The sequence below is a fragment of the Tursiops truncatus genome, chromosome 9, assembly GCF_011762595.2.
Source record: "Tursiops truncatus isolate mTurTru1 chromosome 9, mTurTru1.mat.Y, whole genome shotgun sequence".
NCBI lineage: Eukaryota > Metazoa > Chordata > Mammalia > Artiodactyla > Delphinidae > Tursiops > Tursiops truncatus.
In genome coordinates, this window is record NC_047042.1 from 74,930,529 (window position 1) to 75,074,707 (window position 144,179).

The following is a 144,179-nucleotide window of genomic DNA, read 5'->3' on the forward strand; positions in this document are numbered from 1 at the left end:
AAAAAAAAAAAAAAAACAACATTAGAAGCCTTGAGCTTAGTCTGAAACACTCTACCTGACTACCTCTGGTACCCAAGGCTATTGCATGATTTACTGTCCAGTGAAAGTCAGAAAATTTAGGATTTTCTAAAGAAAATCTAAGCATAAATGTATAGATTAAACTACTATCCATCATAGCCAGGCAATAAGGTATACGGGTTAAAAATATTTTGGTAGTAATAAGACTCATCTATACATCTCTCAAGTAACTGTTGACCTTTCTGCCACCTACTCCTCCTACACACTTTGATGAGTCTAATATCCTTATTTGTATCCTCTGCTGTGACCCATGGTCCAGTTGACTGCTGGTTGCCACTTGGCCAGAAACATCTATCTCACTTTCCTCAGAGGACAAAGGGAAAGGTAATTTAAAGAAATCACACTTCACTTTACTGACTTCTCCTTTTTTCTCCACATATTACTACACAATGCTATGTGAGTGAATCAGAAGGCTATTACAAATCAAAGGAATTGAAACTTAATCATGCAATAAGTATATATTCAATAAATATACCATGGTGAAAAAAAAAGACCATATCTGTTTTATTTCTTGAAACCCCGTTCAAGCTGCTCCATGTACCCACTCTCTAGGCTGCAGTGAAATTCATTTTCAGTCATAATACTGGATGAAGTGAAGAAAACTTTCTCTTCCTTAGAACACTACTTAAGAACTCAAAGGTTAATTGTAAATGGTGCTGCAGTGAACATTGGGGTGCATGTGTCTTTTTGAATTATGGTTGTCTCTGGGTATATGCCCAGGAGTGGGATTGCTGGGTCGTATGGTAGTTCTATTTTTAGTTTTTTAAGGAACCTCCATACCATTCTCCATAGTGGCTGTATCAATTTATATTCCCACCAACAGTGCAAGAGAGTTCCCTTTTCTCCACACCCTCTCCAGCATTTGTTGTTTGTATATTTTTTGATGATGGCCATTCTGACCGGTGTGAGGTGATAGCTTGTTGTATAGTGAACTCTTCTCAGTGTTATGTGGTGACCTAAATGGGAAGAAAATCCAAAAGAAAGGGGATATATGTATAGCTAATTCACTTTGCTATACAGCAGAAACTAATACAACATTGTAAAGCAACTATGCTCCAATAAAAATTAATAAAAACAAACCAAAAAAGAATCCAAAAGGGAGACTTTCCTTCAGTCTATCACACAAGTCCCCGGTGATGTGCTAGTTGATCAAAGCCACCTTGAATATGGCTTCTCTGCCACATTTTCCCTGGATTAAATCTAGTAATCTTTTCAAGGCTGATGGCCAAAGCACCCTGAGCACAGCCACCCAAGAGGCAGCACAAGGCAGTCATTCCCAGGGACTCATGAGGAAGTATGACCCACAAAATCTTAATCCTCTTCCGAGTTTTTACTGGGCACTATCTAGACACCCTTCCTCCTGCTACTGCAAATTCCAGCCTAAGTTTCCCTTTTATTGAGACACTAATGTTTTACGTTAGAAAGTTTCTTCTTGGGATTAAGGACATTATCAGGCCCCTTGGGAAAGGAGATTGAAGATCATCTCTTATTCCTTCCATACACCTAGAGCAGTGGGAACAAATCATAGATTAATTTCTCAGTCATCCCACCATATGTGATTTAGCCTCATTGTCAGGGTGGAGGAAAAGGAAGGCATTGTAGGTTGAGTGGGGGATCTTGCATATTACACCATTCTCATATGTTAACCCAAATTTCAGAAATGGAGCTCTGATTGAAACAGCCATTCATTTGGGCTTTGTTAGGACTGCAGCTCAGGAGACACAGATTCAAGAAGCACTTGAATTGTGTTCTTCTGCCAGACTACAAAATGGAGGAAGTTTATACAGGCAAAAACTTTAAGGCCACAGTTAGTTACATGAGTTGTTTATTAAGGATTATAATTGGAGGCAAAGAGTAAGGGTGCTTGTTAAGCAAGGAAAGGTTGGGATCCAAAATGGCTGCATAGTCACGAGGGGAATGACCTTGAGGCCACAAGGTTGCAGCTAACAGATGTTGTTTTAAAAATGGCTGGTGTCCTTGGTTTGGTATAGTCCACAGAAAGTTCAAGTTCTCAAATGGTACAGGGACATGTGTGAGACAGAATCCTCAGAGGCTACCTGACTCAATTTTTTATGTCTGAACTATGATTACTTCATTATGATTTTAATCTGTCATCACATTTAACAAAAAAATTCACAATGAAGTATAAAATTTAAAAGTGATATTTATTATGAAAGAAGGAGCTGAAGAAAGGTAGCAGACAGTACACTAAAATAAATACTGTCTTTGAAATCTCAGATGTGAATTGGAAGGCCAAATTAGATGTTTTCTGAAGACATGCACTTGGCAAGATGCTTTGTATTTATTTTTTAAATTGAAGTATAATTGATAAAAAATCATATTAGTTTTGGGTATACAGCACAGTGATCAAATCTTTAAATACATTTTGAAATGGTCACAATAAGGCTAGTTACCTCTGTAACCATACAAAGTTATTAAAATATTATTTACTATATTCCCTATGCTATATATTACATCTCCATGACTTATTTATTTTATAACTGCAAGTTTATACCTGTTAATCCCATCACCTATTTTGCCTGTCCCCCAAACCCCCTCCCCTCTGGCAACCACCAGTTTGTTTTCTGTGCCTATGAGTCTGTTTCGGTTTTATCTTGTTTGTTTGTTTGTTTTGTTTTTAGATTCCACATATAAGTAAAGTCATATGGTATTTGGCATTTGTCTTTCTCTCTCTGACTTATTTCCCTTATAATATCCTCTAAGTCCATCCATGTTGTCACAAATGGCAAATTTTTATTTTTTATGGCTGAATAATATTCTATTGTGTGTGTGTGTGTATATATATATATATATATATATCACGTATTTATCCATTCATCTATTGATAGACACAAGTTGTTTCCATATCTTTGCTATTGTTAATACTGTAATGTACACGGGGGTACATATATCTTTTTGAGTTAGGATTTTTATTTTCATTGGATGAATACCCACAAATGGAAGTACTGGATCATATCGTAGTTCTATCTTTAGTTTTGTGAGGAACCTCCATACTATTTTCCATAGTGTTTCACCAGTTTACATTCCCACCACTAGTACATGAGGATTTCCTTTTCTCCACACCCTTGCAATCACTTTTTAATTTTTGTCTTTTTGATAATAGCCATTCAGACAGGTATGAGATAATATCTCATTGTGGTTTTGATTTGCATTGTTCTGATCTTTAGCGATGTTAAGCACTTTTTCATGTGCTTGTTGGCCATCCATACATCTTCTTTGGATAAATGTCTGTTCAGGTCCTCTGCCCATTTTTTAAACAGGTTGTTTTTTGATATTGAGTTGTATGAGTTCTTTATATATTTTGGATTTCAACGCCCTTATCTGATATATGGTATGCAAATATCTTTTCCCATTCAGTAGTTTGCCTTTTCATTTTGTTCATGGTTTCCTTTGCTGTGAGAAAGTTTTTTAGTTTGATGTAGTCCCATTAGCTTAATTTTGCTTTTGTTGCCCTTTCCTGTGGAGATATGTCCAAACAAATATTGCTAAGACTGATGTCAAAGAGCTCACTGCCTGTGTTTTCTTCTAGGAGCTTTATAGTTTTCGATCATACATTCAAGTCTTTACTCCATCTTGAATTTATTTTTTATATGGTGTAACAAAGTGGTCCACTTTCATTCTTTTGCATGTATTGTCCAGTTTTATGAACACCAGTTATTGAAGAGATTGTCTTTTCTTCATTGTTTATTCTTGCCTCCTTTGTCATAGACTAGTTTACCATATATGCATGGGTTTATTTCTGGGATCTGTATTCTCTTCCATGGATCTATGTGTCTGTTTTCATGCCAGTACCATACAGTTCTGATTACTATAGCTTTATAGTATAGTTTGAAATCAAGGAGTGTGATACCATCAGTTTGGTTTTTTTCCAAGATTATTTTGGCTATTTGGGGTCTTTTGTGGTTCTATGCAAATATTAAGATTCTTTGTTCAAGTTCTGTGAAAAATGCCATTGGTATTTGTATAGGGATGTCAATTAATTTGTAGATTGCTTTGGATGATATGGGCATTTTAACAATGTTACTTTTTCCAATCCATAAGTACCATATATCTTTCCATTTAGTTTCATCGTTTTCAATTTCTTTAATCAGTGTCTATTAGTTTTCAGAGCACAGATTTTCTACCTCCTTGGTTAAATTTATTAGTAAGAATTTTATCTTTTGATGCAATTGGAAATTGGATTTTTAAAAAAAAATTCTCCTTCTGAAAACTCATTATTAATGTATAGAGACACAACTGATTTCTATATACAGTTGTTTCTGTGTATCCATTGGTTCTGCAACCACAGATACAGAGGGCCCACTGTACTATGCCATTTCATATAAGGGACTTGAGCACCTACAGATTTTCGTATCCAAAATGAAACCTCATGGGTATTGATGGATGACTATATTAATTTTGTATCCCACTACTTTCCTGAATTCATTCATTAGTTCTAATAGTATTTGTGGTGGAATATTTAGGTTTTTTTTTATATATAGTATCATGTCATCTTCAAATAGCAAAAGTTTTACTTCTTTCTTTGCAATTTGGATGCATGTTATTCTTTTTCTTGCCAAATTGCTGTGATTAGAACTTCCAATACTATGTTGAATAAAAGTGGAGATAGTGTGCATCTTTGTCTTGTTCCTGATCTTAGAAGAAAAGCTTTTCACCATTGACTATGATGTCAGCTGTGTTTGTCATATATGGCTTTTATTATGTTAGATACCTTTTTTTCTGTAACCACTTTTTTGAGAGTTTTTATCATATCAATAAATGGATCCTGAATTTTGTCAAATGCTTTTTCTGTATCTATTGAGATGATTGTAATATTTCTTTTTGTTAACGTGGTATATCATAGTGATCAATTAGTGGATGTTGAACCATGCTTACATCCTTGAAATAATCCCACTTGATCATGTTATATGATCTTTTTAATGTGTTGTTGAATTTGGTGTGCTAATATTTTACTAAGGAGTTTTTCATCTATATTCACCAGGGATGTTGGCCTGTCATTTTTTTGTGTGTGTGGTATCTTTGCCTCGTTTTGATATCAGGGTAATGGTGGCCTTATAAAAGTAGTTTGGAAGTGTTTCTTCCTCTGCAAATTTTTTGAATAATTTGAGAAGAATAGATATTAACCCTTCTTTAAATGTTTGGTAGAATTCACCTGTGAAGCCATCTGATACTGGACTTTGTTTTGGGGGGTGGGGGATTAATTATAATGTGTGTTGGTGTGAATCTCTTTGGGTTCATCTTGCTTGGGGCTCTCTGTGCTCTCTGGGCCTGTATGTTTGTTTCCTGTCCCAAGTTAGGTACATTTTCAGCCAATATTTCTTTAAACAAGTTTTTTGCACCCCTTCCTTATGGAATTCTTATAATGTCAATGTTAGTATGCTTGATGTTTTCTCAGTCTGTTAAGCTATCCACATTTTTTAAATTCCTTTTTTTTTCTGTTCTGATTGAGTAATATCCACTACCCTGTTTTCCAGATTGCTGACCCACTCTTCTGTATCATCTAATGTACTGTTGACTCCCTCTAGTGTATTTTTCACTTCAGTTATTGTGATCTTCATCTCTGATTGGTTCTTTTTTATATTTTATAACTCTTTGTTGAAGTTCTCACTGTGTTCATTCATTGTTCTCTTGAGCTTAGTAAGCATCTTTATGATCATCACTTTTGATTCTTTATCAGGTAGATTACTTATCTCTGCATCATTAAGGTCTTTTTCTGAGGTTTTGTCTTGTCTTTCCTCTGGAACATATTTCTTTATTTCCTCATTATTCTTGGCTCTCTGTGTTTGTTTCTATGTATTAGACAAAACTGCTACCTCTCTCAGTCTTTAAGGAGTGACCTTGTTTAGGTGATGATCCTTCTCGTTCCACCTTTCCTTAGCTCTTGGTTGTCTCTCAAATCTTTGTGGTTGTCAATTCCACCTGATTTACTCTTGATATGTTCCTTTTGTTAGGGGTTTGCCAAGACCCATCCATGTTCCAAGGGGAGGAATCTCATTTAATGCCTAGTGTCAGGCTGATTGGACGCCAGACCTTCAGGTAGCAGCTAGTAACACATGCAGATACATACAGTCCTGTGGGACTTCAATCCTAATCCCTGCTGGCCTCCAGGATATCTGGAGGTGTCACCTGGGCAATAGTTGCCCAAAAAGGGGGGGGGCTTCTGGCCAGGGTATAAGCTCCTTTCTGGGGAGTCTCATTGAGCTCTAGCAAGGGCTAGGGGGTACACAAGGATGGTGCCTCCATGCATTTGTTCTCTGGGAGCACCTCCTTGGCCTCTAGATGTGAGGGAAACCTGAAGCCTCCCCTTTAGGATGAAGTTCAAGGGTAAATAAACAAGCATTTTTCACAGGAAGACTGGGTTGTGTTTCACTGTGCTCCCTTTGCAGTAACCTGTTCATGGTGGCCTGTCAAGAATTGTTTATTTTTAGATTGTTACAGTGTCAAGGAGGTCAGGAATTCCAGCCCCCTTGGCCACCAAGGCCTGGTGACCAAGAAGTATCCTCTGTGTGGATTGCATGCTTGCTCTCTTTAGGCAGGTAGCTGGGGAGTGTAAGGGGTGGGGCTTGCTCTTTTGCTTCAGGAAGGCAGCAGGGAAAATAACTTCAGCAATGTAGTATGAGGGTGCCTTTTCTATGCCCACATCAGCTTTAGGCTTGGAGCAGGAGAATGACAAGACCCCCAGCCAGAGGGTAAGGGAGCATGTCAGCTGCCCATACTTGCAGACTTTAGCTAAGGAACAAGAGAGTGTCTCAGCCGTTTGTGCTTGCCCACCTCAGCCAGGGAGCAGGAGAGTACTGTAACCACTAGAGCTTGTTAGCTTCAGCACTGCAGTGGGATACTGTCATGATTGCTTTCCCCTGGGTCCAAGCTTGCCCACCTGTGCTAGCAGAAATGGTTTGGGATCCTTGGACATCATTTTCATTTGTTTTCTAAGCCAGATGTTTTGGGGGCTTGTTTCTCCAGTATAGATCCCAGGGGCCGAGGTGCCTGATGTTAGGTGCCAATACATCATTCCTCTGAGAGAAGTCCTGTGAGCTGAGATCATTCCCTATTGTGTGCCACCTTGCTTTGGGTAAGGTTTTTGGTAGGAGTATTTCTCTGCCTCTCCTATCTGTCTCCATGTGGTCCTTTTTTTCCTTCATTGTGGAGCTATTTCTCAGGTTCTTTTCAAAGAGAATCGATCCATATGTAGCTATATATTTGTTGTATCCATGGGAGGAGGTAAGTTCAGGCTCTTCTTACACTGCCATCTTGAATTGCCCCTTGTTTTATATTTCTTATACTTGTTCTATTAATGAGAATGTACTAGTTTGCTAGGGCTGTGGCCATAATGAAATGCCACAGACTAAATGGCTTAAAGGCAGGCATTTATTTTCTGACAATTATGGAGACTATAAGTCCAAGATCAAGATTAGGGACCCACCCTAATAAACCTATTTTCTTTTATTTTTGACCCTATTTTAAATTAATTACCTCTTTTAAGAAAACAATTTCCGAGTGTAGTCACATTCTGAGGTACTGGAGTTTAGAGTTTCAACATCTGAATTTTAGAGGCACACAATTCAGGCTATAATTGGATAAGGACATTTATCTCATACAATTTTTGTGATGATTAGAGATAGTTAATATAAAAGTGTAACACAGCCTGACATATGTGCTTTAAAAATGTCAGGCTTATTATGATATTTTGAATTATTATAATAAATGAAGTGAAATATGATTCTACTGCCCTGGTACATTTTTGCTCAGCATAGTCTGGCAGATGAAAGGGAACACATCAACTGGTAAATGATATATTTTCTCTGAACAAGAACCTCTGATTCTACAATAATTATTTAAAGAAATGGCTTCCCACATAAGAACCATAAAAGTATCCATGAAGGCACCGGGTGACAAACCTGGTATACCTCTTGCTGTGAAATATAAGTGAGCCCTATGGGTAGGAGAGGAGAAAGAGGAGGTAGAAGGTTTTAAACTTGATCAAGACCATTTTATCATTATTTTTTCCTTTGTAGATTGGGTTTATGTTCCCTGGTTTAAAATTATTTTAAATTTCCTCATCAAATGTGACAAACACTTACTTGCCTTTTCTTCCTGAAGTGTAATAATTTTAGCTCTTATGTTTAGGTCAGTGACAATTTTTTAAATTCATTTTATTGAAGTATAGTTGATGTACAATATTGTGTTAATTTCTGCTGCACAGCAAATTGATTCTGTTATGCATATATATACATTCTTTTTCCTATTCTTCCCATTACAGTTTATCACAGGATACTGAATATAGTTCCTTGTGCTATACAGTAGGAACTTGTTGTTTATCCACTCTATATATAATAGTTTGAATCTGTTAATCCTAAACTCCCAATCTATCCCTCCCCCACCTCCCTCCCACTTGGCAACCACAAGTCTGTTCTCTATGTCTGTGTGTCTGTTTCTGTTTCATAGATAAGGTCGTTTGTGTTATATTTTAGATTCCACATATAAGTGATATCATATGGTATTTGTCTTTTTCTGACTTACTTCACTTAGTATGATGATCTCTAATTGCATCCATGTTGCTGCAAATGGCATTACTTCATTCTTTTTTATGGCTGAGTAGTATTCCATTGTATATATGTACCACATCTTCTTTATCCATTCATCTGTCGCTGGACATTTAGGTTGTTTCCATGTCTTGGCTCTTGTAAATAGTGCTGCTATGAACATAGGGTTGTGTGTATATTTTTAAATTACAGTTTTGTCTGGATATATGCCCAGAAGTGGGATAGCTGGGTCATATGGAAACTCTATTTTTAGCTTTATGAGGAAACTCCATACTGTTTTCCATAGTGGCTGCACCAATTATATTCCCATGAACAATGTAGGAGGGTTTCCTTTTCTCTACACACTCTCCAGCATTTGTTATTTTTAGATTTTTTAATGATGGCCATGCTGACCAGTGTGAGGTGGTACCTCATTGTAATTTTGATTTCCATTTCTCTAATAATTAGTAATGTTGAGCATCTTTTCATGTGCCTGTTGGCCATCTGTATGTCTTCTTTGGAGAAATGTGTCAGTGACAGATTTTGAGTTAAGTTTTTGTATGGTGTGAGGAGAGTCAAGGTTCATTATTTTCCATCTAGTTATCCCACACAATATCTCTTGTCTGAATGAATTACTTTGATACCTTAACATATTTTTACATGCATTACCCCTACATAAATTATAAACATAACAAGATAATGATATGATAGTATAATTTTTAGCAGCTGTATGATCACAAAAGAAATAATTATTAGGGAAAAAACCAAAAGAAAGAAGTATTTTTCTGGATTTACTCAGATATTTATCATTACAAAAAATTCTTTATTTTTTGAAGATTAGAGTTTGTATCTGGCATCGTTTTTCCTTTGTCCATAGAAGGCCTCCTGCATTGTTTCTTATAGTTCAAGTCTGCTGAAACTTAATTATCTTACTTTTCTTTATCTGAAAATATGAATAATAAATCTTCTTTCTTGAAATACATTTTTACTGGATATAGAATTCTGCACTGACTTATCTTTTTAACACATTAACTTGTTCTATGCTTCATGGACTTTGATGAAAAGGTAGCAGTTAATCGTATCGCTGTCCCTCATATGTATGTGTCATTTTTCATTTGCCACTTTTAATATTTGCTCTTCCACTCTGGCTTTCAACAGTGTGACTGTGATGTTGACAACTTTGAGCTTCTTTTTGTTTATTATGTTTGATATTTGTTTAGTACCTTGGATATGGAAATTTCTTCTCAAATTTGGAAAAGTTTGCAGAATATTATCTTAAATTGTTTTGCCCCATTCTCTCTTACTCTCTCTTTTCTTTGTGGTATTCCAGTTACACATATGTGTAATGCCCATGTGTGTATAAAATGTCCAATGATCTTTTGCCATCATCTAACAGGCCCCCAAGGCTCTGTTCTTTATTTTTTCTGTCTAGTGTTTACTTCTATACTTTCTATTAATCTATCTTCAAATTCTATATCTCTTTACTGTGTTATTTCAATTTGGCTGTAAAATCACCTACCTTTTTAAAATTTCTCACTTATAGAATTCTTTTTTGTAATTGTTTGTAATTATCAGCTGAAATCCACTATCTCTCTGTTGAGCTTACCATTTATTAAACATGCTTTATTTTCCTACATTAGGGATAGTTAAAATAGATGCTTTTAAATCCTTGGGAGTTTATTGAAACATCTGGTTCATCACACAGTCACACTTTATAGATTGTCTTTTTTCTTGAGAATGTATTTTTGCATAGTATCCCATACATTATGACTATTAGATTGGGGAAATGCTGTATTGTGTAGTTCTTCAAGAGTGCTCTTTTCTTTGTTTTAGAAGATAATTTTCTTGGCTGAGCTTAATATTTTCTTCTCTGGTCCTTTCTTTTCCAGGATTCCTTCACTCCCTTCAGTGTTCATGGTATTCAAACTTTTCTCTCCTCATTCAAGGAATATTGTACATTTTTCCCATATGTGCTTCCACAAACTTTGTGTCTTCCTCATGAGCTGCTAGCTATAGACTAAAACTGTGCAGGGAGAATTTACTTGTATAGCTCCTTCTATTGTCTCTTTCATGTACTCATTCTTCAATAGGCAGTTTGCTTTTGTTCACATCCCAGTACTTTCAGACAGTTGCTTTTGTATTGTGTTCCAGTTTTATAGGTGTTTTTCTGCAGGGGGTATTCCAATATGGTCATAGTCAAATGTAGAAGTCGCATAAATTCCTTGTTGCACATCTGAATTTGTGGGCTAATATATGCAGAACATTATATCAACTGCATAAATAAACAGGTAGGAACAACGAAATAGTGACTATGCTGAACAAGACTGAAAAGAATTGTCTTCCAGTTGTACTAAGTTATAGAAACATTTATGTGAGCTAAATTCGATTAATAGCACAAATACCGAGACAAAAATGAAGGGACATTTTCAGATTAAACTTCAAAGCTTCTCGTATACTAGAAACAAAAGCTATGGTGGCCTCTAAGACTTCGGTGTTATTCTAAGGATAGAGGCCCAGGATAGTCTCTAATCAGGTTATTAGACTATGGGGTGGTGGTGATGGTGGTAACAGTGGTGATGGTAGGAGTGATAACAGTGCTGGCAGTGCTTGTAATGGTGTTAGTGGTGGTGAAAACATTCGTATTGGTGGTGCTGCTTGAGATGGGGGTGGAAATAGAGGAAATTGTAATGATATAGTATTGACATCTGAGAGAAATGATTTGGAGAAATGATTAGATAACAGGTTCCACAAAGGGCTGAATTTTACCTATTTCTAACACTGGGAAAGACATTCTCTTAGATAAGTAAAAGATATGTTGACCTCAACTTAAATTACTAAACTATAATATATATTGAGCCTCATTTAACCTATTTGTAATGTTTCCAAAGATGAGAGTGGCTTGGGTTGTTTCTCAAGACAAAAAACATGTTATTCTCTAGAACTATATCTGTGTTCCTTCTCCCACTGTGTCCCTATAATGTTTTGTTCATATTTTTTTATACTTTTACCATGCCATAACAAACATTCACTTTTTTATGTTATTTATTTGAGAATGAGGAATATGCTTTTTCATTCCCTGTATTACCTTACATAATACTTTGATGTGCAAAGGTACAGAATTTAACCATGGTTTGGAGTGTGTAAAATGTTACATTTGTTCCATGAAGTAAAATTAATTTTACTCTGAGCTTGCATAATACTGATTGACTAGAAATATATTATAAAATATTTAATAGAGATTCCTCTCTACCTACACTCACTCAATGTTCTTCAAAGATCTGCACAGCAAAACAAAGACTGATGCCCCCAGATTTTTTCCAATCTCTTGCCTCTGAGAATCCTATGATATTAGCACACATAAACATTTTAAGTGCTAAGGCATGAGGTTCCTATGTTGTGCTTGGTGGCTAATGTAAGAAACATGATGCTCAAGGTCCAGCCTAATAGGACAACCACTGAGCCATCCATTTCTCTTTGTCATTTCTCCTTGCCTAAGGCATGCAAATAAAGAGGTGTGTAGGGTTGGTAATCATAAGACCTATCAAACTTTTTTTCCTTCCCAGTATGAAGATATCTCCTCTCTCTCCTGCTTGCTTTTTTCCCATCACCCACCCCCATCTACTTTAGAATAACCCTACACCTAGGGTCTCAGAACTGAGAATAACAGCTATCATAGAAGGAGACTGTCCTTCAAGAACCTTTATTTTTATTTATTTATTTAACATCTTTATTGGAGTATAATTGCTTAACAATGGTGTGTTAGTTTCTGCTTTATAACAAAGTGAATCAGCCATACATATACATATATCCCCATTTCTCCTCCCTCTTGCGTTTCCCTCCCACCCTCCCTATTCCACACCTCTAGGTGGTCACAAAGCTTTGTTTCCATCTCTGTTTCTAATCTCCCTTTCATTGAGACAACACAAAATCTGGCTACCTGATTGAAGTGGAGTATGCTGGGGGAATGTAAGGGAAATATGTACAGCAACAAATTACTATTAACACCTTGAGATATCATCCTGCTGCATACTCAGTGAATATTTGTGAAATCAATGTGAATAAATTTAGTTTAGGTATGAAGAGAAATTCTAATTCCATTTTAATTTGGGTGACATCTAAGGAGAACAAATCTGTTTTACTTTTGCTCATGGTTCTCTAAATTATCAATCATTTGTTACTTTTGTTAAAAATTTCTAGGTCCTTTATAGTTACTAGTCTTTAAAACTAAGAGATTCTGAATTTCTTCAGACTCAGCAGGAAGGGGCAGGCTTGGAAGTACAGTGGATCTTTCCACATCATACTGTGCTACAGAGGAATCTGGTGGGAAATTGGGTAGCAATGCCCATTTAGGGCATTAAATCATCCTTGGGCTGGTGGGGGAAAAAAAGTAACTAAAGAGAGGCCCTGGGCTGGACTGAGAGTCCTGGGGCTTTTAACTGAAGTTTCCAAAGTTGGAAAGAGATTATCTTAGCCCATATTTCATATCTTGTTGCACCCTCCTTGCCTCAGTAAAAGTTCTTATTCATATTGCTTAATTAAATGCAAAGGCCAATGTATTGTTTTTATGGATATTCTTAGTTTATTATAGTAAGTTTGTAAGCAGAACAAAACAATTCCTCTAACCTCTATCTTATTCCAAAGAAAAAAGAACATTACTTCAACTCAGCTCATTTGAAGAAAATACCCAAAGTTTTCCTATTAGTTCTTTTCTTTCTTCTCCTGATAGTATCCAAAGTAAATTAAACCCATGTGCTGATCTGCAGCACACATCAAACTCCTTACTTTTGCTAAAATGCAGATTTTAGGCCAAATGTCCCAGAGGATCTGATTCAGTAGGCTTGGACTGAGACCCAGAACTCTGCATTTTTAACAGGCCCTCAGGTGATTCTGAGACACATGCTTTGCAAACCTCACTACCTATCTGCCTTATTTGATGCCTTATGAGATCTTTCTTCTCTCCATCTCTAATCACAATAAGAGGACAGAAGACATTATTTTTCTTGTTTTCTTTCCTTCACTAATACTTCTCCTTCCCTATAAAAACAGATAAATTTAGGAACTGCTTTTTATTTTCTTTCTCAATCCTTTCTCATGTACATTGTTTTTCAATAATAAAATGTCAGGCTTTTTCTGATGTATTTTTTTCCTCCTTCCAAACCAGTTAGGCTATATTTTCCCTGTATTTTCTTTAAATTTTTTGTGTTACTATCGGAAATTTATTATTTCCCTAACTATTAAGCAATTTATACAGTTGGGGTTGATTCTGAGTTCACCACAGTAGATCACTGACAGTTAATTGGAGTGTATTTACAAACACTGTTTTTGTAAATATCAATGGAAAATGTGACTTCTTCTAAACAACAAAATCAAGATAAGGTGTAGAGTTTGACAGTCTGCTAGACTCTCACTAGCTAAATAATTTCTGTACCGTGATCTTACATTATAATTCAAATTCTTGCCTCAGAACAATCACAGATTTCTAATATATATAAATGTAAAGGTCATCGTGGATTACTATTAAGTTTCTGAAATCCAAGTGCCTCTTATATGTTCACATTCCTAACGATGTTCCTTTTTAATAGTTCCTGAATGATAGTAAATAACTTGAAAATTTCCAAATATTGGGAAATTAAAAAAAAACAACTTTAAATAACACTTGTATCAAAGAGGAAGTCTCAAGGGAAATTTAGAAATAAAATGTATATAATAAAAAATAAAATAAATTATATCAAAACTTACTAAAACAATACTTGGAAATTTGTAGAACTATGTGCTTTTATTTAAAAAAAAAAAGAAGAAACAAATCTAAAACCAGTAACCTAAGCTTCCTTCTTATAAACTAGAGAAGGAAGAACAATTAACCCAAAGAAACAGGAGGAAAACAATAAAGAATAAATACAAGCCAATACAATTAATTAAAAAAATAGAAAATGAAGGAAACCAAAAACTGATTCTTGGAAAAGATAAATAAAATTTCACAACCTCTAGACAGTCTAATAGGGGAAAAAAGCAAAAAGAGATGACCCATATTACCAATATCAGGAATGAAAAAGGTGGCCTCACTATCAATCCCATGTATCTTAAAAAAGTAATAAGGAAAAAGGAATTCTGTGGACAACTCAGTGTCTATAAAATTGACAACTTAGATGAAAAGGATGAATTTCTTGAAACACACAACTACAAAATCACTCAAGGAGAAATAGATAACTGAAATAATCTTATAACCATTAAGGTGACTGAATCTGTAGTTTAAAACTTCCTAACTCCCACATCCTCCCTCTCTAAACAAAGGAAATGCATGAAGGCCCAGATGATTTTACTGATGCACTCTATTGCACTGAATGTATAGATTGTTTGGGGAAAATGGATATTTTAATAATATTAATCTTCCAATACACAAACATGGAATGTCTTTCCATTTATATATCTTCTATTTCTTTCATCAATGTTCTATAGTATTTAGATCACAGAGCTTTTACCTCCTTGGTTATATTAAATTCTAAGTATTTTATTCTTTTTTTCCTATTGTTAAATAAGATTATTTTCTTAATTTTTTTTGATAATTCATTGTTAGTGTACAGAAATGCAACTGATTTTTCAGTGCTGATTTTGTATCCTGCAACTTTACTGAGTTCATTTAGTAGTTTTAACAGTATTTTTGGTAGTGTCTTTAGAGTTTTCTATGTATAAGATCATGTCATCTGCAAAGTTCATAAAATCTTGAGTATATTAAATGATAATTAAATGAAATCCCTATTGGCACTGTAGCCGATATATAGTTAGGGAAATTTTAAAGAGTTCCTTCATAGAGCAATGCTATTTCATAGTATATTTCAATCCCCTGAGTTAACTGTTTAATTTCAACATTTTTGTATGATATTTATTACTGCTGTTAATAATAATTGGAGAAATATATGGAATATGTATGTAGGTATGTATTCCATATATTTCTTATTGGAGTATAGTTCTTTATAATATTGTGTTAGTTTCTGTTGTACAATGAAATGAATCAACTGTATGTGTACATATATCCCCTCCCTCTTGGGCCTCCCTCCAACCCCACCTCCATCTCATCCATCTAGGTCATCAGAGAGCACTAAGCTGAGCTTCCTGTGCCATACAGCCGGTTCCCACAAGCTATCTATTTTATACATGGTAGTGTAAATATGTCAATCCTAATCTCCCAGTTTGTCCCCCTCCCCCTCCCCCTGTGTCCATATGTCCGTTTTCTACATTTGCATCCCTATTCCTGCCCTATTCCTATTCCTGAGAATAGGTTCATCTGTACCATTTTTCTAGATTCCACATATATGCGTTAATATACGATAACTGGGTCATTTGTAGATATGTGGAGAGACCTAGAGTCTGTCATACAGAGTGGAGTAAGTCAGAAAAAGAAAAACAAATATTCTACATATTTTTATAACTTCATTAAGAGTACCAAAAATTATATTTTTTATTCACATATAGTCATGACAATATCATTTTAAATAGAGGGAAGTAATTCTCACACAATAATATCAATATTGGTTTTGGAAGTGAAAATTTGAGTAGGTCTAATTTTGACTTGCACTCAGTGATTCCCCATCTCTTCCTCTTCTGCTTAAGTATGTTGGGTCATTTTCTGTACTTCCTCAAGTTAATATCTTTAAACTATTATATATTTTATACTTGCTGTTGGCCTGATGGCAGGAATGTCTTAGTTGGCATTGCTTGTCATGTGTTTGATTTAACATATGCACAAGAATGCATTGATAAAAATGTCTGTCTAAATCAATTAGACAAAACAGCTTTTTGATAAGAATAAAATAAAATCAGGAGTAAGAAGTAATACATCACGGTTAAATTGGGAATTATTTTTCTTTTTAGTCATATTGTAATAATGCATTCTATAATTGATGGTATCTCAGATTTAATGAAATACAATGTATGTATCTGTTATACTGGAACTTTAGACATGCCTAAGAAAAGACCAGACACTTGACTGCTTATTGTACTGACCATAATACTGTACACCTTAAATATAAGTATTTAAATATTTGTTAAAGAAATACTTGAATTTATGAAGGATAATAGAAATAAGGAAGTGTAAGGAAGAAACCCATGGAAGTCCCATATGATAAAAATATGACATAATGGTCACATCACTTTTGATAAAGCTTTTTGATATTTCAAGATACAGTTTGCCAATTCATAAAATACGTTTATGTTTAAACTCATTTTGATCACAGAAAATTAAACAAAAACAAATTAAAACCAAAAATATAATGTCTTTTTCTAATTATAATTAAATCAGTGCTGTTTAATTATATGTTTGATGCAAATAAAATTAAATAACATATTTTGAGTCATGTTTTTGCCATAAATAAATGTTTTTAAAATGATTCTACTGTTAGAAAAAATTTATGAGTTTTTCATCCCCCACACTATCATATTAGCTTATCATTAAAATAACAAATAAAATGTGTATAAGCAGCAAAATGGTGCAGCTCATATAATTTAAATATCAATTAATCAAACTTTTTAATTCAATATATTTGGGAATATATATTTTAACTTATACCAAAATAAGTTTTTCCCTAAATGTCCCTAAATGTAAAACATTCCTGTTTAAAAAATACTGAAGAGGAGTAACCGGATTCTAAGTTCCTAGTCACCAAAGCTTTTATTTAATAAACACATCTAAAAGGGGAAAATCAATAAATTTGGAGCATCTGTTATATGTTTTATTCATTAAGAAAACACATCTAACTCTAACAGAATTTAAGGAGGCCTGTATTTTTTCATAAAACATATAAGAAATCTTATATATTCAATAGATGGTCAAATTTTTTCTATTCACTAAAAAATGTAAATAGAAAATAAAAATCCTACAGCCTTTATTTTAGTGCCTTTCTGCTTGCAGAATGTTTAAAAGTGATTCTTGACATTTTTAAGACAGAGCTTGAGAATCTGTTTGTATAATCTTTCTATTGGTAACTTAACTTAGGTTCTGATCTTAGAAAAAATTAATTATGTGTAGCTCATGTTTAATTACAGAGTAGAAAGAATAGTAAAATTGGGATACTAGGGCACTTCACTCACTTTAAAGTGTCATATTTAAACATCATGAAAAGGCTACGTTCAAGATATTTTAGTAAAATAGTAAACTGTATATGCTTAGTACATTAATCAGTTTTTTATATATTTTATTTTTTATAGAAATATATTGAAATATTAGTATTTATACATTTTCTGTTATATGGTCATTTATAGTTAACATTATTGCTTTACTTATATTTACATGTAAATGTATAATATAAAATATATATATATACTTTTTAAGAACACAACTTTGTATTTTTCTTTCAAGGGAATAATAGAGCCATAAGCATTGTCAAAGAATGAATTGTCTTTGAAGTTTCATGAACTGTTCAATGAATTGTCTTTGAACCAGATGTAGCTCATACTGATGATGGTCCCTTGTGATAAGCTTGTTCCTTCTGCATAATCTTCAGTTCAAGCTAAAATTACTAATTACTGAAAAATCAAATTAATATACTGAATCATTTTCATACTAATACAGCAAGGAAAATATTTGTGGAATATATGAAGTGTCACCTGTGCACAATATATATGTATAGTAACATGTTACTGCAACCATGTATCAAGTAGCAGTTTATTTCTCTGTTGTTTTATCTCCTTAATGGAAGTTTTATAAATAGTAACATTTAGTTTTCTCCCATCTGTTCTGTATATTCAAAACATGCTAAAACCAAGCTGTTCACTTCCTAAAAATATCACCACTGATCTTTGACAGTACAAGAGTTTATTAGTGTACAAAATAATGATCTACTAGGGAATGTCAAATGAATCTTACTAGTCAGATTTATGGGGGCAGAGTCAACAAGAAAATAAGTCAAGAAGTAGAAATAGTGTTTTAGGTGGAGAAGAAAATTTATAAATCATCCCTTGTCTTTGGAGGTCAATAGTGAAACTGTTGGTAAACTCTGCATGCAATTTTGACTGAACTAAACCTATCATTCACAGTATCTCTAACTGGTGATTTCAGTGGACATAATCTTAGAAATGCTATGTTTCCATGATAAAATAATAAAGGGAAATGAAATAATACCAAATAATTTCTTTGAAAGTGATCTCACTCATGTGATTACACATGTGTACTTCTTTGGTGCATTTCTTTTGTGGCTGTTGTTTTAAAGTCTCATTATTTTTTAAAAGATTCTGCAACTGGTCATATCTACAGGCACAGCCAGATAAGTAATCAACCAAACCAAACGATGAATGATTCAATTCAGTAGAATCTGTTTAAATGCTCAAACATAGAGCACTAAACTCATTGTTAACCTGAACCTTTCCTCAAAATTATTACCCTGTTCTTCACATCTCTATATCAGAAGGTTTCCAACCAGATTTATGTGACTCTCTATATAAGGGTGTTTCTAAGTTTACTTTTCTTCAACTTTTCAGCATAACTACAACATTGAATAAAATATTTTAAATAGAAATCATCATTCAGAAAATACTATTGTACTGTAAAAACTAATTTTCACTTTAGTAATTTCCTTAAAATATATCTTATTGTCAGAAACATAGTTTGCTTTGTCATTCTGTCTTTTCAATTAAGAGATCAAAAAATTTAAGGAAAATTAAGACTCATTATAATTGACATATATGCACACATATTATATAAAATATTTGATATTTAAAATAATTTTCCTAATTATGAATTTGTGTGATTTACTTTAAAATTTAGAGGATGAGTAGTGCAATATATGTGTATATATATATGTGTATATACAAAAACTTAATCTAAATTAGTAATTTGTGTGGATAATTAACATAAATATTGTTTTCTGTTATAATACCAGATTGTTACCAAATTAGCTTAATGAATTTTAAAACAAATTTTGATTGGGAAATGCATGGTGTTTTCCTATATACTTCTTTAACCGTGGAGTGACAAAACCAATTGTCCTTCCATGTTGATATCTAAGAATTCACCATCTGATTCAAAGGAAGACTTATCTGCAGTGATCTCATGAGTGTACTGGAGGACAGAAATAGAAATTTCTCTATCACTGTACTGGACGGTAGAAAAGGAATTTTTCCTATAAGTACAGACAGATTCAGTGAGTTGAATGATGTTGTCTGTTTGCTTGTAAATGTCTGATTTTCTTTTCTTTTTTTTCCCTTGAGGAGATTGATTCAGTCTGGAATTTGCTTTCATCATGATGTACTCACTTAAAAGCGAGGATATGGGAGGAGGAACACATGAACCCTACTCTCCCTACTTCTAACATCCAAAAGATAATCGATATGCAGCAAAATAAGGACAGCATTCAGCCAATGTTCCCTAGGTTGGGTCAGTTCATTATACTGACTATGTAGATGATTTCTAAGTTTTATTAGGATAGTCTAAGCTACCATAAATAAATTGGTATGTCTACATTCTACTGTTTTAAACTTGTGTAGGGTTACTTATTTCAGAATAGACCCATAGAAGTTTGATTAATAAGACAAAGCTTAGCATTTTTATGGCTCATGATTGCCATGTTGTTTTCCAAATGGGGTATATTAATTTATAATTATCGCTATACTTCTTTCAACCTGCATATTAATCTAAATGGTCTGCTTATATAGCAGGTAAACATTTTTTTATCAGCTTTATTGGAATATAATTGTTTTACAATGGTGTGTTAGTTTCTGCTTTATAACAAAGTGAATCAGTTATACATATACATATATCCCCATATCTCCTCCCTCTTGCATCTCCCTCCCACCCTCCCTATCTGACCCCTCTAGGTGGTCACAAGACACTGAACTGATCTCCCTGTGTTATGCGACTGCTTTCCACTAGCTATCTATTTTACATTTTGTAGTGTATATATATACATGCCAATCTCTCACTTCGTCCCAGCTTACCCTTCCCCCTCCTCGTGTCCTCAGGCGTATTCTCTCTGTCTGTGTCTTTATTCCTGTCCTGCCCCTAGGTCTTCAGAACCATTTTTCTTTTTTTCTTAGATTCCGTATATAAGTGCTAGCATACGGTACTTGTTTTCTCTTTCTGATTACTGTAAATTCTGCTTTATTTAAACAAAGTGTCTTTGCAGATGTAATTAAGTTAAGGATTTTGAGATTATCCTGGATTATCCACGTAGACCCTAAATCCAATGGCATGTGACTTTATAAGAGACAAACACAGGAAAGGTTATATGAGAACAAAGGCAGATGTTTTACTGATGTGGCCACAAACCAAAGAAGTCAGCAACCACCAGAATCTATAAGAGGCATGGAGCAGATTTTCTCCTAGAGCCTCTGTAGCAAGGGCAGCCTTGCCCACACCTTGATTTTGGAGGCTGTCCTTCATATTTCTACTGTGATTACTTCTGGGGAGTGGGAAACAATTGGGTGAGATCAGAGATGTGATGGTGTACATGCCAGAGAAAGCATTTTACTTTTGACCCTGTTAATTTTTGGTATGATAGAATTGATTAGGTTAATAAACATGACTTACAATTAAATTATGGAGAAAAAAGAAAATTAATAGAGATTACAGCTTTCAATTAAATGCCTCTTAAAACAAAAATTCAATGGGTATTTGTTGAAGACTGAAAATGTTTCTATCTACTATAAAATCACTGGGGATTGTAGCTTCCTCCATATACCCCAATGAATAATTAGTTGTGCGGTCTGAAATTATAGCATTCACTTGTTCATCAAATAATTTTTGAGTTCCTATCATGTGCCAGACATTGCTTTGTGTGTTTGAGATAAGGCAAAAAAACAATTGGCAAGAGGAAAATTTCTCTGCCCTAATGGAACTTATAGTCTAGGGGAAGAAAGATGAAATATATGATTGATCTGTCTCGTCACCATGTTCATCATCATCACCACCATCTGTTAGATAGTGCTAGGTACTAAGAAGAGGGAAAGGAAATATTATGTTTCTCACTAAGAAAAAAAGAAGTGAGCAATTGAGTCATGTGGCTATTGAGTAAAGAGCATTCCAGGCAGGAGACACAGCAAGTGCTAAGATCTTTTGGAGAAGTGTGACTGGAATATTTGAGGAACAGCCTAGACATGTGGAGATCTAGGTAGCTAAAGCAGAGTGAACAAGTAGTAGGAAACAATGTTAGAGCAACAGCAGAGGCCAGGTCATGGAGGACCTTATATGATTTACATTGAGGAGATTGGATGCCACTGGAGAATTCTAAACTGAGGATAAGACAATCTAACACATTTTTTAAAAATGGTGTTGGAAATTATTTTTAAAAAGTAAGATGGGCCCAGGAAAGAAACGTAAATGAACTTAATGATATAGATGAATTGGGATGGGAAAGATTTGGCATTGGGCTCTTAGTAAATTTACATTGGCTGCTGCTTAGTGTTAGAACTTTATACTAGCAGTTATACCTAGAGTCATGGCTTTAGACATTAGGAGACTGGGACAAGTATCTGCTGGTGAAACAGATGGTTAGTGCTGTATTCAGGAAATTCAGGGTATAGATTTGCAGTAGTTCCAATGTTTCAGAACAATTGTTATTTTTGAAAAGCATTAATAATAGTTAACTTTATTCCAAATAGGTGTGATTTGTCGTAAAACAATCCTCCTTATACTTGAGCAGAATTGTAGCATGACTAGGCTAATGACTTAATGCTAGATTATAATACAATACTATAAATTGTGCTTGGTTTCCAAATTCCTATGTCTTCTTGGCCTGTGTGTGGGAGAGGAGATGTTGTCAAATGGTGGACTAATGATAATCCATTACTGTCTCCAGTAAAGGGTGCAAGAGACTCTTGTTTGAGAAAGGATTCAGTTAATGTCTATTCTTAATACATTGCAGAAGGAACTACTCAATTCTAGGCATTGATTCATTATTCCTCAAATAGTATCAGCTCTCTAGGAAAAATCAGTCATAGTCCCTCTCTTTAGGAAGAGAGTTTTCTTAGGAGTTTTTCACTTTTCTTCCATTACAAACAAGCCCCTTTAACTTCTGCATAGCCTGTTGTCAGTTATCAAGCCCTTTCCTGATTTGAAGCCAGACAGGTGTCTGAGTGGCACTCAAAAAGGAATATACCACATTGTCCAACTTTCTCATCCTGAAGAATCATCTAGAAATCTTAAACACAGATTCCTAAATTCTACCTCTAGAAATTCTGATATAGTAAGATTTGAGTGGTACCAAAGACCTCTACCCCAGACAATTCTGACTGAAGAAGGGGGTCTGTAAACCAGCCTTTGAAAAATGCAGCCTTATAATCTAAAGTTTTGTAAGATGAAGCAGTTTCAATGTAATCAAATCAATTTAATTTCTAAATTTGGCCTATATTTTGTGATATATTAGTATAACTTCTCCCATCTTTACTCGCATCTCAGGATTAACACTTCAAGTTTATATTTTTTATGCTATAGCTTCTTATAGTTTAGTTACAATGTTTATTGAAGCTCTTGCACTAGGGAGGAATTTCAGTGGTAAGCCACATTCTAGAAACAAGGCTTTAATTGGGACATTGTCTTAGAGAAAACACATTGAGCTCAATAAATGAGAACTCTTTCATGGGTAGAGATAAAGTTTTCAAATTGTGAGACCTTAAAAAGATGATACTTATGGGGCATATACACAAATTTATGGGCAACTGAGTCTGCAAACTGAAGATACACATTTGTCTATGTATGAAATATGAAAAGATGTATTTCCTAATTCTCGCCAGTGAAAGATCCAAGAAGCAATAACACTAGAGAAGGAAAGAACCAAACTTTAACTGTGATCATCCACTTTCAATTTCCTTACTTCTGTTTTCCTAATAACCAGTACTCTCTTCTCTCAGGTTTCAGTAATGTGGTCAGTATTTCCCCACTCAAGGTGTGACTCTCTCTATTTCAACTCAATTTGTTTTTAATTTTAAAAATTTGCTTCCACAACCACTGGGGTACTGCTACATTCTTCCTTCTTCCTGCATTATTTATTTCTGTCACTTTTCTCTCCTATGGTTAGTAGCTAGCCCTGCTAATTTCAGACGCTTGTTTCCCCTCTTACCATCAACATTTGCAAATCCTGTTTTTCACTTATACTTTAATGGGTAAATAGTAGGTTGTTAGATTTGTTCACCTTTATGATTATTGTATTTCTGGAGAGATGAATAGAGGTATTTGAAATTAAATGCCTTCCAGTAAATACTAGACCCTGATTTCTTTACAATATTCTCACTAATAAAAGTTGAAGATCTGCCAGTTTCTTTACCAATCACTCTGTTAAAAAAGCTCTTCTCCCAATTCTCTGTAAATTTTCATTTTCTTGAAGTCTCTACAATAAATCTGTTTTGTTTAAAGACATTTTCCTGCAATAGCAAGGTGCCTACCTTGTTCTTGCAGTGAGACCATCCTATTTTAAGGGATGGGTTTTGTTTCTCTTTTTCTTTCTTGGTTATGGAGGCCTACAAAAGTCACAAAGAACTACATTAACTTTTAATGGTTGCTCTTCTCCTAGTAGCTAAAGGGCACGAAGAAGTAATGGCTCTAACTTTATAAGTACAAATAACCAAATTATAAATGAACTTTCAGGATTTGCTCCATAAAGTCAAAGTACTGAAGTATGTAAATGTGTAATTATTTTATTCACATACCCTATTATCCTTCTTGGTTGTTGAAATTCAGATTAGATTTATTTTTCCATTGCACATATGAATGTCCATCAGCTTACAGTAGACATTTGAATGTAAACCATTTCACATATAGCATAGCTTGTTAAAAGACTTTAATTCAGCAGAAATTTTACCCTCTAAAAATATTTAGTCTACCACTGGTAAGTGATCTCTAAGTCTTCAATTCATTGAATTCATTATACTTAATAAATTTTTTTCTCTCAATTTTATATCAACTTAAAATATATTTTGTACAATAAAAAGTACATAACAACTTTCACAGTTTTAAAAATATTATTAGTATAAAAATTTACACTATGCTATAATAATATGGTATAAAAATTATACCTTCAACATCTAATCCTTTAAAGTTATTGATAAGCCCAAACATCTTATTTTCTTAATAAAGAGCCATTGGATTTCTTAAAATAAAGTCAATGTCTTTGGGGGTATGTGGTAAGAACTTAGTTATTTAATACACTAATAAAATAATATAAATTGTTATATAGCATTTCCTTTTTCCTTTTCACTCTATTCTTTAAATGAAATAGTGTAATTTTTATGATGATAGGGTCAGCTATTTGTTCGACAGCATCAAGTACTTTCTAGAATTTTTTTAAATCAATATTTTTATAGGCTATACTCCATAAAAAGTTATTATAAAATATTGACTATATTCTCTGTGCTGTACATTACATCCTTGTAACGTATTTATTTTATGCCTAGTAGTGTGTATCTCTTAATCCCCTTCACCTATTTTGCCTCTCCCCTAACCCTCTCCCCTGTGATAGTAACCACTAGTTTGTTCTCTTTATCTCTGAGTTTGTTTCTGTTTTGTTATATATATATGTTATATATATATAACATATATAACATATATATATGTTATATATATATGTTATATATGTAATATATATATAACATATATATATAATATATATAATATATATATAATATATATATAATATATATATACATATATATATGTTGTTTCTGTTTTGTTATATATATATATATAACATATATATATATGTTGTTTCTGTTTTGTTATATATATATATATATGTTGTTTCTGTTTTGTTATATATATATGTTATATTTATGTTATATTTATTTATTTCATTTTTTAGATTCCACATATAAGTGAAAACAGAAAATTTAATATAAGTTTGCAAACAAATTGGCTGAATTTTTCTTAGGGATAAATGCATAGAAATTATTATGTTAGCTATAGTAATTTTATAAATTAATAAAAATTATGACTAACCAAGTTATTTATATACCTTTGGGCTGATCTTAGATAGCATGGTGTATTTTAATTGAATATATAAATTAGATCTTACATAGACATATATCTCCACTCCTACCCTTACTATTACTAATAAAAATAATTTAAGTACTGAGAATGTATAAGATACATTTTCAATAATTTCTTAGAATTAAACTTTTTAAATAAAGTACATAATAATGTATTCAGTTGGTTACTTTACAGCAAAGTAGAGATCTTTATTATTATAAATATAAATTAATAACTCAAAGATTCACATTTTGGTTTCTTTTATACAAGTAAAAGTGGTAGATCATATCTGAATCTCAAGACTTTTACAATGCAGAAAAAAATCACAACATTTCTCGATAATTTTAATAGCACAATATAAAATTTAGAAAACTATAATCTTAAAGAGATCAAATATTTATAATATTTAATATTTTAATAGTATTCTACTCCATTATATAAACTAACATCAGCATTTGTCATAACAATTGGAATACATTAACAAACAAGTTATTAATCCAAATATACCAGTGATGACTTTAATTGTGAATAATAACAATGGTTTCTATAAGAAATTACTTTAAATATAAAGACTGTGATAGTTTAAAAGTAAAGGGATGGAGGAAGAGTCACCATATTAACACTATTTTTAAAAGCTGGTTTGTCTATATTAATTTCAGACATAGCAAACTGACTTCAGAAAAAGGAAAATTATGAGGGATAGTGAGCAGCATTACAAATATTAAAGGGATAAATTCTCCAGGAACACTTTACAATCCAAATGTATGTGCACTTAATAATAGGCCATCAAAATACATAGAAGCAAAAGGAGAAATAGATAAGTCAACTATTGTAATTGGAGACTTCAGCACCTCCCCTGTCAGTAACTGATAGGTAAAGCAGGCATAAAATCAATAAGTTGATTTGAACTGCTCTTACAATCAACTTGATTTCATTGTCTTTTATAAAATATTCCATCTAACAATAGCAGAATACATATTTTTCTAAAGCTTATGTGGAATGTACCACAATATCTATGTTTTGATTCATAAAGCACACTTTAGCACGTTTAAAAGAATAGAAATCATACAAAGTATGTTGTCAGACCATAATAGAATTCAACAATAAATAAGTAACAGAGCTTGCTGGAAAATCTCCAAGTTTTTGGAAGTTAAACAATCCATGTCTAAATAACACATGGATTAAATGTTTCAAGAAAAACTTAAAAAATATTGCAAAGGAAATGAAAATACAACTTTCAAAATTTGTGAGATGCAGCAAAAGCAGTGCATAGAGGAAAGTGTATAGTATTAAATGCTCACATTGGGAAAAACAATAAAGATCTAAAATTAGTAATTTAAGCTTCCATCTTAGGAAACTAGAGAATAAAGAAGAATTTAAGTTTAAAGAAAGCAAATAAAAAGAAATAATAAAAATCAGAGTAGAAATGAATCAAACTGAACATAAGAAAATAATAGAAAATCTGCAAAACTAAAAGCTAATTCTTTGAAAATATCAGTAAGATTGATCAACCTCCTGCCAGGCTAACCACAAACGAACAAACAAATTCAAATGATGAGCAATTTCAGAAATTAAGTAGGTATTGTTACTATTATGGACATTCAAAGAGTAATAAAAAGTATACTATGAATAACTTAGTGACCATATATTTGATACTTCAGATGAAATGGATCAATTCCATCAAAGATACAAACTTGCAGAGCTCTCACAGGAGAAACATATAATGTGAATAGTCGTATGTCTATTAAATAAATTGAACTGATAGTTAACAACCTGTCAAAAAAGAAATCGACAGACCCAGATAGACTCAACAATGATTCTACCAAACATTTACAAATGCTACCAATATTACAAATTTCTCCCAGGAATTAGAAACTTAAAGAAAACTTCTAACTCATTATATGAGTTCAACATTACCCTAATATCAAAACCAGATAATGATATTAAAATAAAGGAAAACTACATACCATATTGCATACCAACATAGACTCATATATCCCCAACGAAATACTATTAAACCAAATCCAGCAATACGTAAAATAATGCCTATGTGGGATTATTTCTGGTATGCAAGGCCAGCTAAACATTCAAAAATCAATAAGTGGAATCCACCGCATCAAAAAACTTTAAAAATATAAACATATGACCATACTGATTGACAGTAAAATGCATTAGACAAAATCCAACACCAATTCATGATAAGAATATTCAGCAAACTATGAATAGAAGGGAACTAAGTTTCTACCATTTGATAAAGGACATCTACAAAAATCCTACAGCTAACACCATATGTAATAATGAGAAACCAGAGAGCAGTGGTTTAACTCCAAAGAGCAGTAACAAGGAACAAATATCCTTTCTTACCAGTTCTGTTCAATATCATACTGGAAGTCCTAACTAGTTCAATAAAACAAGTAAGGGAAAAATAAATTTATAGATTGAAATAAAGAGAAAAGAAACAGGATTTATTTGTACATGGCATGAATGTTTATATAGAAAATCCCCCAAACTGACAAATAATTCCCAGAACTAGTGAGTAAAACAAGATCAAAGGATTACTAGCTTAATATATGAAAGAACACTTTCCTATATACCAATAATCAAAGATTGGTATTTGAAATTTAAAAAAAAAATACATGAAATAACATGCAATAAAATGAAATACTTAGGTGTAAATCTAACAAAATAAGTATAGGCCCTATGTGGGAAACTATAAAACAATGATACAAATTCAAAGAAATTCTAAATAAATGGAAATGCATTTCATCCTCACAGATGGATGACACAGTATTATTTTGGTGTCAATTCTTCCAAACTTGATCAATAGATTCAATGCAATACCAATGAGAAATCCAGAAAATTATTTTGTGGATATCAATAAATTGATTATAAAATTAATATGGAGAAGAAAGGGACCTAGAATAGCCAAAAACACTACAGTGGAACAAAGCTGAAGTACTCAAACTACCTAATTTCTATGCTTACTGTAAGCTTATGTGCACTGGTGAAAAAAATAGATAGATTATTATATAGAAACAGATATAGAAACCCCAGACTTAAACTGTAATTATAGTCAATTATTCTTCAACAAAGGAGCAAAGGTAATTCAATGAAGGAAGGTTAGCTTTCATAATCATTCTGGAGCAACTGGGCACCTATACACAAAAATATTGATCTAGGCACAGATATTACAACTTACACAGAAATGAGCTCAAAACGGATCATAGATTTAAATGTAAAATGAAAAGGTATGTTGTTTTTGAATAAAACATAGGAAAATGTTGGCGTGACCTAGATCTGACAATGGGTTTTTAGATACAACACCAATAGCATGTACCATGAAAGAAAAAAAAAAGGATAAGATAGACTTTATTAAATTTATAAATTTCTATACCTCAGATACTGCTGTGAAAAGAATGAAAGGCAAGTCACACACTAGGAGAAAACGTTTGCAAACCGTATATTTGATAAAGCACTTATGTCCAAAATATGCAAATAAATGCTAAAATCAATAGTAAAAAAATTAAAATGGGTAAAAGGTCTGAATAGACACATAAAGCACATATACAGATACTAAATAAGCATATAAAAATATGTTCAACTCCACCTGTCATTAGGGAATTGCAAATTAAAGCAAAACCGAGACACTACTACACACTTATCACAATGACAAAGAGCCAAAAATCTAATAATGCCAACTGCTGGCAATTATGCAGAAGAACAGAGACTTATTCATAGCTGGTGGAAATGTGAAATGGTACAACATTTTTTGGAAATGTTTTGTCAGTTTTTATTAAGTTAAACATAGTTTTATCATACAATCCAGCCATCATGCTCCTAAGTAATTATTCAGCTGTTTAAAAATTATATTCATACAAAAAATGCACATAAATGTTTACAGCATCTTAATGTATAATCACCAAAAAAAAATGGAAGCAACAAAGATGTCTTTCAATAGGTGAATGTATATGCAGTAGCATATTTAGCAATAAAAAGCACTGTGCTGTCAAGCAATGAAGGCAGGGGTGAATCTTAAAAGCATAGTGCTAAGTGACAGCAGCATGTCTTAAACCACTATACACTATGAATGCATTCTCGAAAAGGCAGACCAGAGAGGTGTAAATTATCAGTGGTGATCAAGGGTTTTGGGATTGGGAGAGTATTGAATAGGTGAAACAAAAGGGATTGTGTAGGGTGGTGAAAATGTTCTCTGTTATACTATATTATACCGTAATGGCAAGCACAAGCTATTAAGCATTTATCAAATTCCCTAGAACTTTACAACACAAAAAGTAAACATTTCCCATATGGAAATTTTAAAAAATCATAAGTGAAGTGGGGAATCTCAGGGTGGAATGCAATAAGTGAAAAAAGACTATAATGTATTTCAAATGTAATGAGTGTGTTGGGAGAATAAGATGCTGTCCTAAGTAACCTTGGAAATGATTGGAGAGTGTAAAACCAAAGGCAAAAATAATTGCACATAGCACTGTATCTAGTTAATAAAGTTGTTTCCCATGGTGGCACAGGTTAACAATTCTGAAACCACTATAAATGGTTACTTGAATTAAACAATTATATAAATGAATGGCAGATGGTGAGAGCAAAGTTTCTCACAGAGTGGGAGGTTAGATATAAGCATACGGAAGAGGCTAGAATGATCAATGTGGTAATAAAGTTGGAGATATCAGTAAAGACTGATGTTCAAATTAATATAGATATAGATATTTACATATAGACTTATTTATACATGTGTTTATATACATAAGTTATTATACATACATGCATACCTTCCTTTGTTCTGTCAGGTTAGAAACAGCATCCTTCTCTTCCATGCTCAGTTTAAAGTTGTATTTAAAATGTTTCTTACATTTGGCAAAGTTTTTCTTCAGCCTAGCTCCTTTTTCCAGCAATGGAGCCTCATTATATATGATATAATAATGGACATGCTAAACTGTTTCTACATGCAACTGTAGCTTTTGTGGAATGATCAAACGTGCTTAATAAAGAAGCAAATATAACCTCTAGAAATTAAAAAAATAATAAGAAGAAGACTGTATTCTTAAGGTGAAGTGAGAATGTGGCTGAATAGACAAGAAATTTCCCTATTTAGTTATACTATAGGGAGATTGGGATTGACATATATACACTACTATGTATGAAGTAGATAACTAATGAGAACTGACTGTGTAGCACAGGAAACTACTCAGTGCTCTGTGGTGACCTAAATGGGAAGGAAATCCAAGGAAGAGGGGATATATGTATGTGTGTGTCTGATTCACTTTGTTGTACAGCAGAAACCAACACAATGTTGTAAAGCAACTATACTCCATTTAAAAAAAAAGAGAGAGAATATGTATTAAATATTAAATAATTTTTCTATTGATGATAATGTAATAATTTAAAACTAGAGTAATGCACAGTTAGGTGCTGACTTATTACCCCATCCTGCCTTTTCTTAGAAAAGAAGAGATTCTCTCACAAAACAGGGGGTTCTGCTTCAAGGGAGATTTTTCAAAGAGTTGACAATATTACTGCTACTACTACTACTATTAATACTACTGCTACTATAATTAATATTGTTAGTTTCTGTAAATATAATGTATACCTATTAGTAAGTATTAATCTTGCATTCAGAAGTAGACTCTATAAATCTCATTGGCATAGTTTCCTCAATCTATGTTCAGTCTCCCAAATTAATCATGAGGATTCTAATTAAACTGACTAATAAAGATAAGCACAATATAAATTCTAAATGCAATCCTAAAGGTACAAGTGTCCCTGGAGCTACAGAGTACAATTTCAAATTTTTTCTTTATATTAAAACACAAAAAAGATAGTATACAATAGTGTTGCAAGTTATCCACATTATTGATCCCTCTTAGTAAGGACTTGCAAATCAAATCAGTTTAAAAAAAAAAACAGCAATAATTTCTATGCTTGTGTACCATAGGCTGATTCTTGGAGATAATGTTTTGATTCAATTATGTCTGCAAGCACCATAATTTCTATTGATGAAAGTGGATTGACATAGTTGTTTAAGCCTATAATGAACTAAATGTTACACAGAATTCAATCTTCCTCTTCATTTACCTTAATTTATTCTAGTTATAAATGCCATTGACTTCCATGATTACAGAATAAATCTCACTATAGGATCAATTACTACAGTTTAGAATAAAACTTGAGTTATTTTGTAATTATATTCACCGAGTATTCCATTTTAATTTAAAATAGCTTTTGCAAAAATACTGGAGCTTTAATGAATGACATGCAGGATTACATTCGAACCTTTAACATGTAATTATTAAAATTATTATAAATTGTTATATTTCTTCATATTTGGTTAATTTCACAATTTTCTAAAAGTATCTAAACAGATGCTTTCTGGATTTAATATATAATTTACCTATTTGATGTAAGAAAGTGTGTTTCTCAAAATAGTATATGTATGTTTTTTGTATTTCTGAATTTTTTAAATGAGTTTTTTCTTTTTATGAGAAATACTAAGAGTATCATTTAATAACTTTTGTCATCATTAAATATGACCAAAATACTGTATGGTTTCAAATAAAGTTGAAGTAATTTAAAAATCAAGTCAGTTTTAAAGAAAGAGCACTAAGTATATTTTCTTTAATATAAATGTGAACTTACATACTTTCTTACATCAGTGGTTCTCAAACGTTTTGGTTTCCAAATCCCTTTACCTTCTAAAAAATTATTGTGGGCCACGTGAGTCATATCTATATAGGGTATTATATCTACAAATATTTACCATATTAGAAATTAAAACTAAGAATTTTTAAAATAAAATAATATGCATGTATACATTTCAATAGTTGTCAGAGCAGTGACCTAAACACACTGTTGTGTAACTTCCGGAAAACTCTACTGTTCGCTCATGAAAAAATGAAATTCAAAGACTAAAATGTTTTTAATGAACATTTAAACATTTAATGTAAAGAACATTAAATCCTTGGTAATTTCATCACTTTGTTATTTTTCCAGAAAGTTGACCTTATCTTTTAAGACTGGACAAACTAATATAGTTTTTATTCATAAAAGGCTAAAATTGCATATTTATCAAATTTGCCCTTCCCTTTGCTTCTACTTCTGACACATGCATATTCACAAGCCCAATTAATACAATATTTATATATGTAATTATCCAGCTTGATCTTTTAATCTAAACAGAAATAGATAAAAATAAAATAGTAGCACATACTTTCATTGCCTTTGAATAAATGTCAGGTAGACCTCCTAAACAACTACCACGGCATATTTCTTGTAGGATGATCATGATAGAACTGTGAAATTGTGATTCTCTTGTTCCTATCTTATATTTATTTCCATTGTAATACATTATTTGCTGGACATATTTGTCAAATCTTGAGTCTTGCCACTAAGAAAACAATAAAAAACTTTATATTTTTCTATTAAAAATGATGAGAAGTTCTAAATAAAAAGGATGAAATGATACAATTTAAAATGTAATCCCCATGAAACGTTAGTATAAATTGTGGAGTAAGGGACTCTGAAAATTCCTTCATAAAAGCAATGATAAAACTGACAAAATAAAATGTCAGAATCAACTTTTTCAGAACTCTGGAAGTTAGCCAGATATTTTCAGGAGTTCAGGGAGTATTTATTTTAAAAAATGCTGAGTCTTGATATGACAGCTTCATGATGTTTTAATTTGCCTGTACCTATATCACTTTGTCCAGCCCTACAGTGGACTTAAAAACTAACCGGTCACAATCCTAGTGAAACCAATAATCTGGTAGCTACCGCAGGAGACAAAATGGGATTACAACTTTTTTAAGATTCATTCCTAAAGAATTATTATTATTTCAACAATCTTGTGGTTCTCTGTAAGACCCCACTTGCAAGACTGTCTACATTTGACCTGACTTGGAATTCCTCTAGAGGAGTATTTTTTTCCCCATGGGTGATTGTCATAAACAATTACAGGGAATTGTTTAACTTTGGTTGGCCTAAGGTAAAAAATATGAGTTGGGGCAAAAAATAGGCAAACCAAAAAGTCTTAAAAGGAAAAGCTGAGAAAAAAAGATGTCTATAGAGTCATTGCAAACCTCCAATATATTCTTGGGAAGTTATAAGACCACACACATGGATAAGTCTGTGTTTATGGCCAGGAAAGACTTGAGGCTGCCTTAAGTTTTCACGTTAGCCAGACTTTGAGGCTCTGCTAAAGCAGGAAGTAAAGACAAAAGTAGAATCGTTACCTGACTGGCTGAATATTGAAGGCATGTCCCAATACACACACACAGAGCCCTTCATAAGAGATGATACATACAGATTCTAGGCATTTAAGGAAATATCTTAACTAACTAACTAAGCAGAGACTTTAGTGGCCAAACATGGCAAAGAATATACTCTTTACAAAATTAGCTTAGAAAAGTTGTCAAACAAGCAAAGAATAAAAACAACAGACCCTGGAGAGGGAATCTGATTTGCAGAATTGTTGCATTATATTATTTAAAATTTTCAGGTCACAGCAAAAAATTATAGGATATAACAAGAAGCTGAAAACCAGCAGTTTACAGGACATAGTATTTATTTTCTAGAGCAATAGAATACTAAAGAAACAAATTATACTCTGCTTCTGACCATGAGGAACTAATTAGTAATGGATTCCCACTTTCTCTCTAAACAAGTAAAACACTGAAAATAATATATCAAAACTGTTTATATATATTGAATTAAAGGCAGTACAGGCCTATTATCCCTGAAAGAAGGTAAATAAATGAGGCATAATCCATGATCACACTAGATTTCTGCCTGGTAGTATTTTATGGACAGAAGTTTAAGGAATGATATTCTTAGCAGAACACAATGATCTCACTGGGTTGAGGAGACAGTAATCAGGTGTCTGGAGTCCAAGGAGCAGAGAACTAAAGAGGGGGGAAAGAGCTACAAAAATATACATAAGGGTCTTGTTGATTCTTTGGCTGAATAATAACTATCGCATTGAAAGAGTAAATCTCTCTAAGTCTAGTCAAAGAATGAGTCCTTAAGTGTTCACAAAACTACTACTAGACTAATAAGTGGATTTAATGAGGTTCGGGATAAAAGATTAATAGAAAAAGTTTTATTTATGTATGCTAACAGTAAACAACTGAAAATGATATTTTAAAACATTTATAATAATATCAAAACTGAACAAAATATATATAATACTGGAACAAGGAAAACTATAAAACATTGCTAAGAGAGATTAGGAACACCTAAAAAAGTATAAAATATACCATATTCATGGATTGGAATATTTACTATTGATAAGTTAACTATGCCCAGATTGATCTATAGGTTTAACACACTCTCAATCAAACAAAGCCCTATTCACCTAGTACTCTGTAGAAAATGAAGGTTTTATAGAGACAGAACCAGGGCTAGAACAAAGAGTTAGAGGTAAAAGTAGAGATAGACATATATTATATGATAGATACATATAGTCCATGTATTAGATACATATATATATATATATAAAACTGAAGGATCTAGAAATAGCCAAGAGAAAAATGTTGGAAAATATTTCTATTTGATTCTAAGACCTACTTTAAGACTACTATAATCAAGACAGTAAGATATTTATATTTTCATAAATATGTATATCAATGGTATAGAATAGACAATCAAGAAATAGACCCATTAGTTTACAGTTATCCCGGAATAAAGCTAAAATAAAGAAACAGACCCACATCTATATGGTCAATTTACTTTAAGTAGTGCCAATGTAATTAGAGAAGAAAGAAAGTATTTTCAACACATAATGCTAGAATAACTGGATATTTATAGTGAAGAACAGGCCTCAATTATTATGTCACAACATACACAGAAATTAAATTATTACTTTGTTGGTAGGAATGTTAAATGAGACAAAGATCATGTAATATACATATCTTATATGGTTAAACATACACTTGCCATACGACCCAGAGATTGCCCTAGGAATTTCTGTTTGAAAAATGAACTTCATTTATTATCAGTGCTTTGTCATTTTATATTTAGGGTAGTTATTTACACAATTGTGTTTGTCTACCTTTTGCTAATTGATTGGATATATCACAGCTGTGATGTGATCCATTGTTTCTGCTTTCCTAGAGATCTTCATTTCCATCTTGTATAATTTTGTTTCACTTTAAAGAATTTCTCCTGGTATTTCTAGTAGTGTGAGGCTACTGGTACCAAATTCCTTCAGGTCTCTTTTATACTAAAATGCTTTTATTTGCTATAACTTTGAAAGTATTTTTGTTAGATATAAAATTCTAGGTTAACATATTATGTTTTTAAAGCAGTTTAAAGTTTCTCTTTCATTGTCTTTTCTTTATTGTCACTGGTAAGAGAGTAGCCATCATTCATATCTTGTGTTTATGTAACAGTGTCCATTTTCTCTAACAGTTTTCAAGATTTCATTGTATTTTTAGTTTTCAGCAGTTTAAGTGTGATTTGCCTAGGTGTGTATTTCTTTTAATATTACTTTTCTATATATGGCTCAGTTTAGATCATCTTTATTTGCATCCAAGAATGATGAATTTTGTTCTAGTAGGCAGGTAATTAAAGGTGAATTGCCTTGATTTAGAGTAGAGTTGGTTTTAGGTTTTATTGTAGTGGGTTTATCTCAGTTTTGTTCTTAGTCGCAAACTGTATCCCTTAATCCTGTTATGTAATCCTTATCTTTAAGGCATGATTTCTGGGTTTTCACTGACAGTGTGAGGTTTTCACCAAGATCCTTTAACTCAGTAAGTTTTGTACTCCTAATCCTGTCTATACAGCTCCGGGGTAGTTCCTTTTATCCCTGTTCAGTAATTTTAGCCTTCCTAATGTGGTTTCTACCTCTGTTCCTGCAGTGCATAGTCTCAGCCTCCTTTTGCACAGTTTAAGGAGTCAGCCACAGTTTTGAGATGAATTTGTGTATTTGGTGGTTCACCCTTCTGTTTTGCTCTCCTTGCTAAGATTCTCCTCCTCAGTGTGCAGCCACTCTTGCAAACCCAACTTCAAGTTCTGATTTTGCAATCCAGTAAGATGGCTTATATAATAAATTGGAAAGTTTTTTCTGTTACTCTGCTTGATAAATTTCTTTCTTTTAAGCTTTGTTTCCCTCCAGTTTTCTTCCAGCTTTTAGTTTCTTATCAATGTATTCAAACAATTTTATAAATATACACATATACAATTATATGTAATATATTATATATATCCATAGTTTACAAGTCTACTACCATCATTACGAGAAAGATTAATTGGATATAATTTATTTTGTTATCAATGAAATTGAATTCCTACAAAACAATTTTTGTTTTAGATTTATTTTTTAGATACAAAAGTACTGAATATTTGAAAATTTTTTAAATAATTAATTCTAAATGTTCGTAGTGAATTTTTTAAGTAAATAATCAAAACACTATTATAGTAAATAAAAAACAGTGGCTATGAAAATAAATTGCTTTTGTTCAGTGCTTTAAGTTTATGAATGTACTTATATTTTATTCAGTCTAACCATAACCCTACAAACCAAGCATTATAATCTCTTATATACAAATGGCAAAGAGTATCAGAGAAAGAAAGTCACTTACCTGAGTTCTATTATTAGGAGGCAGAACCTTTACCTATATTTGTTTTATAACAACAAATCCAATGTTAAGGCTGAAATACCAAGGACTTTATCTATGAAGATCTTTTTAAGTTCCTTAAAGGAAAAGGGTTGATAAAGCTATGGAATTCAAGATCAAGGGCATACAGGAATATTTAGGTTGGGAAATAAGAAAATATCAATAGATAGGTCTACAATTTATGATGTCAGAATCTCCTGCATTCTAGACCTGCATCATGTAGTTTTTGTAGTATAGTGAACAAATAAAACTTTTGTTATTTACACTCCTTTTTCAATGTGAGAGAACAGCAATTTGAAAGTTGAAATCCTGTTGAAAACCTTTTTTTGTATTTTCTGTTCTTCAGCACTTGGAAACCTTGGGAAATTTACTTTTACTCCAGATGAAGTCTCTTTTAGTGATGGAATTGACACTCCATCCCCTCTCCCAGTCTTAGGTCCATCTCTTCCATTTCTCCTCCTTGTGCAGGCACCATTATCCGGGATAATCTATGTATCTAAGATAAACACCCTCTGTTACATTGCCTACACACATGGACACACACACGCATGCACATTTACCTCTACTTTTAGTTCGAAGAGGAACGTGTTTCAAACAAAACAAATTTATCAGTGTTAAAATCTCCTGTAGATAATGCTTCATCTGAATTACCTTCTTCAATAATTCAGATAATATCACTGCAGCAGTGAGAACTGCTGAGGTAGATTCTCCTGCAAGTTTTGTTATGCAGGACTTTGTTCTTTTCAAGTTTTTGAACCCACCCTCACTTTGTTTTTTATCATCCTGTCCTTAAACGAAATGTGCTTTTGTCTTTGTTTCATTTTTATATAACTTGGTAAAAAGCCAAAGTAACTAGATTTTAGGACTGTTCGTTTATTATTTTACAATACAAAAGTTTACACTTTGAGTTTCATCTCATATCCATATTCTACAAATAAATCCTAATCTATAATCCTATTATCTTATTTGTGTAGGATTGTATTTGTGCAGGATTATGTTTGTTTTCGTGATTTCTATTTATAGGAAAAAAATTAGATCAAATGTTTAAAAAAAAGCAAATGTAAAATTTTATATGCAAATGTAATTCATATCATTGTACAGCTATCATGGCTAAAACATGATTTGTATGATATCTGGACTGTTTAACAAATATGTCCACAACCACATTGTTAATATGTTGAAGATATATGTGTATATATATATGTATTTGAAGACAGTGGAGGAGAATCATAGAACTTTGCTTAAATTATTTAGCACAATTATTATTTAGTACAATTATTTAGCACAATTATTTCTAGTCATAAATACAAAGAATAAGAAGCATTTCCTTTCTTTCCCCTTTTACTTGGTTAAAAATGTATAATGAGTGTTATGTGTAAGGCATTGTGGCAGTCATTAGGAATCCAGTGATTCAGTGGTATCCTGGTTTCTATTTTTATGGGTATGCAATCTAAACATAAGACTAATTTTTTTAAAAACACAAAAGCTCAATCTAGAAAGTATTTCTGATTAAGGAATGACAGACTTCAACTGTACTATAGATTCTTAACAGAACCCTAACTCCTAGAATTGAAACTAAAGAGGAATTTTAGTTTATATATATATGTGTATATATATATACAACATGTATATAACAAACATATATATGTGTGTACAATATGTGTATAGTGCCAACACCTAAGCAACTAACTCTGTGCCAAACTCTAGCTATATTCTCCAAAATTTTGTCTGGAAGGAAGAGTAATTTAGTATGATCAATTTAAGAAAATGGATGCAATGGGTGCCAAGAAAGAGGTGAAAAATTTTCTTTCACTATAGTCTTATAGTTCTTCTCTATGACCACCCTGAATAAAAGTACCGATGAAAGAAGATAAATAAACAAAGTCATAAGAATTCTAATATTCCCTAATTTGGAGACAGATAATCTGATGGTAAGAGAAAAATCAAAGAAAATCTCTGATAGTAGAGGTGTCTCCATATCTGAACTGGAACTGGAAGGGACTCCAAGACCTGCTGTTTTCTAGTGCATAGCACTTAGTTGAGAGAATGAGTTAAAATCAAGGCCTTGTTGGAGTGTACATGATATGCTTGAAGAACAGTAAAGATATTGATCAGTAAGATGCTGTGAAAGATCAAGTGGTATATGTTGGTGACTTTGACTAGAGTTATAGCAGTGGAAAAGGTGAGAAATTGTTTTATTTTTTAAAGTAGAGCCAGCTGTTTCTGCTGATGAATTAGAGTTGGTATGTGAAAAGATGAGACACCCCACATTATTTATCCTGACCTGCTGGATCTATTCTGATAAGGGTGAGATGAGCAGTACCATAGACTGCTAATTGTGTACCAATACACACTCTACCATTCTCTCTTAGTGATAGACCCTCACATTTTAAAACGTTTGGAAGGGTATACAGGGAGCAATGTCTGAAAAATTTGACTCCTTAGCACCTGCCAAACTCTAACTTCATAAAAATTTTCTTTGACTTTCCCTGAAGAATCTGTTTGTAAACTTAAAATGAATGTCTCAACCTTTGCTTCATCATATTACAACACTCTGGATATAATTACTTAACACTGTTTTGTGTGATTCTTTCTAATTTTCTTTATGACTGTTTTTCTCATGAATATAATACAATGATTAGTTCAGTCTTAAATGCCCAGTACAGTTCATGTTTATACTCCCCCATAACTTGTGTTTTTTCTTAACCAGTTATCTAGATAGATTTTTATGAAATAGAATAGAATATCTGTTCTAGATAGATATATATCTGTGTATATAGATATACACAGTGTACATATTTATACACTATGTTAGTTAATCACATCATTATCATTTACAGTATGACATGTGATTTATTTAATTGTTCCTCAACCACTAAACACTAAAATGTAACTTCACTGACTAGTTTATATACCCTTGTGTATTTGTATTGGAAATTTTATAAACATAGATGCATAGAAGTTTAAGTTTGGTGTCAAAGGGTGTGTATTTTAACTAGAAAGGAACTGACAACTTGCCAACCAAAATAAAAATTGACACATGTCTTTAACCTTCAAGTGTTCAACAGCTTTCTTGTCCACTCATGTAGAGCAAAAGTGATCATAAAAAGCGTTAAAATATTTTTGCTTGTTTGATTAGGGGAAAAGTGATGGTTTACTTGCATTTCCCTGGCTTCTATTGAAGCTAAGCATCTTTCATTTGTTTTTTATTTTAGCCATTTGTGTTTCTTCTGTGAACACACTGTTGATATAAATTGTCCTTTAATATTTGCTGTTGTTTAACTTGAAATAATTTAATCCTTTTCTACTATGGAGTTAGTTGTTTTTTGGACCTTCCAAGAAGCCTTTACATCAGACCTTTTATATATGCAATTTTTAAATAGCAAAGATAGAATAAAAAGAGGAAAATGGTTGTTTCCTTAGTATCTTATTATTGATAACTGATCTTACAATTTGTAAAATCAAACAGAAGATGAGTTTATTCTAGTATCTGTGAAATATCAATAAAACCACTAACAGCACTTGGATATTACTAAATACAGATTTCTTTTATATCAGATGTTATTGTATAAAGAAAAATTACATAGCAAGACCTTAGTGACCTATGTAAATTAACAAATTCTAAATGAGGTAGTAGATGAAAAAAAAGTACTACTTTTTTTTTAAATTAATTAATTAATTTATTTTTGGCTGTGTTGGGTCTTCGTTTCTGTGCAAGGGCTTTCTCTAGTTGCGGGGAGCGGGAGCCACTCTTCATCATGGTGCGTGGGCCTCTCACTATCGCGGCCTCTCTTGTTGCGGAGCACAAGCTACAGACGCGCAGGCTCAGTAGTTGTGGCTCACGGGCCTAGTTGCTCCGCGGCATGTGGGATCTTCCCAGACCAGGGCTTGAACCTGTCTCCCCTGCATTGGCAAGCAGATTCTCAATGACTGCGCCACCAGGGAAGTCCAGTACTACTACTTAATGTATTCTTAGAAACATGAAAGTGCTTGTATAGTCTTCCAAAGATACCATATTTATAACCAGAAATTGATTACCGCTCATATTACTTTTTAAGAATTGGTGATGTTTTCCTTAAAAGTAATAGACTATTTCAATCTAATTTTAATTCAATTCTTTCTGCTTGCAAGATTAACCCTTTTATTTGAAGCCCAGGATAATATAGAGAGGTAGTGTTTCCTTTAAAAAACTCCAAATAGTGACTGATACATGAAAATATATAGCTAGTTGAGGCCACAGTAACATCCACTCTAATAAGAAAACTTCAATCCATTTTCTAAATAGATATTTAATTATTTTTATGCAGATTGGTGACTTTAGTTTGTGCTTTGTGTGTACATATATATGATATTTTAAATACTAAATTTAGTGTAATATTTAACAGTAGTGACAAAACATACTTAACAAAATTATGTTAAATACAACAAACAGTTCCTTTAATATGGCAAATATATACACACAAATTATAGGCATGTCATTATTATGTGCATGTATAAATAATGGCATATGTAACAGTTCCTTTCAGTCACAAAGAAATCTGTTTTTTTTTTCCTTTAAGTGTACATTCTAATTCAGGCTGTGGTATATGAAATGAAACTGTTCATGTGTCTCTCTGTATTATAACTTTCATTTCCCCTAGGCCTTTGGTACTAATCTGAGTAATGTTCCTTTTGACCACTTTCTTCACCATACAAAAATATTACATTATTATCCATACTCCCCACACTGTACATTTCATCACTGTGATTTATTTATTTTAAAACTGGAATTTACGGGCTTCCCTGGTGGCGCAGTGGTTGGGAGTCCGCCTGCCGATGCAGGGGACACGGGTTCGTGCCCCGGTCCGGGAGGATCCCACATGCCGCGGAGCGGCTGGGCCCGTGGGCCATGGCCGCTGAGCCTGCGCGTCTGGAGCCTGTGCTCTGCGGTGGGAGAGGCCACAGCAGTGAGAGGTCCGTGTACCGCAAAAACAAAACAAAACAAAACAAAAAAACTGGAATTTTATACCTCTTAAACTCTCTCACCTGTCTCACTCATCCACCCAACACCTCCCCTCTGGCAGCCACCTGTTTGTTCTCTGTATCTATGACTCTATTTCTGTTTTGTTATATTTGTTCATGTAGTTTGTTTTTGTTCATTTATTTTATATTTTAGATTCCACATATGTGTGCAATCATACTGTGTTTGTCTTTCTCTGACTTATTTCACTTAGCATAATACCTTCTATGTCCACCCATGTTGTTGAAAATGGCAAGATTTCATTCTTTCTATAGCTGAATAATATTCCACTGTGTGTGTTCTATATCTATATATGTATCAATCATCTTCTTTATCCATTTTTCTATTGGTGAGCACTTAGATTGCTTCCATATCTTAGCTATTATGAATAATGCTGCAATGAACATAGGGGTGCATATATTTCTCTGAATTAGTGCACTTGTTTTCTTTGGAAAAATACCCAGAAGTGGAATTGCTGGATAATATGGTAGTTCTATTTTTTAATTTTTTGAGGAAATTCCCTATTGTTTTCCATAGTGTCTCTACTGATTTACATTCCCACCAACAGTGCACAAGGTTGTGTATTCTCTACCTACTCGCCAATACTTGTTATTTGTTGTCTTTTTGATAATAGCCATTTTGACAGCTGTGATACCTTATTGTGGTTTTGATTTGCATTTCCCCGTTGATTAGTGATGTTGAGCATCTTTTCACGTATCTGTTGGCCATCTGTATGTCTTCTTTGAAAAAAAAGTCTATTCAAGTCCTCTGTCCATTTTTAATTGTGCTGTTTTGTTGATGGTTCCCTTCACTGTGCAAAACCCTTTTAATTTTATGTGGTCTCATTTGTTTATTTTTGCTTTTGTTTCCATTGCCTGAAGAGACATAGCCAAAATAATGTTGCTAAGACCAAACTCACAGAGCATACTGCCTATATTTTATTCTAGGAGCTTTAAGGTGTCATGTCTTACATTTAAGTCTTTAATCCCTTTTGAGTTTATTTTTGCATATAGTGTGGGAAAGTAGTTCAGTTTTTTCTTTTTCATGCAGCTGTTCATTCTTCTTAACATCATTTATTCAAGAAGCTGTCTTTTCCCCACTGTATATTCTTACCTCCTTTGTCATAGATTAATTGACCATATAAGTGTGGTTTCATTTCTGAGCTCTGTATTCTGTTCCATTGATCTATGTGTCTGTTTTTGTGCCAGTATCACAATGTTTTGATTACTGTAGTTTTGTAAAATAGTCTGAAGTCAGGGAGTGTGATACCTCCAGCTTTGTTCTTCTTTCTGAAAATTATTTAGGCTATGCAGGGTCTTCTGTATTTCCATACAAATTTCAGAATTCTTTGTTCAAGTTCTTTCAAAAATGCCATTGGTATTTTGATAGTGATTGCACTGGATCTGTAGATTGCCTTGGGTAGGATGGTCACTTTAACAATGTTAATTCTTCAAATCCATGAGCATGATATAACTTTTCATTTGTTTGTGTTGTCAATTTCTTTCATCAGTGTCATAGTTTTCTGAGTAGAAGTTTTTTACCTCTTTAGTTAGACTTATTCCTAGGTTTTTTTTTTTTTTTTTGGAAGTATAGTTGTTTTACAATGTTGTGTCAGTCTCTGCTGTACAGCAAAGTGAATCAGCTATACATATACATATATCCCATCTTTTGTGGATTTCCTTCCCATTTAGGTCACCACAGAGCATTGAGTAGAGTTCCCTGTGCAATACAGCCGTTTTTCATTAGTTATCTATTTTATACATAGTAGTGTATATATGTGAATCCCAATCTCCCAGTCCATCCCATCCCTTCTTCCCTGCTTGGTATCCATACATTTTTTCTATATATCTGTGTCTCTATTTCTGCTGTGCAAATAAGTTCATCTATACCATTTTTCTAGATTCCACATATATGCGTTAATAAATGAGATTTTTTCTTAATTTCTCTTTCTGATAGTTTGTTGTTAGTATATAGAAACACAACAAATTTCTATATATTAATTTTGTATCCTGCAACTTTTTGAATTCATTGATGAGTTCTAATAGTTTTTGGTGGTGTATTTAGGATTTTTTTTATATATAGCATCATGTCATCTGCAAACAGTGAAAGTTTTACTTCTTCCTTTCCAATTTGTATTCCTTTTACTTCTTTTTCTTGTCTGATTAATGTGGCTAGGACTTCCAATATTATGTTGAATAAAAGTGGCAAGAGTGGACATCCTTGTCTTGTTCCTGATCTTAGAGGAGAGATCCTGATAATACAGGAGAGAAATGATAGTGACTTGAACAAAAGCAGTGTTAGTGCTAGAAAGTAGCCAAATTCCAGGCAGATGTTGAAGTTTGGTTTAAGAAGACTTGCGGATCTATTTGGATGAGAAAAGGAGAGTAATTGATAATTTTCTAAGGTTTCTGTTCTAATCATAGGAAGAATGGTTTTCCACTTATTGCAACTGGTTAGAATGAAGGAATACTGTTGGAGGAAGAGAATAAGGAGTCTAATATAGAGTTAGATAGGAATAGAGTTCAGGGGGAGTTAGGGATAACAAATATACATTTGGGAGGGATCAGCATAAAAATTATATTTTACCTATGGGGTAAATGGAGAAGAAGAACATTTCTAGGATAATTTCCTGGGAAGACTATGTATTTGTAGGTCAGGAAGATAATGAGGAAATAGGAAAGAAGCATCAGTAGGATTCTGTATGAAAATTGAATCAGAATACTTGAAGAATTGATAGATGTGGATTGACTCTTAAACCACTATCTACTATTGATTTCTAACTGAACTACTTCTTTACTAAAGAAAGGAGAAATAAATTAACATCTTATATATTTATGTTAGCTTTATATCTCACCCCCAGTCTGAGTGCGTACAAATAACTCTGGACATATTTTACATTTTATCTCCTACCTTCACTTACATTTCCTTTCTCTCCTTTCTTTTTCCTTCCAAAGCCAAAGTGGTATCTAGGTGAGGAAAGATGGAAAATGTTTAGGTTCTGAGAGGTTCATTGAGCAGAAAGAAATACCTCGCCCCTAACACTTACACCTGCTAACTTGTATTTGCATCAAGCCCATATCTTCTCTGACCTTAGTACGTAAGTTAAGTAAGGACTAATTATAGGCAAATATTTATCAAATTATTTCTGCTAAATTAGATATATGGCTTTCAATGTACATTGGTAGACATAATTTAAGTGGGAATTTATCTAAGTCTTTTCAAAAATTTCAGTCAAATTCCAACATTTTATAGCGATATAGATGAATAGGACAATAAATATGACAGAACTATCAAGATCATTGCCTCAATTTTTAATGTAATTTAGAATGCATCAATACAGGTGTGACATAAAATAGATTTGCTATAATATATATGAAAGGTATATGATGTGTATTTCACATCCATATGATAAAATTTATATTCATATTGATGAGTAAGAATTTTTAATATTTTGTTAATAATTTAATAATGGCCTAAGGATCTAAGGCTTAATGGACCTGTGTGAGGTTGAAAAAGAATTATTCGGAAGTGGTACTTTAAGAGCTTATTGTCAATCTTTACCATTACAGTGAAGCTTATTTTTTAATCTGAAACTTTTGAATCAATTTAAAAACCTTCTCTAAATCTTCATAACATTCCATAAATCTGAAATTATTGTCTGAAACATTGAGATACATTGCTTATCATTTTGAACACAGCTGTTTGAGAAAATGGTTATAAGTACTTTTGTTACAGTCAAACATGGAAGTAAGTAAATGTAAAATGTAAATTTGTACATAATATTATTTAAGTTTTAGCCTATTGTGTGTGTGTGTGCATGTGTATGTATGTGTGATTTAAATAATAGACTTTTTCATTTTCAATTGAAAATCGTCTAATATCCTGGGATCTGTGATGACACAGAGACCTGCTACACAGCTTTAAGCCTATGTTTAACAATGCTGCATTGTACATTTAGATATTTGCTAAGAGGGTAGAACTCATATTAAGTGTTCTTACCACAATAAGAAAAGAGTATTTCAGGTACTCTTGCTGACAAATACGAGAAACTAACTGAGGAGAACTGGAGATGATTTCATTTTTATTGAGAATCTTAAGTTATAGAATTCTCTGCTCACCTTGACACAAAGTGACCTGGTCCTCTGATTAGGGGAAATACAAAAAACAATTAAATTCAGCTAAATTAAGTCACTGACTTTTAATGATTTTAAATTTAAATATAGAAGCTCCTTTGAAAAACCTTGTACTTGTTGCAGATTTTTCTTTGTAAAATTCTGCATGTTAGTTATGTTATTCGGATATATACTTTTTGAAGTTATCCTAAGTCACACCTCTAATGATAATGTAGGCTAGAGTTTTACCTTCCTTCTCACCCTCTCATGTGTCAGACGTCTTACTTATAATTGTCTTTATCTACATTTTGACTACTGAGAATTTACTTGTATTTGTGATACTTACTATATAATAAGATTTTAATTGCATATAACGGAATGTACTCTAAGTAAATGTATTTTTCCTAAAGTGTACTAATCACATAGAACAAATATAGCCCATTTATGTTATGAATGCAATCTATCTGTCTATATGCATAAAATGTGTATATGTAATGTGTGTGTATATATATATAGAATCCATGTCTATACATAATATATATAAATGTGTATGTATAGACATGAGTACATGTATACATATTCATCCATACACACACACACACACACATTTTATTACCAGTAGTAGCAACAACTCCATCTATTTATAGAACAAAAAAAGATAACACATAACATGAAAAGCTCTTAGAACAAAGACTGAATATAGAAAATGCATAATTCATATTTATAGAATTTCATCACAGCATTTACATTGAACACTTAAACGTTACATCAATAACAGTTTATAGCTAAGAAATTTTAAGCAAATACAGCTGGGGGAAAAAAACACACCATTAAAAAAAGTTTAACTTTTTAAACTTCTCATATAAAAGCTATTAAAATTAGCGTTCTGATTTAGTTTAGTGACATTTTTGTATGATTCTTAGAGATTCCTGAACATTCTCAGTATTTCAAATCAGTTTTTTACACCAGTCAAATATTACCAAAGAGGCTTACCTCAAACTCGTCTTCACAGAGCTACCGAATAACAATTTTGATTAGAAAATCCATAATATATGTACATATAACAAATTAGAATGACTTTTTACCTGGATTATTGTTCAATTTGGTATAGAAAAGAATCAGTCAAATTTTTTTATCTAAACTAGTTGTCTGATTATTTGAACTTTTTGCATTGCTATTATTTAGAAACAAAATGCAATTTCTTGACATTTTTCTAAGGAAAATTTGGCAAATGAAGAGATAAAAAACATGAATAGGACCAAAAATTACTGAATATAGTTCTTGAATAGTTAAAATTCAAAAATTAATAAAATGAATTTACTTTTTTTTGCCTATTGTTCCTTACAATTGTGGAAGAACACTAGTTGTGAAGTAAAGAATCAAAACATATTGAATACTTAGAATAAATATTAACAATTAACTATCCATTGGCAACTAAGTTAATGACTCATTCTACTTTCTGAGAGGGCCTCAGGAAAAATATTAATACTTTATAGCATCAGTTTCCAGTGGTCTTGCTAATATAAGTATTGTGTGATATGAGGGTTTAAATCTAATCTCTTCATATTAAATCATTTGCAGTAATTAAGAGTGAATATATTAAATTCAGAGAATACTGTACACATTATTCATTAGTATCCTCTTTCTTAACCTTCTGGAAACATGTCAGCTGAAGTTGTCAAATAAAGAACAGGGTATTTGCTAAATAAATATTTTCTTCATCTGCGTAATATAATTGGTTTTGGACTCTAACATCATGGCCGATATAAAGTTCCTTGCTGAGGTTTTTTTTTTGTTGTTGTTGTTTTTTTTGCGGTACGCGGGCCTCTCACTGTTATGGCCTCTCCCGTTGCGGAGCACAGGCTCCGGACGCGCAGGCTCAGCGGCCATGGCTCACGGGCCCAGCCTCTCTGCTGCATGTGGGACCTTCCCGGACCGGGGCACAAACCCGTGTCCCCTGCATCGGCAGGCGGTCTCTCAACCACTGCGCAACCAGGGAAGCCCCCTTGCTGAGTTTTAACCTAAAATACTTAAAAAACAAAATATATTGGAGGATGAATTCCCCTACTGACACTGTTAGCAATATTTCTTGGATTCCATGCTCTCACCCAGAAAGAGAGAGACAGGGGCAGAGACAGAGACAGACAGAGACAGAGACAAATAACATAGCCAACAATGAGGTTAAAAGAATTGAGACACAAGAAATAAAACCAGTGTAAATACTGGGATGCTATTAATGTTCTATTTCTTGATCTATATGTTGGTATGTAATTGTGTTAAATTTGTGAAAATTTACAATTATATTTCAACTAAGAGTTTGAAAAAATGCTTGTAGGAATTAGATTCAAACCTAAAACAAAATTAGTGTAAATGATTTATGAAGACTGAGAATAAGATGTAGGCTCACATTTTCACATCTTTTATAAATAGGAACAGTAACATAGGAACACTTAAATATTTAACTTCCAGATAATGGTGGGAAAAAAGCTACTACCACTGCTGGTGGTTACATAAAACTGTAGCAATATTTTCACAGGCCTTTATTAGAATAATGGACTGGCTTGCTTACCAGATAGCAAGTTTTTGTCACATCAAGTTTTTAAGAGTGAAGTATATTTTTTAAAAAGAATGAGATAGGGCTTCCCTGGTGGCGCAGTAGTTGAGAGTCTGCCTGCCGATGCAGGGTACACGGGTTCGTGCCCCGGTCCGGGAAGATCCCACATGCTGCGGAGCAGCTGGGCCCGTGAGCCATGGCCGCTGAGCCTGCGCGTCCGGAGCCTGTGCGTCCGGAGCCTGTGCTCCGCAACGGGAGAGGCCACAACAGTGAGAGGCCCGTGTACCGCAAAAAAAAAAAAAAACAAAACAAAAAAAGAATGAGATAGATATTTAAAATGAACTTAAAGGCTTCCACAAAACCTATAATTTATTATTTCATAACAAAACAGATAGTAACAAAATGATCACCAAGGGATTTTTGTCCATTAAAAGTTTTCCTTACACACCTCGGACAGTGTAGAATACTAGGATTTTAAAAAATGTAGTTATTGCTAATTTTTGCCTAAACTCTTCATTCCACTTGAATATATATCCATTAATATATATTAAGAATGCATATTAATTATACATTAAATATATGATATATATGAATTTGGCACATATTAATATATACCCATTAAATGCTAGTTTTATCATCATAAAACAAAGTGCTCCATAAAATGTCAACTGCTCATAAAGACAATATACACATAATATCTGCTTTCAACCTTGAGATGTGCTCATATAGTGTCTATCTGCTTAAAAGCAGTATTTCTGCCTGCCTGTGTAATTAATATATTTATAATAATGATAATAATAACCATAATCAAATATTCATACTTTGCCAAGTATAAAAATAGCTATAAGAAATATTTCAAGGTACCATTTTCTCTTATCAAATTTTACTGTAGCACATAGAAAGATAATCTATAAAATAAATTAAGATTTTTTAAAATATTTTTATCCCTGCTTACGTGGCCTTTCAGTATTATTTTTCTTATGTATTTTATGACCTTTTCCCCATTAAATTTCAGCCTTTTCATGATTCCAATACATAACATATAAGGCAATGTCTCTGTTTTGTTTCTCTTCTCTACCTGTCAAATTGTTATCAAATTTTATCTATTCTAAGAAGACTTTTTTACTACCCAAGCTGAATTTCTGATTTTGAATCTTTAGCATCGTTTGTCGTGGCTTAAGGAGACATGTTTACTTTTAAATTTATGTGTGTAAATCCACATACCATAAACACATTGAACATCATTCAGATTAGAGACCATGTTGTATTCACATTTAAGTCACCTGAAACTTTTAATGAATACCCAAACATATTTATGGTACTGAGTTCATTATTCAGACTCAAATGCAAATCTAATTTGTTGGGATTTTAATTTTTAATTATGCTTGGAAATATTATTTTACTATTCAAGTTCGGCTTCAGAAAAAGCTCAGCTTATAATGGGATTGACAGAGTAATCAGAGCTACACAACATTTCAGAAATAAGTCTTCTTATTCCTGGGTCTTTACTGTTTGTGTCCATGACTAAATCAGTGTGCCAAAATCAGCCATTTGGCTTTGGGGTGATGAATAACAAAATTTTTGCAAAAGCATGGCTGCCCTTGACTGCTCAGAATGCCCTTAAGAACACTGACTGTATTATAAATGGATTGCTGAACTCTACAACCCTGAGTTGTAAAGCTGTAATGAACCTTCCACATCTGGGCCAAATTAACTTTCCTAAAGCATGTTGCTCTGCAACTGCCCTATCTAACAGTATAGCATGGCAGTCTCTGAAAATCTTCAAGCAAAATAATAATAAATGTTACTTTAGCACACGCTTATCAAGTATCCAGTAAGTAACAAGCAGTGTTCTAAATGCTTCACATTGATAATGTCATACAATAATCATAACACAACTAAAAATAGCTATTTCTTTTACTATTATCCCCATTTTATAGACAAATCTCAAACTCACAGTGGTCAAGAAATATCCAACATCACATTGTTGTTAGGAGGTAGTGAAAAATAGGATCTGAACCAAACTATTTGATTCAGTGGTGTACAGGTAAACCAGGTCTCAGTTTGGGTGGGTGGAGAGGAAGGCACTGATTTATAATATTTGATGATTTCTGTGATGTAAATATTCCCATCGTTTTCAATTTTAAGCTACCAAGATGATGTCCCTTGTCTAGGACTTGGTAAGAGATGTATGTAATGGCTCTTAAGAGCCTTAAATGACTCCAAAAATTAATTATTCTGATCTCCTAAGCAAATCCCATACTGCCCTACCATGGAATCTTGCTCCTATCATTTCCTCTATTTAAATATCACATTCTTATTCCTGAGAAGCAAGGATAATTTGATGTATATATGTTAATAAATGTGATACACTATACTAATAGAATGAAAGATAAAAATCATATGATCCACATATAAGTGATATCATACAGTATTTGTCTTTCTCTGTCTGACTTACATGTGGAATCTAAAAGAATATAACAAACTAGTGAATATAACAAAAAAGAAGCAGACTCACAGATACAGAGAACAAGCTAGTGGTTACCAGTGGGGGGAGGGAAGGGGGAGAGGGGCAAAATTGAATATTCACATGTAAAATAATACTGAAAGTTATGATTCAGATTTCATTGAACTTCATGGACAACAAAGAGAAACATATTATGTGGCACAATTTCAAATCATATGGGGCTATTCATAGCTTAAGTGTCCCAATGAAGGAAAAATCCTGTATTGGGACTTTAAGTTTTGGTTTAATCTGGTCTTTTCCATTAAAAAAATCCTTAGTATGAATAAAATACATTTTACAAAGTTACTGTGTAATACTCATTTGCTGGAAACATTTCTTCTTGCTAATTATATTAAGAACTATTTTAAATTTATATTTAAATATTTAATTCTCTAATATAATGCCTCCTTTAATTTTTCACATAACTACAAAGCATTAACTTTTTTGATGCTTTATTGAACAAAAAAGGTATTTGTTTCATAGCTTGTTTTTCACATATGATGTATTTACTAGAAAATAATAGACTTCATTATGTGATATCCAAGTAATGAAGAATGGATGCATTAAACTATTCAAATATATGCTCATCCTTCTGTTAAAGGTAAGCAAGGGAGGTCATTTAGGTGAAATTCAATTTTTAATCGTTGTGAGAACATAATTAATTTTCTTGACTCTATCCCTTAAGAAGATAAATAGCCTCAATCATAAATATTGTTTTTTCTTCAAATTAAAACTGTTTTATTCATGCACATGTATAGATAGTATAGGTTCTCTCAATGTCATTTACGGATGCATTAATCAAGTTCTTTATGTGTTACAGAGCACTGGAAAGTAATAAGTCTATTGCATCTCTAATCAAGGCAAAGTTTTGCTTATGCACATTTGAATGAAATGCTTGCTTACTGCTTAGGTTCCTTGTATTTGAAATATGGCTTACTGGAGTAAATTTTAGACTACTTAGTTTAAAAAAGTTAAGACATAAATATTATTGCACATTAGGAATTGAAGTGTATTATATGTGGCTCTTTACTCCAAAGCACATAGTATTTTTACAGATTTTAAGCACTCATTAATATGATAAACTGTCTTATTTCAATAAAATGTTAGAAAGTGAAACAAAATAATCTAGGAATGGCAAATAACCTGGAGTGTAAGCCTCCACAGTCCCTCTTGTCCTACTGGTGGATATTTGTAGTCAATTAGAGTCCTACTTCTGAATGAACTAATATGCCACTTCCCATTCCTCAACATACTGAAATCAAGACAGTCCTTACCAGTTGTTTGGAACTGTCTTGTGAGATGATAAAACTAACTTGCTATCTATGGGATGGTCTACAGGAAAACTTATCTTTAAATATTGATTATAAGGTATATCAATTATAATGTTACAAATAACAGGTATATGTTATTTGTAATATATGGTGGCATAAAAATAAGAATGAATCACTTCATTAACTTGTACCAGATTAAATATTATGCCTATAACGTGTCATAATTCAAATGTACTCTCTAGTGAGGAGATAAGATATCATCATGGGTCATATGCCTACATGTAAATATAATCTGAAATATTTGTCAAGACTCAGAAACACTGAACTAAAGAAAAGGTCTGGGAAGAGGTTCTCTTGTTAAAGACAGGAAGGACCCACCTAGATATGCCTTGGTTTGACAATAAGGAAGTTTTAGAATTTATTAAGCAGATATTTTATATCACACACTTTGCTAGGGATGTCACATAAAACTATTTTATTTAATCCTTAGAAAGTCTGAGAAAATAGAAATTGTTATCCTTATTTTATATATGAAAAAATGTCATTAAGGGATAACTGATTTATCAAACATTACAAAGCTAAGATAGATACTGGGTTAAAAATTAGGCACTTTGATTGTCAGTCATATATATAATTCAGAATACCCACAAACACATATATAGTTCCTGCTTTAAACCAAAGTATGTATTCATGGATAAAGTAAAACCTCTGTGAGGAATTATTCATTCAACTTATGTTTATTTGGCACTTTTCCAATTGCATCATGGTTTATCCAAAGAAAGTTATAAGATGGGGTGGTTTGCATAGAGAGAATGGTTTATGCTAGCCCTTTCTATCTCATCTGTATCAGCCTCTCAAATTAGATTTACCCCACATCCACACCCATAAACCCCAGCCAACATCCCAGCTCCGATCTCGTGTTTACAGACTTGCACTCTTTAAATGGCAAAAAGCAGATATGAAAACAGTGTCTCCCCTCAGACCACAGCTCTTCTCTAACTGAACCTTCAACTACAGTAGTAATATTAGGTGGAAAGCAAGGAGCTGAAAGAGCTTGAAATGGTTATCTAAGTCAGCGGTCTCCAACCTTTTTGGCACCAGGGACCAGTTTCATGGAAGACACTCTTTCCATGGACCAGGGGCGGAGGGGAGTTCAGGCAGTAATTCAAGCGATGGGAGCAGCAGATGAAGCTTCTCTCGCTCCCCGCCGCTCACCTCCTGCTGTGCGGCCCGGTTCCTAACAGGCCACAGACCGGTACCGGTATGCGGCCCGGGGGTTGGGGACCCCTGATCTAAGTAGTCAAGAGTAAGCCCAGAGATAAACCCACGCACATATGGTCACCTTATCTTTGATAAAGGAGGCAAGAATATACAGTGGAGAAAAGACAGCCTCTTCAATAAGTGGTGCTGGGAAAACTGGACAGGAACATGTAAAATTATGAAATTAGAACACTCCCTAACACCATACACAAAAATAAACTCAAAATGGATTAAAGACCTAAATGTAAGACCAGACACTATCAAACTCTTAGAGGAAAACATAGGCAGAACACTCTATGACATAAATCACAGCAAGATCCTTTTTGACCCACCTCCTAGAGAAATGGAAATAAAAACAAAAATAAACAAATGGGACCTAATGAAACTTAAAAGCTTTTGCACAGCAAAGGAAACCATAAACAAGACCAAAAGACAACCCTCAGAATGGGAGAAAATATTTGCAAGTGAAGCAACTGACAAAGGATTAATCTCCAAGATTGATAAGCAGCTCATGCAGCTCAATAACAAAAAAAACAAACCCAATCCAAAAATGGGCAGAAGACCTAAATAGATATTTCTCCAAAGAAGATATACAGATTGCCAACAAACACATGAAAGAATGCTCAACATCATTAATCATTAGAGAAATGCAAATCAAAACTACAATGAGATATCATCTCACACTGGTCAGAATGGCCATCATCAAAAAATCTAGAAACAATAAATGCTGGAGAGGGTGTGGAGAAAAGGGAACACTCTTGCACTGTTGGTGGGAATGTAAATTGATACAGCCACTATGGAGAACAGTATGGATGTTCCTTAAAAAAACTAAAAATAGAATTACTACATGACCCAGCAATCCCACTACTGGGCATATACCCTGAGAAAACCATAATTCAAAAAGAGTCACGTACCAAAATGTTCATTGCAGCTCTATTTACAATAGCTAGGACATGGAAGCAACCTAAACATCCATCATCGGATGAATGGATAAAGAAGATGTGGCACATATATACAATGCAATATTACTCAGCCATAAAAAGAAACGAAATTGAGATATTTGTAGTGAGGTGGATGGCCCTAGAGTCTGTCATACAGTTAAGTAAGTCAGAAAGAGAAAAACAAACACCGTATCCTAACACATATATATGGAATCTAAGAAAAAAAAAAAAAAGGTCATGAAGAAACTAGGGGTAAGATGGGAATAAAGACACAGACCTACTAGAGAATAGACTTGAGGATATGGGGAGGGGGAAGGGTAAGCTGTGAGAAAATGAGAGAGTGGCATGGACATATATACACTACCAAACGTAAAATAGATAGCTAGTGGGAAGCAGCCGCATAGCACAGGGAGATCAGCTAGGTGGCTTGTGACCACCTAGAGGGGTGGGACAGGGAGGGTGGGAGGGAGGGAGATGCAAGAGGGAAGAGATATGGGAATATATGTATATGTAAAACTGATTCACTTTGTTATAAAGCAGATACTAACACACCATTGTAAAGCAATTATACTCCAATTAAAGATGTTATAAAAAAGCAAAAGAAAGAAATCAGATGTTCAAATTTGAAAAAAAAAAAAAGAGTAAACTGCAGCAGTCTTTGGCAGAGGGTGAGAGCACACACTGATAACCTCCTTCAGTGTGTGTAAAGATGAAATATCAGAAAGAGAACTTTCTGAAATTTTTGTTCCCTATATGTGGTCTTGATTTTGCCATTAGACTTGATTTTAATTCCACCTGTAACAAATATGATCTGAATCACTTCATGTTCTCACTCTACAATTTCAGTGCGTCACAAAGTGTCAAGGAATAGTGTCATCAACCCCCTTGGAATCCTCCATTAATCTCTTTTTTCCTCTAGTCAGTCTTATAGTGTCAATTTTCTCTTTATTTGGTCACAAACCCATATTCTAAATATATATTTATGCTTTTATAGCAATGCAAAATACTTTATTGTTCCATAGTCCATGACAAGCACCATAATTATTTGAGTTCTATTTCAAGCCTCCAAGCCTAGACACCCTACATAGACACAAAGCTCTATGAAACTCACACAATGTCTAGTTAGCTATAAGACAATTCCACTAAGAAAGTAAGGCAGAGGTTGTCTCTGCTCTTAGATCCCCTGAAAAATGTGTTTTCTAATTTTTCCCTTATTCATCATCTCACTGGGAAGTACAATGAAGAAAACCACCTTTTTAGAAACAAGTCTCAGCATTTATTCCTCTTATGCCTCCTATTTTGTTACTTCTATAATTTTTTTTTCATTTTTTTCCACTAAGCTTGTGTTTAATTGGCTCTTCTTTTTCTAGTTCTTCAAGGTATAAAATTAGGTTATTGATTTGAGGTTTTTGTGCTGTATCTTATATTTCTGGTGTGTTGGATTTTCATTTTCATTCATCTCTAAGTATTTTCTAATTTAACTTGTGACATCTTCTATTGGCCCATTGGTCATTCAATAGTATATTATTTAATCTCAACATATTAGTGGATTTTCCATTACTCCTATGATTTCTAGGTTCATTCCATTGTAGCTAGAAAAGATATTTTGTATGATTTCAAATTTTTAAATTTATTGGGAATTGTTTTATGGCCTAATATATGATCTATCTTAGAGAATGTTCTATATGCACTTAAAAATAATATGTATCTGCTGTCTTGGGGGGGGGTTCTATATGCCTGTTAAGTTTATTTGGTATATAGTGTTGTTCAAGTCTTACATTTATTTTTTGATCTTCTGACCAAAGGCTTCATCCATTATTAAAAGTGGTGTATTGATATCTCCATCTGCTACTGTAGAATAGGTTATTTCTTCCTTCAATTCTGTCAGTATTTGCTCTGTGTATTTTGAGACTCTGTTTTTTGGTGCATATATACACTCATATCTTCTTGATTAGATTGCCTTTTTATCAATATAATGTATTTCTTTGTCTCTTGCATTATTGTTAATATAAAGTCTATTTTGTCTGATATTACTATAGCCATCCCAGTCCTCTTTTCCAAAAAGATGCATGGAATATATATTTTTTATTCTTTCATCTTCAATTTATTTGAGTCTTCATATCTTAAGTGCATCTCTTGTAGACCCTATGTTATTGGAACATTAAAAAATTATTCTCCCAATAGTTATTTTTTGATTAGAGAATTAAATCCTTTAAATTTAAAGCAATTACTGATAATGTAGGACTTATGTCTGCTATTTTGCTGTAACATAACTTTTTCTTTCCCTCACTTCCTCCATCACCATCTTCTTTCATATTTAGTTGATTTTTTTAGTGAACCATTTGGATTACCTTTTCATTTCCTTCTGTGTATAGTTTTTAATATATTTTCTTTGTGGTTAACATGGAGATTGTATTGAAAAATCCTAAGTTTATAACAAACTAGTTCAGTTGATATCCACTTAACTTCAATAACATACAAAAACTCAGCTCCTATACAGCTCCTTCCCACCTTATGATGTTTTTGTTACAAATTACTAAATCACATTTTGTGCCCAGTAACATATATTTATAATTAGTTTTGTGCATTTTTATTTTAAATCCAATAGGAAATATAAAGTGGAGTTACAAAGCAAAAATACAACGATAATGGATTTTATATTTCCTCTTACATTTATCTTCCCAGAGATGTTTATTTCTTCATATGGCTTTGTGTTATTGTGTAGTGTCTTTTTATTTCAGCCTGGAAGACTCCCTTTAACGTTTCTTGTAGAGCAGGTATAGTGGCAGTAAACTCTCTCAGGTTTGTCTATCTTGGAATATTTTAATTTTACACTCATTTTCAAGAATAATTTTACAGATATAGAATTTTTCATTGACAAGTGTGTGTTTCTTTCTTTCTTTTCTTCCAGCACTTTAAATATGTCATCTCACTGTCTTCTGGTGTCCAGAGGTTCTGATGAGAAACCAACCCTTAATCTTACTTAGGATTCCTTGTATGTAAAAAGTTGCTTTTCTATTGCTGCCTTCAAGATTTTTTGTCTTTAGCTTTTGACAGTTTGATTGTGATTGTCTTGCTATGGGTCTCTTTGAGTTTATCACACTTGAAGTTTGTTGACAGTTTCTGCTTGTTTTTGATGTTTCTGTGGGGGTATGACAACTTGGAGTTGTCTATTTGTAATTTTTTCTTGTGGTAGGCATTTTTGTTGTGTTTTATGACAGCTAAATCTTTATTCTAAGTAATAAAAAATTGGCTTTGTGACATAAAATTTGAAATATTTTGACTTACTCATTGAGTGGTAGAAAGCAAGAACACAAATACTGCATGTAGGGAATCTAATGAACCTTGTTATTCTATAGCAAAACAATAGGTAAACTTTTGTCTGATATACTTTGGAAATCATTCCACAAGTTGGTGTTTGCTGGTGTTTGATTTTCCACCCCAATTAAAGCAGTCATAAGAGGTTACTTGTAAAGGAAGCCGTAGAAAGAATAACTATGGTGGCCACAGCATTTCTTAAGTCTCCTACTAAAGCATCTTTCTATGACAATGGGAGCCAACACTTCAGCAAAGATTATTTGACAGTTATTATCTTTACAGGCAAGACTATGGACTCTAGTGAATTTGCCTTTGTTTTGGTGTATTATAAGAATGGCTCATCTATTAATGAAAGGCAGACTTTTCAGAAGTAAAAATTGCTAGTCAATGTTATCTTTGGCTGACTTACATTATTGAATACCTACTGATGGAATTTTATTTAATACTTGTCATATACCTGATTGGTCACCTATTGATGGAATTGTATTGTAAAAGAAATCACAAGGCTGACATGCAGAAGTCTGTGATTGATAAAACTCAAAGGCAAACTGAAGTAACCACAAACCTGAAACATATGTGCATACCTTTTAGACATATTCTCTAATATCTATGTCATATATGTCCATGGAATATAGCCGACATAGGCGATTCTTTGAGAGTCAGAACCAGGAGCTACAAAATTGGCTAATCAAGGCATTTACTATAATGACAGGAAGAATACTATTTATAATTCCCATGGAATAGTGGTTGTTTTGTATAGGTTTTTTTTTGGGGGGGGTCAAAGAATGTTATGAACCACATCAGGAAAGGGCAAAGAGTTTTAGAAGCCATGCGTGTGTGTGTGTTTATGCACAGGTCTATGTGGTTATGTTAATTAGTATCTCAAATTATTATTCGGACAATAACACAGTGATTTTTATACTATTTAAACAACTGATTTTAATAACAATGTGTATTATGATTCCATTTCCTGTCATACTACAAATGGAATATTACTCTCAACTGCTATATTTATACTTAAACATCTATTAGTTGTAGGAGTCTATTCCTTTTTGATGTAATTATCTACAAATTCTATTTCATTTCTCTTGTCAACTTTTATTCCCATTAATTAAAATATTATTTCAAACTTTTCCCAGCATTTTTGCAGCTTCAAATCATTACCATTTCTTTCACATTCACCTCATAGAGAAAAATCACAGATATTATATGCAAATTACATCAACTTTTCCACTATCCAAGCCTATAAACCCACCCATTCTCTCCTCTATAAATCATGTTTCAGTGGAGAAAGTGATTCTCTCCCTACCTGAAGCCAATCAATCCAGTTATACTTTAAATCTTCCCATATTCCTCTGGGAAGTTATTTTTCACTTATCTTTGCTTTGTGTATTTTACTAGTTACATTTAACTGGATTTATTCCATTATTATTTAAACAAGACTTTAAAAATTCCTTTCCTTGAAACTATATATTTCTCTCTCTATGGATTTACCTTTTGTCTTTTATATACATTCAAATTTCTGAAAATAATTTATTAAATTACTAGATCTATTTTCTCATTTTACACCCACTCACTATAACACTACACTTCAAAACAGTGAGATCAGCAATGACTTTCATGTTGCTAGACCCAAAGAACTATTTCTTTCTTGTTTTTAAAATTCTCCCATTGGCTTATGTGATTGCACTTTCTTGTGTTATTTTTCTTCTGGACACTATTTGTCTTGTTCTTTTATGGGCTTCTCTTTATCCCCCAGCCATACAATGTGGGATTTCTTCAGTAATCTGAAATCTACTCTTTTCTGACTTCACTACTTTATCATTTATATTTATAGTGTCAGTTACAGTAATTAATACAAAATTTAATTGACTGCCCCAAACCTCTCCCCTAAGCCTTGTCAAGTCTTAGTTTTAAATATTTCTCACATCTCAAATGCTGTCTTCTTCAGCCTTAATCCAAGCCATTGTTATCTCTCATCTGAACTAGAGTCAGAGACCAACAGTTGATTTTCCCCCAGACATTTTGGCAACCCTGAATTTTTTTTCTCCAGTGAGTACCAGAAGAATATTTTCAAAACAAATTTGTTTGTATTTCCTGTTTAATAATATTAAGGAGCTTACCTTCAGGCATAAAACAAAGATGAAAATATTAATATGTCTTATAGCCATACTTGGAGTATTTCTGCCCTTTTCTCTGGACACATCTTATATTATCTTCCCCTTTAATATCAATGACCCAAAATTTCTGGTCAAATTTCAGTTCTTCAAAGGTGCTTGCTTTATAGCACCACATGGTTTCTGTTTGCATGAGGAATCACTACTCATTCTGTACAATATATCTCAAGGTCTGCCTCAAGTGAATAAATCTTTGACCCATTCCTCTCCAACTTTAGGATTTCTTTATTGTAGATTCTCACACAATGGTATTCCCTACATTAATGTAAATAACTCCATTTTTAGTGCTCATCTATTTTTGTGATAATTTGATTCATATCTGTATATGACATAGTAAGCATTCATTAATGTTTGATGAATGGATGTCTTTCTTAATGAACTAAGGTTTACTAATTCTAAAGCAAATGAAGGAATTAATCCCTAACTAGTGCAAAGTGTATTTTATTTGTTCAAAATTATGTATTCCAAACATAAATATTTTAAATTTCCTCATGATTCACACCTCTTTTCCCAAATTTGTATTGAGAAAATCACTACAATATTCTTTAAGAAGTCTCTTCTATATTGGCAAATTACACTACAGAAAGGTGCTTAGTTTACATAAACTTCTATTTGATTTAGTTTCCTCCTTCTGGAATTTATAGTCTTCTTAAAATAGAAGAGGTAAGACATAAATGTTAAAGAATTTACAATACAACATGGTATCCAGTGGGTGCAGTTCTATTAAACAAAACATACACTTATTTTCTACTATGTGCTAAGAACTATAATAGGCCTTGACATATGTCTTGTCCTGGAAAACCTCACAGTTACTGTAGTTTATAGGTTATTATAGAAGCTGTACAGGAGAGTCTCAGGTTTATTACAGAAAATCATAACATGATATTTCATATATTGTAATAGAGGGAAATAGTGTTTTGGAGACAAAAATAATAGAAGAAATGAGAGAGAGATTAAATACTCTGAGTTCAGTCATAGCCAAGAGTAAATTGGAGAATTTTCATGAAACAAAACAGGGATTGGGTCTCATATGGTGTATAGAATTTGAAAAAAAGTGAATATTTTTCCCCCCCAAAAAAGGAAATGTAATCTATAAAAGGATGGTGAATTTTAAACCATAGTCAGGGAATAGAGGACAAATTGTTGATTGCAAAGGAATTGTATAAATAAACTTACACGAAGTGATATGAGAATATCAGGAAAAAAATGGAGAAGACTCAAATCAATGCAATTAGAAATGAAAAAGGAAAGGTAACAACTGACACTGCAGAAAGAAAAAGGATCATGAGAGATTACTACAAGCAACCATATGCCGATAAAACTGACAACCTGAAGAAATGGACAAATTCTTAGCAAAGCACAACCTTCCGAGACTGAACCAGGAAGAAAAAGAAAATATAAACAGACTAGTCATAAGCACTGAAATTGAAACTGTGATTAAATATCTTCCAACAAACAAAAGCCCAGGACCAGGTGGCTTCACAGGTGAATTTTATCAAACATTTAGAGAAGAGTTAACACCTATCTTTCTCAAACTCTTCCAAAATATAACAGAAGGAGGAACATTTCCAAACTCATTCTATGAGGTCACCATAACCCTGATACCAAAACCAGATAAAGATGTCATAAAAGAAGAAAACTACAGACCAATATCACTGATGAACATAGATGCAAAAATCCTCAACAAAATACTAGCAAACAGAATCCAACAACTCATTAAAAGGATCATACAACATGATCAAGTGAGGTTTATCCCAGGATGCAAGGATTCTTCACTATGTGCAAATCAATCAATGTGATAAACCATATTAATAAATTGAAGGAGAAAAAGCATATGATCATATCAATAGATGCAGAAAAAGCTTTCAACAAAATTCAACATCAATTTATGATAAAAGCCCTCCAGAAAGTAGGCATAGAGGGAACTTACCTCAACATAAAGACCATAATAGAGTCCACATATGACAAACCCACAGCCACCATTGTTCTCAATGGTGAAAAACTGTAACTATTTCCACTAACATCAGGAACAAGACAAGGTTGCCCACTCTCACCACTATTATTCAACATAGTTTTGGGAGTTTTAGCCACAGCAATCAGAGGAGAAGAAGAAATAAAAGGAAACAAAATCAAAAAAAGGAGAAGTAAAACTGTCACTGTTTGCAGATGAATGATACTTTACATAGAGGATCCTAAAGATGCCACCAGAAAACTAGTACATCTAATCAACGAATTTGGTAAAGTAGCAGGATACAAATTAATGCACAGAAATCTCTTGCAATCCTATACAGTAATGATGAAAAATCTGAAAGAGAATTTAAGGAAACTCTCCCATTTATCATTGCAAAAAAAAAGAATAAAATATCTAGGAATAAACCTACCTAAGGAGACAAAAGACCTGTATGCAGAAAAGTATAAAACACTGATGAAAGAAATTAAAGATGATACAAACTGATGGAGAGATATACCATGTCCTTAGATCAGAAGAATCAACATTGTGAAAAAGCCTATACTACCCAAAGCAAACTACAGATTCAGTGCAATCCCTATCAAACTACCAATGGCATTTTTCACAGAACTAGAACAAAAACTTTCACAATTTGTATGGAAGCACAAAAGACCCAGAATAATGAAGGCAATCTTGAGAAAGAAAAACGGAGCTGGAGGAATCAGGCTCCCTGACTTGAGACTATACTACAAAGCTACAGTAATCAAGACAGTATGGTACTGGCACAAAACAGAACTATGGATCAATGGAACTGGATAGAAAGCCCACAGATAAACGCACACACATACGTCACCTTAGTTTTGAGAAAGGAGGCAAGAATATACAATGGAGAAAAGACAGCCTCTTCAATAAGTGGTGCTGGGAAAACTGGACAACTACATGTAAAAGAATGAAATTAAACACTCCCTAACACCATACACAAAAATAAACTCAAAATGTCTTAAAGACCTAAATGTAAGGCTAGAGTAAAACATAGGCAGAATACTCTGACATAAATCACAGCTAGATCCTTTGTGACCCACCTCCTGGAGAAATGGAAATAAAACAAAAATAAACAAAGTGGACCTATGAAACTTGAAAGTTTTTGCACAGCAAAGGAAACCATAAAGAAGATGAAAAGACCACCCTCAGAATGGGAGGAAATATTTGCAAATGAAGCAACTGACAAAGGGTTCATGTTCAAAATATACTAGCAGCTCATGCAGCTCAATATCAAAAAACAGACAACCCAATCCAAAATGGGCAGAAGACCTGAATAGACATTTCTCCAAAGAAGATATACAGATTGCCAACAAACACAAGAAAGGATGTGCCACATCACTAATCATTATAGAAATGCAAATCAAAACTACAATGAGGTATCACCTCACACTGGTCAGAATAGCCATCATCCAAAATGTATAAACACTTGATGCTGGAGAGGGTGTAGAGAAAAGGGAACCCTCTTGCAATGTTGGTGGGAATGTAAATTGATACAGGCACTATGGAGAGCAGTATGGAGGTTCCCTTAAAAACTAAAAATAGAAGTACCATATGACCCAGCAAACCCACTACTACCTTAAGAAAGCCATAATTCAAAAAGTGTCATGTACCACAATGTTCATTGCAGCTCTATTTACAATAGCCAGGACATGGAAGCAACCTAAGTGTCCATCAACAGATGAATAGATAAAGAACATGTGGCACGTATATGCAATGGAATATTACTCAGCCATAAAAAGAAACTAAATTGAGTTACTTGTAGTGACGTGGATGGACCTAGAGTCTGTCATACAGAGTGAAGCAAGTCAGAAAAACAAATATCATATGCTAACATATATATATTGAATCCAAAAAAAAACGGTTCTGAAGAACCTCGGGGCAGGACAGGAGTAAAGACACAGTCATAGAGAATGGTCTTGAGGACACGGGAGGGGGAAGGGTAAGCTAGGATGAAGTGAGAGAGTGGCATGGACAGGTATACACTACCAAATGTAAAACAGTTAGTGGAAAGCAGCTGCACAGCACAGGGAGATCAGCTCGGTGCTTTGTGTCCACCTAGAGAGGTGGGATAGGGAGGGTGCGAGGGAGACGCAAGAGGGAGGGGATATGGGGATATATGTATATGTATAGCTGATTCACTTTGTTATACAGCAGAAGCTAACACACCATTGTAAGGCAATTATATTCCAACAAAGATGTTTAAAAATATGCACCACCTAAGCATTTTCAACAAAATTCATCTAAAACCAATAATCAATTTTTTTTTTTTTGGTTTCACATTGCTTGCAGTAATCATTAAGGCTACATTAATTTCAGCATGGGAAATAAGGCCAGACATCTTCACTTTCACCGTAGAATCTCCACCCTTCCCAAGATCTGTACCTTTCTTTTTTTTAGAATTATAGATGAAAAATATGGCATCACCTTTTTTGTGTGATGAAATTCATTTTTCTAGTTTATACTGGAGCTTTTTTAAATCATTCATTTATAAATCTATAGCTTCATTGCTTATTAATTTTGTTTGATTTTGAGTGTTGCCATGAGGAAGGGAAGTTTTATGCTTCCCATGGCAGACAGATTTCTTCAGTGGTACATGGTTTTCCATGAAGAAAAGATGTGAGATTCAGAGGTGTCCCATTACCAGAAGGTATGCTTTCTAGCATTTGCTGTTGATTGCAGCAGAAAAAAAAAGATCTTATAGTGTAAGTACCACAGACATCTTCTTCATGTTAGCATTCTCCTATGATAGTATCAGATAGTAACTATATAAACAGAAAGATTCGATGAAACAGCATTTATTGTAAATTGACTTTTAGTCTCCCTAATTCTCATAACTAGAGGAATATTTGGAAATGAAATATACAATTTACTCAGCCATGAAAAGACTTTTAAAGCTGTGCTTAACAGTTTGTAGGAATACACACACACACACACACACACACACACACACACACACACACACACATACTTACTTTCCGTTGGACTTCTTTAAAAAACATGGCTTCTGAGTGGAGTGCAGTTTTCCAAAACACTGCCAACACCAAATGCTGGCAAAGAGAATGTGGAGAAATAGGAACTCTCATTCACTGATGGTGGGAATGCAAAATGGTACAGCCACTTTGGAAAAAAGTTTGGCATTTTTGTAAAAATTAAACAGATTCTTATCATACGATCCAGTAATCATCCTCCTTGATATTTACCCAAATGAGTTAAAAACTTATATCCACACACAAAAAAATCTGTGCACAGATGTTTATAGCAGCTTTATTCATATTTGTCCAACTTGGAAGCAGCCAAGATGTCCTTCAGTAGGTGAATGGATAAATAAACTATAGTTCTTCCAGACAATGAATATTATTCACATGTAAAAAGAAATGAGCTATCAAACCATGAAAAGACACGGAGGAAACTTAAATGCATATTGCTAAATATAAGAATCCAATCTGAAAAGACAGCATACTGTGTGATTCCAATTTATATGACATTCTGGAAAAGTCAAAACTATGGAGACAGTAAAAATATCAGTGGTTGCCAAGGGTAGAAGAGGAGACAGGGATAAATAAACAGAGCACAGGGGATTTTTGGGACAGTGTAACTACTCTGCATGATACCATATTGGTGGGCACATGTCTGTATACATTTGTCAAAACATGATACCACATTGGTGGATACATGTCTTTATATATTTGTCAAAACCTGTAAAATGTGCAACACAAAGAATAAACCCTAATGTAAACTATGGACTTCATATGGTAACGATGCATCAGTGTAGGTTCACTGTAACAAATGTAGTACTTGATGAGGAATGTCGCTAGTTGGGGGAGATTGTGCAGGTGTGGAGAGAGGAAGTGTATGGGAACTCTGTACATTCTGCTCATTTTTGCTCTGAATCTAAAACTTCTCTAAAAATAAAGTTTATTAATTAAAAAATATGTATCATACATGCCAGGGTGTCACACTTGTTCTATATCAATTATCTTATTGTTCTTTCAAAATGATCAAACATAGAGGACAGCTTTCAAGTTTTGTGCAAATATGTTGGATATAGCCCAAAATTGCAGTCATTACCCAGTTTTCTACTGTCTTCGATTAGATAAAACATAATCATTAATGAATGATAACTAAGCAGTATTAGTCTTGCTGGTTTGAGCCTATACTTACTTAACATTGCTGTGAGGCAGTCCCCCCCAGTGTTTCTACATGTCTTGTCATAACTTTTATCCCAGACTACATTTTCAAATTAAGAGATCGTTTCATATAAAATAACTTTGGTTGCTAAACTTCGTACCTTTCTCCAGGTCAGAGGGAAATTTGTTTCCTGAGTGGTAATCATAATGATAATGGATCCCTCTGGGATAAAGTTTGGGTTGGTTGGTTAGTAGCATCCTCATACAGTTGGGTGTTTCCTAAGCTTTGGGGTTCCTCAGTTGTGACATAGACCACTATGTGCACAGCATTCATAAGGACTCACTCTGCATTGCCTTCTTGGGACTTAGGGGAAAAAGGAACTGATGCAAAAATAAAGTTCAGGTGTTCTGTTGTTACACAAGTACTGAACTAATTCCATTTTGATTTGTTGTTACTCTACCTGGTCAAAACTATCAAAGTGTGGAGAGCTGATCTAGCAGTTGTCTGCTGATCAAGGACTGCTTGGCTGCTTGACAACCATAACTTCAAACACCCCTCTTATTCACATTCCCCAACACACACACAGGCACACACACACAAACCTGTGCGCCATTCAGTTGAAAACTGCATATTTTCTTGTAAAATGCTATCATTCTTTACAGATTAAATCACTGAAATGTTTGTATAACATTCAACAAGAAAAACTATTATACTTTGTATAATAAAACCACTTTCATTTATTTGATTCTCTTTATGAGGTAATAAGGAGGAGAGGTAACTAGTATCCCAATTTTATGATTGAGAATCCTGAAAATAAGTTTTAAATCAATTTATTCAAATTCTCTGCATATTTATCAAATTATTGTTATCTGTTTAAACTGGTGATTCAAAGATGAGTAATGCATGCCTCTAGCTCTGAACTGTCTTACAACATAGCAGAGCAGATGATTGATAATAAATTAAAAAAATAGAGTAGGGAAGGCAATTATTGTGTTGCATATTGTATAAGATCAATAAATTCTAGTGATAATGTAGTGAATGTGAAGATAATAAATACTGCATTTTCTGTGGCTGCAATATGGAGAACCAAAGTTAAGTTCCACAATAGTGTAACAACTGTAGCCTAGTGGAAATAGAATAAATTAATTTATTTGGAATAAATGGCTATTGCTTGAATGTCAAAGCCTAATGAAAATCACAAGATTGGTTATGGTTAATTTTATGTCAACTTTACTGAACTGAGCTAAGAGATGCCCAGATAGCTGGTAAAATATTATTTCTGGGTATGTCTTTGTGAGTGTTTTTGGAAGATATTATCATTTGAAGTGGTAGAGTTAAAGATAACCTTCATAATACAATATTTTGTAGTCTATTTTCCCTTTCTTGATTTTCATGATCTGGATAATTTGGCTAAATTTCTTTTCTACTACTATTAAATAAAATAGCTTATCTCAATACTCATCCTTTTAACCTCTTTCTCAGGAAGTCATCATGTGCCATAAACATTTTCAGCACCATAGAAAGTTTTCCAAGGTTCAGTTCAGCTTTAGTGCTTACATTGGTCATGATAAGATCCATATGTTATCTTTAAGTTCATTTTTCCACATTGGAATCTCAGTGCTGACAATATTTCGTTTACTAGACTCATAGTGAAATACAAGAATATGGTATCAATAATAAATCTCACATACAGATGAATCTGACAAAACCTTAAGGCATCTGTACACTGACAAATGTTAAACACTGAAGAGGGATGCTTGATTTATATTTTTATATACTAAGTAGTTTAAAAATATGTTTTATGCACAGAAAACTTTTTAATTTTTAAATAGAGCCATATTGACATTAGTTGGCAGACATGTCAGGTATAATTGTTCAAAGTCATGCCAAAAATATGCATCTCATTCTATTTGTGACTGTTGGACATCTTCTCAGTATGCTTTTCACAATGAATTGGTAAGAACTATTTTCCATTAAATTATATACATGATAGATACTGAGGTTAATGCAATCAATTATCTCAATTTCAACAATATGAAGTGTCCATTAAAAGAAGGAATTACAAACCTAGTCACAAATATAACCCTATATACTTTTAATCTATTTGCATTGAAGTTGTATTTTGAGAGACATATTAATATGTTGAAAACAATCAAAAACAATTTACCAGGGTGATTTGAGTGTATAACTGATCCAAAATCATGCAAGAAGAAATTTATTACTGTATCTACTTATGATTGATTGACTATAATAGTCATATTATTTCATTATTTAATATCATTCTTTTCTTAAAGACGCTAATTCCACAATAACTGTAGGATGAAATTCACAAACTGCTTATATAGGCATATAAGACCTCCCAGAGCCAAACACTAACATGTATAACAAGTTTTGTCTTTGTCTAGATAGTAGTAAGTGACCTGTGCCCCACAATGATTTTCCTGAACAAGCCAGTGGTATTAATTCCTATACTATTTACAGTTTCCCAAACCACCACCCCTGTTAGGTGGGTGAGCAAGTCTTATAAGATAAGTTCTCTCTAATATTCCAAATCTCCCTAAGCCTTAGGATGCAACTTCTATGCCATACCAAATATGTATAAGTTATCTATTGCTGTGAAAAAATATTACCACAAAATTTGCAGATCAAAGGAACACACATCTATTATCTTATTATATTATAGTTTCTGCAGGTCAAGAATCTGAGTACGGCTTTAGTTTGGTCCTCTGCGAGGTTGCAATCAAGATGTTTTCTGAGGCTCAACTGGAGAAAGTCCATTTCCTCACTCATGTGGTTCTTTATAAAGATAGTGATCATTATTTTTATTCACCTCATTCTCTTTGGTTCTTTGGCCTGACATCTCAGGGCTCTTCCCATTTATGATTGAGATCTTCCCCCTTGACATTTAGATTTGACCTGTTGGATAGAGTACTTTATTCCTCTGTTCTTCATACACAATTTTTCCCCCCTGCAACCTTACCTTAAATACCACCCTTAGCTTATAATGTTCTGATATTATATAAACAATCACTGTAAAACTGGGCTCTTTCATGTAAAATGACAAAAACGTAGATCAAAGTGTAAGTGAAAATAGAGACTAATTGGCTAATGAAACTGGAAATATTGTGAAGGGACTGGCCTAAAGCAAGACAAAATTTGGAGATTCATAAGTATCATTTACTCTCTATATGTGTGGGGAGGGAGTGAGTGTGTTGCAAATGGAAGATAGCTACAAGTATCTAGTGAGTAGAGTCCAGGATTGCTTCTAAACCACCTACAATGTACAGGACAGCTCTCCACAACAAAGAATTATCTAGATAATAGGCTAAGATTGGGAGATTCTGTACTAGGATGAGATTACACATTCTTTGTTAGATAAATAGAATTGGGTGTGATAATTTTAATCCTATTAAGGACATGGTAAGCCCTGCAACATTATGCAACTATATATTTAGTACTATCAAATATTAACTAGTTGGCCCTTGAACAACAGAAGGTGCAGTTTAAGGGCGCCAACCCGCACACAGTCGAAAATCCACCTAGAACTTTATAGTCGACCCTCCCTATCTGCAGTTCCACATCCACAGATTCAACCAACAGAGGATCATGTAGTGATAGAATATCACTGTAAAGTATTAATTATATATAGTATGCTCTTTACTATATACATAGTATTATATACTTGTACTATGTATAGTATATTCATCTATAGTATATAGAAATTATATCTATATATGCACATATTTAATATTTCTTTCTGATCCTGCACCAATGGAATCTATAGCCATTGTTCCCTGGGAGAAGGAAAGAGATGGGATGTAGAGTGTGACAATGAGCTATTATCATATCATTAACTTAATCTTGAGGCTATCCCAATTTCAGCTTTTGTGGCACAATGTTATGTTTATGTATTTCTAATCTTTGGTATAAGGCAATTGAACTGGCAAAATAATTGTTCCCAACCCCTGTCAGTAAAGGTTTAAAGCAATTTACTTTCACATGAGAAATGCAATAGTTCTCATTCATTCTCTTATCTCCATGCTATGTTTTTTCTATTGATTTCTAAAAATATAGTCTGTGGGAATCCTGATCACTGGAACATATGCAGAAGATCCAGTTGGTTCAACATGTTGATGTCCTTATCTTAATTGGATTTATATAACAAGAAAGAGTTAAAGACACTTTGATGCCTTAAGAAGACATTTGTGTACCAGAATAGCAAACTTCATACCCCATGAATATTTAGGAGATTTAACAGTTTACGGGTCTGAGGCAAACTCTGACATCACCTCTAAGCTACAGTATAAGTTGTAGCATCATAGATTTCCTAAAACAAAGAAGTAGGCACAGCGTTTGTTAGTATGGAGCATTATGGATGTATAATGACTGCCATTGGGAACATTCCTTTGACAATTTATTAGATGACTCAGAAGATTCAGAATTCTGAGTGGGACTCAGAAAAAGGGAGGGCACTGCAAGACCAGACTGAAGTACAAGAAGACCTGTTGCTTGGGCTACACGATGCCAAACAGATTCATTGATTCTAGAGTAACTTGCGGTGAATAAGAATGCTGTGGGGAGACTTCTACAATCCCTAAGACGAGAATTGCAGCGTAAACTCCTGGGTTCTATAACAAGTATATACCTTTTTCAGCTAAGAACTACTTGTCTTTAGATAAAAACATACACATCCAAATACTCAAACACATACATACACAAAGAAACATACATTTTGATCTTTGAAAAATTAGCTCCTTATACATACAAAATTATATTTTACTAGGTGAATTGCATGCCTTTCATACATATTATAATAATGATTTTCAAATGTTGTTAACATATACTTAGCTATTATAAATGTATGGATGTCATTATTTTTATTTACCTTATTTTTACCTATTTTATTCCTTCCTGAAGATAATGTAATCTTATCAGAATGAAATAAAAAATAACACCATCCCAGACCTATAAGATGTACAGGTCCTAGGTTACCTTTCAAGACCTTTCAAGCATTTACACTGGGATTTCCATAAATATTACACACTGGATAGCATCTTATATTGAAGAAACACTTGCTACATTTAGGGGAATTTTCAAACCCACACTTATTTTGCAACCCAATGTCTTCTTTTTTCAAATTTACTTCCATCCCTTGTATCATTCAGAGCTCCACAGGCCTTCCATTAAGTCCAATCCATTTTGGACTCCCAAGCAAGACCATGAACATCTACAATCTCTGCAAAGACATGACATAAAATGTTCAGTAGAACCCTAATTGTAGCTATTACAGATGGTATTAAATAAGTAACTGATACTCAACTCTTTCTCCTCCACTAGTTATTTCAGATTTTTCTCACCTTTACCTACAATTCATCTGTTACAAATTGCTTACTTGGTGGAGCAACCAGAAATCTCTGAGAGTTACTAAGCCTTATTTATCTTCCCCATGTCACCCTAGCAGTTGTGATGATATAAGGTAAGAAAAGTTGATTTTAAATCATATCCTACCTACGTATCCTACTTTGTATATCACAAATAAAACCACTAGTGCAATGACCAAGGCTTGTACTTCTACAAGTATCAAATAAAGCCTATGATTAACAATGATACCAAACACTGTAGGTGGCACTTGATCAATACAATCAGTGGCAATATTAAAACATGTAAAATTGGTATTTTATTTGTGACAAGTTTGAGAGAGCTTTTCTTCGCAACACAAATCAGTTGTGGTGAGACATTACAGGAAAAGATCTTTTAGTCAATTTAGGAATATAACACTTTCGCATAATGTTAGAAATAAGGAAGAAAATCAAACCTAATCCAAATGACAATCATCTGTCAGAGGGAGAGAGAGAGAGATTTATTATAAGGAATTGTCTCACAAGATGATTATGGAGACTGTCAAGTCTTGAGACCTGCACTAGATAAACTGTAGATCAAGTAGAACTGCTGGTGTAGTTCCAGTCTGAAGGCTGGCAGGCTTGAGACCCGGGAAGAGGAGGTGTTTTAGTTTGAGTCAGAAGACAGAAAATAAAATGATATCCCAACTCTAAACAGCCAGGCAAAAAGAGTTCTGACCTACTCATTGGAGCATTAGTCTTTTATTTCTACTCAGGCCTTCAATTGATTGAATAAGGCCCACCCATATTAAGGAGAACAGTATGCTTTACTCAGTCTACTAATTTAAATGTTAATCTCATCCAGAACAATTTTTACAGACGTACTCAGAATAATGTTTGACCAAATATCTGGGCATCACATGGCCCAATCAAATTGACACATAAAATTAGCCATCATCGGGAGTATCAGGAAAAAATAACCTATAGAAGAGTAGCTGCCAAGTTGTAAATGTGAGACAGGTACTACGTGCTAGAGGTGCACAGGTATGCTGGCACATGGGTCATATAGATTGAAGATCTCTACATATTTTACAGGAAAGTCTCCATATCTTCTCAAGATAGAGGATACATATTATTTTCTTAAAAGAAAGAACTGCATTCCTAGTTTGTTAAGTTTTAAAAGGCACTAATACATGCTGTCATTAAAAATAACTAAAGGTGAATATTTTCTTTGGATCTCTTCATTTTCTCTTGTCTTACTATTCAAATAAGAAAAAAAATTCAGAACTCAGATAATGATAATCTTCCATTTTTACTCTTTATAAATCGTGAATTATTTAATGTATTTAATTCTACTTCACTCTTATCTATACCACTATACACAAGAACAGATAATCAACATTAAATTATTCACACCAGAAAATCTTTTACTTTAGCTATAAATGTGAACATAAAAGGAAAGAGCAAAATATACAGGGAAGAACTAAGGCTATTGTGCTTGTGTACAACTACTTCATCATTACTAAATCACACTATTTCAATTTAAAGTAATTTACTAAAATGATTAATTACCAATGTCATTTGATCCTGGTTTAAATTGTCTTCATGAACTTGAATATGATTTATATCCTCAATTTTCTTTTCCTACTTTGAGATTTTTGTCTAATTAGTGTTCTCTGGAGCTGCTCTGATGCGATTTCTAAGAAATATCTAGGATATATAATATATAATAAAATCATCATTACCTTTTAATAATAAGAAAGATTTAAATAATTTAAAAAATTCTAAGTGATTAAAAATGTAGAAACTAATTCGTGCTCAATGATAAGCCTGGAAGCTAATTCTCAATTTCCTTCAATTGGGAGAGGCATTTTGTGTCATTTATAGACATGTTGGCCCCTAATGGATATTTCTCCCTTGCTCCTTGGCTCACAATGATCTATGCCAAAGAGAGATGGCAGAAAAGATGGATGGACTGTAGTGTCAGAATTAGTTCCTACTTGTACCTAAACTCTCCAGTAATTTTATTGCTGGTGATCTAATTTACAGTTCACTCTATTTTCTGGATTTACTTCCACTCATTGCTTGACTTTAATGCAATATTCAACCTACATTCTCAGATCTAAAATTTTTGTTTTCATGTGCCTGATTTCAGTCAACTTAATTCCCCCGGCACTGCATCTCCAACCAGTGTTTTCAGACCTTAATTGACAACCTGTCATTCCCCGCATCCCAAAGTTTATGCCACTATTGTGGTGGTCAGCATAACTTGGAAAGGTCTAGGTTTAGAAAGCAAGTTTGGTCATACTCATTTTTAAATAAAACAATTTTTATCTCCCCTTCAGGTAACCCCATATGGTATTTTGCAGTCATCACGACTGAGCTGGGATAGTGATTACATGACCCTGTGTCTGGCAGAAATAATTCACCTAGCTATAGGAAAGATACACCTGCACAGAAACTGTAATATTCACCTAAACCCAAAAAGCAACTAAGGAAAATAATAGTGATTCCCCTTTACAAATTGTGAATAATCTCAATTTTTAAGGACATGTGTTTCTGAAAAGTATGTTGAGATTTTTCTTGAGCAATATAAAGTACTGAACATGTGACACAGTGATATTCAATAAAACATTGTTATTCTTAGCAGAACTACACATACAACTAGAATGAAAGAGCTAGCATGTCAATTTATGTGATATATTTGTTTCTTACATGTCCATAGTTAGACTTCATAGGTATATTATACAAAATACCTTATGATTGGCGATCTGTTAGAGGAAATAACAAAAAGAAAACACTGAATGAAACCAAGCGATCATATTCTTGGCATATTGGCTCCAAGCAACTGATTTTTATGGGAGAAAATGTGTCCATCCATCCATTCATCTGTTCATTCAAGCCCTAGTACATCAATTCAATAAATACTTATTGAACACTTACCTTTATTCTAGGAATATGGAAGTAAAGAAGAAAGACATGATGTCTTCTTTTTTGTTAATTTTTATGCTTGAACAAGAAAACACGTAATTATTTTTAGTTGAATATTGAAGCAGGAGATTTTATTCTCAAAAAGAGAAACAATCATTAGTATTTCTCAATTATCAAATCTATATGAAGAATAAGTAAGAATTAACTGGCAAGAAGGTAAGAGAGGTATGGAAGTGTTCCAGGCCAAAAAAAAAAAAAAATGTTGAAAGGCTCTGAGCTAAAACAGAGCATTATATTGTTGAGAAATGAACAAAAATGTAGCAAGTGCTTAGAGAAAAAGGTGTAGAGCAGAGTGAGATGAAATAAAAAGGCAGGTGCCAGATCCTGCGTGTTCTGATAGGCTATTTAAGGATAGGAAGGTAAATCATTGAAAGATGAAAATAAGGAATTGATCTAACCATGTCTGTTCAAAAAAGATTCCTTCACCTGCAAGTACAAGGAATGCATTAATGAGTGGCAAGATTGGAAGTTGGGAAAACAAGTCAGGGACTATTCTCATAGTTCAGATGAGATACGAAATATCTTGGATTAATGTGGTAAAAGTGAACGCATTAAAGAGATAGTTAAGGGGTCATGTCAATAAGAGTGATGATTGAGGGAGAGGGTGGTGCTAATTAGTATGGTTAAATATGGATCAGTTCCATTACTTCCTTTTTGGTCTCTATATTTGTAGTCTTACCCCATTCTAATGCCTTCTTCAATGATTGATGTTTTAATGAAACTGACTGATTGATGTTTTAATGAAAATGATGCTGAAGCATGTTAAATATATTCCTTTAAAACAGTCCTCTCTGTTTTAATAAAATAAAATTAAAAACCTAATTTGACCTCTAGTTATCTAGTTCTCCATCTTCCAGCCTCATTTCTCCCTACTCTTCCCCATTACACTGGGTTTCTATGAATGTTTTAGTGTTGTCTCTTCCAGGTTTCAAGATCTCTTAATATTCTTGCCTCTCTCCCTTTGTTTGGCAAACTCCTATAAGTCTCTCAAGTTGTACTGAAAAGTTACTTTCTCAGGTGGGTCTCCTCTAAACCCTCAGGCAAAGTGATTCTTCTTATGTATTTTAATAGCATTTTATAATTTCACACACCCACCCCAAAAAAAGGTGAGTATTCTTACAAAACTATATTTATTTTGCTTTAAAATTTCATAATATTCCCTATATTCTGAAAGGATATATATCCTATAACAACTATGTATTTTGTTCACTTGTATATGTCATGTATATAAAATATATTTATTCACTTAGGCGCTTCTCATATAGACTTGAATATATTCTATCAAAATAATTTACTTGGAAGCATGAATTTCATTCTTCTAATCCCATATTTCATATCATTATAGTGATCAGATTTCCTTAGTTTCCCTAGGCTTGGTCAAAAATGGCAAGTGATTTGCATTACTTTATATAATGTTTATTTTAATTATGCCACTAGTGGCCTCTAGAGGTTTTACAGTTCTGGCCATTCAAGAAGGTAAATTAAGTAATTTTTATCATTTCCTAATCTGCTAAATCCCAGTTATATTTATTATTGATCAATAATAAATATTTATTATTGATGGTTTATAGTATAAGCGTTGTTGAGGAGGTAGGAAATATGAATGTTGTTACTAATCCTCAAGACCTGCTGGTTAATATTTTCTAGTACTTTGTTCTCCATCAACCTATTCCTGAGACTCTGCATCTAAAACACAGTGCCTGCTATTCTCTTAGCCATTTGTCTTTGGTAAGTGTATCCAGTGGCAGACCATAGATTCAGGGTGAATTATCAGACCTGGGAGAGCCCAAGGAAACTAAGAATGAAAAACAGAATGAAGGGCAGAATAGCTAGTAATAAGGTGATCTATGTCTCACAATATTATATAGGCATTTTATATGAGCTCTTATATTTCATATTCTATCATATTTTTGATATTTTCAATTCTACCCCACCCGCCCATCCTTGACCTAGATGTTTTGTTATACATTAGGCAAAATTAAATTAAAATGCATTTTCCTTTAAAACTTGAATTTGAAATCTTACAGTATGAGTTATAAGAAAATCTCAAAAATTTATTTGTCTTTTAATTCTATTTAAAATAAAAAAGCTAAATTTGACTATATTCAGCTACTCATAGAGGAATTCATAGAGCAAAGGTGTTGTGTTTCTCTTAAGATTCTCTTTATATTTACATTTCAAGGTTATTTGAAACACACAATTGAAGAAATAGCTTGTTAATTCTGCCAAAGTCAGTCAAACAACTTTTGTTACTGGTTAAGGTTCAGAAAGATGTTAAGAAACAATTGCTGACACCCTAACAGTGAGAACAACTTGAATAACTTATGAAGTAATTTTAAAACCCATTTCTTCAAAGGAGAGAAGAGACCCATGATTATTTTTTCCTGTGGTGGAGTGGTTAGGAAAGGAGGAAACTTCCTCAGAAGGGGTGAAAACTTTCAGTCATTCAATGAGCACACAGTGACATCAGGTGAGCTGGCAAGATCCATGCCACATGGCAAGTCAGTATCCACCCATCAACTCTTTCTCACGGGCTTTTGCTGAATGCCTAGGATTAATACACCGAAGGCTGGGCAGGACAAGAGAAATGAGATAAACCTCTCCAAAGCCTTTCTGGCCTTCACTAACGTACAGTGCAATGGCCCTTCAAAAGCAGATGGCAGGCAAACAAGCTGTGAAAAGTTCCTGTAAAATATCCCAAGACTTCAGTAGTGCAGAGCAGTAATGATTACTGCTGGGGTTGGGGAAGTATAGCTGTGAGAAATATCTCTAAGGCACTTGGGCCTTCAACCAATCCAATACACCTCCTATCAAGGTGAAGACATCTACTTAGGTGCAGGGGGGCAGGATTGGAGAGCACAGAGAATTTTGGTCTGAACTCCTAAGAGTCTGGCAAGTGGTCTATAAAGCAAAGTGATATCTCCCATAATTTGAAAAACTGATCCCTGAGCTGAAAGCACAAAGATTATCCTGGAGCTTTTGCAGGGCTAAGATCCCAAGTCATATTGAAGGGAAAGTTCCAATCCTGTATTCAAAATATCTGAAGCATTAATGAAGTGAATTTAAATAAACTGACAACAAAACCAGAACCTACTTCATCTACAGATCATATTGACTTAATGACCCCTTTCTCCACCATTTGCATCCTGACATAAGAAGGTACTACGGACTGAATATTTGTGTCCTCTCAAAATTCATGTATTGAAGAACTAACCCCTCAAGGTAGCTCTATTTGGAGATGGGGCCTCTTAGGAATTAATTAAGGTTAAATGGAGTCATAAAGATTAGTGTCCTAATATGAAGAGATACTGGCTCATTTTCTGTCTCTCCGCACAAGCAGAGAGGAAAAGCCATGTGAGGACATAGTGAGAAGGCGGTTGTCTGCAAGCCAGGAAAAGAGCTACCAAACACTGATTTGGTTGGACCTTGATTTGGGTAGTCTAACATCCAGAAAATAAATTTCAGTTCTTTAAGTCACCTGGTCTATGGTATTTTGTTATGGCAGCCCAAGCTGATAAATACAGAAGTGTCTGTCCTTTCTGTAGGCAAATATTGTTAACTTCATCTCTGCTCTTCTTTCACACACAATGCTCCACTAATTATATATCACCCAAAAAACTTAAGTAGGCTTTAGATGATAACATACATAAGCATGGAAGCAAAAGGAGAGAGAAAACTAGAGATGGGTCATGAAATGGAGCCACCTGGGGCTGTCATTTAGCTGCCTAAATGATTTACACACCTGCCACAATTCTGCTCTAAACATTTTAGGCAGATTTGGTAAATGCCACGATCTTTCTCTTTCCTTTCTCTCTCTTGAAGACTCAGCTCCTAAAAGGGTTTGCTCTCCTTCATATCTGATTATGTTTGATATCAAATTATCTCTCCTCTTGGATGCTTTGTCTGGTCTTGGCACATCTGTTAATGCACTTGCTTTACATTGCCTAGTTTTATTTCCACATTTCACTCTTCCCTCTAGTACTTTGTTTCTTGAGTATAAGGGTCAAGTCTAACTCATCTATTTTTACAAGCCTAAAGTTTTAAAAGAATTGACACAGTTGTCTGCACTTAAATTCTTTGATGAAAAATATATCAAAATGGAAACTCTGATGTTTGTGCCTAAAAGGATCTCCCATCTGTAAATGCAAGTAGGCAAACTCTCCATAATCTGGTGCTCCAATCTCATGTTCCTAGATAGTGGTTTGCTTCTAGGGTTATGAGAAAAGTTTATGTGTTACAGAAATATGTCAATGAAAGCTTGAAAGAAGGGAAGGTCAGAACACCTGTAATAAACCAGTCTAAAAATACCATAAAGGCACAGGTGGAGATCGAGATAGATATAAAAACAGGAATAGATGAAAGACTCAAATACTAAAAGTAATGCACAGCGTTCTCATTATTTGAAGTCTGTTATATGCTACACCATCCTTTATAGTTAACACTCTCTCTGTTCTGAGCTTCTGGAAGAGGCAGCTTTAGTTAGTACATTCCTATTATTCCTCTGGCAAAATATGATTGACTCAGCCATCATCACCAAAACTAAATCCCATGATCTGGGCAGGAAACAGTAAAATCTTTTTGACTCTTTCTTGTTAGTCTGACTCTTCCACAATCATTTCCTCCCCTTCCCTTCCCCCCTCCCCCTCCCCCTCTTCCTTTCCTTTTCCATTTTTTCTCTCTCTCTCTCTCTCTCTTTCTCTCTTTCTCTCTCTCTCTCTCTCTCTCTCTCTCTCTCACACACACACCCACACACACACACACACACATTCAAGCTTTCCTCCTTCCACTGTTTTCCTCAAATTTTTGAATAAAGTTATGGGATTAGAGGTGGCAGTGCACAGTGGAACTGAACATTTGTAATGCTGAATTGGAGCTGGGCTTTCACAGTGAACCATTCACAAGATGAGGAAATTCACAAAGCTAGTACAAACAGGAAAGAAAGAAGTGAATAGCAGATTGATTTGGAAAGAAGCAAGAGAGAGAGAAATTGAGATTGATTATCTAGCCTTGGTGAGACAGGAAATTTAACATATCAGTTTCTACTCCTGTTTGCATAACACAGGACTTGGCTGCATTCGTATTATGACCTTTAATTTGTTTTATTCCTGAGACCTTTTTTATCTCTTCTTCCTCTTTTTATATGAGCCAATTTAACTGAAGTTGTTTTCTTGCAACCAGAAGATCTCTGACTTTAAATAACTCAGATTCTCAATGGGTTTATTTTTATCACCAGAATTTTTCATTTTAAAAGTCAAATGTTATATTTCTCCATTATTTCTGCAAGATGGTTTCTGCTTTTTGCTAATATTCTTTCACCATCATGTTCAGGGCAACATAAAGGGAGTATTATAGACCAGATTTTGTATTTCATTCTTTAAGAAAGGCATATTCTTCTATTTGTAGACTAAAGTAGTGAGACTGAGAAAATTGGATGTGGTTTGATATCATAGGAGAATCATATTTCTGATTTTACACTAGCCTTTAAATCATTTGTGGATGTTATTTAAGTGGATAAAAAAGAGCCAAATGTGGTAAAAAAAAATCCAAGTTTTCATACAGAATGAAAATAAAGTTGAATATTAAATACATTTACTTTAAGAGATACTTAGAAACCCATATGTTGGATAATTTTACATAGTACAATGCAGTCATTCTAAACCTGATGAGCACACTAAAATTGCCTACAGAGTTTTTCTATTCTCTTTGAAAAACACATATTTGAACTTCATCCTAAGAGTACTGAATCAGAATCTCGGGATTATAGGTAGTAATGACTGTGATTGCATGTGTCCTTTTGAGAATAGAGCAAAAAGAGCAACAGACAAATAATTTTAAAAATCCCCCAATTTGCAGTGAATAATTGTGTGATCTCAAGAATATTCTCAATCTCCCAGGACCACAATTACCACAAATATAAAACAAGGATATCAATATGACATGTACAAAGATCTTCAACCTTCTTCCTAAACCTTCCCGGCTTCTTAAAGCTGATCTTACTGAATTGCATTGTTTCCCAGCTATTCAAGGGAAAAATAAAACAAAACCTTAGGTGCCATCCTTAATTCTTGCTTCTCCCACATTTTTGTTACACATGTTTTTGTCATATAATAAATACTAGGTAATATAAGATTTGGTATCAAAATATATCAGTTTGATGAATTTTAAATTGCCTATTTAAAGAACAAAATAAAACTTGCAAGTTGATGCTCATAGATCTAACCTTGAAACTCCAACTTCCTAGGCTCTGAAAACACTTAGGGTTTAGATTTCAGGGAAAACAGACTGGGGTCATCAATTATAGACTTTCAATAGACATAAAGTTATTTTATTAAGAGATGGGATTTGTCTTAGTCTCCACATTCCCTACAGTAGCCAAACATGACAAACATACAAACTCAAGTCAGGATTGCAGAAGGAAGATTAGAAAGAAGTTTAATTTCAGTCTATTTTGCAGCTGTTTGTAGAACCGGATACATTGCTTTTACTGAAAAAAATATCATTTTATGATTATAAAATTTCTCATCCTATAGTACTGTCATGTGCATAATACATCAAATGGAGGTTTTAGCATCTTTTTCATTCTTCTACATGATATTTTAAGTGTCTGGATATAAATATATGTATATATGTGAATATGTATATATATATATATATCTGTTATAAAATATTTGGTATACAAAAGAAACAAATGACTACTTGGATAAACTTGAAAGAATATCAGTATACCATTGTAGTCTGAAAGAAACAACTATTCCATAAAAGTTGTGGATGAAAGTAATAAAGATGTCAAAATGCAAGAAGCTCAGGTGATATTTTTTTATACTTACTCCTTCCAATTTTTAAAATGAATTTTATTGTGAAATTATTTTCTTAAAACTCACACATTTTTAAGTGGACAAGTCAATGACTTTGAACAATGTACACACTCATATAACTACCACCTCAATCAGTATAAGAATATTTTTATTTCCTCAGAAAATTTCCTTAGGCCCTTGTTAAGTCAATACCCTTTACCTACCCACAACCAACCTCAGGCAACAAATAACCTTATTTCTATCATTATAGAATAGTTTTGCCATTTCTAAACTTTCAAGTAAATTGAGGCATACAAACATAGATACCAGGCCTATTTTGCTATTTCAGTCTGCAAAAGTTTGTAGCATTCTTTTACGTTGTTACCTATACCAGTAGTTTGTCCTTTTTATTTCTAAGTAGTGTTCCTTTTTATAAATATAACACAGTTAGATATGTTTTTCCTTATTGGTAATAGACATGGCTATCATTCCCAGTTTAGGGCCATTATGGATTACAAAGAAACTTTTGTTTGTTTGTTTGAGCCCATTTTTTAGCATTATAAATGTACCAGGCTCATCTTGTACCATCCCTTTCCCATACCTAGAATCAGCCATATCTCCAAAGAGCCCTAATTCCTTTTGTTGGAGAATAATATTAGAAACCCAGATCTGGACACTAGATGTGCTCATTGATACCAGGGTGTCATTTCTCTGAGGCCCCCCCTGCTAAAGGAAAGAAGAAATATATGTGGCATACCAACTTATGTATATATACATATCTATAAGTAGATATATTTCATATGATTATTTGCTATTTTTATATCTTCTTTTGTGAGATGTCTGTTCAGATCTTTTGTCCATTTTAATTGAGTTATTTTCTTATTGTTGAGTTTTAAGAATTCTTTCTACATTTCATATATAATTCCTTTATCAGATATATGTTTTACAAATATTTTCTCCCACTTTGTGGCTTGTCTTTTTATTCTCTTAAAAGTATCTTTCACACAGTAGAATGCTAAAATTTTGCTAGCTTACTTTATCAATTCTTTTTTTCATGGGTCATGTTTTTACTATTGTATCTAAAAACTTATCACCAAACCCAAAGTTGCATAGATTTTCCTTTTTGGTCTTTACTAGATGTTTTATTGCACTAACATTATTTCTAAGTGACAGATTCATTTTGAGTTACTCTTTATGAAAGATGTAAGGAAGATTTGTATTTTGACTTTTTTTTGCATTTAAATGTCCAATTATTCTAGTTCTGCTTATTTAAAAAAAATATTATCCTTTCTTCATTAAATGGCCCTTGCTCCTTTGTCAAAGATCAGTTGAAGATATTTGTCTCAGTCTATTTCTGGGCTCAATATTCTGTTCCATTGAGGTATATGTCTATATTTTTGCTAATGCCATGCTGCCTTCGTTACTGTAGATTTATAGTAAATCTTAAAGTTGGGTAGAGTCTGCTCTCTAATTTTGTTCCTCTTCCTCAGTATTGTGTTGGTTATTCTGAGTCTTTTGCCTTTCCATACAAATTTAAAATCAGTTCCTTAATATCCAAAAGGTAGCTTGCTAGGATTTTCATCAGGGTTGTGTTGAATCTATAGGTAAAATTAAGAATAATTGAGGGACTTCCCTGGCGGTCCAGTGGTCTTTTCAAGTATTTTCCATATTTATATTTTTTATCTTTCTAATTTCCAATTGTGCTTTGACATAATCTATATATACTTCCTTTTCAGATATATGTGTTGTGAATAATTTCTCCAAGCACATGGCTTACATGTTCATTTTCTGAACAGTGTCTTTAACTGAGCAAATTTTCTAATTTTATGTAGTCCATTTTATTAAACTTTTCTGTTTGTTTTATGGTTATAGTTTTTTTTTAATCTAAGAAAAATTTGTCAATGCCCAGTTGCTACAATTTTCTCCTATATTTGCTTCTAGAAATATTATAGTACTTTAAACTTAGGTCTATGATCCAATTCAAGTCAATTTGATGTAAAGTGTGATTGTGATGTAAACACTGAGGTTTATTATTTTCCACAAAGTACTCATTACTTCCAACACAATTTGTTGAAAAGATTATCTTTTCCTAACTAAAATGTGTCAGTGCCTCTGTCAAAAATCAATTGATCATATGAGTATATAGTCCTATAGGAATAATTACTATCATTTTCTTATGTATTTAAAAACAAATAAATATGGTTTAGATAATTAAAAAAAAATTACCGTGATGAATAATCACCAATTGGGTATTTGATAGATGATCATTTTGTTATGATCCAATCCCCAAACTTCTAAATAATGGCCAATTTTTCATATCAGATTTTATGTACCTTTTAAATAATGGTCAATTTTTGTAGTACAGTAAAAAAAAAATTCAGAACTGCTCTTTTTAAAGAGTGGTTTTCTGTTTGTTTTTTATTTAATTGTCTTCTAAAAGGATTTGACTCATTCACTGAAAGTGCAGTCACTAGAAATATCAATCCTGTTCCTTTTGTGATTTGCTTAGAATTTTTCAAAGCTAATAATAATAATAGACCAATATTATACTTGATAAGGTGAGTCTTTGAAGTTATTGATGATGACTTAAAATACTAGTAATTTTTTCAATGTTATTTTGTCCAATGAAAACAAAGTCAGTAAATAACATATTACTTAACTCAGTACTATTCATTTTCACAAAATAAATTTCACAATATATAATATACTATATTATATAACATATAATATTTATACTGTAGTCTTTCATGTTGCCATCAAAACTCTTAGAATGTTAAAACTTCTACTTTCTTAAACCTTTGGAATCTGGCTTCTGCCCCCTAAATTTTACTGAAGTTGGATTTTAAATAATTGCCTCACAATAGGAAAATCCAATATTCTCAAAGAGCGTTTACTTTTATTCTGTCTCGGAAACTTTGTAGCCCATCATTTTTATCCTTTTGAAGACTTTTCTTCCCTAACTTCAGAGTCGCTGTTCTCTTATTTTCCTTTTCTTTGTTTACCTGATTGTGAGTTCTCTCTGATTTCAATTATTCCAGTTTTCAAAATACAAACCTTCTTCAACATTTTGTGTGAAGCTCTCTTGCCCTCTGTTCCTATGCAATCCTTATTTTTGTTCATCTCATCTCTGCCAGTCTCATTCCTAATATGAACTCTTATAAAGATATTTTTGTTTCTATGACTCTTATTGTTTTAAATGTAGGTCTACATTTAAAATGAATCTTTGTATATTTGGCTACTTGATCCATTGGCAGCCCAAAATTAGGGTAGGAATTCCTACCAACTCATACACAAATGAATATAACCAATTTCAAGGTCCAGTTCTATATATTTTTAGCTCTCTTTTTCTAGGAATTTGGAATGCAATACAAATCTACTCACTATATCAATAAATGTACATTTTTTTACTTTTGTTATTGAAAATTTTAACATTCACAGTTCAGAGGATAATATAATAATATTCACTATATCGATAATTACAGGTTTAACAGTTATCAGCATTCTTCCATTCTTTGCATTCTATAGCTCCACACCACTGCTCAACTGTTATTATTAATTTATTAATATACATGCCTGAAATGCATGAACCTTATATATAAATATTTGAGAAATATATATAATTGTGAAACACATACCCTTATTGTGATATGGAATATTTACTTCAACCCAAAATTTCTCATTTGTTACTTTTCATTCAACCCCAACATTCCCTGAAAATCCACTGTTTTAGTTTTCTTTGTAATGTTGCATTGCTTTTGCTGTTTCAAAACTTCACATAAATTGAATCAAAAGTATGTATTCTATTGTGTTTTACTTCTTAAGCAAAATGTCTGTGAGATTTATCCATGTCATGTATATCAGTAGTTCATTTTCTTTTATTGATGTCATATTCTATTACATAAATATATCATAATTTGTGTATCCATTATTCTGATAATAGATATTTGATTTTTTGCCTGTTTGGGGATATTGTAAATAAAGCTTGTAATTTTTTCATTTGACATCCATGTCTGAAAGAAAGTCCTATTCCTTTATGCTAATGACTTATTTTTCAGGCCACTTCTATCTATTCTGTTTTGTTTATTGATGGCTTTGCCACCAGCTTACAGTCTTCCTATTCTCTTCTAAATACTTCAGAGTAATTATCTTACATGTATTCAAAGTACATATATGTGATTCATTCAATAACCCAAGCTCTTAAATTGTTGACCTCTTAAGTCCCGAAGACCTCAGATCTTCAGTTACTCATTATCGTTATGTCACCCTAATGAATATTAACACTGAAATTAATACCTCACTGAAATCAGAAATTTATATATTTAAAATTCTGACCTTACCTATTTATCCTTACAGTTCTCACAACTCAGTTATTCACAATACAATTCTTGTTACCATTATTTGAAAACTACAGCCTTAACACAATTCCTGGGTGTTTCTTCCCTTTGATACCATGCTTACTTTCTGTGGTATATTATTTAAAACATTATCTCCACAATAGTTTTCACTCCTTAATACTGATCCTGGGTTAATCCAAATGTCTGCCTTTCTTTGTTAACACCTGGGTTGCTAAGCATTGGAAAAACACTTAACAATTCTTGTTAGTGCCACTAAAGACTCATGATCTCCAAATATACCTAGTTCCTTGTGACTGTCAGACAACACTTCTTCACTGTCCTCATAAACAGATCTCCAATTTCTTCAACTTTTACTTTACCAGCTCTTCTCTCATACTCAACATTGGATCTTGTTATGAAATGGCATAAATGGAGGCTTTCAAACAGGAAATTCACTGTACACCAACATTTCCAAAATACCTGCATCTTCACTCTCTGGGTTAGCGATCAGTGTTTTGTTACTATTTCTTTTCTTAGTATGTATTTCTTACTGATAGAAACTTGATTTTGGAAATAGCAAGGAAGATACGGCAGTGTGCCAGGTAACAGTTATTAGTTTACCTTACAGTTAGGAGTGTTAATTTATCACACATTTTTGTCAATGGAGTACAAGAGAAAGTTATTGCATGGTTATCTGAATGTCAGCATCCACTCATATGCCCTTTGGTCCTTCTCCTTTAATCTGTCTGGTATACAGATGCGATGCTGAAGACCTAGGTATCTTGTCATCACAAGACAGTATGCTCAGGCTAAAGTATGGATGAGCCAAAAAATAGAAGTTCAGTTCTTTGAATCCTAACAGTCTTTTCAGCTAGTCTGTTCTCTTTTCCTCTTCTCATTTCTTCAATGCTGGTGTTTTCCTTGGCCATCTTAATTCCTCTGTTAATTATTTCCTCTATGTTCTTTTCTTTCTTTCTTCCCCATGATCCCTTCTACTCTCCACCTAACCACTACTCTCTACTTTCTTCTCTTTGTCCCCTCCTCTTCCCATTCCCTCCATTTTACCTAGCATATATTTGACAGATACCAAGAACTAAAAATGTATTTACTGAAAAAATGGATGAGTCTGTTTAGGATTCTAAATTAAACCCAAACCCCCAAATTGTATATAAACCTTAATAACACAAGTTGTGATTTAGACATACATATTAGACTTATGATTTCATTTATACACAACTCCTTTTAGTGGATTATTGATCAGATTATCCAAGTGTGTACTCATAAATAACTTCCAAGATGATATCTAAATCTTAGCAAGCATGAAATCCTAAATTGTATTTTAGATTTATGGAACTGTTTATATTTTTTATCTCCAAGTGGAATTTGAACATTATTATATTGACTTTTTAATAATTTTAGAAGTAATGTCAAATATTTATAAATATTGGTGTTTTAAAAATTATGTTATTAATTAGACAAAATAATTTAGACATTTAAATTAGCATCTAGTGTTAAAGAAAGCATAAAACTGATTTAGGACCCTTGGTCCTGTGTGATTCTAACCTCTTTTTTGCTCACTAATCAAGTTGGTAAAATCGGGAAAGGTTTTTTCTTTGTTTGTTTTTTAAACAACTCTGTTGTCTCGGTTTATTAGATATTTCCTTGGGATTTTCAGTAGAATATGTGCATAATGATCTCTGATTATACCTGGAACTTTGAATTCCAAATCCTACTCAATGAAATAAAGTTAAATTAAAATGACAGCTTTTCAAAAGCAAGAATGTATCCCTTCCTGTGTATGTATATAGTCATAAAAAGGTTATGCATAAAATAATTCATTAAATATCTTGATCCATAACTGCTCTTTGAAAGCACAAGTGAGTTTCATTTTATAACACAATTAGAAATGTTGAGAGTGCGCAGAGTTCTAAGATGGCCCCAAGATCCCGGCCCTCTGGTATACATACCTTGTATAAATCCCTGATAATTGTGAATATGATAGAATAGACATTCCATGAATAGATTATATTATATGGCATAGTTAATATTTTAAAAAGGGAGATTACCCTGGGTGGACCTGACCTGACCAGGTAAACCCTTAGAAATGATGGAGGTATTGCTGATGAAAGGCATTCTAAGTAATCAGAGGAATTTGACATGAAGATTCTCCATTGCTGCCTTTAAGGATGAAACAGTAATGTGGCAAGAAATGTGAGTGGACTTTAAGAGCTAAGAGCATCCCCTGGCTCACAGGCAGAAAGAAAATCGGGACTTTTGTCCAACAACCACAAGCTTAACTTGACCGAAAATCAATAAGCTTGGAAGATCCTGAGTTCTAAGTGAGTGTACAGCCTGGCTGATGTCTTGATTTTAGCCTTGTGAGACCCTGTAAAGAGATAATTCAGTGATGCTGTGCCTGGACTTCTTTTGACTGACAGGTGTGAGCTAGTACGTGGATGCTGTTTAAGCAACTAAGTTTGTGGTAATTTGTTACACAGCAATAGATGTCAAATACAGATGTAGACTATTCGTATCATGTAGAACAATAACTGAAAGTATAAATGAATAATCAAGAGTAATAAAATCATATAAATATGTAGAGATGACTATGTACATGCAGCTGTGCTATAAATGGATTCACTGTAATGTAACAAATACACCAACCAAACAAATGATATAATTTTCACAAAACAATTATTATATCATGAAATTAGGCCATATTGAAGATTTAAGCTCAACAACAAAAATATATATTGGAAAACCACTAGATATTTTATTTAGTCATTTTTTATGTGTGTTGATATATATGAAAGCTCTAGTTAGTTAATAATTGGAGAAAATAACAGATGACACCCAAAGGGATGTTACATGAATTAGAAAGCAAACATAATTTCAGGAGAACAAAGGAAACCTGCATTATTAAGCAATATCTAGAGTCTCTAATATTTTTAATTGGAAAAAAAATTCTAACTAAGCTAGAAAAAAGTACTGATCAATTTCTCCTCATATATCCCTTCTCTTACTGTCTTTATATCTATTATTATCACTCCATTCTCCCTCCAAATGTGGAGAGGGAAAAAAACCCTCTTCTAATTCAAATAACATAACTAGGATAGTTTGCAAAAGTTTAATCTATGGTCATAATTAGAAAAGTTTCACAAAAGCAAGTAATTTTGTCTATTTTGTATATCGATGCATTTGCAGTTTCTAGAATAGAGTCTTACATGTAAGAGGATGGAATAAATGAAATAAATGCACAGGAAAATTCAACTCTAAAATAAGGAGTCTTAAAAATACAGATATGTTATTTTACCATATCTTTATTTTCTGGGATTGTAATGTCTGTCTCTTCCATATGTTACCCAACACATTTTCAGCCAATTCTTCAGTATGCTAGCACAACCATGCAAATACATTTTACGTGTATATTTTCTTATATCTTGGCTTTTCTCCTGATGTAAATTGTCATGTTAGCATCTAGCCTATATTACATACCTAAACACCTTTGTCACTTTTGGTCAAGAACAACAGTTGACTTTCTGTGAGCATCATGTCTAGACCTTCCTGCCCAGTTCCTTGTATCAAGAACACAACTTTCCCTCAGATGAATTTCAAATTAAAATATCAATATTTTATATTCATTTTTGCCTTACTTCTTGCAGATTCCATAGTAAAATAATATCTTAATACAGTATAAAATATAGCATTCATGTAGTTGAGTAGCATACATATAGCAAAAATAAGTCATTGAGAAAAATCAGTGGAAGTTAAGGGAAGATATATTTCTTTCCCAGATAGAAACTCAGGAAATATTGCCTCTATCAGGAAATATTGGTTCTCTCCCTATGATTCCTCAATCAGAAATTTCAAAATGATTTCCTAATATAAAAAGATGTTTAAAGATATCAACAACCTTGTCTTGTTCCTGATCTTAGTGGAAATGGTTTCAGTTTTTCGTCATTGAGGATGATGTTGGCTGTGGGTTTGTCATATATGGCCTTTATTATGTTGAGGTAAATTCCCTCTATGCCTACTTTCTGTAGGGTTTTTATCATAAATGGGTGTTGAATTTTGCCTAAATAAACGTTTCTCCAAAGAAGATATACAGATTGCCAACAAACACATGAAAGCATGCTCAACATCATTAATCATTAGAGAAATGCAAAGCAAAACTACAATGAGGTGTCACCTCACACCAGTCAGAATGACCATCATCAAAAAATCTACAAACAATAAATGCTGGAGAGGGGTGGAGAAAAGGGAACCCTCTTGCATGTTGGTGGGAATGTAAATTGATACAGCCACTATGAAGAACAGTATGGAGGTTCCTTAAAAAACTAAAAATAGAATTACCATATGACCCAGCAATCCCACTACTGGGCATATACCCTGAGAAAACCATAATTCAAAAAGACACATGCACCCCAATGTTCATTGCAGCACTATTAACAATAGCCAGGTCATGGAAGCAACCTAAATGCCCATCGACAGATGAATGGATAAAGAAGATGTGGTACATATATACAATAGAATATTACTCAGCAACAAAAAGGAACACAATTGGGTCATTTGTTGAGACGTGGGTGGATCTAGAGACTGTCATACAGAGTGAAGTAAGTCAGAAAGAGAAAAACAAATATCGTATATTCATGCATATATGTGGAACCTAGAAAAATGGTACAGATGAATGGTTTGCAGGGCAGAAATTGAGACACAGATGTCGAGAACAAATGTATGGACACCAAGGGGGGAAAGTGGCAGGGGTGGTGGGGGTGTGTGTGATGAATTGGGCAGTTGGGATTGACATGTATACACTGATGTGTATAAAATTGTTGGCTAATAAGAACCTGCTGTATAAAAAAATAAATTAAATTAAATTAAAAATTAAAAAAAAGATGTTTAAAGATATCAACAACCTCCAACTAGCACACATTATTTTATTACTAATAAGAACAGGGATATTTTTAGTACCTACAAAGAATTACTCTAAAGATAAAATTTCACCAATGATAAGATTTTTTTTAAATATTACAAGCATTACAAAAGCATAAGTTACTGATATTTAATTTCCTTTGTGTAACAAACCTGAACCCACAAATTCTGTCAGTAACAGCAAACAAGCCAGATTGTGAATTCTTACACTGGTAATTTCAACACTAAGCAATCATGCACATGACTTATAAATCATTTCCAAAATCCACTGCATGCAGAAACACAAGACAAGAAATCCTAACTTAAACTAACCATATCTCTCCTTATCTGCTCTTCCTATACATATGCATGTGAGTATATGCCTCAGGAAATACAACAAGAGCATTAAGTACTCTAATGAACGCAGCAAGCTATCATTTCTACAGAGTCTTAGCTGAGCTTCAGTTTCAGGAATAACTTGAACATTCATATGAACTTGGAAAATAAAACAATGGAAATTCCATTAAGTGCATACAAACTACACATCTTATTTTTTTCCAAGAAAGAGAATTATACTTTTAATAGACATATTTATATTAAGAATTGAGAAGTATTATGTTAACTAGTATTTCTAATGTAACAGTTTTATTTAAAATACAGAATTTTTTCCTGCATGATAATTTCAGGTAAAATTTGTGAATTATTTTTAATCATTTTGTTTTAATCTCTGTAATTAAGTACAACTTGGTATAACAGATATTCAGCTTGGAGCACAGTAGTTTTCTATAGCCCTGAGTAGTTCAGATGTAAATAATATGTGTCTTTTCTTCCTTCACTTGTCTCTTGTAATCATCTGACATTGTCAGTAATGAAAATCTGTTATCAAATGAAAAGCACAGTTATTAACATGGAAGGTAAAGCAAAAGCGTGATGAGAACTGTCACTCTAGTAATCAAAACAATGTTTAATTTTTGCTTACTCTGTTGGGGTGCTTCAGAATAATTTCATGAGTCCAAATATCCAGGACTATCGTCTGACAGACATGATTTTTGCCTTATCTCTCCCTATCTTTCTATCATCTATCTATCTCTCTCTCTATTATCTATCTAAATTCTGCCCTTGAATTACCTAAACAAACACTAGTACATGAATGTAGTTTGAATCAGAATTGCATCTTTAGGCAGATTCCACATCTGAATGAAAATATTCACATGAATATCTGTCAAAATAACTGTATTTTTCTGTATAGCACTCTCTTCACTCATGTATGTGTTTTGCCATGGTTACTGGGCTGTGAATTTCTCAGAAGGTCAAGCACAAGCCATTTATCTTTTTTTTTCAATTGAAGTATAGTTGATTTACAAGGTTTTGTAGTCTCAGGTGTACAGCAAAGTAATTCAGATATATATATATATATATATATATATATATATATATATTTTCTTTTCAGATTCTTTTCAATTATAGTTCATTACAAGATATTGAATATAGTTCCCTGTGCTATACAGTAGGACCTTGTTGTTTATTTTATAGAAAAATTTGTGTCTGCTAATCCCAAACTCCTAATTTATTCTTCCCCCACCTTTCCACTTTAGTAACCATAAGTTTGTTTTCTAAGTCTGTGAGTCTGTTTCTGTTTTGTAAATACCACATCTTCTTTATCCATTTATCTGTCAGTGAATAGTTAGGTTGCCTCCAGGTCTTGGCTATTGTAAACAGCGCTGTTATGAACATTGGGGTGCACGTATCTTTTCTAATTAGAGTTTTTGTCTTTTGGGGAAATATGCCCAGGAGCAAGATTGCTGGATCATATGGCAACTCTATTGTTAGTTTTTTAAGGAACCTCCATACTGTTCTCCATAGTGGCTGCACCAATTTACTTCCCACCAACAGTGTAGCAGGGTTCCCTTTTCTCTACACCCTCTCCAGCATTTATTATTTGTAGACTTTTTGATGCTGGCCATTCTGACCAGTGTGAGGTGGTACCTCATTATAGTTTTGATATGCATTTCTCTAATGCTTAGCGACGTTGAACATCCTGTCATATGCCTGTTGGCTATCTACATGTCTGTTTTCAGAGAAATGTCTATTGAGATCTTCTGCCCTTTTTTTTTTTTTTTTCCATTCGGTTGGTTGTTTGATATTGAGCTATATGAGCTTTTTAGATGTTTTAGAAATTAAGCCCTTGTCAGTTGCATCGTTTGCAAATATTTTCTCCCATTCTGTAAGTTCCTTTTTGTTTTGTTTATGGTTTCCTTTGCTCTGCAAAAGCTTATAAATTTGATTAGGTCCCGTTTGTATATTTTTGCTTTTATTTCTTTTGTTTTGGAGGACTGACTTAAGAAAACATTGGTACAATTTATGTCAGAGAATGTTTTGCCTATGTTCTCTTCTTGGAATTTTATGGTGTCATGTATTATATTTAAGTCTTTAACCATTTTGAGTTTATTTTTGTGAATGGTGTGAGAGAGTGTTCTAATGTCATTGATTTACATGCCACTGACCAGCTTTTCCAACACCACTTACTGAAGCAACTGTCTTTTCTCCATTGTATATTCTTACTTCCTTTGTCACAAATTAATTAACTCTAAGTGTGTGGGTTTATTTCTGGGCTCTCTATTCTGTTCTATTGATCCATGTGTCCATTTTTGTGCAATACCATGCTGTTTTGATTACTACAGTATTGTTTGAAGTACCACCCATTTATCTTTGATTTCCAAAATCAAGTACAGTGATTGGCACAGGTAGATATGTTGAAATTTCTTTTTTAAGTAAACCAAATTTCAAGAGGTAATAATAAGTTACAGTTAGATGAAATAATGCAGAAGAATAATGAACAGAGAAATGTCCATGCCAATATTTTCAACTCATTAATCTCCTAAACTTACACATTTTTAGTTAGCGCTAATCTATAAGAAATAAAGCTTTCCTAAACTTTTTTTGATGAAGGGTTAAATAAAATGGTACATTTTAATATTTTTACGATTTTATTGATATAAAATTTACATAAAATTCACTATTTTAACCATTTTATAGTGTATACTCACAATGTTTTGTTTTGTTTTTTAACATTTTTATTGGAGTATAATTGCTTTACCACGGTGCAAGAGGGAAGAGATATGGGAACATATGTATATGTATAACTGATTCACTTTGTTATAAAGCAGAAACTAAGTTTCTGCTTTATAACAAAGTGAATCAGTTATACATATACATATGTTCCCATATCTCTTCTCTCTTGCATCTCCCTCCCTCCCATCCTCCCTATTCCACCCCTCTAGGTGGTCAAAAACCACCTAGCTGAACTCCCTGTGCTATGCAGCTGCTTCCCACTAGCTAGTTATTTTACGTTTGGTATTGTATATATGTCCATGCCACTCTCTCACATTGTCACAGCTTACCCTTCCCCCTCCCCATATCCTCAAGTCCATGCTCTAGTAGGTCTGTGTCTTTCTTCCCATCTTACCCCTAGGTTCTTCATAACCTTTTTTTTTCTTATATTCCATATGTATGTGTTAGCATATGGTATTTATTTTTCTCTTTCTGACTTACTTCACTCTGTATAACAGACTCTAGGTCCATCAACCTCACAACAATTATCTCAATTTCATTTCTTTCTATGTCTGAGTAATATTCCATTGTATATATGTGCCACATCTTCTTTATCCATTCATCTGTTGATGGACACTTAGGTTCCTTCCATATCCTGGCTATTGTAAATAGAGCTGCAATAAATATTTTGGTACATGACTCTTTTTGAATTATGGTTTTCTCAGGGTATATGCCCAGTAGTGGGATTGCTGGGTCGTATGGTAGTTCTATTTGTAGTTTTTTAAGGAATCTCCATACTGTTCTCGATCGTGGCTGTATCAATTTACATTCCCACCAACAGTGCAAGAGGGTTCCCTTTTCTCCACACCCTCTCCAGCATTTATTGTTTCTAGATTTTTTGATGATGGCCATTCTGACCTGTGTGAGATGATATCTCATTGTAGTTTTGATTTGCATTTCTCTAATGATTACTGATGTTGAGTATTCTTTCATGTGTTTGCTGGCAATCTGTATATCTTCTTTGGAGAAATGTCTCTTTAGGTCTTCTGCCCATTTTTGATTGGGTTGTTTGTGTTTTTCTTATTGAGCTGCATGAGCTACTTGTAAATTTTGGAGATTAATCCTTTGTCACTTGCTTCATTTGCAAATATTTTATCCATTTGAGGGTTGTCTTTTGGTCTTGTTTATGGTTTCCTTTGCTGTGAAAAAGCTTTTAAGTTTCATTAGGTCCCATTTGTTTATTTTTATTTCCATTTCTCTAGGAGGTGGGTCAAAAAGGATCTTGCTGTGATTTATGTAATACAGTGTTCTGCCTATGTTTTCCTCTAAGAGTTTGATGGTGTCTGGACTTACATTTAGGTCTTTAATCCATTTTGAGTTTATTTTTGTGTGTGGTGTTAGGGAGTGTTCTAATTTCATATTTTACATGTACCTGTCCAGTTTTCCCAGTACCGCTTATTGAAGAGGCTGTCTTTTCTCCACTCTATATTCTTGCCTCCTTTATCAAAGATAAGGTGACCGTATGTACGTGGGTTTATCTCTGGGCTTTCTATCCTGTTCCATTGATCTATATTTCAGTTTTTGTGCTAGTACCATACTGTCTTGATTACTGTAGCTTTGTAGTGTAGTCTGAAGTCAGGGAGCCTGATTCCTCCAGCTCCATTTTTCGTTCTCAAGATTGCTTTGGCTATTTGGGGTCTTTTGTGTTTCCATACAAATTGTGAAATATTTTATTCTAGTTCTGTGAAAAATGCCAATGGTAGTTTGATAGGGATTGCATTGAATCTGTAGATTGCTTTGGGTAGTATAGTCATTTTCACAATGTTGATCCTTCCAATCCAAGAACATGGTATATCTCTCTACCTACTTGTGTCATCTTTAATTTCTTTCATCAGTGTCTTATAATTTTCTGCATACAGGTCTTTTGTCTCCTTAGGTAGGTTTATTCCTAGATATTTTATTGTTTTTGTTACAATGGTAAATGGGAGTGTTTTCTTAATTTCACTTTCAGATTTTTCATCATTAGTGTATAAGTATGTAGTGTATAATTATGCCAGATATTTCTTTTCATTAATTTTGTATCCTGCTACTTTACCAAATTCATTGATTAGCTCTAGTAGTTTTCTGGTAGCATCTTTAGGATTCTCTATGTATAGTATCATGTCATCTACAAACAGTGACAGCTTTACTTCTTCTTTTCCAATTTGGATTCCTTTTATTTCTTTTTCCTCTCTGATTGCTGTGGCTAAAACTTCCAAAACTATGTTGAATAAGAGTGGTGAGAGTGGGCAACCTTGTCTTGTTCCTGATCTTAGTGGAAATGATTTCAGTTTTTCACCATGAGGATGATGTTGGCTGTGTGTTTGTCATATATGGCCTTTATTATGTTGAGGAAAGTTCCCTCTATGCTTACTTTCTGCAGGGTTTTTATCATAAATCGGTGTTGAATTTTGTCAAAAGCTTTTTCTGCATCTATTCAGATGATCATATGGTTTTTCTCCTTCAATTTTTTAATATGGTGTATCACATTGATTGATTTGCATATATTGAAGAATCCTTGCATTCCTGGAATAAACCCCACTTGAACATGGTGTATGATCCTTTTAATGTGCTGTTGGATTCTGTTTGCTAGTATTTTGTTGAGGATTTTTGCATTTATGTTCATTAGTGGTATTGGCCTGAAGTTTTCTTTCTTTGTGACATCTTTGTCTGGTTTTGGTATCAGGGTGATGGTGAACTTGTAGAATGAGTTTGGGAGTGTTCCTCCTGCTGCTGTATTTTGGAAGAGTTTGAGAAGGATAGGTGTTAGCTCTTCTCTAAATGTTTGATAGAATTCACCTGTGAAGCCATCTGGTCCTAGGCTTTTGTTTGTTGGAAGATTTTTAATCACAGTTTCAATTTCAGTGCTTGTGATTGGTGTGTTCATATGTTCTATTTCTTCCTGGTTCAGTCTCATCAGGTTGTGCATTTCTAAGATTTTGTCCATTTCTTCCAGGTTGTCCATTTTATTAGCATAGAGTTTCTTGTAGTAATCTCTCATGATTCTTTGTATTTCTGCAGTGCCAGTTGTTACTTCTCCTTTTTCATTTCTAATTTTATTGATTTGAGTCTTCTCCCTTTTTTTCTTGAGAAGTCTGGCTAATGGTTTATCAATTTTCTTTATCTTCTCAAAGAAACAGCTTTTAGTTTTATTGATCTTTGCTATTGTTTCCTTTATTTCTTTTTCGTTTATTTCTGATCTGATCTTTATGATTTCCTTCCTTCTGCTAACTTTGGGGTTCTTTTGTTCTTTCTCTAATTGCTTTAGGTGCAAGGTTAGGTTATTTATTTGAGATGTTTCCTGTTTCTTAAGGTGGGATTGTATTGCTATAAACTTCCCTCTTAGAACTGCTTTTGGTGCATCCCATAGGTTTTGGGTTGTTGTGTTTTCATTGTCATTTGTTTCTAGGTATTTTCTGATTTCCTCTTTGATTTCTTCAGTGATGACTTCGTTATTAAATAGTGTATTGTTTAGCCTCCATTTGTTTGTATTTTTTTCAGATCTTTTGCTGTAATTAATATCTAGCCTCATAGTGTTGTGGTCGGAAAAGATACTTGATAAGCTTTCAATTTTCTTAAATTTACCAAGGCTAGATTTGTGACCCAAGATATGATCTATCCTGGAGAATGTTCCATGAGCACTTGAGAAAAATGTGTATTCTGTTGTTTTGGGGTGGAATGTCCTATAAATATCAATTAAGTCCATCTTGTTTAATGTATCATTTAAAAGTTGTGTATCCTTATTTATTTTCATTTTGGATGATCTGTCCATTGGTGAAAGTGAGGTGTTTAAGTCCCCTACTATGATTGTGTTACTGTCGATTTCCCCTTTTTTGGCTGTTAGTATTTTCCTTATGTATTGAGGTGCTCCTATGTTGGGTGCATAAATATTTATAATTGTTATATTTTCTTCTTGGAGGGATCCCTTGATCATTATGTAGTGTCCTTCTTTGTCTCTTGTAATAGTCTTTATTTTAAAGTCTATTTTGTCTGATATGAGAATTGCTACTCCAGCTTTCTTCTGATTTCCATTTGCATGGAATATCTTTTTCCGTCCCCTCACTTTCAGTCTGTATGTGTCCCTAGGTCTAAAGTGGATCTCTTGTAGACAGCATAGATACGGGTCTTGCTTTTGTATCCATTCAGCCAGTCTGTGTCTTTGGTGGGAGCATTTAATCCATTTACATTTAAGGTAATTATTGATATGTATGTTCCTATTCCCATTTTCTTAATTGTTTTGGGTTTGTTATTGTAGGTCTTTTCCTTCTCTTGTGTTTCTTGCCTAGAGAAGTTCCTTTAGCATTTGTTGTAAAGCTGGTTTGGTGGCGCTGAACTCTCTCAGCTTTTGCTTGTCTGTAAAGGTTTTAATTTCTGCATCAAATCTGAATGAGATCCTTGCTGGGTAGAGTAATCTTTGTTGTAGGTTTTTCTCCTTCATCACTTTAAATATGTCCTGCCACTCCCTTCTGGTTTGCAGAATTTCTGCTGAAAGATCAGCTGTTAACCTTATGGGGATTCCCTTGTGTGTTATTTGTTGGTTTTCCATTGCTGATTTTAATACGTTTTCTTTGTACTTAATTTTTGATAGTTTGATTAATATGTGTCTTGGTGTGTTTCTTCTTGGATTTATCCTGTATGGGACTCTCTGTGCTTCCTGGACTTGATTAACTATTTCCTTTCCCATATTAGGGAAGTTTTCAACTATAATCTCTTCAAATATTTTCTCAGTCCCTTTCTTTTTCTCTTCTTCTTCTGGGACCCCTATGATTCGAATGTTGGTGCATTTAATGTTGTCCCAGAGGTCTCTGAGACTGTCCTCATTTCTTTTCATTCTTTTTTCTTTATTCTGCTCTGCAGTAGTTATTTCCACTATTTTATCTTCCAGGTCACTTATCCGTTTTTCTGCCTCAGTTATTCTGCTATTGATCCCTTCTAGAGTATTTTTAATTTCATTTATTGTGTTGTTCATCATTGCTTGTTTCCTCTTTAGTTCTTCTAGGTCCTTGTTAAGTGTTTCTTGCATTTTCTCTATTCTATTTCCAAGATTTTGGATCATCTTTACTATCATTATTCTGAATTCTTTTTCAGGTAGACTGCCTATTTCCTCTTCATTTGTTAGTTCTGGTGGGTTTTTGCCTTGCTCCTTCATCTGCTGTGTGTTTTGCTGTCTTTTCATTTTGCTTATCTTACTGTGTTTGGGGTCTCCTTTTCGCAGGCTGCACGTTTGTAGTTCCCGTTGTTTTTGGTGTCTGTCGCCAGTGGCTAAGGTTGGCTTAGTGGGTTGTGTAGGTTTCCTCGTTGAGGGGACTAGTGCCTGTGTTCTGGTGTATGAGGCTGGATCTTGTCTTTCTGGTGGGCAGGTCCACATCTGGTGGTGTGTTTTGGGGTGTCTGTGACCTTATTATGATTTTAGGCAGCCTCTCTGCTAATGGATTGAGCTGTGTTCCTGTCTTGCTATTTGTTTGGCATAGGTTGTCCAGCACTGTAGCTTGCTGGTCGTTGAGTGGAGCTGGGTCTTGGCATTGAGATGGAGATCTTTGGGAGACTTTCGCTGTTTTATATTATGTGGAGCTGTGAGGTCTCTTGTGGACCAGTGTCCTGAAGTTGGCTCTCCCACCTCAGTGGCACAGCCCTGACACCTGGCTGGAGCACCAAGAGCCTGTCCTCCACACGGCTCAGAATAAAAGGGAGAAAAAATAGAAAGAAAGAAAGAAAGAAAGAAAGAAAGAAAGAAAGAAAGAAAGGATAAAATAAAATAAAGTAAGATAAAATAAAATAATTAAAATAAAAAATAATTATTAAGGAAAAAATTTAAAAAGTAAAAGAAACAACAACAAAGAAAAACGGACAGCCAGAACCGTAGGACAAATGGTGGAAGCAAAGCTATACAGATAAAATCTCACACAGAAGCATACACATACACACTCACAAAAAGACAAAAAGGGGAAAAAAATTATCTTGCTCCTAAAGTCCACCTCCTCAATTTGGGATGATTCATTGTCTATTCAGGTATTCCACAGAATCAGGGTACATCAAGTTGATTGTGGAGATTTAATCCGCTGCTCCTGAGGCTGCTGGGAGACATTTCCCTTTCTCTTCTTTGTTCGCACAGCTCCCAGGTTTCAGCTTTGGATTTGGCCCCGCCTCTGCGTGTAGGTCACCGGAGGGCGTCTGTTCTTCGCTCAGAGAGGACGGGGTTAAAGGAGCCGCTGATTCGGGGGCTCTTGCGCACTCAGGCCGGGGGGAGGGAGGGGCACTGCGTGCGGGGCCGGCCTGCGGCGGCAGAGGCCAGCGTGACGTTGCACCAGCGTGAGGCGCGCCACGCGTTCTCCCCGGTAAGTTTTCCCTGAATCCCGGGACCCTGGCAGTGGCGGGCTGCACGGGCTCCCGGAAGACGGGTGTGGATAGTGACCTGTGCTCGCACACAGGCTTCTTGGTGGCGGCAGCAGCATCCTTAGCGTCTCATGCGCGCCTCTGGGGTCCGCTCTTTTAGCCGCGGCTCGCGCCAGTCTCTGGAGCTCTGTAAGCAGTGCTCTTAATCCCCTGTCCTCGCGCAACAGGAAACAAAGAGGGAAGAAAAGTCTCTTGCCTCTTAGGCAGCTCCAGACTTTTTCCCAGACTCCCTCCTGGCCAGCCGTGGCACACTAACCCATGCAAGCTGTGTTCACGCCGCCAACCCCAGTCCTCTCCCTGGGATCTGACCTCCGAAGCCGAAGCCCAAGTCTCAGCTCCCAGCCCCACCCGCCCTGGCGGATGAGCAGACAAGCCTCTCGGGCTGGTGAGTGCTGGTCGGCACCGATCCTCTGTGCGGGAATCTCTCCACTTTGCCCTCCGCACCCCTGTTGCTGTGCTCTCCTCCGTGGCTCCGAAGCTTACACCCTCCGCCACCCGCAGTCTCCACCCGTGAAGGGGCTTCTAGTGTGTGGAAAGCTTTCCTCCTTCACAGCTCCCTCCCATTGGTGTGGGTCCAGTCCCCATTCTTTTGTCTCTGTTTTTTTCTTTTTTCTTTTGCCCTACCCAGGTACGTGGGGAGTTTTTGCCTTTTGGGAGGTCTGAGGTCTTCTGCCAGTGTTCAGTGGGTGTTCTATAGGAGCAGTTCCATGTGTAGATGTATTTCTGATGTATCTGTGGGGAGGAAGGTGATCTCCGCGTCTGACTCTTCCGACATCTTCTCAAATCCCTCCTCCCAATGTTTTACAACTGTCACCACTATATCCAAAACATATCCATTACCTCAAGAAGAAACACCATACCCTTTTTTTCTCCTTCCCCATCCCTGAGCAATTACTAAGCTACATTCTGTCTCCATGGATTTGCTTTTTCTTGACATTTCATATAAATGTGTTCATATAATATGCTGCCTTTTGTGTCTGGCCTCTTTCATTTAACATAATGTTTTCATAATTTATCCATGTTGTAGCATGTATCAGAACTTCATTTTTTGTGGCTGAATAATAATCCGTTGTATTAATTTGCCACATTTTGTTTATCCATTCATCAAATGATAGACACAGATCATTTCCACCTTCTGGCGATTATGAATGATGCTGTTATGAATTTTTATGCACAAGTTTTTGTGTAAATTATGGTTTCAGTCATCTAGTGTGTATAACTAGAGGTAGAAATGTGTCACAAGGTAACTCTGTTTACCTCCTTTAGGAACTGAAAAACTATTTTCCAAAGTAATCAGAACAATTTTTATTCCCACCAGCAATGTATGAGAATTCCAATTTCTACAACTCTTTGCCAACAATGCTTTCCATTTTGTTTTTCATTATAACTATTCTAGCGGGTGTAAGGTGGTAGCTCATTGTTGTTTTAATTTGTTTTTCCCTAATGACTAATACTGAGCATCTTTAATATATTGGCCATTTGCATGTTTTCTTTAGAGAAATATCTGCTCAAATCCTTTGCTCATATTTAAACTGAATTGTTTATCTTTTCATTGCTGAGTTAAATTTTAATATTTATTATAAATATTTTGATAAATCTTGATACTAATTGAAAAGTAAATATAACAGGATGAACGATTATAGGAATAAACCTCATATTCTTTATATTCTTCCTCATGTTCTAGCATTGATCATAGGACCTTATGTGAGAAAATGTCCTAGAAAGTCCATAAAACTCTTGAGTTTAATCAACCTGCTGGGTCATAAGGACAATTCTTGTCCCTAGGAACATATAGCAGTGTTCTCTAGAGCTCACTGCTCTTAACAAGCAAAAATCTCTTAAAATAATGTGTGCTTTATTAACAATGCTCCTCAAGATGAGAACCTGTCACTCTGATGCTAAGTTTCGTGTACCTAAATCCGTACTGCATTACTGTATTTAGTTCTAGATCAAGGAATCATTACAGAACCCTTCAGAACAGTACACTACACATTTTCGACTCCTTCTGGCCTTTGGTTTCCCTTCATCATCACTATTTCATTATAGTGTAGAATATTCTTTACAGTAATATTTATATGATTTTCTCTATTAAATATTCAAAAAGAACTTGGATTTCATAGTAAGGACTCTGGAATTCATGTTTCATGCCCTAAATACACAACAATTTTACTCTTTTCTTATTTAAGCCCTCAGTTTCTTCAACATAAATTTCTTCCTTTCCTTTGAAAACCCTCGTCAGCATTCAGAAAGCATCCATATTGCCCATCGTTAAAGAATATTTCCTTGATTCCATATTCTTCTCCAGCAGTACTTTTTTGTCCTCTGCTCTTCCTCACAGGAAAGTACCTATGAAGAGTGAGCTAAAAGTGTTCTCTCTCCATTCTAGTCCCGTATCTTCCCTTTACCCACTCTATTAAGGCTTTTATTCCCATCATTCAAAAGGTATTTCCCAAAGTCACTAACAAATTCCCCCTTTTCAAATTGTATAGCAATTATCTGACTTCAGATTCTATGAAACTGTGGCATGGTTGGCCACACTCCTATGTTAGAAATTATCTTTTTTATGTTTCTGTGATAACTCACTCACCTATTTTTGTCCTTCCTCCTAGGCCAGTCCATTTAAGTGTCCTGTATTGAGTCCTCCCTTAAACTAGTATTTTGTCTCTTCATAGCACTTATTTTATCTGAAATTACTTTATCTATATGAATTATTTATCCATGTCAACTTTCACTGATGATTTAGCAGAATGCATATAAATATTTCTGTGCAATTTGTTTATATCCTTGGATGACAGCGCTGTAGAGCCTGCCATTCAGTATCCCTTCCTATAATCATTCATAAAATTACTAGATCTAGGTAAAGTCTCAAAATGACATTGAATCTAAATTTCCAAGAGTTAGCTCAGAAACTGTGAAGTGACTGAATTTACTTTATTTGCAAGCTAATGATTTAGGCTGCCACTGTTTTATGTACTCATACTGACAGAAGATACAATCTCCCTGGGTCAGAGACACAGGCTATTTATTTACTCACAGTACAAATAGCAGCCAGGGTAATATCTTAGCTCTGCTTCCCTATATCCCAATCCCCACAGGGTAACTCAAATAAAAACAGTATGTTACCTATCCATGTGATTCCAAATTTTAGGAGAGTTTGAGCTTTTAATAGCTGCTAACACATATGCTCATTCTCCTTAGAGAGTAAGAGAGATTACTCACTAAGCACATTTCCTTTGGGGGAGAGGAGAAGTGTATCTCTTGCTTTACTACCTTGACATTTAAGCACAAGTATCCAGGATGGGGAAGGAGAGATGTGTATGACTCCAAATCTTTTCAGAAGTGTCTAACTTTGCAGAAAAGCTATCTCAATCTTCTAAGGCATGTTTACTGTTCAAGTGTGTCCTTTTGCTTCAAAGAGCAGGACCATGCAGAAAATTGAAAACATTCAAGGTGAATTGTCTCCCAACAGATTCACTCCTGATTGCCAAATGTTTCAAGTCCTTTGTGAATTTTTCCATGCAAATACAACTCCATCAGCCTGATTCCTCTAGCACTGACTTAGTATGAAATTCATTGTTTGTTTCTGTAGCACTTAAAGCTAATATCAGTAGGAATCTGGATATCAGAATGAGGTCAACTTTCTGTGGTGACCTCAGCTATGACACCTAGGGTTATGGATCTAGCCAACTGAAGAAATTTCATAAACCATTAATGTCAGGGGTCTTTTTCCTTAAGTCTCTATGTTGACTCTGCCACCCATTTTAATGCATTTTTCCAGGTATTAGCACAGATTCTGCCTTAGCCTGCCAGAAGAAAGTCTATAGGAATTCTGCCATCCCTGGAAACCCTTGCCAGCGAGATAAAGCTAACCCGAGTGCCTTCTGGTGCCGAGATAGTGTTATTGATCACCTCAGGTAAAGTTACAGACACCCTTTATACCTCTCTAATTGAATAACTAGCATGTTAGTACAACCACCCACATAATATGCCTAAATAATGTGTTAGTTATTTGTCTGGGAAAGTCATCTGAGTAACTGAAGTAAATCTCATTTTGGAGAGAGCTCTGCAGTCATCTGAGTGATATATAAGCTACCAGTGGAGTTTCTTTAAACACTCTTATAATCAGCTCTAAGATGTAAGTCATGTTTTTGAAAGGAAAGCAAGACAATAACAGGCCTCTAAACAATAAGTATGATCCAGAGGGCACAGATGTTGTTTCTAGCAACAATTATTTCATATGGTTGGGACCCCTTTGTGGGACAGATAACAATAAGGGATATAGTTTGACAGTACCTCCAATGTGGCACCTTATGGGGTCTTTTCTGAGGCTTCCTAGCTAGTTGGTAAACCTAGGGTTCCCAATCAAGTCTGAGTAATTGAGTCTAATTCTTGTTTGGGGAGGAACTGTCTGAGGGAAGTCAGTCCACTTGGTCCTGTTTGTCTACACTATCAGTGAGGTGGCATTCTTCATCTTTATGAAATCAATATGAGGAAACATCTAGAGGTTTTATACTTAGGACTTGCAGAAGCTGGAGTCATCCACTTGTGGTCTCATGGTCAGAGTGGACTTGAGGGAGGTAGCTGACTCAGCAGTCAGTTAAACTCATGACAGTTGGAGAAAGTTGCACTAAGGCATTTTACTTGGATGAAGACTCCAAGGCCAGGTTTGAAATATAATGAACATTAATGCTACCTCCTGACAACATACGCAATTACACACACACTCCCTCCCAGGGTCTAAGGCATTCTATTCCCTCCCAGGTTTGTGTTCTCTCTTGGTTTGTGTGCTGTCTCCACCTGTATAAAACCTGAGTACTCTATTCCAGGAGGTAAAACTTCATCTTTTATCAATCCTCTCTACTCTCACCAAGACCATGTATATGGAAGAGTGAGGTGCAAGAGGGAAACAAAAAGAACATCTCTATACCTAAAACCTAACCAGAATGAAGTTGGAATCCATGAGGACCCCTTTTATCCAGGACTGCATCCAGAGGCTGTGCCACCCATTGGGGATGGTTGAAGTTAAAAAAACAAGAGAACTATGCTCAGGAATGGCAGGGGAGGAATCCTCAAATTGCAGTGCTCATCCTTGTAACTCCCTTAATCCTTCAGATTTTTGTCTTAGTCATTGTTCTTAAAGAAGCTTAGATGAGATAATCCCCTTTGGGAAACACCTGCATTTAATAGCAAATCTGACTTAACGTGCATGTCCCTGGAAAAAGTAAGGGAGATAGAGTCAGATTATTAGCCCATTATTGACAAGCTTTTTCCATAAAATACAAATGGTCTTCAAAGCTGAACATATAGCAAGGAGTTTTTTGAGGGGCCACAATGGTATGGCCAGAATTAGCTGATCAGTATTTTGCAGAAGTCAAAAGTCAATACCGGTGAAGCACCACAATAGTCTCACCATGGGGGTAAGGGACTGATGTAGTCAGTCTGTCAGAGTGAGCAGGGACTGTACTCTGTATGATGTGGATTCCCTCACCAAAGGTTAAACAGATCCTTTTTTGTCATGAGTCACAAGATTGGCGTGCAATTTATTTTTTTGCATCAGAAATGGAGTCATTTCCTATGTGCTCAGTCTATGATGGTGAATGTGTATTACCCTGTCCAGTATAGTGATGAATTCATATGGCGATTATGGCAATTTGGATATTTCAGGTTTGATACCATTTAGTCTCATCAGAGAATGAGCCCAGCCATGGGCATCTAGATTAACAACCTGGATAATTTGACCAGCAAACATAATCTGTTAACACAGTTCTTGGTCTTAGATAAGAAGTCATGAGTCTTTAATCTGCAGTAGTCTAAAATTTTTAGTTCTCCCCACTGAGTGCAGAAATCATGTCCAATTTCATTTTTGCACAGCTGCTGGTGTTCAGAGCGAACAGCCACAGCAGACATCATCAGTTTTCCGCTTAGCTGAACCATCTATAAACCAGGCCTAGGCTTTCAGGAGAGACTGTGAATCTGGGACACCAAAAAAGTCAGTGGCTCTAATTTGATTTAGGCAGAACAGTGGGAAATCATGTTTTCCTCCATAAGGATAGTTGTCACTTTTTCATTTAAAGTCACTAGACTGCTGGGGCCAGGCTGGTTGTATTCTTCAATAGACTACATTCATTTGACAAGGGAGACTCTTAAAGCTCATCCTACTGTGTCATTCATACAATGTAAGTTGGCCAACCTCCAAAACAGGCCTATCAAGTTGAAAAATCCCCAAAACTCTGTAAGTCAGGCGTTCAGTTTCAATAAGAACTCAGTGGGAAACTTAAGTTTCTTTTCAAAAGTGGTGTATCTAGTAGCCATGCCAAAACCCCAAGTCCAAAATCCCAAACAGTTGCCTTTGGGTAGATACTGCCTCCCTTTCCAGGGCTTTAATAGGAACATACTCATTATCTTCAGGGTCTTAGTCTGTCTCCAATTACCAAAGAGTTCAATGTAGTGAGAAACATTCACACTAAACCCTGACTCACTCACTGGGGAAAATGGCAGGGGAATTTGTCTCCATAATGTACTTCTCTGCTTGCTGTTCTCCCCAGTCAGGATGGTGATCCCCTCTGGCAGTTATAAGATTGGAAGTACAGCATATAACATACACATCAATTCTTAAATACATCCAGGTGTAGAAACAGTAAAAACATGAAATAGAGCAAAGGACTCCACCTACAGTCATCCAATAGTCATTGTAGCTATTTTTTTTTTTTTTTAAACTGTACATGTCTAGAGTCTGGTTACTCAGCTGTACTCTCCCCAGATTCGAAGAAGTATCTGAACTGGACTCTTTCTTCTTTCATTATATCCCTTTACATGTTACTGTGGCTTAAGTCTATATTCCTTGGTACTTTCAGTCACTCCTGGGCCCAGAATCCCTTCCCCCAGCAGGACCTTTTATAGCATGCAACAGGACTATAAATGTGTGAGATTCTCCCGTCCTTGAAGTTCCCCCAGTATATCCAAATGGTTTGTAGGACCTTAGGTCCTCCTTGAGGATAAGAAGATCTTGATTCCACCCCTAATCTTAAAGCAGCTAAGGTCATCATAGAGAAAGGACAAGAAATCTGGGGTTCTCTCAGAAAGTTTCTCGATGCCAGTCAGCAAAACACGTTTACTTTCACGTCTGCCTGAAACTCCTGAATGTTTTCTCCTCCTACCTTGAGGAGAGAGAAAAAAATGAAGGCACCATATGGACTGCTTATGACCAAGATGACCTTATTTCCTTCAGCTTGACTAAACTTTAGGCAGCCTCCTAAAGGGAGGCTCCTGACCTCCCTTTTCTTAGGGCATTTACTTTTGAAAAGTTGAAATTGCAAAATTTATCTCTGCACTTTTGAAATGTAGATAAATGTAGATAAATCTCTCAGCATCTTACCAGAACACTTGAGATATAATTATCAAGGAATTTAGTGCCCGTATCTCCCAGTGTCTATGGGATTGCAATAAATGCTAACTGGCAAACACGAAAGGCCTGATCACATTGACCAACTTCCAACTTAATGACCTCCAGTAATTTTCCATTAGCTCACCCACAGCTTAAAAACCCTTCTGCCTTTTGCTTCGGTACAGTTTAATTTCTATCCCCTATTGCAGTGGTCTGAATAGACTGTCTTACCTGTTTAACTTTGTAGAGTGCAATTTTTGTTTGACATTTATTTCAAACGTACCTCTCAGTACTATTTGTAATCACTTCCCCGAAGTCATTCTCAGTAACAAGCAACGAAGTGGAGGACTACATATTGTCTAATGCACCATACAGATTTGGTCAACAAGTCACTGATTCCCGTGGACTTCCTGATTCAATGGATCCACAGATCCATTTTGTACTTCACCAGATGGGTATATTACTGATAATACTCCATAGTTTTCACTAGGTTGAAAAGTCTGAAGCTGTGAAGAATCTGAGATTATGCTGCTGCATGCTAGCTGGCAAATTAGCCTGACACCATCTATGTACATACATTGACAGATAGCGGCACAAACTATTTTATTTCTCATAGGAAAAACACTTGCTAGAACAGCATCTTAGCACCCAAATTCCCACAGAATAACACAAATATAGACTGGATGTTTCCTGTGTATGCTGTGGAATTACATCACAAAAGAGGAACTGCAAAATTTAAGAGACCCAGCTTTTTTATAGATTGCTGGCATATCTGCCTTTCCTGTGAGAAAGAAGAAGGGAGGGATGCAGGGACGGAAGAAGAGGGGAGAGAGGGAGAGAAAGAAACAGATTACTACTTAAGTATATCTCTTCTTCCAAGTGAGAGATGGAAAATATTTCTTAGTTTATTAATCTAGAAAGCAAGAAAGGAGGCAGGGTGTCTCCATCCAGAGAAGGAAGGAGAGGGCTTTAGATATTCAAATCTCTCTGGAGTTCTTTGTCTTTTAGAAAATCTATCTCTACAAAGTGGGAGAGTGGCATGGACATACATACACTACCAAATGTAAAATCGATAACTAGTGAAAAGCAGCCGCATAGCACAGGGAGATCAGCTTGGTGCTTTCTGACCACCTAGAGGGGTGGGATAGGGAGGGTGGGAGGGAGGGAGATGCAAGAGGGAAGAGATATGGGGATGTATGTATATGTATAGCTGATTCACTTTGTTATACAGCAGAAACTAACACACCATTGTAAAGCAATTATACTCTATTAACGATGTTAAAGAAAAAAAAAAAGATCCCCTGTGCCGCAACACAAACCTGACACAGCCAAAAAAGAAATTAAAAAAAAAAAAAAAAAAGAAAAGACAATCTATCTCTAGTTTCCAATGTGTGTTGGCTGTTCAAACATGACCTTTGTTCTGAAGCAAAGTGAAACTATCCAGTAAGGTTGGTCACCCAATACCAAGATAATGTTAAATTTTACTTTTATTCTTCAAGATGTGTACTCATCACTCATCAAAAGTTATTGACTTAGACAGAGATCAGTAGAATATTGTCTTTGCATTTAAATATCCAGATCATTGATGCGTTCATTAATACATTATGGCATAGGTCTATCATGTCTAAGCATGTGGGTAAACTCTGGGGAGGGTACTAAACCAATTATTTGCCAATCTTATTTAAAATGTCATTCAAAAACATATGTATCAAATGTATAAATACGATTAAACTGTATTGAACGAAGTAGAGAATAGAAGATACCTGAGGCCCATTTAATAGAGATCGCTTTTGAGATATACCATTAAGGTTAGAAAGGATCAGCATTCACAGACTGTGTAATGAGGAAATATTTTTTAAAAACAAAATTGACGTACTATAGATGATGCTGTTTGAATGGCATGTTGATATAACAAAAAAATGTGTGACCAAGTTATGGTAATTTAAAACACACATATTTACTAATGGTATAAAATTAATTTCATATTACTAATGACTTTTTACATTTGATTATATTAATGAAATCTATTAAGAATTACATTTTATAGGCTTAAATAACTTTTGCAGTTATTAAACTTGCTACTGTTTTTAACAGTTCTCATTTAGAAACTACTGAGAAATCTTTAGAAAATAATTTCAATTCAAATTATTCAAATTGCAGCCAGAGGTCTTATTTTCTTTTTTACTGTATTCAAAGGCTATCTTTGAACCTCATTCCTTCTGAATATATTTTTCAAAATATTTGACCCTTCTTCCCTGTTCTCTGTCTCCTTCTTTTTGCTTCAGAGTCTATTTATACTGTATCTACTTGCCTGGAACATTTGCTATGGCTTTTGCATATTTTTTATCACTGCCAAAGGTTTGAGTTTTATTTCCTCATTGTCCGTTGTCAAGATCTCTGGGTCAGCATGGGAAGGATAGTACCCAATTCCAGATTCTCCATTTTCTCAGAAATGGAGATCAGACACCTTTCTGCCTTTTTCAAACTTACTCTTTCACAAAGCACACACTTTTATAATAATGTATTCTTATTTCTTTCTCCCATTTAAACTCTTTGATGGCATGGTCCTTATCCTTATGCATCTTTGAATGCCTACTTTAGTGAGTATATAGAGGGAGCTCAACATGCATAAGTTGGATTGTAGTGTTTAAATGAACTAGAAATTAGATAAATTTATGTTAAGTAATAAATATAGAAACACATAGAATTATAAGTGTATGAAAAAATGAAATAGAGACCCCAAATAAAATTTCAGACCCATCATATTCTATACACTAAACAATTAGCCAAGAGCAAATAATCCTTGCAGAGCAATTTGTTATTTATTGGTTGATTTCAATGGCAATCTTCCAAATGAATGGTCTTTCTCTAGGCATGATGTCTGTGATAAAACCTTTTACACTGTATATAAAACCTGCAAACTTCTATGTATGCTGATGCATCAAGTGTACACACAATTCAGTCAAATGATCAAAATGTGCTTCAATCTATGAAATAATTAATATTAATTATTATTAAAATCCAATATTTGAATTAATTTAAACAGGGAATCCCATTGTGCAGGATAAACATAGTATTACAGATTCCATAGGGCATTATATATTGCAACTCTGTAAATTATCTGTCTCAACCTTTACTCTGAGCTCCTCATAATATTTAGTTAGTTAAGAGCCTGCATTTTGATCTGATATGACTTTTTAAAAACTTGTGATGGACTCTACATTGCTGGACATCCATAGCAGAAACTGCTCATTTTACAGATGAATTATGAAATTTCTGCCCTGATGTGAAAGACTTTTGTAGTTTGAAACAGGCATCGATCTTGTTTTTCATGCCATTTACCACATTACAGGTAGCCTTGCTCAAGTGCAAATGAGGCTGCTCCTTAACTACTTAACCATGTAAAATGAAAACTTCAGGGTGATTGCTGGGCTTCAAGATAAGCTAGCCAATAACCTACAGACCAGGCATCTACTGTCATCTCCCAAATATCATCCCTCCAGCTATTGACTGTTTGAAAATCACATTTAACTCAAATATTCTGGTTGACATTATTATAAATATGAACACATAGTAAAGGCAAATTATTATGTGTCACATACAGCTAAAAGAAAAAAGGATGAAAAACAAAGGCAAAGCAAAGCATCCGTAGTTTAACTTTAGAGAGATGAAAATTATTTATTTACATAGCAAAGTGTTTAAAAATTTATATATATATATAGATCTGTGTTATATTTATGCAAATGTAGATATTTAGCAAAGAATTGAGAAAAATAATTAAAACATATTTAATTTTCCCAGTCATCTAGATTTTGTTTTTCATTGAACACAATGGAGAGTACCACTGATACTTTGAGAATGAAATTGATCTAAGTAATATTTTTAATAAAGTGAATTGTCTTAGACATTCCAATTAATATATAAATTAACTAGGGTCCAAACTAAGTTTTGGTATAACCATTTTCTAATGTTTTCTTATTTAAAAAAATTCCATTTCTTCCTAAGCATTTAAAATTTAGAAGCAGATTATTTTCACTGTTCTAACTTGTCATTTTAGATCATTAAACATATACTACTGATACCTAGATTTTCTGTTTAGTAGAGTAGCTTATTCTTCAACAGAACACTTCAAAGACTAGGAAAAAAAATCACGTACTGAAACCACCTGTCTGAATTATAAATGCAAATGTATGTTACAAGATAATGGGGCTAATGTAATAGAGCAGAGTGAACAAAGTACTATATCTAGAAAAATCTATTATGAATTGTAAAAACAATACTACAAATACAATTCCATTGTATGGAATACAGTTCAATTTAATTAGTAGAAAATACACCATAAAAAGTGGAATTGCAAATATCACTACAGGAATTAATATACTGGCAATGAAAAACTAATTTCTAGACAGCCAAAAGTTTGAGGCTTTGAAGGGATTTTTTTTTCCATTATAAGTATACACAGCCTACATTTAAGAAAATGGAATGACTTTTAAAAAATGTGTATACAATATAAAAATACGGCAAATACAATTCACTTGTTAAAATTTTTGGAGAAAAAAAATCTCATATGGTCTTGTAGGTTACATGATATTAGATATGAACTTTTACTTATAGGAATATGTCAATGCCTTCTTATATTTATCTTTTAATTCTTTATATTTAATTTGCATGATTATATTGTATATAAAATCTCCAATTCCTTGATATATAGTTTGAAACCTTGTTTCAAAAACATGTTGCTGGAGGAGCTGTGAGAGCTGACTATTTAGTGCCTCTTGATTTATGAATTTAGACAATTTCAGTGGGGCTTCCGAGCATTATTTTGTTAGGTCTCATTCAACTGCCTTTTCTCCAATGCAATTTCAGAAATACTCAATTTGGATGTAAAGATGTTCCTAATGAAATTATTCATTTTGCTTGGTTATCATTTACATTCAATTGCTATTCAGTTATTCAATATTATGATAGGTTAAGATAAAATTGTTAAGTGAATATAGCATTTAATCTGATTTTTAAATAATAATGCATCATAATTTAGTATATAATAATTTTATGAAGTACCCCAAAATAAGGAATGATAGTATTTGAGTTGACTATGAATGTTACAAGGATATTATTATTCAAAATTAATCCTACCTAGACCTTTTAACTGATTTTGAAATAAGCTACTTTAATTTTCTAGGAAGTAGTTATCTATCAATATAATTTATGATATAGTAGGTACTCTAATAAGAGTCCTCTAATAAGAGTACAGACACCAAAGGCTTTTGAATCTTTTTAACACCTGAATTCAGTCAAATAACTGATTTTTTTTCTGATTCATGATAAGAAAGAATATTTTAGATAAATTTGAGAATTTCAATAATAGTTGTGCATAATACAGCTATATTAAAAATAACATCTCAGAGATCATAAAAAGATCTCTGCTAAATATAATATTAAACATTATTTACATAATGAAGTGTAAATATGAACCACAACAATGCATCAATACTATTTTGGTATGTATTCCATTTTTGTTTCTTTTTCTCTTGGTCTGAACAACTGATCAACAGAAACTGTACTTGGCTTTTTGGACGTATTCAATCTGCCAGAACTTTTATCTGTACAATACACCTATATTTGTTGTTGTTCCTTGGCTCCTGTTCTCATCTAGTGATGTTTTCCAAGGAGCCTTTAAAGTTTTGGCCTATTTTGTAGCATGAGGCATTCATTTTCAATAGTACCTTCATGTCACAAATGGAAGGAAGCACAGTTGCACAATGTAAAAATCAGTATTTCCTCAGATCCCCCTTCCAGATCCTATCATTATGTCATATTTGGTTTCTGCCTCTAAGAAAGCATAGCATTTTCATTTTCAACTCAGCTGCTCATTTCTCAATTTTTATATTCCAGCTCAGCCAACCATCTTGTGACCCTGTCTGCTGTTGACAGCTGGATTATACTGCCAAAGAATTTATTTCAGTGAGTTTGAAACTTTACTCTTATCTGACCTGCTGATTTCAGTTAAACATGAAAATCTGATGCCAAATGAAAAGATGCCAGTATTTAAGAATTCACTTGTAACTCTATTGTTATTGACACAGATTTTTCACTATGTAGTTTTTTGTGTAGAAGTTGAAAGAAACATCAAAAGCATTTATGTATCATAGAACCTGTAGACTTTTGATTCAGACCTGGTAGGATTGCGAACTCAGTGAAAAATAAAACTAAAATATATAACTTGCACTTTCAAAAAAAGTCGTATGTGAGGCAAAGTAAACCTTAAATCATGTAGCTGTTAGTAATCATTATTAAGAATAAAAATATATTTATATAATAGATTTTAAAAGATATGGGAGAATTTAGTTCTCATAACTGGCCATTTTCACTTTTGTTTTAGTTCATATATTTCTCAACTTCTGCTGGTCAACAATACAATTCTGAAATTGGCTTAATTACAATATTTCCACTATACTTATTTCAGACAAATTAAGCTAGGATATAGTTAAGAAAGTGCCATCACCCAACGTTCATCAAATGAAACTATTTTACAAATTCCCAACTTTCCCCTTAAGATCAAAACCAGAACATCGTCATTTGTGTATTCTAATCACTATGCTGTGTCTTATTTTAACAATTCTATCTATAATTCTTAGAGCTGAAGATTTACTGAGTAATCATACTGGTTGCATCACTCAAGGTATTCATATTCTAGGGACTAGGAGTTAATTTTCTCTCCATGGATTACATAGAATTTATCTCCACAGTTTAGTTTGTAAGTACTTTAAAAGGAGAGGATTTTTTAAAACATTTTTTTCTTTTCTCCTCAGTTGACAAAACATCTTATTCTACATTCATAATTTTAATAACAATGGTAGGTACTACTTAGATATATAGATGTTTCTCAATAGGGAGCGTCTATGCTACATTTTCCAGAAAGAAGAGGAATTCTAATTTTACTTACACAAAGCAAAAAATGATAATGACACATAATTTGTCCATCTGCAATCATGGTTTCTGATCATTTCCTCATGATACTGAGAATGTTCCAAAAGTGTTTTCTGTACTGTACAAAAATTTACTGATTCAATATATTTTTGAATATTCACTAAGTATCACTGACTGATAATAAAAACAGTCACAGTCTGCTCCCTACCCTCAAGCAACTAATGATGTAGTAGTAGATGGGCAAGTGCAAAAGCACATTTCTATCCTTATTATATAAATGTGGATGTGCAATTGTTGTGCATGAATGAGGGAACGTATAAGCCCAGCAAAACTGGCTGTGGAAGGGAAATTTTATAAAACTTAATAGAGAGGTTGATCTTTTAGTTGTATGTTGATGAATAATGAAAGGTGTGTTCATAATGAATGGCCGCTTATAAGAGAACGTGTTAGGCACTCTTGGCAGAATTGTTACTGATTTGAACCTGGAGAAATGAGCAAGATTCAAATTATGGAGACATATATGCTATGCTAAGTAAGACGTTTGAAATGTTGCCTATAATGAAGTGAACCACTGACCAATTTTAAGTAGACTGTATCTTAAGTTTTTAAAAGATGTGTGCAATGGCAGATGAAAGGCGGATATGTGGATGTAAAGTTCTCTATGAGACAGGGATAGTTGTTAAAAAACTAGAATACCATTGCTAGAGTCCAGGACATAATGGTGATGGCGACATGTAGTTCTTTGGCTTGGGCACCCAGGCCAATGGTGATTTTCACTGAGGTAATGTATCTTTGGCATGAATAAGTATGCAGGAAAAGGTAACGAGTTTGAGGTAAATGTGAGATACCTGTGAATAGCCAATGATTAATTCTGATGTATGGATGTTGAATTTAGGGGTGAAGAAAGAGCTTGATAAAGTAGCATTTGAATTGACTGAACCTGATATATATAAAAAACATTGACTGAACCTGGTATATATATATATATATATATATATATATATATATATATATATATAAGATAAAATTAAAAATAAAATGAGAAGAAAAATCTGTGAGATACAAAAATTTAGGTTATAATCAAAGGACGAAATCTCTCAAAAGTGAGTAAGTAAGAATGTTAAGGAAAATAAAGGAAGCTAGATCAAAAACTAGGAGAAAAATCTCATGGAAGTTAAAGAAGGTTTGAAGAAAACCATAGTCACTAATTCGAAATTTTGCAGAGAATGTGATTAATGTGACCATTGAACATATTAATTATTCTTCACAGGAGGCTGTTAATAACTTTTATGTCTGTGATTCTGGTGTACTGGGAAGCTAAACTCTAGAGCAATTGAAGAACTAATTGTGGGTAAGTAATTAAAAATACAAGGTAGACTATCCCATCAGTTTACTTGTTTGTCAGTGGAGGCTAAGAGTATTAGCTAAGTGGAAATATAGTGTAAGGAAAGAATATTTTTGTGATAAAAATATCTGAACATGCTTTAAGGATGTAGTGAAAAGTCATTTGAAATAACAAGCTCTGCATTAGATAAAAAATAGATAATGGGAAATGTGTGAATTTTGGATGAGAATATTGATGACAGGTGCAACCGCACAGTGGTAGGTATTACTCCCTTTGCCTTAAACATAAAGAAAAATGCCTTTTTCTGAGATTGTGGGAAGGCGTTAGAATGGATAGTGATATTATGTGTGTAGGAGGACAATGATGAAGGAATTCATCACTAACTTCCTCCTAATTCACTGGCAAATATCACTATCTGATAAGGGTAAGATAATAGGGTAAAATAAAAATACTTGAGAGTAGTGGTCAAAATTTAAAAGAGTTACTGTGGAAAACTGGATAGGGAGTTGACTAGGACCATGTGAAATATTTCCAGTATGAATCTGGAGACCCAGCTGTGTATATGGATCTTGATTTCTTTTTATAAGGAACTATTGTTACAGTTGTGTGGTTTTCTCCTGCAGCTCTCAGCAGAGATGAGTGCTGGAGCAGAGGCAGCATGTGATCAGTGCTTTTGTGGACAGGAGAGGGGAAAAGATAATGGAATAATAATGTTGCCAATGACTTTAAATGAGTAGTTGCAAAGATGTGTTATGTCATCTGCTCTGGATAGGTAAGAAAAAAGTCATGGTATACAAAGGTGATTGTAGATCGATACTAGGAGTAGACAAAAGCTTAGAAATTATTATTTATAATAATAATAGAATTATTAAAAATGAAAATGATAAAATAATTGAGAGCAAGATGTGTATGTGGTTCAAGGCAAATATTATGATGTTGGACTTTATAATTTTGAAGCTGGTATACCTTCAGCTATAGCCAAGGTTCAAAATGAGGTATTGGAATTGAGTAGTAGAATTAGAGTAGAAATTAAGAACATTGGAAGATAAATTTAGTAAAAGTACCAATCATAATTTTTATATTTTACTTTATAATTAGCATAACTTTTGAAGTTGCCTTGGTTGATGGTGATGGTAGAAGTTTAGATATTATGAAACACATGCAAAGTTTTCAATAAAATATGGAAAATACACAGACAGATGTTAGATGGTAATAGCTCCATGTCAAAAACAAAAGAAAAACACACAGCAGAGGAGTAATTAGAAAATCAAAGAAGTCATTACATCAGATTGGCTTGGCTTTAAGACTTACCTCTACCACTTGCTGACTATAAAATCTTGGAGAAATGATAATCTTCCCTGCATCAAAAATGTATTTTAATCCATCTGCAAATTCAAGCAAATTTCTATACAAACAAAATGTATTTTTTTAACTAGAGGTCATAAAAAGATAATGACAAAGACAAAGAAACTCTCAAATCATAAAATCAGTTTCTAATATACATTTTTCATATGGTAGCATGCATACATATATGCAAAATCTGGGAAGAAGAATATCCTTCCCTAACAAATTACATGCAGTGACATTCACATTTATAGAATGACTAATAAGAAAATTGTACAACTAAAACATTTTGCTCATTTTCATTCTTGTTAGGACATTTTAGACTTAAAACTTGTCATCCTATTATTCCAAGGTAAGCAGTTTATTCACTGCCTCAAATTTTAAACAAAAAGTTGAAGAGGTTTTCTATTTCTAATTGTGAAACAGTTTTTTGGAATAAGACTAACATCTCTACTGAAAATGAATCCATAAAAAGTAGAAGGAAAAAAAGAGTATAGGGCTTCCCTGGTGGCGCAGTGGTTGAGAGTCTGCCTGCTGATGCAGGGGACACAGGTTCGTGCCCTGGTCCAGGAAGATCCCACATGCCGCGGAGCGGCTAGGCCCCTGAGCCATGGCCGCTGAGCCTGCGCGTGCGGAGCCTGTGCTCCGTGGCGGAAGAGGCCACAACAGTGAGAGGCCCCCGTACTGCAAAAAAAAAAAAAAAAAAAAAAAGAATATAAAAGCAGAAATCAAGAGGAAAAATAATAGTAATTGCCCATTAGAAAAAATAATCAAAAGCACAAGTTTGTTGATTAACCTGATTCATCATATGTAAACAACAGTTGCAATTCAGTACATTAAAAAGTTGAAAAATTAAATGTGCATCTAACTTGATGCAGAACAAATCTTTGATAAAATTCAACATCTAATAATAATAATATTTCCACAAAATAATATTATAGAACAGAGCTCCCCTAAACTGATAAAGAATATCTACAAAAAAATTTAGCAAACATCACAGTTAATTTGAAACATTGCAAGATTTGCCCTTGTTGTTGGGCATAATTAAATGACAATAATCACCTCTTTTGTTCATCAGTAGTCTGACTATCCTAGTGAGTACAATAATAAGTGAAAAATGGTAAATCTTGGAAATGAAAAAACACAAATGTTATTAATTTACAGACTACATGCTCATGAATTTAGAATATCAAAATGATCTAGAAAATAAACTGTTATTACAAATATGTTAATATAGGAATTTTACTGGATATGAGGAAATATAAAAAGGAACTTTCTACATATACACACCAGATTATTAGAATGTATAAGCACACACATTTTGGAGATGATGTGTCAGGAGGATTATCTACATCTTCTAAGATAGAGTATGGTTTCACATTACTTAAATGACTAATAAATCCCTAGAATTCTCTTCTTCCTAAGGAAACATTTGCTCTAATTTATATTTACCTTGCTTGTTTAACTATAAAGAACTTTACCCAAACAGCATTTTCCTGTTGTGACCTTTTATGACAATGTGTTATTAGCAGCATAGACAAGAACAGGGAGAATTTCTGCTGATCACAAATCTTACCAGGGACACTAAAAAAAAAAAAAAAAAAGACAAGCTGCCTTAAACTACAAATGACTTTTTCTGTCCCATACCTTAACATTCTCTGAGAGGCAGATCAGCATAATTAATAAGGGCCAGTGAATAACACTCACAGCTGGCATTTTTATATGCAGTTGTGAATAAGTGAAGGACTATAATCATGATATTCTTTCTACTTGCTTTTTTGTGTGTTGATATTCAATTATAGTGATGTTTTAAAAGTTAAATGAAGAATAAACTAAAAGATAAAAGCTCAGAAAGGGTCTTTGAGAGAAGAAATCTTTTCTGAGTTTAAATTCTGATTCTGCTTTTTTTGTGTGATCTCACGTAAGTCTCACTTTTTCATCTGTAAAATGGAGAAAGGATAATAATAACCAGTGCACTGGGTCATTGGCTGAATTTTAATGTTTGTAGAAAGTACCTTGTGCAGTAACTTGTGTATAAAGTGGGCTCAAAAGGAAAAGACAGTCACTGTAGTGTTGTAGTAATAGTAGTAGAAGTGGTAGTCATTATTATAAAGACCCTTGACTTCCATATATCATTGCATGTCAATGAGGATTGAAATTCCTCTCTGACTCAAAAGATGATTCAGTAAATTCAGTAGAGAGAGAGAGGGAGAGAGGGAGAGAAAGAAAGAAAAGAAAAGAAAAGAAAAGTAAAGTAAAGAAAAGAAAAAAAGAAATATGCTCTTGGTTTCATTTTGCTAGAGCATTTGTGTTTCATTATTTTATTTGCATATTTTAGTTTATTTTGTCTTATATTTTTACTAGTTGTTTTGGTATAATAAAGCATAAACCAAATGACAGTGAACCCATAAAATAAAAAAGCATCTCACTTTACTGTGGATTTAATTTGTTTAAAAAATTGCTTATTCTTCCCCCCAAAACTATAGCTTTCAGTTTTCTTATTTAAGATTAAAGATTTAAAAAGATGTGATCTTCAAGATCTGTTCTGTTTCTAAAATTATGTCTGTGTGTGAATAGACAATATTTAAGTAAACTCTGACAATTGTTAGAGATTAAAAGTAAAGTTTAAAAAGAATATAGAAAGAAAGGCAGAGAGGAACCCAGGATAAAAAATAACTATAAGGGTTACTTCTGTTAAACAGTTTTGTGATAGTATGAGCTGCTATTCAAAGTAGTACTAGCAGTCCTAGCCAGAGCAATTTGACAAGAAAAAGAAATAAAAGCTTCCAGATCAGAAAGAAAGAAGTAAAATGACCTCTCTTTGCAGATTACATGATCATATATGCAGAAAACCCTAAAAACAACAACAACAAAAACTAAATGTTAGAAATCAGTGAACTCAGTAAGGTTGCAGGATACAAAATCAGTGTCATTTCTATACATTAAAAATGAACTATCCAAAGATGAGATTAAGAAAACCATCTTATTTACAATAGCATCAACCATCATAAAATATTAGGAGCAAACAACCAAAGAGAAAGACTTGTATACTGAAATTATAATACATTGATGAAGGAAATTAAAGAACACACAGGTAAATGGAAGGACATTCTATGTTCATGAATTAGAAGAATAATATTGTTAAAATATCCATACTACTCAAAGTAATCTACAGATTCAATGCAATCTCTATCAAAATCTCAATGGCATTCTTTACAGAAATAGAAAAACTAATCCTAAAGTTTATATAGAACCACCAAAGACCCTGAATAATTAAAGCAACCTTGAGCAAGAGGAGAGCAGGAGACATCTCACTTCCTGATTTCAAAATATACCACAAATGTAAAGTAATCAAAACAGTATAATACTGGCATAAATACAAACATATAGATGAATGGAACCAAATAGGCAACCCAGAAGGAAATCCACACATTTATAGTCAGCTAGTCTTTGACAAGGGTGCCAAAGACACACAGTGGAGAATGTATCAATGGATAGCATTGGGAAAGCTGGATATCCACATGCAGAAGAATTATATTGGACCTTATCTCACTTCATATTTAAAAATCAACACAAAATGGATTAAAGACTTAAACATAAGACCTGAAAACATAAAATAACCAGAAGGAAACAAAAGAAAAAGCTTACTGACATTGGTCTTGGCAATGATTTTGGGGATATGAAACTAAAAGTAAAGGCTATAAAAGCAAAAATGGATAAGTGGAACTATATCAAACTACAGAGCTTCTGCATAACAAAGGAAATAATCAACAGAGTGAAAAGGCAATGGGAGAAAATATTTGCAAACCATGTATCTTATAAGGGGTTAATAGCCAAAATATACAAGGAACTCGTCATACAACTGAAAAGCAAAAGTCAATTAACCTGATAAAAAATGGACAAGGACCTGATTAGACATTTCTTAAAAGACGTATATACAAGTGGCCAAAAGGTATATGAAAACATTCTCAACAAAACTAATCACAATGAAAATGAAAATCAAAACCATGATGAGATATTAATTCCCAACTATTAGAATGGCTGTTATCAAGAAGACAAAAATAACAAGTGTTAACCAGGATGTGGAGTAAAGGAAAACCAACACTGTTGGTGGTTTGGATAGCATCCTTTTCAAAAATAACTTCAATCCATTTCTCTTTTCTGAGTAAATAGGCTAATGACAACTTTGCCTTACATGTAATGACAGGAATGAAATGGTATATCAATGCTCTGCTCTATTTGAAATGCTACAGCAAATTGGGGGAGGGGAAATAAATATAACCCACATATAGTTGTTGTTCTTGTTGTTGTTTTTCCATTGGCTTTTGGTTTTGGTTTTGCACCTACATAAAATCTTCACACTATTGTCTCTAGAGAAGCAAAGCACTACAATTATATTATACCATCCACTTAAAGGTATTTAAGTAGTAGGCCAATGTAAATGCAGATTTTTTGAGTACTTACTAAAGTTGCTATCTTTTTTATAAACAAAAAGACACTAAGGAGAGAAGCATATTTTGTTCAATATTACAATTTATCCTTTAACAACATGCGTTTGAACTGTGTGGGTCCACTTATACTCAAATCTTTTGCAATAAATGCATACTACAGTACTACACAATCTGAGGTTGGTTGAACGTATGGTTGCAGAACCATGGATATGAGGAGCTAACTGTAAAGTTACACACAGATTTTCAGCTGTGAAGAGCTTGGACACCCCTAACCCCTGTATTACTCAAGGGTCAACTGTATATCAAACAATTTGAGTTTGACATTGTTCAAATAAAGATGACTCATTGGGGCTTGACTTCTCATGCTTTGCTTGGAGCCCTGAGACTACATTTGTGACTAGCCTGAGCAAGACTGCTGGAAGACTAGACATCACATAGAGGAGAACCAAGGCAGTCCTGCTAAAAGTCAGGTAACTACCAAATGAGACCATCCTATGTCTTATAGCCACTTTCCCATCTTCCACTTGACAACAGACACAAGAGAGGGCCCTATATTAGCTGACCTAGCCCATACTAGAAGGCTGCCCATTAACTTGTTGGCCAAATAAGGATTATGTTGTTTAAAATTGTTTGATTGCACAGCAAAAAGTAAGTGATAAATTCACTAATAGAAATTAGGTGAAAAAATAAGATCTTATGAAGAAGACTGCAGTAAAATAATCTACAAATAAGAAATTCATAATTTGCAAAGTGGTACCTCTGCTCAAGGGTTTAGAAAACTGAAGTGATCTGACATCAGAAAAAAACAAAGTCTACTTAGTGATGTAGAAAATGTCCAAACAATAGTGGTGTGCCTGATTGTACCATTAAGTTGATTGTCATATAGGTCCTGGTATTCTAGAGCATTTTGTCTGATCAGATAGATGAGTTGACTCTGTCTCAATGAAACAGAAATGATGAATTTAATGTTCTTGTGCCACATAAATTCATTATATTATGTGACCAGAGAGTTTAACTTTGTCAAGCTAGCTGTCTGTGAATTTCAAATTTTTGTCACTAGAGGAATCATGAGGGATTGTACAAAGAATTATTTGCAGTCTACCATGGCATAAAAATTAGTTCAGAATACTTTTCTTTACTAAATATTCACATTTGTTCCAACTTTATTGAGATGTAATTGACATAGAACATTGTGTAAATTTAAGATGCACAGTGTTGATTTGATACACATATATATTTCAATATTAACACCTTCCATCATGTTACAGAATTACTATTTATTTTTTGTGGTAAGAACATTCACATTTTAAGTATATCTCAGAGTAATTATACTTGTACAGTGAATTAACTGTAATATACCTTATCCTCTTTTAGCTACTCTTTATTTAGTCCATTGCTTTAAAAAAATCATTTTATCCCTACCTTAAACTATTAATTATGATTTAAGAACCAAAAAAAATCACAAGATTATTAAAATGCAGTTGATTTTTTAAACTAATCTTATTTAATTTCATGCTTCCTCCACAGTTGTCTAATTGTTCTTTAATGATCTTAGAATTTTTGTCTCAATAAGCTTGCTAGGAGAAAACTCTATATTTGTATAAACCTTTGTATGAGCTGGGAGAGGAAACTCCTATATCCAATTTACCATGTTAGAAAGACCCATTTCTTTCTTTCTTTTTTTTTTTCTTTTTCCTTGTTCTATCACAAAATAAGTTAGGTGAAAATAAAATATTTGTCGACACTTACATGCAATTAATGATTTTTTTGTCCTATACTTTAATTAAATTCTATTTAAGTCCATTCTTTAGGCAATAAAACCATGTAGAGATTCTTACTTTTTTTCAAATTTATTTCTCATAAAACAGACTCAATATTATTTGTTTCCCGTTAAAATAAGAGAAACAGTGACCCTACTTGCAAATTTACTCATAGACTAATTTGCCCTTCCATATTTTGTGGGATTGAAATTATGACCACTTTCAAAGCCACAGATATATGGATCCCATACTTTTGTTTTTTTCTTATATGGGTAGTGAAATATTATGGGTTATGAGAATTAACGCTCAAATAAAAGCTCAAATAGTTTAAAATACTATTCTAAAGTTGAAAATTAAGTTCCACTTGATTTCATTTTTATCATCTGAGTTTTATAATGTAATTACATGTATTTTTTTGTTTATTTACACTCAGTCAAATAATATTTATAAAATGGAAATCACTTGAAGCTTGTACTTCTTTGAAATTCAATTTATTGTATTGATTTTTAACAAAAAAAATGTGCAAGTAGAATGGCCATAGGGAAACATGGTTTTAATAATAATAAGAACTGTAATAATTAATATTATTGTGTGCAGGTACTGTGCTATTTTCCATGAATTAATTACTTTAACTTACTTTAATTGAGAATAATTCCAAGTTTTTCTCATGAGGAAACTGAGGCAAATATGTTTACATAGAGTAAGGACTATAGATTATACTGGAGTTCAAGTAATCTAATTCCAGCTATTTTTTTCTTTGTCATTATTTTCTGATTACCATGTACTAAACAACTACAAACTTGAAATCAGAAAGACGTGTGACTTGATAAGCAATAGTACTGACAAATTTGGGCTGAGCCACTGCACTTTCTGTAGCTGTCACTTCTTGAAAAATATATTTTTTGAAAAGCATCTTGGCATAAATAGAAGAATAATATATGGGTGTAAGCAAGGGTAAGTTAATTATCTCTTACTGATTTCAGACTACTAACATTCTCTCATTGATGCCACATCTCACCTAAATAATTGATTAGACACACTGGTTATGCTCTAGATAAACAGAACCTACGTACTTTCTTCTCCTACTTCCTATTTTTATTGAGAAATTGTTTTATGCTATGTATTGTTAAGTGTATAGAAACAGAGTCTATATTCCATTGGTAGAGCAAACTTTCTGGTTGGATACAGAACAGATATTTTCTTTCTTTTCTTTTCCCAGAAAAAACTCAATTAAGCCAGTTATGTCATGGCTATATTTGTCTAAAATATCAGTGTGTTTATATGAACATATGGAAATTACTAGAGAACATCAAGGTAATATATTGAGGAAGTAAAAATAATTAAATAGAAATGTGAAAACAAATTTATGTATCATTTCTTTGTTAAAGTATCATCTGATTCTTTTTTACTGGTTCTCTCTTTACTTGAATTTCTTTTTGTGCATACAAAATTTTATGAAGCCTGCTTGGACAAATCAAGTGTTTTGTAGGCCTAAATAATTATATATGAAATAAGTTTACTCTGAATATTTCTCTAACTATGTCACTTCTGTTATTTCTGTTCTTGAAATTTTCCTGTCTGTGGCATTATACTTTCTTATATTTACTGTTACTTTTCTAATTCCTTCCTTTTATTAATTTACTTCTCTCATTCTACCTACCAAAATTGTCAGTGAACAATTTGTTCCCTTTTCCCTATAATAACTCCATCACTCCATAATCAATCTTTACAAATTCAATAATTACATTTTTCCTAAAACTTATATGCCATGACTAATTCCCTTGCTGAAAATCTAAATATATTGTATATTCATGAGATATTGTTTTCATTCTCACATCAAACTCCATATGTTTAAAGCTGTGCTCATTATCTCTTACACCAAACTGACTCTCCTTCTTTGCCACATATTTTTTATCAATGATACTATGATTAACCTATTCCCCAAGTGAACCATTTTTGGTATATATATATGTTTGATTCCTTCTCCACTTCATCACGTTTATGATGATAATCTAGGCAATAGACTACTGAAAGGCACTAGGCAGGTTTCTAGATCAAAGTTAGCCATAGTTAGCTTGTTGCTGTTGATAAATCAGTTAACATTATAGCTCCTAAGTTTATTATATCTGAAATAATGGCAGTAGACTAGCTGCTCTTCAAAGAGCTGACATTACTTACATTTTCACTTTTTAATAGTATATTTTAATAAAAACAATTTCTTAGTTTTTATCTAGTTCAGTTTATCAGTGTTCCTCTTTGTGTGTGTGTGTGTGTGTGTGTGTGTGTGTGCTGTTTAAATAATATTTATCCATCCCAAGGTAGATGGGATGTATGCCTAGAGTTTCTGCTCAATATATATGCCTCACCAAAATGGAAAAGATATACTACTAGGTTTACTTCTAGTAGTTTCTAGAAGATTTAAATCCATTTAGGAAGATAAATAAATAAATAAATCCATTTAGGATAGGTTTTTATGTATGGAACATGAACTAGGGATCAAGATTTATTTTTAATAAGTATTTAATTAAATATTTTTATTTAAAACACTCTGATCTCTCCATTGTACTCCAATGATGATTTGCTATAAATTCAGTCTGTTCTATTGGTCTATTTTCTACCCTTTGCCAGTAGCACATTGTCATAATCTTTCTAGTCTTACACAAAGTTAGCTAATAGAAGTCTTCCAACTTTGTCCTTCTTTAGGATTGTTTTGACTATTCTTAGTTCTTAGTCCTTTGACTTTACATATTCATTTTAAGATCAGTGTTTAAAAAACAGACAAAAATAAACAAACAAAAACCCTGCACAATTCCTGGTAGGATTTCATTGAATCTGTGGTAAATTTGGGGAAAATTGACATCTTAATAATATTGAAACTTCCATTAAATTATATGGTATAAACCTTCATCTTTTCAAATATTTTTAGTTGTTTTTAGTAATATTTTGTAAATGAGACATCTTGCATATTTTTCATTAATTTTGCTTCATACTTCTCTCACTACTATCCACAATCTTATGCGGGATTGCCTTTTCCCAGTCTTGGGTCATATCAGGCAGATCTTCTACACCTTTTTCCATTGGTTTTGAAATATTATAACAGATTTATTTTCCAGTATTAAAAATTTAATATTATTTAAATTAAATAATCCATTTCAAAGCATTTTCTTTTAGCCTAAATTCCGGACTGACTCTTGGTTTCAAAGTCCTCTAGTAAAGAAGAAATGTGCCCTCTTTTCTTTCAATATCCTTAATCTAGACTGTCTTTTCTTAACTATTCCTTGATGTACACATTATACCCCTTAGTTAAAGTCTTGGAACTCTCACTCTGCTTTTGACCAGATTCTATAACCTTAGGTTCCTTACTTCATCAGCCAGACCTGTTTGGTGGTATATTTTCCAGATAACTTCAGCCTGGCTACCTTCTTCACTTCACTGTGCATATGGTTTACCTAAAAGAATCACAATCTGGAAGAGGAAACCATACTCACTGTACTCATTTCCTTCCATGCCATTGAAAGCTGATCAGCCAGCCCATCCCTTCTGAATTTTCCCGGAGAGAGTCAGACACCAGTTTCTAAGCCTCCCAAATTTCAAGGACATATGCCAGTTTTATTAATAATTCTCTTATGCTCCATGCAAGGAGTAGCTTGGAGTCAATATAAGGGTTTCTGAAGCTTATCAAGCATTGATCCAGGGATAATATGCAGATCTTCCCCCTTGGAGATCACCACTCCCCAAATCTCAAGGAGTTCTCTTGATGCCATCTCACTTAGCTTGGAGGTAGAGGTGAGTGCCAGAATGGAAAGGGAAAGAAAAATGTTTAGAATTCTCTATTCACATAAATCAATAAATAGGCCTCCTGTTAGCTCTTTAGCCTTCTCTCATATGGACTAGATTTGGGTGTTTATTGCTTAACCAGTTTGTCTGCCTTTTAGCATGTCTTGCATAGAGGTTGCTAGCAAATTCTTGTTAGATAAAATATAAAAATTCCAACTTAATATCATGTATAGCAAAATGCCTAGCTCACATTAAATGTTCAATAAATGTAGATGCAATAATCATATTATTAGCACTTGGAGCTAAAAAATAATGATGTGTATTAGAATGAAGATGGAATTTAAATTATTTTTACTTATAGATCTAGATCCTTGATCTTGGTCAAGTCAGTAAACTTCTGCTTGTCTCAGTTTATGGATATAAATACACACACATCATGCAAAACTTGTGCAGTGAACTCTGAGCTCCCTTCCACCTATAATGACCTATAATTCTACCCACTATTCAGTCAATACAAAGTAATTGTTGAGTTTAATTTACTATAACTATATGCTCAAACATAAATATAAAAAGAGCTTTATTTTAGTCTTCATCATCTCAAATAAGGATATACTCACCACAGATGAATGCAGATTCAAATCCCATGAAGATGATAATATACTAAGGGAATCTCAAGCATATTAATTCATCTCCTTTAGGTCTAGGTTTGTTGGGCATAGAGAACCCACTTAGATATGCACCATAGAATAATTTACTTAACTTTGATTACATACCAAGTCTGGAATGTTTTATTCTAAGACTTGGATATTGCTCTTTGGAGTTCCAAAGTTAAAGGGGAATGTCATATTAGGAGTTAAGAGACCAAAAAATCTTGAAATGAAATGAGATAAAACACATTTCCACCTTTGTCTTATTTAAATTAAGGGGGTTTCATACATCTTCTCACAATATTTCATAAGCATTAAACCTTGACAATAGTTGGGCTTCTACATCCTTTGAAGTGAGAGATAAAGCCAAAAGCTGAAATCCATTAACCTAAGCCACTTGCATTTGTAAAAAAGCAACACAATTAGTCTTTCCCTAGGATTGCTGATCAAATGGAACCAAGTTGCTGAATCTATTAAACGTGCAGGCCTGAATTGTATATAGCCGCATGTTCACTCTACAAAAGGTGTCAGGTATTATGTTTGTAGATCCTGGATTTTGATATAACCCGAAGGGAAAAGCCCGTATCTCTGTGTGACTCAATGTCACTTCTGAAAAAATCATCTGTCTTTTTATTGTGCATATAAATTTAGGGCATTACTAGGAAGCACGATCATATTTTCTTTAATGTAAGATGAAATATTTCCCAGAGTAGGACAGTAATTCAAATAAAACCCAAGAAATAATGCATCTGTGTCCATCTCTCTAAGAAATGTATAGTCCCACATACCACTAAAAAAAAAAAATCTCTGGTCCATTTAAATGATCTGTTCAAAGGAAAGTGTACCCAAATAAAAATCAGACTTCTGTTTAACAAAAATTCTCTCAAAACCAAAATCAAAATACCATGAGATACACTTCCTATTAAAATTTAATATAAAATTCCAGACAAGCCATTCTTATTTTTATTCGAAGTGTCATAATGTTAACATAAGAATTGAATTTGAAACACAATTTAACATTAAAAAATGTCTCAGCTTTCAAAAGTCCTAGGAGAAGGAGGCCTTGTGGTGACCTCATTATTCAGTTTTAAATTTAGCAAAGGAAGAGCTGACAGAGTAACAAGGACTATGGACAGAGGTGGCAGCGGTGGAAAGCAGAGCCTTTTGGAAAGCAGAGCCTTTGGAAAGAATAGACTCTGTCCTCACAGTGAAGAGCTCAAAAGTATAGGGCCATAGCTGAAACTTGGAGAAATCCAGGGGTTTTGTATATGTTGTCCTGAAATAAGAGCATCCACAATTTTTCTTCTGCTTCCTTTAGAGAGATTTTTTTAATGTATCCAACTTATACATGCTGATTACGATGAAATGAGAGAAATTTGTTAAAAGAAGGAAAAGACACATTTTTAAAACAAACTTGGTTCAATTTATGTAATTGGAGTACTTTTTAAAATTTTGTTAGTTTTAAATTTGAAAATAGTATATGATATAAAAAACATCCAGATGAAAAGAAAAATTAGTATATGACTTTGATATTTTTGTAAAAATCCAAATTGATATGCTGTCTTCATACTTAAGCACTTTTTAAAAAAGGTTATTCCCCCCAAAATTACTCTTTGAAGAGCATAATATATACCACTCTATTTTACCAATGTAAAACCTAACACTCAGAGTATTTAAATGATTTCATTTTAAAAATTGTTGGACAAAGACCGTAACTAGGGTCTTCTTACAGATCTTATCAAATTTAATAGGCATTGCTATCTTCTCGTATGGACTTATTCATCATGGAATCAAAGTTAAATATTTATAGTTATATGTCTGCACACAAACTGCTTCTTGGGCTTGGCTGAATTAAAACAGAATTTTTCTCTTCAGAGTTTTCATTAAAGTTCAAACTGATAACCAATTGCATCTAAGAATTTTAGGGAGATAATGGATGTACATTAGAACTTCAGAACATAAAATGTAATATCTATATGTAAAGCAAAGTGCTGCAGGTTTCTGGAAATTAGCTGTTGTGCATCTTATGTATTTATTTATTTTACTATAGCCATGCAAGCAGGAGGAGTGGTTACTTGTCAGTATGCCCCCTCGACACAGCACCATGCTGGATACATAGTATATACTTAATAATGTTCCTCAGTGAAATAAATATGAATACATGAATGAAATGGTTTGCCAATGAACATGCCTTTTAAAGTGTTTTCATTTTTTCCCCACACTATCAGGGGGAATAAAAAAAGAAGTGATTAAAAATTAAAAGATTATAACCATCCAAATGAAGGGCAGTCAATATCTGGAACTGACTTTACATGAAGGTGTTTATGAAGTGGTTTCATAGAAAAATTCTGAAGTGTATGTAGTAGCCAATAGACTGAAGTGTATGTAGTAGCCAGTAGACTGAAGTGTATGTAGTAGCCAGTAGACTGAAGTGTATGTAGTAGCCAGTAGACTGAAGTGTATGTAGTAGCCAGTAGAAATGTTGCATCTTTTTAAAAAAAAACAATGTAACAAAGAAACTTTAGATTTTCTTAAATGGGAAAAAATATTTCTGGTTACAGGTAATCTCAAAGCTACTTGTTTCCTGATTAAACTAAAAAATAGTCGGTCCACTCCAGCACAAATCAGAGAGACAATATTGAAAAGTCAGATGACAAATTAGAGAGCATGTTGTATAGTAGCATCAATTCTTGTTAACTAGATACAATTCCGCATTTTGAAAAAAAAAATTGAAAACAAAATTATTTAAATTTAGCATTTTATAAATCTGTGCAAATTAGAATAGCAATATGTAGATCTAAAAAGTATTAAAATAACAGAATACTCTGCAGACATGAAAACTGAGAATTCTTTGAAAATGATATTATGAATCTAAATACGAAGAATTTATCATCACAGCATAGCTTCCTTACAACATCCTCAGGAAGAATCAATGAAAACAAAGAAAAATAAATTCATCTGGCTAAGACTCCTATTAGTTCCAAATTTGAGGAAATATGGTATGTTACCACCAACAGCATGAAGTAGGAGATCTGAAAAAATAAGTGAACTTTAAGACAAAAATATCACTGGAGATAAAGGACATTTTAGAATGTGAAAGGGTCAATTTATATAAGGAAGATATAAAACTTATAAATATATGTGCACCTAACAAAAGAGACCCAAAATATATGAAACAAAACCTGGTAGAATAGATTGGAGTTATAGGCAATTCAACAATAGTACTAAAAGACACTAATAATTCCCTCCCAAAAATGAGTGGAAGCAAGCAGACAAAAAAAAAATATCTGTAAGTATATAGAGGACTTGAAAATACTATCAACCAACAGACCTAACTAACCTCTTTAGAACACTCCATCCAACAGTAGCAGAAAGCATATTCTTCTAAAGTCGATAAAGAACACTCTCCAATATAACTAATATGATAATCCATAAAACAAACTTCAGTAAATATAAAACCATTGAAATCATACAAAGTATGTTCTCTGACCAAATTGGAGTTAAACTGGAAAGCAGCAACAGATGGAAATTAGGGAAATCCACAAGTAAATATGGAAAATAATACACTTAAAAATAGTTTATAGGTTAAGGAAGAAATCACAGGGAATTTAGAAAATGTTATGAACTAAATGAAAATAAGACCACAACATATTACAATTTACGAGATTCAGCTAAAGAGATGCTTATAGGAATACAAAATACCACAGAATGGGTGGCTTAAACACCACAAGTTTATTTTCTCACAGCTCTGGAGACCGGAGATTCAACTATTGGAAGATTTGGTTTCTCCTGCGGCCTCTGTCTTTGATTTACATATGGCTGCCTTCTTGCTGTGTCCTCACAGGGCAGTTCCTCTGTGCCTGTCACATCTCTGCTGTCTCTTCCTCTCCTGAAAGGGACACCAGTTCTGTTGGATTAGGGCTCCGTCCTTATACTCTCATTTAACCTCAACTACCTCTTTAAAGGCCCTATCTCCAAATACAGTCGCATCAGGGGTTAGGGTTTCAACATATGAATTTTTGTGGGATATATAATTCAGTTCATAACAAGCTCTAAATGCCTACGGTAAAAAATAAAGAAATAACTCAAATCAAAAATTTCAGTTGCAGTCCTGAGACACTGGTAAGAACAAACTAAACCAAATATAAGCAGAAAAAGAAATATTAAAGATTAGAATGGAAATCAATAAAATAGAAAACAGAAGATCAACAGAGAATAAAGAATTAGTACTTTGTAAAGGTCAAGTAAATAAATTGAATTACTAATTTAAAATCTCTCCATAAACTATACCAGGCCCAAATGAGTTCATTGCTGAAATACAGAAAACATTTAATGAAAAAAAAATCAATCCTTTAAAAAAATTAGAGAAAACAGAGGAAGAGGGAATATTTTCTGTATTATTCTACTAAGTCAATATTACCATGATACCAGTGCCAAAACAAGACATCACAAGAAAAATAAAAATTACAGATATCCCTGATAATTATAGATATAGGGATCTATAATTATTATATAATTAAAATATCTATAATTATATATATAGGGATAAACAAATATAGACAAAAAATTATATAAACTATTAACAAACTGAATAGAGCACTATATTAAAAAAAGATTTTACAGTATTGCTACGTGATATTTATCTCAAGAAGGCAAAGATGGTTTAACATACAAAGTAATTTCATGTTATACTTCATATTGCTTGAATGAATGACAAAAGCCACATGGTCATCTCAAAAGAGGAAGAAGAAGTATTTGACAAAATCTATTCAAGACAAAGACAAAATTCTCAACAAATGAGGAAAGAAAAGGAACTCCTTAATGAGGATAAAACCATCTAGAAAACAAACAAACAAAAACTAGAGCTAACATCATACTTGCAAAAATGAATATTTTCCAAGAGATCAAGGTCCACTATCTCATCAACTCTCTTTGATGTTGCACTAAAGGTTCTAAACAGTGCAAAGAAGCAAAAAAAGAAGAAAACAGCACCCATAGGAAAGGAAAAAAATAAAACTGACTTACTTCACAAATGACATGATTTTATATGAGTACTTTCATAGGAGAGAAAATTAATATGCAAAAAAATTATTCCTATATACTAGCAATGAACCATTTGAAAATAAAAATTAAGAAAATATTCCATTCACAATGGTACCAAAAAGAATAAAAGTCTTGGGAATAAAATTAACAAAAGAAATGCAGGAATTGTACACTGAAAACTGCAAAACAATGGTGGCAGAAATTAGAGTTCTAAGTATAACTTTTAATTTTAAAATTAAAAGTTAAAATTTAATACTACTATACAACCTAGTAACTTCCACTCCTAGGAATCTAACCAAGTAAAATGAAAACACATTTCTATATGAAGACATGTTTGTCTCCAGAATCAGGATAGGAGCAGAGACTTGTTAAGCATGAGACCCAGGACCAGACGATGCTGTTGAACTATAACTCTGTTCTGTAATTATTAGGCTGTTGGTCTTGAGAGATTCATAAACCTCATCCATGCATGTTCACTGGAGCCCAGAAAATCTTTCTAAACAACTACATGTCTTGAATACCTGTCATTTCCTTAATAAAAATTATTTCTAACACTCTGTTAATTAATGAACTCTTACGTAAACATAATTTTAATATTTTAATAATTTGGCATTAGCCATCTCTAAAATTTTGATTCCTGTTTAGCATGTTTCAAATACTAACTACTATTAACTTAATTAAACAAAGGAGGCCATTAGACTGAGGAAGCTCTAATGCCATGGAGACCTACATAAGCAAACCGAAAGCTAAGTCTGTAAATGCCTCAAGGTTATGAAATAGAAACTTAAGGACAATCAATCTCAAACAGCCAACAAGGCCTTTAAGCCATAGTCAATCAAATAATGTCCTTTTGCTTCCACACCTTCTCTATATGTCATTGATGTACCTCCTGTGGGAAAACACCCCTAACCACTACCGGTTAGCTGCTGCCCAATTCCAATGGATTTTTGTTCAAATAAACCCTTCAAATTTTTAATATGGCTCAGTATATCTTTTTTTTTTTTTAACATCTTTATTGGGGTATAATTGCTTTACAATGGTGTGTTAGTTTCTGCTTTATAACAAAGTGAATCAGTCATACATAAACATATGTTCCCATATGTCTTCCCTCTTGCGTCTCCCTCCCTCCCACCCTCCCTATCCCACCCCTCCAGGCTGTCACAAAGCACCGAGCCAGTATCCCTGTGCCATGCAGCTGCTTCCCACTAGCTATCTACCTTACTACGTTTGTTAGTGTGTATATGCCCATGACTCTCTCTCGCCCTGTCACAGCTCACCCTTCCCCCTCCCCATAACCTCAAGTCCGTTCTCCAGGAGGTCTGCATCTTTATTCCTGCCTTACCCCTAGGTTCTTCATGACATTTTTTTTTCTTAAATTCCATATATATGTGTTAGCATACGGTATTTGTCTTTTTCTTTCTGACTTACTTCACTGTGTATGACAGACTCGAGGTCTATCCACCTCATTACAAATAGCTCAATTTCGTTTCTTTTTATGGCTGAGTAATATTCCATTGTATATATGTGCCACATCTTCTTTATCCATTCATCTGATGATGGGCACTTAGGTTGTTTCCATCTCTGGGCTATTGTAAATAGAGCTGCAATGAACATTTTGGTACATGACTCTTTGAATTTTGGTTTTCTCAGGGTATATGCCCAGTAGTGGGATTGCTGGGTCATATGGTAGTTCTATTTGTAGTTTTTTAAGGAACCTCCATACTGTTCTCCATAGTGGCTGAACCAATTCACATTCCCACCAGCAGTGCAAGAGTGTTCCCTTTTCTCCACACCCTCTCCAGCATTTATTGTTTCTAGATTTTTTGATGATGGCCATTCTGACTGATGTGAGATGATATCTCATTGTAGTTTTGATTTGCATTTCTCTAATGATTATCAGTATATCTTTTAACACTACTTTAAAAATTAACAATAACATACACACATATATCACACTCTTTATATACAGTATTTCAAAGTAAATTATCATATAGGAAATTTAACAACATGCACTATGAAAGGTTCCCATATTCAAAAAGTGTTTAATGATATTTAATTCAATAATTCAGGAACTAAAATGAAACATCCCACATATCTTGATTCTCTTTACTAGTGACAAATTGTTTTATCAACTATATGCATGACTGGTGAAATTTTGGCCTTGAACATTCTTCAAAATGGATTATAAGATGTATCAGATATGAAGGACTGAGGTAAAAAAAAACACTTTAAACTCAGAACCACAATCAATAATCGATATTATCTCTGCCAAACTTTTCCCCTTCCCCCTGCCCACCCCTTCCCCTTCCTCTCCCTCTCTCTCTCACAGATACACACACACACACACACACACACACACACACACACACACACACAGAGTATAACATCACATGATCAGGGGCTCACTAAAGTGAGCTTCTACTTAGTTCTCACAATTTTAAATGTTCTTAATTCTAACTTAAGAATTGTATCACTTCCAAACCACTATTAAATATTTCTAAAATGTATTTTCTTTAAGCCAAGTAAATTACTGCAACATTGGGTTGTATTTCTAAAGCTTGAAATGAGATTACATTTAAAAGTCCAAGAAATATTGTTATAGCTGACATTAATTCATAAGTATGTACACTTTTATGACTAAACGTAGTGATGGCAAGCAAAGATTTAAAATACAAGGCCATAACTTGATAAAATTAAAATATATATTCAGTTTAAAAACCTAAAAAAAAAAAAAAAAAAAGCTGTCCCAGAGCTTTCAGTAACTTTGCCTGGCCTTATTTGTAAATGAAAACTGGAAATCATGATATTAGTTGTTCAAATCCTGAATTATAAAATGTATTTGTTTTTGCTATAAAAAAGATTTAAAACCACAATGTTCAACTGTGTTTAATTATTCATTATTTATCTGAGTCAACATCAGTGTTCTACTGGGCTCAGAAGTGATAAGTGATATTGAATAGTAGCTGTAGAGGTATTTCAAGACGAACTTTGTTCTTTGAAAATCATGCTCTTACACATAGCCCACTTCCTGAGAGAGAAAGTGATATTAGTAGTAAGCAGAAATGGAAATGACGTTGATGTAACACAGCAAATAATGAAGTGCTGAAAGAAAACTCCAAGCTTAATTAAAATATACTTAGAAACAAACTATGAAGAGAGAAATGGTAGAATAGGTATTTGGCATTGATTTGCAAATCATTATGACATTTCCAACAGATTTTTCAATGATACAAAACATAAAGCTTTGCTTAAAAAGAAGTATAAATTTGGGTTGAAAACAGCAGATACTCTTAACTGCTATTAAAAAAAAAACATAAGTTCAAAGCCATAAAGGAGCCTAGCCAGAAACAATGCTTTAAAAGACATGATGTAATATAAAAGAATATTTTTACCCATCATTTTAAAAAGTGACTATTTTATTATACAAAGGAATTTCACAAAAATTGCTTGAATGCAATCCCTGTTTGTAGTAATGGAAACATTACATTATATTACTCTTTGGGTTGGAATGGTATTTGTAAGGTACTCAGAAAAATAATGCCCATGGAATCAATTAAGAAAATAAACATCTTTAAAAAGAATATATAATGTGTAAAACATTGGAAATGCACAAGGAAATTAAATGTTGGATACTGAGGCAAAAAAACAGAGTAGAAGATGGAATGACCTCAGCATTCCCATGAAAATGTTGAGCTTATCTGGTAATAAACTGGGAACTTAGAGCATTTTGTTTCTTCCCTCCCTCTCTTCCTTCTTTCCTTATTAAAGTAACATTGATTTATAACATTATATAAGTTTTATGTGTACAACGTATTATATTTCTACTTCTGTATACCCTAAAATGCTCCCTACCAATAAATTAGTTTTCATCTATCACCATACAGTTGATTCCCTTTAGCCATTTTGCCCTCCAGCCCCCCTGCCCCCTCCCCTCTGGTAATCACTACTCTGCTCTCTGTATCTAAGTGTTAGATCATTTGTTATTTTTTGTTCTTTATTGACAAAAAAATTATCTATAACTTTTTTCTAAATATTAAATAAACTGTAATGCAAAATTTTGTAATAATTTAAATTAATTTTTAGTTCTATGCATGTTGTAATTACCATTATAATTCCTCTATTGGACACAAAGATTAGAGATTTTATTTTATCTAACATATTTTTGTTACCTCTTTGTTCCTGAATATTACCATTTTGGCAATGTAATCAGAGAATTATTATCTAATAAATTATTTTTTACATTTTTTTTGAAATTAACTTTATTGCCAGGAATTTGGTCAAATTCATAAATATTTTATTTCTATCTGAATGAAATCTAATGGGCCCTACGTCCAAAACTGGATAATGCATTTGGCATTTTGAACAAGTTTATGTTTTTGTTATTCAAACAGTACATATACTTCTTTATCTTCTTTTACTATTAATTATTGATATTTTGGTGTTAGATGCATGCATGTTTAGAAATCTTATATGTTCCCAGTCAGTTTAATCACTTGTCAAATATATGTGATCATTACCCTTTATTTCTAGTATGAGTTTTTAAATTTAATTCTATTTTGTGATATTAATGTACTAACATTCATGTTATTCATTTTTTACCTAATACATCTTTTATATTCCTATCCATTTACTGTGACTTTTCTGAACTTTATGTTTTAGAAATGCCTGGAATATAGCAGATTTTTAAAATATGCAGTCAATTTTTGGCATTTATCTTCAGTTATCTACAAAAATTATTATTCCTAGTATATATGGATTTATTTCTTAAAATTTGTTTTTATTTTATTTCTTTGTCGTGCTTCATTTTTATTTGACTAATTGCTTTTCCAGATTTATATAGTATTGTTCAAGATTTTAGTTTTATTGCACTTCTTGATTTTGATATATAAACCTACCAAAAAAGAAAATTGTTTTCAAAATTGTACTAAATTCTCTGTTTGTCTGAAAATGTCTTATTTTTACCCTCATCTATAAAAAAATTTCATTTATATAAAATATATTAATAATAAATAAAGAGGGTGGGAGGACATTTTTGGAGGTGATGGATATATTTATGGCATAGATTGTGGTGATGGTTTGTTTCAGGGATGTATAATTATCTGCAAACTCATTAAGTTGTACAAATTAAATATGCATAGATTTTTGCAGGTCAAACAGAACTCACTAAAGTGGTTTAAAAATATTCTAAGAATATCATCATTTATTGTGTAATCATTCTTTTCTTTCTAGAAGCTTTTACTGTTCTGTTTGTTTTCATTGTAATACATTGGTTTTCTTATACTTAAGTGGATGTGGAGATCTTTTTGTTACTAATAATTGGGAGTAATTTGGCTTTTTAAAAATGAGAACAGGTATTTTTATGTCTAGAAAAACATTAAGCTCTAATCTTTTAAATATTCTCTACCCAATTGTTTCTAATTACTTTTAAAAAATAGGTATGTGTTAAGCCATCTAACTCAGTCCTCCATGCCTTGCAATCTCTTTTTCATGCTTTCTTCTCTTTGTCTTTGTGCCACATTTTTGATATTTTATATTGATTTGTCATTTTGCACATACATATATACATATATACTCTTCAGCTGCGTCTAACCTGTTATACACACACACACACACACACACACGTATGTTGTATGGTGAGGGGGTGTGTGTGTATGTGTGTGTTTTACTTTGCTCATTTGCAGATTTTCCTTAGAAATTTTCAATATTCAATTATGGAAATAAAATCCTGTTAATAATCTAAGTTGGGACTTGTTAGTAATATCTGCACTTTCAGCAATCTGCATAGGAAACTTCTCATACTGCATATTTTATTCTAATACTTATATCTTCAAATCTATATAGCACCTTGCTTTTTTTTCAAGTTCCAACAATATTTGCTAACAAAGGAATTTATCTTGGTTTGTCTTCATATTTTATATGTTTGGTTACTGCTGCCAGTTTTTACTTTGCAGAAAAAAAACTTCTCAAGAGGTATTTCACTTTTTACTTTATGATTAAGTTGAAAATATTAAAAGGAATAGACTTGATGACATTTTGTAACATATGAGATTTGATAACATGAATCCTAAAATCCTGAAAAAATTGCCAAGAGCCTCTTCATTTTCTGGATGCTTGTATGTAAATGGTTTGCAGGTTGTAATTGGTTAATATTATATGAGCACTTATCTCAATTCACAATGTAAATTTAAAATGAGGTATCTTATAATTAATAATGTGTGTAAAACCAAATTTCTAATTATATTCTTGAAAACTATGAAAGTTCATTGACTCTTTGTCAGATCTAATTAGATACAGATTTGGTTGGATAAAGACTGTGTATTAGTTTCATATGGGTGCTGCAGAAAATTACCCCAAACTTGGTGAATTAAAACAAGAAATTTATTTTCTCACAGTTCTTGAGGCCAGAGTTCAGAATCAGTATCACAGGGTTGAAATCAAGGTATTAGCTGAAATCAAGACTGCCATCTTTTGAGAGGCTTAAGGGGAAAATCCATTCCCAGCCTTTTCCAATTTCAGGCAGTTGCCAACATTCCTTGGCTTCATTCCAGTCTTCTAAGTCAGCATCTTCAATCTTTGCTCCATCTCCACATGACCTTCTCCTCTGTTTGTAGTCAAATCTCCCTGTGCCCTCCTCTTTTAAGAAAACATGTGATAGCAATTAGAGCCCACCTAGATAATCCAAGATTATCTGGCTACCTCAAAATGTTCAACTTAATCACATCTTAATCACATCTACAAAGATTTTTACCTTATAAGGTAATATTCACAGGTTCCAGTTATTAGCATGTAGCTATCTTTAGGAGGGCCCTTTTTTAATTACCACATAGATCATGTAGAAATAACTTTCTAGACACAAAATGGAGCCACTCCTGCCCAGGGTGCCATGGCAGCAAACCGAAATTTAGATAACTTTTTTTTCCCTATTAGATTAAGTTTACTATTTACATAGTTTTTATCTTCCATAATCTTTCTTTTTTTTCCTTCCAGTTTCATTGAGATATAATTGACATACAGCACCATATAAGTTTAAGGTGTACAGCATAATGATTTGACTTATCACAAAGTGGTTATGACAATACCTTTAGTGAACATCCATCCTCTCGTGTGGATACAAAATTAAAGAAATAGAAAAAAATATTTTTCCTTGTGATGAGAACTCTTATAATGTACTTTCTTAACATCTTTTATATATAACATACAGTAGCATTAATTCTATTTATCATATTGTAAGTTATACCCCTAGTACTTAATTACAACTGGAAATTTGTGCCTTTTGACTACATCCAGTTACCCCTCCCTCCACTCTCCCACCTCTGGTAACCACAAATCTGATCTTTTTTTCTATGAGTTTACTTTGTTTGTTTTTGAAGTATAATTGACCTACAACACTATGTTAGTTCCTGTTACACATTTCATATTCCTATACGTTTCAAAATAACCACCATGATAAATCTAGTTATGATATGTCACCATACAAAAATATGACATAGTTACTGACTATATTCCATGCACTTTTCATTTCACATCCATTGAATCTGTGAGTAAGCATTAGTCAAATCCATTTCACCTGCCTTCACTAATCAAGGTCATTTTAATTGTTGTTACAAAGACTTACATATCCCCCTAGCAGCATGTAGCTTTAACAAGGTGTTTGCTGGAGTTGTATTCCAGGATCTTGGAGTCAGCTGTGTCTAGTTCCAGCTGAGCTGGTTAAGACTGGATAGGATGACCCACCCTCCAACTGGGGAAAAGGGAGAATGTGCGGAGGCCTGTAGCTTAGTTATAGCTATGAGCAGAACGACGATTACCGCACCTTTTTCCACTCATCTTTCCCCATGGTCCCCACGGTCCTCACGCTCCCCACACTCCCCAGACCTCAGATCACCTATCTCACAAATACCCAGAGTCCCTTGCCTTAGAGGAGGTGGAGCTTGGAGCTGAGTTTTCTCCAGTTTCCTCAGCTGGCTGTCTGGTGAGTAAATCCTCTCTTTGCTAAAAACCTCGGCATCTCAACATTTTGTCTTGCTGCACGTCGGGCAAAACAAACCGGCTTCGGTAACACCATGACTCATTTATTTTGTGGCTGGAAGTTTGTACCTCTTAATCTCTCTCACCTATTTTTTTCCTCCCCCCACCCCCCTTCCCTCTAGCAACTAGTATCTATAACTCTGTTTCTGTTTTGTTTGTTCGTTTGTTTTTCTTTTTAGATTCCACATATAAGTTAGATGAGAGAGCCTCAACATCAAAAATGCAAACAACCCCATTAAAAAATGGGCAGAGGACCTGAATAGATATTTATCCAAAGAAAATATACAGATGGCCAACAGGTACATGAAAAGATGCTCAACATCATCAGTTATCAGGGAAATGCAAATCAAAACTATAATGAGATATCACCTCACACATGTCAGAATGGCTTTTATCAAAAAGACAACAAATAACAAGTATTGATAAGGATGTGGAGAAAAGGGAACCCTCGAGCACTGTTGGTTGGAATGTAAACTAGTGCAGCCATTGTGGAAAAGAGCATCAATTTTCTTCAAAAAAACCCAAAGCTGAACTACCATACTATCCATCAATTCCACTCCTGGATATTTATCCAAAGAAAACAAAAACACTAATTAGAAAAGATATCTGCAGCTCTCTGTTCATTGCAGCATTGTTTATAATAGCCAAGATATGGAAGCAATCTAAGTGTTCATTAATAGATGAATGGATAAAGAAGACATTGTATTATATAACATATATACTATATATATAAAGAAATATTACTCAGCTTAAAAAGGAATGGAATCTTGCCATTTGCAGCAACATGGATGGACCTAGAGGGTATTATAGTAAAATAATTCAGAGAACGAAAAGTACTGTGTGAGTTCACTTATATGTGAAATCTTAGGTAACTTTTCTGCCCCTGAAAATGTCCCACTTCACCAGAAGTGCAGTGTATTCAGTCAGCTGATCCCCAGACTCCATGCCCACGGTGGGCTCTATGCTTATTTCCTTCTTATCCCAAACAAGGTTGACTGTATGGCCCCAGCAAATCAGATATTTTCTACTTTCGTCTTCCTTGTTCTTTATTCTTTATCCTTTAAAAGCTTCCTGCCTTCCACCCTATTTTGCAGTTCTCTGAAAGGAGACTGTTCACTTCTTGAAGTATTAAATAAAATTTTTGGTATCACCTAAATTGTTTTCTTTATTTTCTAACAGTTTTTGGCTGAGGATGGGATCTGAAGCTGGCTACTGAAGGCCTATGGGACAAGGAGACTCACAGGCAAGGTGGCCATCGAATGCCTGGTGTTAAGCGTCCCTCTTATCGTTACCAAAGGCTGTGGGTAAGTCATTTTCAGATTTGAGCTCCACTTCCTTGTGTGCAGCTCTCTGATCCAAAGTAACTTTATTTAAAAAACATATATAGCTTGATCCTAGGATGTTTTCAGAGTTTGTTAAAGTTTCCAGAAAGATTCTGTGGGCCTGGAAATGTTCTGGTGTAGTTATATGGGGAGTCTGTAGCAGGTGCTGTGCAATGGGTGCTGGCCATTAGGGAACTCAAAAAGCCTCAAGCTAAATAGACTGCATAAATAGCTGAGGGACTTGGGAAAATAAAGACAAGAAATTCAGAGTGTTTTGACTATCAAAATCAAAATATAAGTAGACACAAGTCAAACTATTAAAAGCCATTAGAGCATCCACCAGTATAAAGAAATTTTCCAGTGAAAGGAGTAACAGAGCTATCGCTAATGGGAATCTCAGAAGCCAAATCTGCAAAACTGGTGGGCACAGATCAAGCACTTGAAAGCTGTTAGAACTCTTGCCACCTAACTAAGACTCCTGTGCCAGGATAAGTTGGTCATGGAATGAGTTGGATTGGTACTAGGTCACTCACCAACCTCAACATTTCAGTGCTATAAGAGACACTGTAAAACACCACAAAATCCCCAACCTAGTGGCATATCCAGCTTAGGTATTAAATTGGTTCCAAGAGATCCAAGCCTTAGCCAAAGAAATGAATCCTCAAGTTTCAAAGAATTGAGTGTGCCGCCTTCCGGAAGACCTGCTTATTTTATGTCTAAAAAATTAAAATTAATAGAAAACTTTGCCAAATTCTGGTAGATACTGGGGCTACAGTGTCTACTTTGAACCCTACTTGGTTGGGAGCCTGCACATGAGATCCTTGGAAAACTGGCAAAAGCCAGTGAAGAGTGAGAATTCTTATCAGAGTCTGTTCTCCTGGATCTCTGAATGGATAATGTAAAATTTCACGTTATCCCTTCCTTTCTAATCCAGACTCTTGTGAATTTGGTTTTGGGGTTTCCACTGGTTATCAATCTTTTCTCTCCCAGGGACAGCTATTGCTTGCTTATTTGTCTGGTTTTATGTCCTGAGAACTTGGCTTGGCTTTCTGCCTGCCTGGGGCACACGGACTGTTGGTTTTTGCATATGCAGGCAGTGCAGCTATCAGCTTGGGGGCCGAAAACTGTGGCCAGACAAAAATGTGAGTTGCACTTCTTTTGTGGCTAGGGTCCTACTGATTGTTGCCAGCTCTTGGGGAAATTGTCTGTGCCTTTCTTTTGGCTATCTTTAGGAGTGGCTCTGCGTCTTGGGAGGATGGTATCTTTTGTTATCTCTGTTACAGAATTTGTCAGCAAGAAAGTTAAGATGATGGTTAGCGTTTTAAGGTCTCATGAAATTTTCGTGAGCAATCTAAACATAAGTGTTAACGGCAAGTAAATAGATATAAATAAAATTTTATAAATGAACTTTTCAACAATAATTATATTTGATAGTATGTCTATTTAAAAAGCTTCCAAATTTTTTTGGTAACCTTAAAGTTACAAGGCTAAGACAAGTTAATTGATAGATATTTATTGAATATTTAGATCATTTCCAAATGAGATAAAATACTGAAACATTAATTACTGAACATAGTTTTATCCACTTTGGGCATCTTTTTATAGAGGAACTAAAGATATTTTGGTGTATTAGTAAATGTGTTTTGTGCCACGTTGAAAAATTTACGCTAAGGAAGAGTATACTTATAGAAATTATGAAGTGTATTTATAAATTTGCTGATCCACAAAATGCTCGTGTAACAGACAATCCACGATTGCTTACTTCTCAGTTTTCACTATGGATAAAGAATTCTAAGTGTTATGAATTCTAATCAATATAAAACTACTTAGAAATAATAAGAGTA